A 106,948-nucleotide genomic window follows, 5' to 3' on the forward strand; every position below is an offset into this window, starting at 1 on the left:
CTCTAAAACTCCAAAGTATCTGTAAAATTCCAAAGTTTCTTTAAAAGTTCAAAGTCTCTCAACTGTGGGCTCCTGTAAAATAAAAATAAGTTAAATAGCTACGCACAGTAGCACATGCCTTTGATCCTCGTGCTCCAGAGGCAGGGGCCAGCAGATCTCTGAATTCAAGGTCATCCTGGTCTACATAGTGAGTTCCAGGACAGCCAGGGCTACACAGAGAAAACCTGTCTCAAGATGATGAGGAGGAGGAGGAGGAGGAGGAGGAGAAAAAGGAGCTACACACTTTCTTACTCAAAGAAGGAAAAAACCAGGAAGCAGTTACATTCAAATAAAAACAGACCCAAAGTCCAACAACATCAAGATCAGCACCAGACCTCTGAGACTCACAGTATTTTAGGCTCCAAAGGGTTTGCCACAGGACACAAATCTCCTAGGCTCAAGCCAGCTCCAGTCCACATCTGCACCTTCCCCTAGAGGTCATCCCATGGTACTGGCATCTCCCAAATGGAGTTTCTTCTGCCCCTGGCCTGCATCTTCACCAACAGCCTCTCCAGGCCTCTCTTCAGGGACTCTAGCCCGATACACAGTGCCACACAGTGCCAAGCCTCAGCTGCTCTCCATGACCTCTCATGTCTTCAAAACCAGCACCACCTGAGAGACTTACTACACATATTACCAAGTTCTGCTGCCAGCACAACGTACAGCCTCGGCCCCCTGTGGACCACAGCTTCTGTGTACTGACCCTAAGGAGTCGCCAGATGTGACGCTACATGTCTTCAATCTCAGCACTTGGAAGGTGGAGGCAGGTGGATCTGAGTTCAAGGCCAGCCTGGTTTACAAAGCAAGTTTCAGGACAGTCAAGGCTACATAGAAAACCCTGTCTGGAAAAAACAGTAAATGAGTAAACAAACAAACCAGTGAATGAATGAATAAAGGAAAAAAGGGAGGGAGGGAGGGAGGGAGGGAGGGAAGGAGGGAGGGAGAAGCTGAATAAATGAAGTAGAGCAAACCAGTAAGCAGCATTTCCCCATGGCCTCTGCTTCAGGTTCTACCTCTCGGTTCTTGCCCTGACTTCCCGTCATGATAGACGGTGATCAGGACACATAAGCTGAAACAAACGCTTTCCTCCCCAAGTTCCTTTTGGTCGTGGTGTTTTATTTCAGCAACCCTAAGGCACTCTCCATTGTCCATCCCTCCTGCGTGACCCCAGGATGGCATGATGAGCTTCCCCACGGCCCGCCTCCCTGACTACTGGACTGCAGCGGCACTTTGTGGAGTGGACAGACCAGAGAGGAAGGAGGAAAGGGGAGAAGGGAGAGCAGCAGTGTGCAAGAGATGGAGGGAATGAGGACAGGGAGAGAGTTAGCAAGAAAGGGAGGAAAGGGGAGAGCATGGTTTGTGAGAAAGGAAAGAGGGGCGGAGTAAGTGAATCAGAGAGTGGGTGAGTAAGCGAATGAGTGTGTTTGTGGTGAGTGAGGAGTGAATGAGTGAGGGGGTAGCTGAGTAGGTGAAGAGCGAGCGATGAATGCAGAGGAGGGATGGCGGAAGTGTGGCGGATCTGACCCACTCACTAGGCTCTTAATAACCCCAACCGAACTCCGGAAGTTTCCACGACCAGATGAAGGTGTTTGAAAGTTTGTGGTCAGTGATGACAAGACCCTGACTTGATCTTTGCTAACATGAGGGGAAAGAAGAACAGTCAAGAGGCAGGCGAATAGGCTGAGCTCGCACTCTGCACCAGACCCTCCGCGCCGGACCCTCCACACCGGACCCTCCACACCGGACCCTCCACACCAGACCCCCGCACAAGACCCCCGCACCGGACCCTCCACACCAGACCCTCCGCACCGGACCCTCCGCACCGGACCCTCCGCACCGGACCCTCCACACCGGACCCTCCGCACCGGACCCTCCACACCGGACCCTCCGCACCGGACCCTCCACACCGGACCCTCCACACCGGACCCTCCGCACCAGACCCTCCGCACCGGACCCTCCACACGGGACCCTCCGCACCGGACCCTCCACACCGGACCCTCCGCAACAGACCCTCCGCACCAGACCCCCGCACCGGACCCTCCGCAACAGACCCCCGCACCGGACCCTCCGCAACAGACCCTCCGCACCAGACCCCCGCACCGGACCCTCCACACCAGACCCTCCACCACCGGACCCTCCACACCGGACCCTCCGCACCGGACCCTCCGCACCGGACCCTCCGCACCGGACCCTCCACACCAGACCCTCCACACCGGCCCCTCCGCACACCAGCAGGACCAGGCACTCCACAGCTTAGCATTTGCAACAGCGCTTGGCTTGTAGCCTGATCCATTCCTGGATGGACCAGGCCCTTGGAAGGTGGGAAGGGGGCTACTGCCCCCTTGGGTAAGCACCAGCCTCCCTGCAGGGGCTATGCTTTGGTCTCCCAAGCTGGTGAGGCCCAAGCTGGTTGGTCTGTAGAGAGCTCCCGTGTCCAGACTGCCCAAGTCCAGCCGGGCAGTGGTGGCGCACGCCTTTAATCCCAGCACTCGGGAGGCAGAGCCAGGCAGATCTCTGTGAGTTCGAGGCCAGCCTGGGCTACCAAGTGAGTTCCAGGAAAGGCGCAAAGCTACACAGAGAAACCCTGTCTCGAAAGAAAAAAAGAAAAACAAACAAACAAACTGCCCAGGTCCGTCTGGGTCTCCTCAAGCACCGGTTTTCTAACTTCCCCTGCCTGCCCCATGTCCCTCACAGGAACCTCCAGAGACACACCCACTCCAGGCCCCTACAGGTCGCCCTCTTGGCCCCACCCTCTGTCTGTCTCCAGCCTCCCTCACTGTTGACTCTAGCTGCTTCCCAGATAACCCAGCAAAGTGGGGATTCCCAGCTGGGGATTTAGCTCAGCGGTAAAAAAATAAAAGTGTCTGTATTCAGTCACTCACACATGTGCTCACTCATACAAAAGTGGGGATTCCCAGCCTGGTTGAAGAGGTAGCCGTGGATCCACTGGGAAATCCCTTTGGTGGAATGTACGGCAATCACCTACACAGTCGGTAGCCATGGTGTCTCCAGTGGGAACATTTTCTAGAATCTTTTGTCTTTTTTGGGGGGGGCGGGGTTTGAGACAGGGTGTCTCTGTGTAGTTTTGGTGCCTGTCCTGGATCTCTGGATCTCGCTCTGTAGAGCAGGCTGGCCTTGAACACACAGAAATCCGCCTCCCTCTGCCTCCTGAGTGCTGGGATCAAAGGCGTGTGCCACCACGGCCTGGCCATCTTTTGTCTTCTTAGTCTTTCAAGAATATGTGCTTTTGTTAGAAGTAAAATAAACTCCATTGGCGTTTCCTGGTTTAGCCCCTCCCCACCGGGTGTATTTTTCCTGATCGGGGTCATGAGGAGGAGGAACCACAAGGGTGGGAGCCACGTGGGAATCAGCGGAGCCTCTGGTCACCTGCCTTCCCCACAGAGACTGCTCAGGCCAGCCCATATGGTCCATGCTGGATTCCAACGAGACGGTTTTTCTGGAGTGCTGGAGGGGATGCTGGCCCCGGGGGTGATGTCAGAGCCCTAAGGCTGAGGGGAGGAGAGGGACTAAGGCAGGAAGAAGCTGCCAGAAAGGGCATCTGGGGCCTGTGGAGGAAGGATGGAGGAGGCCCCAGCCCAGAGTGGGGTCAGATTAGTGCGTTAGGGAAAACAGGGCATCCGTCCCTCGCCATGCTCTCCTTTGTGGATGGCTATGGGAATGTTCAGTTTCACTTTGCTAAGGCAATGCAAAACCATGAGGCCCCAAAGCCTGCTCCACCGCCTGCCCTTCGCCACTGCTGGAATACACTTCGAGTCCTTGGTCCTGGCCCCATATCCCAAGGGTTCATCTTCCAGTCCTAGGTTTGGCCCTCCAAGAGGAAAAAATGTTTACCTAGAGAGGTAAAAATGTCTTATTTTAAAAAGGAAATAGGCCGGGCAGTGGTGGCACACACCTTTGATATCAGCACTCAGGAGGCAGAGCCAGGTGGATCTCTGTGAGTTCGAGGCCAGCCTGGTCTACAGAGCGAGATCCAGGACAGGCACCAAAACTACACAGAGACACCCTATCTCGAAAAACAATCAAACAAACAAAAGGAAATAGAGAGGCTGGGAATATGGGTCAGTTCAAAAAGTGTTTGCTTCACAAATGAGGACCAGAGTTGGGACCCCAGCACCCACATAAAAGCTGAGACTGGGGCCGGGTGTGGTGCCTCACGCCTTTTACCCCAGCACTAGGGAGGCAGAGGAAGGTGAATCTCTGTGAGTTTGAGGCCAGCCTGGTCTACAGGGATAGTTCCAGGACAGCCAGGGCTGTTACACAGAGGGAAACAAACAAACAAAAAAAAAAAAAACAGAAAGCTGAGGCATGAGGACAAGCATGGTGGCCTGCCTGGACTGCCTTTCTGCTTGCCAACCAGAGACAGGGACTCCTGGAGCAAGCAGGCTGACTAGTCTAGCCACATTGGTGAGCTCTGGGTTCCGTGTGAGACCCTGTCCCAATAAATACAGTGGGTGTTAGCCTTTGGCCTCCATACATGTCACAGACACACAGACACACACACACAAGCAAACAAACAAAAAACCACAAAAGAGGAAGTTATGAGCTGGTGCTTGTGATCCCAGACCTTGGGAGGTGACAGAAAAGGACCTGGAGTCCCAGCTCATCCTCTGCTACTGAGCCGCAGGAAACCCTGTCTCAAAAACGTAAAAGATAAGCAACAACGACAAAAGGAGGTTCGGATCAACGTCTGTTTTGGTGTTCTCATTCTCAGGTTTACAGTGAACAAGGAAAGGTAACCTCGGATGTCATTTATCACCATCTCTGTGCAACTCCTGTGAGGCGCGCGCTTCAGCGGCATCGGCTCCAAAGCCCGCTGAGCTCGCTGCCTCTAGACCTTGTACTCCAAGTATGTTGGGAGTCTCTTGGGGAAGGGGCGGGGGTCAGCCCCAACCGTGAGTGACCCGGTGAGGTAGCTAACAAAAGTATGCGTATGACTGGGCCGAGACAGGGCTCTTAAGGAGCACCTGGGATTTGACTCAGAGCCCTGAGGTCTTTGTCTCTGATCCAGCGCTGGAGGAAGCGGGCAGAGAGGCTTGCTCCTGACTTGCCCTTTCAGGGGTCCCAGCCTGCTTCCCCTGTGACGCCAAGGCCAGATGCCAGATGCCCCCTTGTTTGCCAGCAGCTACGCCAACCTCTTTCTGGGGTGTCCACTAACACTTCCTAAAGTAAATGGTAGAGGGCTCCCTAGGGAGGATGTATGGGGATACCAGGAGCTGGAGCAACTGGCCACCATGCCCCATGGCTCCCCTAGAAGACAGTTATGTCTACACAGAACAAGCCCCACTGGGAGCCCTCGGGGTTGGCTGTGTCACAGTCCCTAGGCACCGTGATGGTAACCTTAGATGCAGGTCATGTCTACCTCTGTAGAAGGCCCCAATATGCACTGCAGTAGCCACTGGACAATGCAGGAAAGCATAGGAAATAAAGTCATCGTCCCGTGCTCTGTGAAGTGCCCTGCCGATGGCTCTCCTTCCAGCCACATCCCGGCTGAGTCCCTGGCAGCCTAAGGTGCTCTCAAAGCACGGTCGCTTTCCACATAGGAGGGCCTGGAGGTTCTGGACATCCAAGGGGTAGATGTCTAGAGTTGAGTGGCCTTAGGAAGGAGAGATCAGCAGTGTATCTTCCAGAAAGGCATCTGCCATGTGGTGGGCACTCCAGACGGTGGCTCAAAGGACCAGGAATATGTGACTGGTGCTGATTTCGGGGCTTAGCATCCTCCCCTGAGGCATAATGGGCTTAGCAGAATTCCTCAGGCAGTCTTTCTGGGGAGCACTGTAAACCCGGCTCAGCCGGCTGTGACCCTGGAGGATGCACAGGCTTGGGGAAGGTGTAGGTGTGTGTAAGCGCTGTGGGTGAGCGTGTCTCCTCTGAGTCCTTAAAGTATGTAACCTCTGTCTTTGTGGACCACTTTTTCCAGCCCGTGTGGATTCTGGACACTTCTTGTCGAGAATGGTCTGTGACCAGCACATAGATGATGGGGTCGGCCACGCTATTAACCGTGGACAGGCACAGGAACACCACGGAGACGGTGTACAGTCTGCCCTGAAAGGCACACACAGCATCCATGGCTCCTCCGAAGAAGGAAAATATGACGGCCTTGACGAGGAGCACCAGGTGGTAGGGGGCAAAGCAGACCAGGAAGATGGTGACGACCGCGATGGCGGCATGCTTCACCTTAGCCTTCTGTGCCGCGCTCAGGCTCATGCTCAGCTTGATGCTCCTGAAAACCTGGTAGTTGGTGAATGCTAGAGTGACCAGAGGGACGGCAAAGCCAAAGGTAAACCGCAGGTAGTGGTAGGTGGCTATGGTAGCGTCCATCCTCAGGGGCTCAAAGCAGGAGCTCTTCTCCATGGGTAAGTTAAACACCGGGTAGTTCACAAGTCCAACCAGAGCAAACACACTGGCAGAAATGAAGATGGCGGTCCTCTGGTGGCGGTGGCCTCGGCTCTCCAGTGCATAGACCACTGCCAGGTAGCGGTCGCAGGAAATGCAGCACAGCAAGAGGATGCTGATATAGATGTTGCAGAAGAAGACGTAGGCCGTCACTTTGCAGGCCTGCGGACCCAGGCTCCAGTTGTGCTGGTTCCGGATGTAGATGATCCAAAGCGGCAGCGTGCTAATGTAAAGCAGCTCGCAGAGCGACAGGCAGAAGAGGTAGACCGCTAGCACGTTTCTCTGCAGCACCTGCAGCAGTGTCAGCCATGCAGTGAGGCAGTTGGCCGGCAGGCCCAGCACGCACACTGCGCTGTACACCACCATCAGGACCACTCTGCTGTCCTCATAGGGTATGCGGCAGGTCTCAGGGGACCCCAGCGTGGTGTTTCCTGTGGGACAGAAGCGGCAAGGTGGGCGGGAGTCTATGGAAACGCCCCAGGGAGATTCATAATACCAAGAAAAAGTGCAGTACTCAGAGGTGGTGGTGGGAGTGGAGAGGTGACTGGGCGGGAAAAATGCACTTGCTGCCAGGCCCGGTGACCTGAGTTTGACCTGGGATCCCACAGGAGGAGGAGAGAGAACCAACTCCTGGAAGTTGTTCTCTGACCTTCTCATGTGCACTATGGCAAACACATGCCTGGTAGACACACACACACACACACACACACACACACACACACACACACACGCACGCACGCACGCACGCACGCACGCACGCACACTCACACACGCGCACAAATAATAAATAAACATTTTAAATAAAATGGAAGCTCCATAGACTCCAGATTAGACACATCAGGAGTTCAAAAGGACTCCAGCTGGAGGGAGCCAGTGGGACCAGAGACTGGCTAGGACAGGCATCAGCCCCAGGCCTTAACTGCTGTGGTTCTTCTTTCTCTGGCCGCAGTGGCCATCTGGTGGCAAAACCCTCAGCCATGCCCTGGCTCTGCTTTAAGGGCCTCAGGGACACTGTCTTCTGGTCTCAGGTTGATATCTGTTGCTTGGCCTCCCACAGGAATTCAAGGCCCGTTAATCCCTTGACCTCTACATGGACATCCAACTGTCCAGAGAAATAATGTGTCCTGCATGCTGGCATGGCTCTGGGTGTTCTGGCCAGCTGTCGCAGACTCCTTGTGACCTCAGCTGCCCACGTCATCATCCTCAGCCTGGACAGATCCCATAAGGGCAACTTTGGCCACATGAGTGGTCCTATGAGATGCCGCAGTGGTCCCAGGTGTCAGCTGAGAACTGTGCTGTCCCTCAGGTGAGGGCTCCTTGTCAAGAAGGTGGCTTGTCCCCAGACACAGAGCCTGATACGTCCTTATGCAACTCATGCGTTTTCCAGGCTTGCTTTTTTAAAATTCTGATGAAATGCACATAGTACAAAATGTTCCATCTGAGGCATTGCCCAGCATGCAGTTCACCATCACTAAGTACATCCACGGTGCTGAACCCAGCCCCGACCCACCTCTGGATACTTCTCAGTCTGCAGACCAAAGCTTTTCTAGAAGCACTGATACCCCCATCCCCAGTTCCCTTTCCCCCCATTCTCCCTAACTCTGTAGAGGGGCCTCACACAAATAGAGTCTTCATTAGTGCAGATTTATTCCACTGAGCATAGTGTCCTCATGGTTCATCCACCTTGTAGGGTATGTCAGAACATCTCTTCTTTTTAAGACAGAATAGCACCCCATCAAGACACTCCATGAAGGATGACACAGTGCACATACACTTCACTATCCGTCATGTGTCCATGAGCCCTAGGCTGCCTGCCACCACTGGGCTATTATGAGTAATGCTCCTGTGAGCACGGGTGTACTCTGACTTCTGCCCCTGCTGTCTCCTTTTTGGGCATGCACAAAAGCAAGCTTACTTAGGTCACGTGGCCACTCTGTGTTTTCTCTTGAGGAACCCTGGGCTCATTCCCACAGTGTCTGCTCCATTTTGCATCCCCACCCACAACACTCAGGGCTACCCAGCATCTGCCTTTTTTTTAAAAATTCCTTTTTGACACTGGGCGTGAGATGCTGTCCTCTCACAATCCGGTGCCCTTACTCACCACCCAAGGCATGCTGTTATCACATCTGGATAGAGAAACTGAGACTGAGGTTCCAGAGGTGGTGAGCTGCCCTGGACCCCAGTGCCAAATCTTGGCATCAGAACCAGCAGGCAGTGAGGGTGAGGACTGAGCCACGGGCAGCTGCAGGTCTTTAGACGACTCCTGACCTGGACAGCTCCCTCACCACTGTGAAAGCAAATGCATGGGAGTCTGTCCACTCCCTGGTTCAGACACCCCTCTGTCCTTCTGTCCTGTCTCTAGTTTACTGCTTGATCCCAGTTCAGACATGCCATCTCTGTCTCCCACCCCTACCCACACAGTCTTACTGAAATCTACAATAAACACAATCTGGGACCAACCTGGGCCCTGGCATTTCGCAACGCCACACGGTCCAGCCACAGATTCCCTGGTGTGGCTCTGTCCCTTGCCACCTGCTCAGGCCCACCTAAGGCTTCAGGTCTTCTCTATGGACACTAGGTCCTGTCACATAGACCATCTGAGCATGACTGTGGCCCTCACAACCCCACACCCCTGCAGGTGACCTTGGTAAACAGACCTGGAGTAGGGAGGAGCCTCTGGAGTGGAAAGAAGGATGAGAAGGCCATGGGGAGCTCCTGGTCAGCTGCCTCCTGGGACCTCCCGACGGCCCTCTTGGGCTACCAGATGGCTCATGACTCACCACTGGTCACTCTCGTAGACATTCAGAGTACCAAGTGTCCCCTCCCTCACTCCTGTACCTGGCTTTTCCTAGCTCTTAGGAAGTGGGCGTGTCTTGAACTCTCTTTACTGACTGATCCACTGATGAACTGACTGACCTGGCTGGCCTCACATGCACTGTTCAGCTTGCACCACTTACCACACGTGGTTTCATGTGATGGTGGGAACCGAACCCACGGCCTCCTGCCTGTTCAACAAGCACTCCAGCCAGCGAGCCACATCCCCAGCCCATTGTGTCTTGAGTTTGTTTTGTGGTGGTGCTGGTTTTTGTTTTTCAGGACAGGGTTTTTCTGTGTAGCCCTGGCTGTCCTGGAACTAGCTCTGTAGACCAGGCTGGCCTCAAATTCGGAGATCCACCTGCCTCTGCCTCCCGAGTACTGGGAATACAGTTGTATGCACCACCACCTCCCCGCTGCATGTTGATTTTTGAATGGTGAGACCAGGTATACCACAGAGGAATTCCTGCGGCCTTCTTACGTGTCAGAGTCAAAGGAGACCTCCTCACCTGCCGCACTGGTGGGCTCTGTTCTCATGGCAGCTCCGATGCGGGCTCTGTGCCCCCTGTGAAGGCGGCTCTGACAGCGGCTTCGAGGGGCCTGGAGAAAGGGCAAGTCGAGAAGGATTTGGGTAAACATGCAAAACAAGAAGAGGAGGAGGAGGAGGAGGAGACCAACCCGCCAGCCAGCCAGGCGTGGTGCCTCGTGCCTGTAACCCCAGCACTTCAGATGAAAGCACGCGGGTTGACGCATTCAACAAAGATGCTAGAGCATCCCACAAGCAATGGAAGGCAACCCAGTAGAGAGAGCCGGGCACCGGAGAAGCCAACGAGCACCAGTGCATCACCCCGGGTACCATAGTTAAAACTGTTGTTTGTCATAGTTGGCAAAGCCGGAAGGCACATGAGCGTCCACAGAAGAATTAAGAAAAGCTCCCCAAAAGCCAAGAATACAAAAATAAGCACGAGGAAGAGGGTCCTTGTTTTTGTTTTGTCTTTTCTTCCTGTCAGGTTGGCAAAAATAACTAAGTGGGTGTTCTGGAGACTGGAGACACGGTGCCCTGAAGCTCTATGATGGGACTGTTGGGGGGTACAAATATTTCACAGCCCAATTTTGCAGTCAGTTTCCAGCAACCTTGCGAAAATTTAACTTTCAACTTGCTAAAATTCTTCCTAAGGAAATTTTTTTCTCTGATTAAATAATGACCCAAAAAGTTAAGTATGTGTGACCCAAAAGCTATATTCAAGCACATCACCAGTGTGAAGGGGACAAGGACCCCTCCCGGACCCTCTGAGGGAAATATCATCAGTGCACAGAGCTGTGGACTGGGGAATCCAGTGGATCCTTCTCTGACTGGCAGGGGTGCTTCTGAACGGGCTCTATGTCACCTAGGTGAAGAGGTTTCCAAAGGAGGCTCTCAGTGCATCGTCAGTGTTGGGGAAACCTCATCCAGAGGCCCCAAAGCCCGAGAGACAACTCAGGCCTGTCAAGACCCATGTGTTCCACAGCCCTGCAGATGGAGGGCAGGGTCTGGACCTCGAGGAATTCCTCACTGGATTCAGCCCGCCTGTTCCCACAACACAGACCATGGCTGCCCCTCAGTCAGGCAGATAACCACAGTATCTGTCCAATGGACATTGGGCCTTCAGGGGTGGCCACTGGAATTCTCTGGAAGCCAGTCCGAGTGAAGCGGAGCCCGCAGACATCCACACTAAGCCCTGCAGCTTCACAGGTGGAGCTACCAGTTCCCAGCTCCCCTGGTCCCTTCTCGACTGTTTCTGAAAACTGGAAATAACAAGAAGCCAAACCATTCACCTGAGATTACAGAAGTTCACCAACCTCTGGAGAAGTCGGAAGTAACACCTCAGCGCCATTAAAGAGAGGCGAGGCCAGGAAGAGCAGGAAGGGCCATTGCCAAGCCGTGTCCTCCCTCAGCAGGCTCCTTGCGTCTTCCCAACACCCCCTGACCTGCTGGGCACAGAACAGGTGTCGTCTGTCTGTCCCTCCGGGTCTCAGGCCACTTCCCTGTGAGGCATGGTTCAAGAGCCCTGGCAAGGGTCTGTGAGACCCTCACTCTGAGCTCCGGGAGCTGTGACAGAGGCCATCCTAGGTGGGTGCCGTGTGTCCATCCGTCGGAGCTGTTGCGCCCATCTCCAAGGCCTGGCAAGAGATCTGAGGCTCTCTGGCTACTCCCGACACTGGAGTTCCAGGGTGAGGGAGAACTGAGAAGCACTGCAGGAGTCCCCAAATCTTGACAACAGTTACCTGGGCCAGGGCCCTCGAGGGAAGAGCTGAAGGGATCCAGTCCTACCTGGGATCAGCACAGTCGGAGTTCTTGAGTGTAGAGGGGAGACACCACCTCGACCGAGCACCACTCATCTGGGGTGCCACCTAGTCTGATGTATCGCTCTACCTAGGGTCACACCACACGCCACCTGGAGTCCTCCTTCCTGGCCGGCGGCTGAGCCCCTCCCTGAGCGGGCTGTGGACCTTAAAGGCCTGCCTTACATCTGACAGAGCAAGCTGCCCTCTCCTTCCAAATTCAAAATGACAGTAATCAGGACCCTCACGCTCGTGAATGAACACGTGACCGCACGGACCGGAGCCCGAAGCCCCAAAGCCCCGGAGTGCGCAGTGGGGGCTACACAGCACCTGCCCTCCCCACAACTAGAATTAGAGTCCTGAAGAGCCGCAGAGCAGGCCTAGAAAAGCGGGTCTGTCCCCTGCACCAGGTGGCCCTGGGGATGAGGAAGAGGGTGGTGCTTAGCTTTCAGCCACTTTGCAGAAAGAAGCCAGAGGAAGCAGGGGCTCAACCGAAAACGTGACACACAGTTTCCTCCTGCAGCGAGGACGCACTGGTGGAGACCGCCCTAACTGCCAGTCAAGTCCCCGTCACCTGTGGACAGAGCTGGGCCAGGGAGATCGGGTGGGCGGTTGGGACCATCTGCTCAGCCTAGATAGGGAAACACAAGGCTCCCATATCCCCATCTGGGTCACGTCCCTAAACCCCAGGGCATCAGCACCCATATCAAAGGAGGCCAACCACGAGTCTCAGGCAGGAGCAGCCTGGGACGCCACAGAGAGGGCGCCTCTTGAACCCCCATGCCATGATGTGGCCCCCTCACCATGGCTGGCTTTGGGTAACCCCAGCCCTGATACAGCTACTGGCCTTGCAGTCTGGTCAATGACTTGCTTGCCCCTTTCCCAGCCTGCCAGGCTACACGCCATTTCCCTTTCTATTGTCAGTCTTCTCCGTTATAAAAGGGAGCGTGCTCAGGACCCTCAGGGCCCCTGGCCTAACCTCCCAGGATCCCTAACCAGCTAGATCAGTTGTTGTGGACATCTTGCAATAACTGGGCTATTTCTTCCACAGGAAGGGGCATGGGTCAATAGCCCCATGCTCCATGCTTGTCTCAGAGAGTATGGCCGGGCCAGGCCATCTTATGAACCCGAGCAGAGTGCTTAAAGACCAGGGAGAGAAGGATCCCAGGGTCTGTGCCCTTCAAGAAGTAGACACTGCCCTCTCAGCTTACTGTGGGGGTCTGGCCTGGCTGTGGGTAGTGAATTGTTTTCCTCTTGACATCCTGGACCATCTTTAGGGCTGTATCTCATTTGTGAGGTAGTTGAGAATGGTTGACCCCCGATGGGAGAAGACCGTGGCAGACTTTCATTGGAACTCAGCAACAGTGTGCTCCCAAACGTTGTGAGAATCTGGCAGAGGAGGGTCTACCAAAGCCACGGGGCCCACGACATCCACCAAGACCATGGCCACATGGTTTACCGTGCTCACGATGTCTGCTTGGACTTGGTGGACTCAGTCCCCCTCCTTGGTCTGTACCCAGAGGGACCCGTGACAGACTGAACCCCATCAGGCGTCAGCAGCACCGCCGGCCTGATGACCTGGGGACATCACTCGTTTCACTGTTCCCACCAGGCTACGTGATGAACGGGCCCGTGTCCCCCGGATGTCCCTTTCTATCTGCCCTGAGTTCCACCCACACCTCTACTTCCCCTTGTCCACCCTCACGCTCATGCTGATGCTATCTAGCCTGTCTTCAAACCACACCTTCCTCCTGGTCACCTAGCTCTCATCCTTCCCACTTCCACTTTCCTGTCTCCAGCCTCCTGCAGAGCCTCCCCATCCCACGCAGCCCCTGTGGCCGCACAGCCCCTTACGTAAACCCACCTTCTGGGGAGAGCGGTGCTTGGAGTCCCCGAGGCATGCACAGGCAGCATGCCCCATGTGATGGCCACGGCCCTTGAGCCCTGAGCTCTGCCTGCACTGACGACCGTCCCTCCAGTCTCCAGGAGCATGCTTGTCACCTTTGGATTGTGGAGCTTTCCAAACAGACAAGAAAGCACAAAGGAAGGACACACCTTGTCTCTGCCACCTGCTGGGTCTACCTGCTTGTTTCACTTGGGACTTGTGAGGTGGGTTGTAGCCGAGGGCCACTGGACTGTCCCATCGAGTCACCAGCATGTGGTGCCCCATTTCTCTGCTACAGGCATTTCTGGTTGTTTTGGTAATTCACTTTCTCATCCTCCCACAACACTCTCCTGGGGAGACAGCTCAGTGGTAAAAGTACTCGTCAAACATAGGTCCAAATATGAGGACCTATATTTGGATCCCCAGAACCCACGTAAATGCCTGGTGGATGTGGCAGTCCACATTCCAGCCTTAGAAGGTGGAGATGAGATCCCCAGAGCAAACGAGCTAGCAAGACCAGTCGTCATATCTGCAGACTTCGGGCTTGATTGAGAGGCCCTACCTCACGGAAGGAGGCAGGAGAGCAATTGAGGATGGTTTGGGATGTGGATCTCTGGCCTCCACATCCATGTGCATGTCCACTCACATGTGTCCACACACATGGAAACATACACCACACACACACACACACACACACAAAGAAAAAGGCAAGAAAAAAATCTCCAACCTTATTTCTGTCCTCAAATTCAGAGTGCCCTTTGGGCAGGAACTGTTAAATTACTGGTGTCGACCATATGTCATGTGGAGCTGATGGCCCATCCCCCACACCACGCTTCCCAATTTTAAAGGTTAAAAAAATGCCAATTTTAAATGCACACTTCAGTTTGACTGATGTCTAGACCGAGCGCCTGTGCCAGCTAGTCTTCCTCACCCTCCCTTGGTGATCTCCATCTTCAGTCCTCCGCGTGGTTAACCCCCTAAGGGGCTGTGCCATGCGCCCTCAGCTGTAAGACCAGGACAACTGTTCATCTCACTCTCCAGTCCTTGGTGGCTAACCTAAACACTCCTGGCTAACCTAAACAGTCTGTCCGGGTGGCCTCACAAATCCAGTAGAGGTTACAAGATCCCCTCTGTGGGGCACGCGGGATGCCTGGCCTCAGAAGTCTGTTAGTGGCTAATCCCAGGATCTTGCCCCATGACCAGACAAACTACTGCCTATCCCAGCTGAGCCTCCCCTGTCCTGCCCACCCCTCCTCAGGACCTGCCTTCAACCCTAGGTAACTCCCGGAAAGAGGACCCCCTCACCCCACCAACCATACTGCCCAGGATGTTCCCAAGGCCTTCGTGGCCCTCTCGGTTCCCTGTAAGAGGAAGTCTAGTCCCTCCACACTTGTCTGTACCTACAACTGGAGTAAGGATCTTCCAGAAGGATCCAGGCAGGCCAGGGCATGGGCAGTTTGACGTATGCTATTATCCCTGTGCCCCAACGTGGGTGAGGATGGTGCCCCTGAGTTCCCTCTTGGGGACAGAACTTGGTTAAATAATGGCCAAGCCCCATTACTGCACATCTCTCCCAGACACCACTGTGGAGGGACTGGTCCCCCAGGCCCACTCCCCAGACCTGGGACCCGCCGACTTACCTAAGCCCGTCCGTCCTGAGGCGGCACTGAGCAGGCCCGTCCTGAGGCGGCACTGAACACCCCTGCAGGCCCAGCTGAAAGGTTTCAGGAAGTAGTGGGGGTCTGAACATGTTCACTCTGAAACTCCCCTAACCACAACGCAGGCCGAGCCTAAGGGTTGGTTACATCACTGGGATGACAAGAAACAGTTTCAGACTGATTTGATCTTGCTCTGAGGACACCCTCAGCAAGGCCTCACCTTCACTCAGGAACTGAGAGCTCAGAGATGGAGGCTGAAATGGCCGGGCCAGGCCCTCCCGTATGGACTGGTCCTTGCCTGCTCCTCAGCCAGACAGGGCAGGTCACATAGCCAGTTCTTTCCATCTTGCGCCTGGCATTGGGAGTTCCTGTGCCAGGAGGGCAGTGATTGGGCACACTGCTCCTTGCTGGAACACCCGCCTGGTGCCCTGAAAGTACCCTACCATCCCAGCCTATCTCTTCCTGGGGGCAGAGCCCTGCAGGGGTACACCTCCACCCCGACTCTGTTCGAGAAACCATCCTTTATTTCAGAACAAAGCCCTACAAAGCCCTCAGCCTGTCGCTCTACAGGCAGCTTTCCTCATGCGGGCCCGGGAAAGCTGGAGAGTGAGCAGGAGGCATTACTGAGGCAGCCTCCTCCACTGAGGGCTGCCTGGGCCGGTGGGGCTCATACATCTCACATCCAACTGTAGCCCATTTTCCCCGGAAAATGCCACATGGAAACCGTTGTGACCCACCCCAAACTCAACCGCCCTCCACCCTGGAGGCTGGCTCTGGGCCTGGGGGCATTGGCCCTGTCCCCTGTCAGCCCTCGATGTCCCCAGTTCAGTCTCGGCTCTTCCAGCAGCAAAGGCAAAGTCGGCCCTGAAAGAGCGTGTGCAGGGACAACTCCAGGAGAGCAGGAAGGTGGTGACCCAGACAGCACATCCCTGGGTGAGTCCGAGGATAGGAGTTTCTCTGCATCCCACTCCACCCCCGCCCAGACCCATGCCAGGCCAGGGCTGTGCTGCTGGAGGCCTCTCTCTCTTTCACCCTACCCTCAACAGACATTTACATATTTGTGTGGGTGGCGGTACAGTCCCTCGAAAGCTGGCCCTCGGGGGTATGGGGTAGGCAGCTGACAAACGAGCAGAAGACAGAGTTCATCGGAACCTTCTAGCTGCTCATGGGCTGTGACCTTCCAGGAATCTCGTGCACAAGCAAGGTTCTCCCGGGTCCCTGGCCACGACACCACTGCCCCCCACAACAGCCCTCTCCTTGGAGGGCAAAAGGGTTGGTGGCTGAGGCACAAGTGGACATGGCCTCCTGTAACCTGGGAGCTCCACCTTCACTCACCACGAGGAGTGGCAGCTGTCTTTTCTTTCTTTCTTTTCTTTCTTTCTTTCTTTCTTTCTTTCTTTCTTTCTTTCTCTCTCTCTCTCTCTCTCTCTCTCTCTCTCTCTCTCTTTCTTTTTTTTTTTTCGAGACAGGGTTTTTCCATGTAGTTTTGGTGCCTGTCCTGGATCTTGTTCTGTAGCCCAGGCTGGCCTCAAACTCATAGAGATCTGCCTGGCTCTGCCTCCCGAGTGCTGGGATTAAAAGCGTGGGCCACCACCGCCCAGCTTGCAGCTGTCTTTTCTGATTCTGCAGGTGGCCGTTAGCATCCTTCTCACATTTACTAATTCCTGTGAATTGGGGTGAGCCGCACTCTGGCCTGCCTACCCCAGAGGTGTCAGTGTGGCCAACCACACAGCTCTCACAGCATATAACTCCAACAAGGTTGAAGTTCATTACAAAATGTCCATTTGACCACTCCGCTTTCTTTGTTTTGTTTTGTTTTTCCCAAGGTTTCTCTGTGTAACCCTGGCTGTCCTGGAACTCATTCTGTAGACCAGACTGGCCTCAAACTCACAGAGATCCTCCTGCCTCTGCTTCCCAAGTGCTGGGATTAAGGTGTGCATTACCACCATCCCAGCCCATTTGACCACCCTTTAGTGAGTACCTCCAGTATCCACCATCATCTCCAGGATTTTTTCACTTTGTAACGCTGGAAGTCCTCATTCAGCAACACCACCTGTGGTGGTTTGAATGTAATTAACCCCCATAATCTCATAGGGAGTGGCACTATTAGGAGGTGTGGCTTTGTTGGAGTGGGTATGGCCTTGTTGGAGGAAGTGTGTCACTGTGAGGGGGGGGCTTTGAGGTTTCCTATGCTCAGGACACTGCCGTGTCTCAGTTGACTTCCTGTTGCCTGTAAGATGTAGGGCTCCCAGCTACTGCTCCAGCACCACCTCTGCCTGTGTACTGCAATGCTCCCCATCATGATGATAATGGACTGAACCTCTGAAACTGTGATCTGCCACCTCAGTTAAATGTTTTCTTTATAAGAGTTGCTATGTGGCCAGGTGGTGGTGGCACACGCCTTTAATCCCGGCACTCGGGAGGCAGAGCCAGGCAGATCTCTGTGAGTTTGAGGCCAGCCTGGTCTACAAAGTGAGATCCAGGACAGGCACCAAAACTACACAGAGAAAACCCTGTCTTGAAAACAAACAAACAAACAAAAAGAGTTGTTGTGGTCATGATGTCTCTTCACAGCAATAGAAGTCCTAACTAAGATACCACCCTACCCAGTTGTGGCCACCATGATTCAACCTCCTGTGTCTACAAAGGCAACCAATCTAGGGACCTCAGCATCAGTATCATGAGATACTGTTTGTCCCGGGTGCCTTGCACACGTTGGTCATTACAGTGTCCTCTGGTTTCACCAGCTACAGCAGGTGTCTGAATGCTTCTTCCTTATGACTGGATACTGTAGATAGACACGTGTCCTCCACGGATGGACTCATGGGCCACTTCTCCACTGGGGCCTTTGTCTTTGTCAGGGTATCTCTTGCTGTGATGAAACACCATGACCAAATACAAGCTGGGGAAGAAAGGGTTTATTTGGCTTACAGTTCCACATTGTAGTCTGTCATCAAAGGAGCCAGGACAAGAACTCAAGGGAGACAAGGTCCTGGAGGCAGGAGCTGAGGCAGAGGCCACAGAGCGGTGCTGTTTACTGGCTTGTTTCTTATGACTTGCTCAGCCTGCTTCCTTATAGAACCCAGGACCACCAGCCCAGGGATGGCACCACCCACAATGGGCTGCCTCTCCCCCCCCCATCAATCACTAATTACAGCTGGATCTCATGGAGGCCTTTTCTCAGTTGAGGCTCCCTCCTTTCAGATGACTCTAGCTTGTGTCAAGTTGACATAAAACCAGCCAGGACAGCCTCTTAACAGGACTGATGGATTTTTACTCTCTTGGTATATTCTTGTCAAACAGTTCTTCTTCTTCTTCTTCTTCTTCTTCTTCTTCTTCTTCTTCTTCTTCTTCTTCTTCTTCTTCTTCTTCTTTTTCTTCTTCTTCTTCTTCTTCTCCTCCTCCTCCTCCTCCTCCTCCTCCTCCTCCTCCTCCTCCTCCTCCTCTTCTTTAATGTGGGTGTTTTGCTTTCGGGTATGTCTGTGTACCATGTGCATTCCTGATACCCACCGAGGCCAGAAGAGGACATTGGATCTCCTAGAACTGAAGTATGACAGCTCTTCTGGAACTGGAGCTCAGAAGGCTGTCAGCCACCATGTGGATGCTGGGAATCGAACCCAGGTCCTCTGCAACAGCAGCCAGTGCTAGTAACCACTGAGCCATCACTCCGGCCCCAACAGTCGTTACTCTCGATGATACTGAAGTTGCCCCACATTTGACAAGCTGCCTCTGTGCTGATGATCTCATGGTCTGTCTCCTTCGGTTCGTCATCATGCTCATTTGTTTCCAGACATCCGGCTGTCTGTTGGGTGTGCTGTGAGTTAACAGGGCACCTGATCCCACAGCAGGGATGGGAGTCCGCAGGGTCAAGTCTCAGCCCCTCTGCCTTGTTCTTTGCATCATCTGTCCCTCCGAGAATAGTTCTGCCCTTGCTTTTCCCACCTTTGCGCCTTACTGATGCCAGGGGGCGAAGGTTAATGGAGTTTTCTGTGGAGTTAGCCCTCTCATTCACAGAGGGCAAGAGGTCTCCTGTCTCAGCAAGGGAAGTGCTGAAGGGACCCACCCAAAACAGAAGAGGAAGGGGAAGGAAAGGGGCTTTTGAGACCCAAGGGCTTGCCAATTCCCAGCGCCCCGGCTCCTTTGAGATGGGCACATTCCAAGCATGAATCACAAGTCACTGTGCTTTCGACAACATTCCACTGTGTCCCAGCTGGCCCAGGCTGCCCTATCCCTGGAAACTGGATACTAAGCCACAGGGGTTTCTCGTCAGTGCTGCCCTGGTAGATTCCAAGACCCTCAGAAACCAACCCCAGGTCTTTATCTCATGATCAAAGGCAGCTACTTGAGTCATGGCCTTGAGAGCTGCCTTCCAAGTGTTAGGAAGGGAGGGAGCAGAGGACAGTGAGGCCTCTCCCCTCTGGGCTGGCCGGAATCTCTCAGCAGCCCTTCTGTGGCCTCCTCAGCAGAGTGGTTAAGGGGATCAGGGCCAGAGGAAGCATCCAAGGACATGGAGTCACCGCCTGTGTCCAACCACACGCTCTCCCAGGGCAGGCTGGAGAGCCCGGGGCACTCAGAAGGACTTAGGGCAGCTGGGGCTGGGTGCAGGAACCTGCCTGGAGGCATCTTAGAAACAGAGATCCCACCAGCCACCCTCCTCAGTGTGGGAATCTGGAACATTCCATCTCTACCTCTGGAAATAACCCAGGAAGATTCGAGGTTGGCCCAGTCAGGCTCCGGAACCTAACCCCACACCTGCCAAGCCAGGACAAGCCTGGAGACTAGGACACAACTGAGTCCTTAGCTGGGACAAGAAGGACATCCCTCAGCCTAGGCTCTAGCCCAGCCTGGCACCTGCTCTTTGCCCCCCTACATCCCATCACACTTGAACTCAGACCACTGGTCACCTCACCTGAGGAAACCCGTGTCCATGCCTCTCCAGGGCTCTACTCTTGACCTTCTCCTTTCCTCGGCTTTGTGATGGAGTCGGCCTGTCCCTGAGAACTGGGAGTAACAGTCAGTTGTGTCCCAGGGACCACAGCTTTGGAGCTCAGCTTCCATGTGTTAGACGCAAGCCCTTGAAAGGTCTGGGAAACCTAAGTCTCCTTCAGGAGCAGAGCCCTGGCTCTGCGGTCCCCTCATCTGGGTCCAATCCACTTTCCTGCACGTTATCTTTTCTGTCCCTAATTCCATCTCTTGACCACTCCTGGCCACCCTCGATGCTCTCTGGTAGGACAAACAGTCTTTGGGCACTCTGTGCCACCCCAGCCTGAGACCGAAAGCTGTTTGGAGCTGGTGGTGTCTTGTAGGACCAGCTCCCTGGACTCAGGGAGGAGTGAGGCAGAGCACTTTTCAATGACCAGCCCCCAAGGTGGCAGGAGAGGCCTAATCAGTGACCACCTACCATGTGCCGGACCAAGCAAGACACATGTTCTTTCCTCCCCCAGGAAAGACCACTGTCCTTTCCACCAAAGCCCATCTCTGGCCTCTGGGATCTAGGCCAACAGCCCATCAGTGGATACCCTCAGCCCCCAGATCCATTCCGAGCAGCTTCCAGGAACTGTGTCTATTTACCCTAAAAGTCCCCTGAGGCAGGAAGAACCCCAACACAAAGGCCACCCTCAGACGTTGGGACTGCCTGCTCCAAGGGTCTTTCCCATGACTCAGCTTGGAACCTGTACTGAAATGCAGAAGTACACACTAGAGTACATGCCCACTCCTGCTGACCCAATCCCAGGCCACCTGGAGATAAGCACACAGAGAAAGCCTTCAGCATCCCTCTGCTGGAGCCAACTGGCCACGCTCCAGACCTGCAGATCCAGCTTCTGTGTCTTCTGGATGTCCGCCATGTCAAAGGCCTGAGGCAGATTGGGATTCAAACACTGGAGACGTGGGCAGCCCGACCTTCTTCAGCTGGTCCCTCTATGCCCTGGGAACTTCCCTCCACCCACCCCCACACCAAAGCCACCCAGCCCTCACCTGAGAGCGCAGCTGGTGGCCTTCACCCAGCATGGGGTGACCACCATCGCCTCCACCACCAAGGGAGCATGTAGCATCTCTGGAGATACAAGGGGAGGGGCGGCCGGTGCTGGGTGGAGACCAGTGACACTGGTGAATGCCCCGCACGGGAAGTCCTGCTGGATGTCCACACCGACGACTGTGAAGCCCAACGGCTGGCGGCGGCTGGCACGGAGTTAGGTGCAGGCCCTACTGATGACCCAGGTAAGATGGTGAGACCCGGGAGGCTCTTGCATCATGCCCTGCCTCCTTACCACAACCCAGCCAGGGGGAACCCACAAAGCTGGGGATCCTCGGCTGGAAGTTGAGGCCAGAACAGCCGTAGGAACGCGTGGAGGGGAAGGCCCAGCGACCGGGGACAGTGTCCCTTCTCTCCCTTTGCCACTGAAAGCAGAAGTGACCTGGGCTGGGGAACTCCAAGGCGCAGGGTTGCCCTGCTGTAGTGCTGTGGTTTGGCCTCTTCTCTGCACCACACACCCGTGACACCACCCCAGACATACAGACATGGCAGTGAGACAGCCCATAAAGAAAAGCAGCACGACCTCTCTGTACTCACCAGAAATAGGTTGTTGGAGCTGTGGCCACCTCAGTTCCCAAGGGCTGGGCATCACACCAGGTTGTTGTCTGCTGTCTTGTGGGGTCCCCTCACCTCTAACTAGCAGGGGAGGTCTAGGGCTGAAGTCACCAAGTACCCCAAACACTGCAGCTTCTGGAGCTGATGAGCTCTCTGCCCTGCAAGAACCCCCCAGTCACATGGGCAGACCTCATCCTAAACCTGGAGTCTTGCACCATACTACAGGGACTCATGGGCTCCGGGGCAGCAAGGGATACGCCTTCCACCAAGGAGAAACATTGATCAGGTGAGCCGCCTCTGCTTCCTGCCCCCTCACCTACAGCTAGCCAGGCCCTGACACTTCCTTCCAGGGTGGTGGGTAAGTCATGCACCCCAAAGTCACACCTCCCCCCTGACTCCCACCAGAACCCCAGCTGCTTCCATACTTGCTCACATGATCAAGACGGTGATGGATGCCCATGTGAGCATAAACAGACACATACCTGTCACTCACACCCACAGCACACCCACCTGCAGAAGCCTCCCACGTCACCAGGCCAACCGTGAGAGTACTCAGTGCTTGGACACAACCCTGGGCTGACCTTACTGCCCTGTGACTTCTTCTGGCAAGTTGCCTTGTTTCCCTGGGCTGGCTCCCTGGGGACAGAGTAAATGGGTGCTCAGCAGGGCAGGCTGTGGGTGCTCCTCCCGGCTACACCACCTCTCCAGGGCTGCCCTCTGGCCAAACCACCATCTTGCCAGAGGGCTGCACTTGGTTCTTAGTCCAGCATGCTGTAAGGTTGCAGATTGCTGTCTGCTAAACAGGTCAATCCAGCCTCCACTTTGGGCCCAGGGATGTTTGAACTATTACTTCAGTCTGTTTGATAGAGAACTGTTGAGGCGCTGTGTTCTTCTGGGAGTCCTGTTCCTCTAGTGCCTGGTCCATTTCATCTGCTTCCTACAATGTGGATATGCAGTTGTATACGCTAATATCTTTCTTTGGGATTTCTTTTTGTTTAAAAAAAAAAACAATTTCGCATTTATTCATTTATTTGTTTGGTGTGTGTGTGTGTGTGTGTGTGTGTGTGTGTGTGTGTGTGTGTGCGCGCGCGCGCATGCCACAGAGCTTATCAAGAGGTCAAAGGACACCTTGTAGGAGTCGGTTCTCTCCTTCCACGATGTGGTGTCCGGGGATTGAACTCACGTCATCAGGTCTGGCAGCAAATGCCTAATGTGCTAAGTCACCTCACTGGCCAGCTGTTTTGCATTGTTTTATTTGCACAGAGAAAACCCACCCTCCAACACTCACGTCTACAGATTTAACAGTGACATGGCTGTGCATCCCCTACCACGGTCTTAAGAGTTCCACAGGCCCCAAATTCTTCCATGTGCTCAGTCCTTCCCTAGCCCCAGTCGTTTTTTGCTTCTCTCTGGTTTTGCCTTTGCAGAAGCCTGTTGGTTCTGGCTTTTTGTGCAAGAGACCTGCATTTAAGAGCTGTCCATGGGCGCGAATTCCTAGCATCCTCCACCGACCCCCTAAGCAGTGCTCCATTTTCTGGATGGACTGTGGGCCTTTAGCTTTACAGTTGAAAAGGTAGTTTCTAGCTTGGATCAGTGAACTGCTGTAAGATTTTCTGCACCATCTCTGGGTAGTCAAGGAGTGGCGACCGCTCCACGCTCTTTCTCGGCACTCCTGCGGCATGACTGTCCGGACGGGCTGTGTCTGTTGACTTGTACAGTAATGGCTTAGCCATTCTGACGGGTGGTTTGGCCTGATGATGATGTCTTCCTGTCACTTGTCACCTGTGTACCTTCTGCGGTGCTGGGCTTGTGCAGATCTTGAGCCTATCTTTTAAAACGGGGTTGTTTGTTTCTTTATTGTTGAGTTCTGAGAGTTCTTTACATATTACCCATATCACTCCTTGATCTGATAAAAGGTTCATCCTCTGTCACTGTGGCTTTTATATCTTTTGAATCTTCAATCACAACACTGATCTCTACTACATCCTATTTCATGGAGGGTGTTGTTTTTGTTTTTTAAGTCTCTTGATTTTTATCTTTGTTTTTCAACGTTCTTGGGACTTAACCTACTTCTTTGCCCTATATGTGATTTTTTTTAAATTGAAGTATAATTTAAACAGTGCACTCCAGCTCTCTCAGGCGTCCAGTGTTGAGCAAATGCACCGAGGCATGCTTTCAGTTGCTAACCCTCCCCTGCACCAGCCCTAGGGACCCAGGACAGAGACCACACTTCCAGGTCCTGGGCACTGTCTTCGCCGCACACGGGGTTGGAGCTGTTTCTCAACGCTCCAGTCTTCTGTGGCCACAGGCCTGCAGTGTGTGTGCTGTAACTCTGTTCTCCACGCTGTGCATTTATTACGATCTCTGCTTTAGCTCCTGAGTTATTCAGTAGTGTGCCTGTGTTTTCCAACATGAAGCAGTGTTAAAAGGATCATACAGTGTGACCACATGCTCTTGCCACTCACGTTCCACAGCTATCCATTACGACCCCTGCCCTTCAGTCCTTCTCCAGCGGCCCATCTGTCCCTCTGTAACACCTGCTCACCCCTCTACCCATCCATCTATCCCTCTCTCCACCGCCTATCCCTCTACTGCTTCTCCATCTGTTCTTCACCCATCTCTCTATCCATTCATCCGCCCACCCACTCATCCCTCCCTCCTTCTCTCCCTCTCTGTCCCACCCTTCTGTCCTTCCTTCTGTCCTGCCAGCCATCCCTCTCTACATCTATCCATCTTCCATCCATTCATCCCTCCCTTCATCCTTCTATCCATATGTTTATTTCTCTTGCTTATTTACCCACCTGAATCTCTATATCCATCGCTCTTTCTCTCCATCCACCCACCCACCCCATCGGTCTCTTCTTATTAAATCCCAAGGCAATCCCAGTGTCTTGTACTAAACGAGGCCTCTATTCTCACCCTGCCATTCCTCTGGCAAATAGAACCGGAAGAGGCTCAGCTGGGAGAGGCTCAGGAGGGAGCTGGAGACTTCCTGGGGACACAGGCCTGACCACCCTCCAGATCTCCACAGCTGCACAAATCTTCTGGGCTCTAGGCCTTGTTTTCCCACACCTTACCCGCAACAATGGCAGCAGAAGAGGGGCAGGGTCACACTGAAGTGCATGGGCTGTGCCCAGGGCCCTGACATGGCTGAGCACATTCACCGTGGAGGACTATGTGTGTGAGTTCTCCCTGAGCAATAGCGGGTTATGTTCAGGGGGTGCTGCCAGGCTGAAGAAGATGAGGCAGGCAACTGACAACACCCACTGGTGGGAGAAGCCCACTTTGAACTTAGGCCGCTTTGGCTAATGCCTGCTGCTGAGCCTTGGAAACCAGCATGAAAGAGGAAGCAATAGGATACTGGTTTGCCCTCTCCCCAGGAAATGGCAACCAGCCCGAGGTGGGCTGTGTGTGGTGGCGGTGGTGGTGGTGGGGTCTGTTTGTTATTTGTTTGCGTGAGGGCCTAGCTAATGTAGCTCAGGCTGGCTTTGAACTCAGGATCTCCCTGTTCCTACCTCCCAAGTGCTGGCATTATAGGGATAGGCCACCATGCAAGGCTAGGATAGTTTCTTGATACAGAGACACCAGAGACCTCACCCAGAAAGTCTCTCAGGTCACAGTGACAAAAATTTTCCCAAACTCGATGGCCAAACACCCTAATAGTTGGGCCATAAACCCCATCCAAGGACTGAGGAATCTGGATGCAGACATCCACGGCTAGGCCCCTGGTGGAGCGCCAGGAGTCTAATTACTGAGAAAGAGGAGGGTTTATATGAGCGAGAATTGTTGAAACCAAAGTTGGATAAAGCACAGGGACAAATAGCCAAACAAATGGAAACACATGAACTATGAACCAAAGGCTGAGGGGCCCCCAACTGGATCAGGCCCTCTGAATAGATGAGACAGTTGATTGGCTTGATCTATTCTGGAGGCATCTAGGTAGTGGTACCAGGTCTTGGGTTCGTTGCATGAGTTAGCTGTTTGAAACCTGGGACTTATGCAGGGACACTTGGCTCAATCTGGGAGGAGGGACTGGACCTGCCTGGACTGAGTCTATCAGGTTGATCCCAGTCCTCGGGGAGACCTTGATCTGGAGGAGGTGGGAATGGGGGGTGGGCTGGGGGGAAGGGGAGGGGGGCAGGAAGGGAGAGAACAAGGGAATCTGTGGCTATTATGTAGAACTGAATAGTATTGTAAAATAAAAAAATAAAATAAAATAAATTAAAAAAATTTTTCCCAAACTCAAGCTGGCATGTTCTAGGCCCCTGGGACTTGTCAAAGCTCCTGGCTTATGTGTCCCATACGGGTGGGAAGGCTGCTAGAATACTAGGCACCCTCTGTTCAAACCTTGTTCTCACTGGCACAGGTGAGAAATTTTCAGTCACTGTGCCCTGGGCTTCCTGTACCATCCCTCCAGGGTCACCTCTTGGTCCTCTCTCCTAACAAGCCTTAGTACCTGAACAAGAAGACACATCCCATCCATAGGAGCGGCCGCTGGGTATGGTTGCTTGAGCATGCTCAGTGGGAATCCTGAAGCATACCAGGCCGTGCTGGGAGATGTAGCCTCTCAGTGTTCAGCCCCAAGGACCCTTGGCTGGCTGAGATATCCACAATCTCTACTCAGGGAGCTCTGGTCCCATGCCTCTTCCTGGAGCCAACCACAAGCTGGCTCTTCTTTGGTCCAGATCTACCAGCTTCTTCAGATGCCACCATCTCCGGGGGACGGGGACGATGAGCAACCTGGGAGCACTCACCACCCTGCCTATATACTCTATGTTGTCTTAAGAGCTAAAAACATCCAACTTTAATAACTTACAGGAAAATGCTAATACACACATCAATAATACAGAGGACACACAAGCCTTATTAAAAAAAAAAAAAAGGGCTGTGTTTCTACAAATTATGGAGGATCCTTCACACAGGCACAAAATGAAGATTACAATGACTGGGTTCCTAGGAGAGCAGCTGAAAAGACCCCATCACTACCACCCCCACCCTCCATGCATGCCACAGTGGGGAAAGAGGAGATATTTCTCATTCATCCTAAATGCATCCTGAGAATAACTATTTTTTAAAAGACGGAGTCTCACTATATATAGCCCTAGCTGTCCTGGAATTCACTGTGTAGACTAGGCTGGCTTCGAACTCACAGAGATCTACCTGCCTCTACCTCCCTAATCCTGGGACTAAAGCCATGAGCCACCACCATACCTGGCTTCTGAGCAACTTTCTATACACCTTCACCAAATCCTGGGGGCGGGGGGGAGACAGGGAGAATCCAAATAAAACACTAGAGAAGGAACAGGAGGACCCTGGCGGGGCAGAGTGAGCATTTGCCTTTACATCTCTGTTCAGTAGCTCCTACCTCCCTGGAGCGGAAGATAACAGCTGTGAGGACACCTCATCTCCCTTCCCCTCCCCCGTGTGACACCAACACAGGAAGCCATACTCTTCGGTTCTTTCAGGGGGACAAGTCCAGCACTTAGGCAGGGAAGTCACAGATGCTGCCTGCTTCTACACGTGTTCTGACTCCTAGTAGGCATGGAGGGTCCCAGGGTCACTCTTGAGGATCATCTCACACAGGTGCTCCAGGTCTGGTTGAAGTTCCAGCCCACCCACAGCCCTGCAGCCCTGTGCATGAGTGAGCACAGCAGCGGTCAGCTCTTGGGTGGATGGCCAAGTCCTGCTTGGTTGGCATCCACCAGCACCGGCACCAGCACCAGCACCGGCACCAGCACCAGCACCACACTCCCTGGAAGCTCTGCTGATTCAGCGCAGTCTCATCTCAGCCTCCTCCAGCCACTCAGTCCCTGCCAAGTCCACCACAAACACCACCGTCCGTCTGGTGGGTGTAGGAGACCCTTGGTGGTCTCAGCTTCTCTTGACCCCCAACATCACACACTTGGAAGGTGGTTCCAAGAGACCCCGTCAAGGGCACTCTGAATTCAGTCCTGAAGCCTTGGGTGGAAACATTCTGAACGAACTGCTTGAACTTGGGGCAGTGAAGGAGAAAGGTCTTTCCAGCCCAGTCCAGTCTGGTGACACAGTACGCAGAGCCTTCCATTAGCTGCTAGCTGGCTACACAGCTTCACCAGCTCCGGGAAGCTCCTTAGCCACAGAGCACTCTGTGTCCTCATGTGTGACCCCAAGAGGCTGCTACCCGGAAGAGGTGGTGTAGTGCAGAAGGACAGACAGACGTTAAGATTTAATCTGTTTGGATTTCCAACCGTGGTCTGCCGGCCTGCCACCTGGTGGCTGTGACAGTCCTTTCCCCTGCTCGTAGACCAGCGGAGGGCTCCTGCTTGGCTCCAGTCTAGTTTCCCAAGCCTGGGCCGGCCTCGGGAAGGACAGTAAGGAGCACTTTTGTGCGGGCTGGAAGCGGGCTGCACTCACCCCCACCCCCATACCTGCTCACCCAGCTTCCAAGGTTTGCTTCTGTCCCCAGCACGTCAGCGATCCCCTATGAACTCTTCTGTAGGATCACAACATCTGAAAGTCCCCAGAGCACCGCCCGCCCGCCAGACACACGCAGACCTGGATAGCGATTTTTCTTGCAGATAAAAAGGACTCTCTCTGCCTCCGCGGTCCGGGACACTTTCTTTCCCATCCCGGATCCTGAAACTTGCTGCCCCTTCTGGCCCAGGTCCAGAGTGACTTTAACGAACCCCACCCCCACCCCGCTACGCCGCTCTTTGAGCTGGAGCTTACAGTCCGGTCCCTCTCACTGGGAATGTCACAATCCGCTCCACGACCCTCCCATTCTTCCTCTCTGTTCTACAGGCATCAGGTCCCCGGGCTTGGTACCTCCTCCGCCCCCTGGGCAAGCTCTTGGCCGTCGTCTGGAAGCCTGGGGCCAGAGCCCGCTCCCACCCACACCCTGCGGGGAGTGGAGCACGCCGGGACCTGCCGAGGCGGCAGCGGGGGAGTCCGCATCCCTGGAGCGAGCCTCAGCAGGCAGGGGCAGAGCCTCGCCTCCGCCTTAGCTGTCTGGAGCGAACCTGCGTGACCCGCTCTGGCTTCCTGTGGTTCCCGCTCTGGCTTCCTGCGGTTCCTGCACGCGCGCGTCTGGCGGACCGCAGCCAGGTATCCAAGCAGAACGGCCACGCGCGCACAAAGCCCTTGCCTAAGTCGTATTTGCCCAATAACCCGATGAAATACGGATTGCTATTGTTCCCACTTCGCAGATTCCGAAATCCAGATGTAACACATTCTCACCTAAACGCAACCCTCCCAACGCAGGGTTTTGCACGGAAACGAGTTCTTCGTGACCTTGAAGATTGTATGAGTCCAGTCTCACAGACCTTCAGCCAGGGGAGGGCAGGGCAAGATCTAGAAGAGGGGAGATTCCAGGCTGACTCACCAAGGGACCCGCTCTCGGTCCCCTTCCTAAGAAAGAGCCTCATAAGGGGCTCTGATGGAGTAAAGATTAGCCTGACTTGCCTAACCCCAACCACCCCGTAGGTCCTGGAAGAAGCCCTAACTCCCTCCCTCCTGGGAATCCAGCTCTGCCGGTCAAGTTGCTGGGTCCATCCGAGGAGACCCGCTGAGCACGTTTGCATAGACGCCTTGAATTGGGGGAGGTGGACTGCAACTCCTGCCCTAGGCCTGCTGGGCTACCTCTTCCCTTCTCCTGGGCCAGCCTCCTCAGAGTCCCCACCATCACTGAGCAGGGCATCCATCTATGCCAAGATGCCAGGTGGGGGTTACTAAACCTCACCCACTGTGACTAGAGAAAACCATGGGGGCAGGCCCAGCCCAGCTCTTACCTCGGGCCCCTGGGCTTGAATGGCAGCTACCGTGGACACTTCACCAAATGGTCTGTGCCTTTGTCTCCCTGTCTGTGCAAAAGGTTTTATTCTCATGTCAGGACGGTCCCTAGATCTGGAATAGAGCCTCATAAATGCGTCATAGTCACAGTTTCTGGGAGCAAACCTCACAGAATCACATTTCCTGCCCCTCAGCACCTGCTCAATTGCTCCATCGTGATGCTCTGGGCTCTGAGAGCAAGACAGTGTCCAGCTGAGAGTGTGGACAAAGTTGGGCACACGTACACGCACTCATTCATCCACCAGTCTTTTCTCAATGTCCCAAACCATAGCTATAGATATCCAAACCCAGAAGCCCTAAGCCAGGTCAGTGTGGGTCTCCCAAGTTTTGTGGCATGGTTATTGAAATCTCCAAGACTAAAGACCTCAGACTGACTCACACTTCCTTCAGCATGGCCACCTGAAGCTTCAACCTGATCACATGAGGCTAGGCGACCTCCTCTGGTACTAGGGAAAGCTAGTCTAAAACCTGAATCAACACTGTGGCCACCAGAGGGCGCCCAGCTCCAGAGGCAAGGTTGGGCACCATGTCCCCAGAGCCAGAGAGGCTGCTGAGGCAGAGTATCTGCTCTGCCCTCCCAGCATCATGAGAACTCAGGGAGGTAATACTGTGATCCCATTCTCCCACTAAGGACACATGCCAGAGAAAGGGACACCACTGGTCCTGACACTTAGGAGTGGAAGGCTGGGTTTCTAAAATCTTTCCAAGTCCACTTTGACCCTGCTGATTTCTTCCAGCTTGCTGTGTGAGTCGGGGGAATGTCAACGGACCTCTCCTGGGCCTGTTTCTTATCTGTAAAATGGTGCTGGTGGTGCTGGTGGTGGTGCTGGTGGTGCTGGTGGTGCTGGTGGTGGTGCTGGTGGTGGTGCTGGTGGTGGGTGGTGGTGCTGGTGGTGGGTGGTGGTGCTGGTGGTGCTGGTGGTGGGTGGTGGTGCTGGTGGTGAGTGGTGGTGCTGGTGGTGGTGGTGGGTGGTGCTGGTGGTGAGTGGTGGTGCTGGTGGTGGTGCTGGTGGTGAGTGGTGGTGCTGGTGGTGGTGGTGCTGGTGGTGCTGGTGGTGGTGCTGGTGGTGCTGGTGGTGGTGCTGGTGGTGGTGCTGGTGGTGCTGGTGGTGCTGGTGGTGGGTGGTGGTGCTGGTGGTGCTGGTGGTGGGTGGTGGTGCTGGTGGTGAGTGGTGGTGCTGGTGGTGGTGGTGGGTGGTGCTGATGGTGGTGGTGGGTGGTGCTGATGGTGGGTGGTGGTGGTGAGTGGTGGTCCTGGTGGTGGTGCTGGTGGTGCTGGTGGTGGGTGGTGGTGGTGCTGGTGGTCCTGGTGGTGGTGGTGGGTGGTGGTGCTGGTGGTGAGTGGTGGTGCTGGTGGTGGGTGGTGGTGGTGGTGCTGGTGTGGGTGGTGGTGCTGATCGTGAGTGGTGGTGGGTGGTGGTGCTAGTGGTGGGTGGTGGTGCTGATCGTGAGTGGTGGTGGGTGGTGGTGCTGATCGTGAGTGGTGGTGGGTGGTGGTGGTGGGTGGTGGTGCTGGTGGTGCTGGTGGTGGCAGGAAGTCACACTTGGGTCCTGGGACGAGGGGCCTACCCTCACCCAGCAGGGGCTTCGAGGCTGCCATCTCCGGCCGTCTCCGGGCATGTGCCTATGGGTCAGGTTTGCAAGACTCAAGACTACTAGAAGACCCTCTCAGGTGCCTCTGGGGGCGGTAAGGAAGCTGCCTTCATGAAAGTACCTCCACGTTGGCAATCATTTGTTATAGGCTGTGGGCGCTTCTGAGCGGGTCCTAGTGTGCCAGGATCCTGCACCCCACGCAACTGCAGAATGTCCACGCAACAGGACCCTCTCCCTACTGAGCCCTGCCAGCCTAGGAACGCCTATCACTTCCAGTTCTCCCTACAGTGGCCTGGCGATGTGGAACCCCTTTCGTCCTCCTGCCTAATGCCATCCAGAGCAACCAGACGGGGGCAAGGCCGCCGCCTGGGCCTGGCAAAGGCTGCCTGCCTCCCAGGCAGCTGGGGCTGAGGGCTGGTAGCACGGTCGTTCCCACGCTGCATGATGCCCGGCTTGTCACTCCAGCTCCGCCCCACCCTTGCCGTGCTAGGCCCGGGGCACCTGGAATGTGGTGGTTGAAGATTCTGTCCCCCGGGGCCACGGATTCCTGTCTCAGTGGGCGAGGGCGGAGGCCCGCTTTCCGCCCTTTGATCCCGGCCAACTCCGGCTAGCGGGCCACGCCCCAATCCTGCCAGCCCGACCCAGAAGTAAACTGGGGGTGGGGCTAGTCTCAGCTCCCCAGCCTCTCCAACTCCGGCTCCCGGGGCTACGGGTTCTGTCACCAGCAGTGATCCCTTACTACGAAATGGGCAGCCTAGTGCTGGGCACGGCTGCAGCTAGACAAGCAGATCGAGACTCTTCTAGCCCCGTGCCTTGCTTAGTCCCTGTGAGCTGGGTGGTAGTTTGCCTATTCGCTCCGTTCGCCCTCAGCAACCAATTCTGGGACCTGGGGTCGACTAGCAAGAAGGAGGGGCACCCTCTAAGCCCAGGAAGGCAAGGGCAGGGTCTCAGGACCCAAGTGGATGTCCTGAGTCCCCAGAGGTGAACCCCAGAGGTTATGGGAGCTCCTGAGATGCGCGGGCATCTGGGGAGTTCGCTTGCCTCAGTTTCCCCATTTGCTAGATAGAATGACAGTAATGAACATCCCGTTTCCACACTTGTGGTGCTTGCAGTGGGCCTAGGACTTGCTCCATCCTTCTGAGTGGCCCGACTCCGCTTTTGTAGGGGAGCCACGGAGCCACCTGGCATTGCCTAGAGCCCTGAAGGACCGGGCCTAGGTGGGCTTTGCTTCTTCTGTGGGCTACCTGCCGGGTGGGTGCCCGTCACTACTGGGCAGTGATTACTGCTAATTTCTGCCAGACCACCGAGAGCCAGAGTCTTGAGATCTCCGTTCACAACAGTGTCTTCTTGTGGAAACTCAGAAGAGAGGAACTCCACAGGGTCCTTTGATTCCCAGGTTGGGGATAAGACGGCAATGAGGGGCTCACAGACAGGGAGAAGGGAGCCTGGAAGGCTCCACTAGGTGCAGGAAGTTTCCCAGGAAGTGGAAAGACTGTGTGGCGGGGCCCCTGAGCCGTCCGGGTCCCGCGTGGTCTCTGACTCCCTCGGGAGAGGATGGAGTCGGAGGGTGGGAAAGGGCCACAGGTAGATTCCAGCGCGGGGGTCAGACAAGCCCGCGCCTGCGCGCCACCCTCCGGGTAGGGCGCCCGGACTGGGGGCAGGGAGGGGAGGAGGGGACCCTGATCGCGACACACCCCCAACAAGAGCGGGGAGGGGCCCTGAGAGGCAGGCGGGACACCGACAACGTGGGGCTGGGAGGAGGGGTGCGGCGGAATGCGCCTTTGTGCGCGCGGTCCCTGAGCTTGTTCTGGCGGGCCCAGCCGACCGCGCTGCGGCGTCCGCCCCCGGCCCAGTGCATACCTGGCGAGGCTGGGGTGCTTTGGGGCGGGGTTCATGGGCTGTCTCAGGCCTGTGCCGCGCCGCTGCAAGCTGGAGAGGTGGAGGATCCCTTCAGCAAGGACTGGAACCTCTGCCAGGAGCGCCTCCGACGGCTGTACCCCTCGAATTCATGCTCCAGTTCCTGGCCAACACAGGCACAGATACCTATCATGATGCATTGTACTGGGAGCCTCAGAAGAGTAGCTAGGCTGGCCTAGGCTTCAGTTAATTCCCAAACGCTTGGGGTGTCTAGAGCCAGGTAACAGCTACAGCTTGTGACAATAGAAAGCGACCAACGGGCCGACTAAGGTCTCCGCTGAGTAGAGAGAATCTAGCCGAGGTTCTCCGCAGTTCTCAGGGAAGAGGAGGTGTAGGTAGCCCGTGTAGCTTAGGAACTCAGAGGTTCCCGCAGGGGGACACGGGCTGTGGGGAGGCAGGCCAGAGTGGCAGGTGCTGGGAGCACCTAGGAAGCTTGGTGATTGAAGAATCGTATTTTAGGATCGTGTGCTTCATCTTCGTGTGATTACTAATCCCTCGTTATTCACTTGACAGGTTGTGCACACCCTGCTGTGACCTGGGCTAAACATACCCAGCCTCTGTGCTTCGATGGGCCCTAATGGCTCAGCTGTAGGAAAACCGGTGGGCTGGGCTCCCAGCTGCCCCCTCCTTCCCACAAGCTGTTGTACGACCCATCTGCCGGCAGGCTCAGGTTTAACATTGGATAGATCAATACTCCTCAGGGGGACCCTTTAACAGGAAGTATGGGTGGCCGCCAGGGCATAGGAGGGCACAGAGGAGGGAGAGGCAGGAAGCACACACAGGGTGGGGCCTCTGGGTTGAGTTAAAAGACTGGTATTCAAGGCAGAGAGTAAAAAGGAACAAGGGTGGGCCCCGGGAAAATGTATGGAATCCTTAGGTGGAAAATGGGGTGCAGGGTGGGGCCTGGGTTTCACCAACTTCGGGAGGCAGCAGGGAGCCATGAAGTTATCAGAACACAGGAGCGTAGATGGGATCTGAGGTTTGGAATGATCACCTTGACCAACCTGCAAGCATGGTTAATAGTCTATGAACCTCCTGTCTTCAGGATGGATCTTTGTCTAAGAGAACAGTCCTAGGCTATTGCATATTGGATGTTTCCAGATTCCCACAATGGCCTGCAGTGAGACTCACTACTCATGGCACACCAAGCCATGGAAGCCAGTCTCTAGAATAAGAATTGTTTGATTCCAAGGCCGAGTCTCACGCAGCCCAGACTGGCTTCAAACTCACTGTGTATTCAAGAATGACTGAACTCCTGACCCTCCTGCCTTCTGGGATTATGGGCCTGCAATACCATTTCCAGCTCTAGGGTCTCTTGAAGGGCACCCAGTGATGCTGGTGGAAGGTGAACCTTCACACACACACACACACACACACACACACACACACACACACACACAGGACCATTACAGATACCCTCTTGGTTTGTTGACTGACTTTTACGACGATTGCTTTTATTTTTAAACTTGAATTTCCGGGGAAAATCATGAACGTGAACCCCTGTGCTTTGTGCTTCTCGGTGAGTTTGCTTCTGTTCTAGTGAGCAGTCCACCTCGCTGAGCATTGAGTGTGATGGTGGTCAGCTGCGTGTATCCCAGCAGCCAGAAGCCCCAACGGATCTCACCACAAGAAAGACAACAGCATGTCCACTAGCTCAGAGCCCCGCCCCTGAGGAGTCAGGGTATTGCTGTCTTCTTCCCTGCGGGCACTGAGTGTGCTGGTGATGGTCCAGGAACAAAGGCCCCAAGCCTCAGACCCCTGCAGCTGGAGCTGCTTTCTCAAACCCTGGCTCGAGACCGTCCACAGCTCCGTAAGCCTGTGCTGAGTGTACGCACTCGTACCTCACCATGGGCACGGCAGTGGCAAGCCTCCGAAAAGCACGGCTGTACGTTACAGGTATCTGCCCACAGACATATCTGTTGTGTGTATTCCCACTGGCGTTCAGTGTTCCGACAGTCACCCTGGGCACAGGTGGCTCTGGGGTCCTTCCTGTCGTGGTCTCTTCTTCAGGCTCCTCTGTGAACTCTTGGGGAGCTGAGTTCCCATGTGCCTTCCTGCCTGACTCCTGGCTAATCTTCTCATGTCCAGTCTTCTACATAGATTTAAGACAGATGTAATCAAAGTGGAAGGTAGAGGCATTATGGCCGGGCTCCGGCCCTCACTGGTTGTGCCAGGCTGTGCCAGCATTTGGGACAAAGGAGCTGCTTGGAGAGTTACTGGGAAACTGTCTCTGTGAGCTGCAGACCTGTCTTCACAGACAGACCTTCAGCCTCTGCCTCCTCCACCTACATTGGGCCCCTCTCCACCAAGCTGGCCCTACATGGACACAATCCTCACCTATATCTCTAGCCTGCTGGACTCCCAGGAAGTCTTCTTCACCCTCTGCCCCCAGACCATCCTTCTCTTCCTGTACCAGCTTCTCTCCTGGGCCACCTCCCCTAGACGCCCTGCTAGGCCTCAGCTCTGGCCTCTGTCTTGTGCTAGCAACGCTCACACCTTTATCCCCAGCCCTGCCTCCTCCTGACCAGTAAGTCTCCAGCTGGCCTCAGACTCTCCCTGGCTGCACCTCACCCCCACATCTCTCCAATCCTGCCTATCGGAGCCATCCCTCCCAGACCTCAGGCAACAGCAGTCTACCCTCTCTTCCCCGCTGCATCAGCCTCCTAGACATGTGTCCACTGAGCATCTGGCCCTGCCTTTCCTGTCCCCATCCCTCCCTGATGGATACCAGGCTTCCACTCCCCCCTCCTGCTGCTGAGTATTTCAATACCTTTTCAATACCTCATCCACCTTGGAGCCTGCCTGCCACGCCACAGCCTCACTGGAGCGTCGGCTCCACCCTACACCACGCTGCCCTCCCAGGGTCTGCCTTACACCATAACTCAAGCCTGAGACTCTCTGCACCCTGTATGACACGGACCTTCCTCCAAGTGCCCCAGACCCCATGCTCCAGCGCCACACCTCCTCACTGCCCCTGCCTGGGTGTGCCAAACAGCAGAGAAGACTTGTCTCTCTGTCTTGTCCTGGTTCTCTGACGCCTCATTATCTTTTCGTTCCATCTTCAAGCTCGGGAAAACTCCTCTGTGTCCCCGAAGCGTGGCAGGGCAGTCCTTGCTGAAAGCCTGCGGAATGAGAGCTGTGTCTGGGCCCTGTGAGTGGGATCAACACTCCCAGAGAGGTTAAGCGACAGGCATGGCGTCACACAGCATATCCAAGGCCAAGTGACTCAATGAACAGGAGGAACAGAAGCTGAGGACAGGCCACTCCTTTCCTGCTGAGGGAAGAGCTGGCTCTTATTGACTGCCCCCCTACACACACACACACACACACACACACACACACACACACACACACACACACACGTGCAAAGCTGAGCACCTTGTCTGAACCAGGCAGAAGACATGCTGCAGCATGCCTTGAATTCCCGCCTGATGGGCTGGGAAGAACTCAGGTAGGCCTGATCACCACCTGATGTCTCAGGAACTCAGGCCGCAGAGGGCTGGCTGGCTGGAGGCCCCCAACACAGCCCTTTGGCGTTGTGACTCAGAATGCAAGGCAGGGCCATGCTGTTCACTTGTGGCAGGGGCAGCCTGGGAACGACCTGGGAGTGGCTAGGTCTTAAAGCTCAGTTAGAAAGGGCTGAGCCTTGCCATAGGAGCACCAGGCTCTAGGACAGGACAAATCTCTCCAGTGAGGCATCTTGAGTCAAAGGCAGCCAGCCCCACGGGGCCAGTGGTTTTCTTGTTCCCAAGTCTGCTGCTCAACGCTTCTTCCAGGCCTCCAAAGCCACAGGAATTTGGGCAGAGAAGCCAGCACACTTGGCTAAGGCAACCATAGCCTGGAGTGCACCCTGGCAACCTGGCCCCATTCACTCAGGAGGCGGAAAGGGGCTCCTGTTCCAGCTCTCCACCGTGGGCCTGGAGAGAGGTTTTTAGCTGTTTGTTATGGTTTTAGATCAATGCCTGGATTTTAAGTCTAACTCCTTAATATTTTACATTTGAGTTCTTTCTGGAAATAGTATCACTTACATGTGTTTTAGTTGCAAGTGCTTTTTAGTACATTAAAGTTTATTGACTTTTTTAGTTTGACAACCTTGCTGATACCACATTAGGGCTGATGGGTAATCAGATGGTTGCTTGGGGCTTCCTGTGCGAGTTAGCACAGTAACTAAAAAGGTCAGTGAAGACAGTTCAACTTCGTCTTCCCTCCCGATTTCTTTTTCTTGTCTTGTTGCATTGGCCAGGACTGTTGCATCAATTCTAAATGGTATAAAAAAAAACCCAGAGCCAGATATTGGGGTAAATGCTGAAAGATCAGAGAGACAAAGGAACAAGCCACTGCCGCGTCTCACCTCGCCAACTCCACGAATCCTCTGACTGAATGCCTCCGAGTCCTCAGCCAAAAGCTATCTAGTTCCTGTCTCCTCACACCTTATATGCCTTTCTCCACCCAGGCATTTCACTTCCTATCTCAACCTTCCTAGTGCTGGGATTAATGGCGTGTGTGCTTCCCAAATACTGGGGTTAAAGGTGTATGCCACCACTGCCAGGCTCTGTTTCTCTCCTAGACTGGATCAATCTCATGTAGCCCAGGGTGGCTTTGAACTCACAGAGATCCAGACGGATCTTTGCCTCCTGAGTGCTAGGATTAAAGGTGTGTGCCATCGCTGCCTGACCTCTATGTTTAACTCTGTGGCTGGCTCTGTCCTCTGATCCTCAGGTGAGCTTTATTTCTTAGATTACAAATATCACCACACAGAACGTCCAGAATAATGCTGAACACTGAATGTCAGCATCCATGTACATACACCCTGTGCTGCCGGCCACAAGTTTGTTCCATGGGAACGTTCTCTCCATTTATTATCTTCTAGGATCCCTTTCAAAGTCCCATGTAGGGACTATGTGTCATCAAACATTTTACTCTTTAGTGATGTAATAGTTTTGTTATTTTCCTTCTTGAACCTGGTGAGTTGCTCTGCTATTTTTTAAGGTTTATTTTTAATTTGTATGTGGGGGTAGGTGTGTGTGTGTGTGTGCATGTGAGTGCAGGTGCCCTTGGACACCAGTGCTGTCAGATCCCCTGGAGCTGGAGTTGTAGATGGTGGGGAAGCACTTGATATGGGAACTGAACTCGGGTCCTCTGGAAGAACAGCCAGTGCTCTTAACCACTGTGCCGTCTCTCCAGCCCAAGTTTGAGATTTTTAAAACAGCAATAAGACTGGTTGACAGTGAGGCCTTTTCTCTTCTAGCTCTGTACTGGCTTTGTAAAGTGGGTTCTGCTCTCTGTGCTTTTCCCCTTTTCATGGAACAACTGTGCATAGACTATCTGCTGATAGGAGGTTTGGTAAGTACCCCGTAACTCCTGGAGGGCTGGTCTGTAAGACATGTCTGCATATAGATGTGCATGCCTTCAAGCGTCTGTGTGTGCACGTGTGTGGTGGGAGGGGATTCACCTCTGACTTAACTTCTTAAATAATGGTTAAACTCTGTATATTTACACCTCTTGTCCTAATTTTGGCACTTTTTTACCCTGGATTTTGAGATGGGGTTTTGCAATGTAGCCTTAAAGTCACTGTGCAGCTCAGACTCCCCTTGAAATCCTCCTGCCTCAGTCTCCCGAGTGTCAGGATTATAGGTGTGTACCACCATGCCTGGCTCCAAGCTCAGTGTTTTAGCTTTCTATGACTCTGTGCACTTCGCCTAGGTTTTCAAATGTCTCTGTGTATGTGGTTGCTTCAGTTACTGTCTCATGGCTGTAACTGTTTCCTCTCCACCCTGTATCTTGTCATTTTTTTTTTCTCCTGAGACTTGAAATAAGCTTTTAGGATCTTCAACTGTGCATTATTTTTCCTTTCACCTTTTGTTTTCCCAATTTATGTCTTTATTTTTATTTTCTTCTTTTCTATTTTTGTATAGTATATGTGTGGTGTGTGTGTGTGTGTGTGTGTGTGTGTGTGGTGATGTGATGTGATGTGTGTTTGTGTGTGGTGTGTGTGTGTGTGGTGTGATGTGATGTGTGTTTGTGTGGTGTGTGTGTGTGTGGTGTGATGCGGTATGTGTGTGTGGTGTGATGTGTGTTTGTGTGTGTGTGTGTGTGTGGTGTGATGTGTGTGTGTGTGTGGTGTGATGTGTGTGTGTGTGTGTGTGTGTGTGTGTACATGTGCATGTGAGTCCTTATCTTTTGAGACAGGGTCTTTCACTGGACCTGACATTCACCATCTGGCTGACCAGCTTGGGTTACCAAATCCGGGGTCCCCCTGTCTCCACATCCCACTGTTGTAGAGTTATAGATGTGTGTAATCACATCTACTTTTTCTATGTAGGTGCTGGGGACCTGAACTCGCTGTGGTAAACAGGGTCCTTTCTGTGCTGTCCTTCTTGCTACTGGATTCTCACGTGTCTACATTAATGATTATGTTGCTCTTGTCCTGGTGCAGAACGGAGCTTGTATTTGCAAGAGAATCTCAGTTCTTCTTGCACTTTGCAGGGATTTAATTGGATTTTCTGCAAAGAATGGTAGTGCATTTCCGCCCTGCTCTTTTGTTTGTTTGTTTTGTTTGATACAGGGCCTCTCTAGTTCTGGCTGCCCTGAAGTTCATTATGTAGACCAGCCTGGCTTCAAACGCACGGAGATACTCCTGCCTTTGCCTCCTGTGTGCCAGGGGTGTGTACCACCAGGCCCAGCCCCCTCCTTTCTTTTCTTTTTTTTTTTTTGATGTTCATTTCTTCCCTTCTCCAGCTGCATGAATATTAAGTAACAGTGGCATCAGCAGGTGCTTTCCCCATGTCCATGTATGGTATCATGGTGAGAGAGAGGATTCTGTGGAGAATGCATGTGGGTGCTAACCACCACAGGGTGCATCGCTTCATCTGACCATCCTGCCAGAAGAACTGGGAACTTGGGCCAGATGTGTCAGGAGGTCACTTATAGGCTAGACAATGGAGCACGAGGCCTGTGTCACCACAATTTTTTTTTTTTTTTAACCTCTGGTGTCCTAATGGAAGACACTGGAAGTCAGAGCAGAATTCCTGCAGCAAAAGTGGCAGGAATGGGTAGAGAAGGGATCTTTCTAGAATGAGCAAGAACTCTGCAGAAGCCTGTGCCTGGCGGCCCTCCACGTGCGTGCCTCCCCTCCACAGAAGCCTCTGTATGGCTACCCTCCACAGAGCCCAACAGACAGAGGAAGAAGGAGAGAGACCACTCACCACACAATGTCATTCAGTGTGGCCCTGAGTGGGGAAACTTCAGCAGCCAGTTGGGAGCTGGTTGGGAATAAGAGCCATGCTCAGGAGGCGCCAGATCCTATACCTGCCCTCACAAAACCTAGAGGCCAGCCTGGGCAGCAAGACCGCATCTGGAGCCCTGGGCTGTGCTCAAGATCACACCAACACAGTACCTGGCCATGAGAGGCCCTTTACCAGGAAGCTGAAGAAGAGGTAAGAGACCTATTCTTAGCACCACATTCACCCAACCCGCACACTCTGGCACACACAGTGTGGTGGCTGGGTAAATTTCCAAACGGGGAAAGAGGGACTGTGTATTGGTACCCCAGCCTCTCAGAGGCTGCCCCCTGGACTGGGTGCCATCTAGCTTGTCTCAGGACTGATGCAAGCTGGCAATAACCAATAAGAATTGAGACAGAATTAGCAAAAAAATAAAAAATAAAAAAATAAACAAAAAACAAAACTGAGCATCAAATGATCCATTATAAATATATCTAAACATGTTAAATGTGTAAGTAGCTACAAAGAGCACATGAGCAGGAGACCCCAGCAGGGAAGGGGAAGTACAAAACCAGACCAAGCGGACGCCCGGCATGGCAGCACACACCCAGCATTTGAGAGGCAGAGTCAGGCAGATCTCTCTGGTCTACACAGTGAGTTCCAGGACAGCTGGAGCTACTTAGTGAGACCCTGTCTCAGAACAGACAAACACTAAATGGGGCTGCCCATGGTGGTGCATACTGTAGTCTCATCATCGTGGAGGCTGAGGCAGGAGGATGGTGAGCCAAGGCCAGCCCGGACCTCAGATATACAAAGGCTTACCCTTCTGTTCCTTCGGAGTGCTGGATTAAAAGCTCTGTCAGCGAGACCATATCTAAGAATTAGAATCATCAAATAAAAACTCTCTTGAGTTTTTTGAGACAGGGTTTCTCTGTGTAGTGCTGGAACTCGATCTGTAGTCCAGGCTGGCCTTGAACTCAGAGATCCATCTGCCTCAGCCTCCCAAGTGTTGTGGAGACGGCTCAGTGGTTAAGAGCACTGATGTAGTGGGTAGCCATTCAGCTACACACTGACTACTCATCCAGAGGACCTGTGTTCGATTCCCAGCACAAAAAGCAACCAACCTGTAATAATAATGATAATAATTAAAAACCTCTTACATCCATACTGATCCCACACATTTTATGGGGAATAGGCACTCACACAGTGTGAAAAGATCTTACAAAATCCTAGGTAGATGAGACTACAGACAGGAGGGAGCTTATCTGAGTGGGACACATGGCAATCATGTGTCTCATGATAGGCTACACCAGGAACCCAGCTTCCCACCTGAGATGACCTAACTAAGACATCTGCCTTGGATTACTGACGAGAAAGCTTTAGAGGAATCCAAACTGAAAAACCCTCTAGGAAGCAACTGACACCTTTCAAGTATCAAGGACATAAAAGCCAAGTTAATACATAGGAATTTGTCCTGGGGCTGGAGAGGTGGTACAGCCGTTAAGAGCACTGGCTGGTCTTGCAGAGGACCTGAGTTCGACTCCCAGCTCCCCCCCACAGTGGCTCACGGCTGTCTGTCACTCCTGTTCTAGGGAATCTGATACCCTCTTCTGACCTCCATAGGGACCAGTCACACATCTGAGGAACGTACATACATACAAGGCAAAACATTCATCCACTTACAACAAATAAACATGTAAAATTAGAGAAAAAACAAAAAAGAATTTGTCCAGATAAAAAGCAGTGATGGGAAGGGTTAGCTAGCGAGGAGGGACCCGGGTGGGTCCCTGCTTGTACAAAGTGGCACTGGAGTCTCTGATAGCACTTGAGTGGGATTTGAGGACTGGAACAGCCACACACATGCAGTGCTGATTTCCTGATTCTGATAGCTGAATTCTGACCGTGTGAGATCCTTGCATGGAAAGTGTGCCCTGAATGCTTGCAGGTGATGGACCCTGGATCAGCAATGGATTCTTAAATAGTTCAGGAAAACACTGAAAACCTTTCTGACACTGTAGGACTGTTTAGAAATATTAATGCTTGTCCATTTGGCCTTACGTAAACTTCACCTCAACAAAAGAACACCTACGTAAGAAGTTTCCAAGCATCCCACCAAGCATATTTTCTCTTAGTGAAAATCCTCCCATCCCAGAGCAGTACCCACTCCTCCACACTCTCGGGGTGTGATTTTTCTCCCACGTTACTTGGTTCTACTTACTCCTGTGTTATTTTATAGTTTTTAATTGAAGTTAATCAATGCAAATTTTTACAGTATTGTTTTACATTTTAAACGTTTTAATTAATATGTATCAAGACATATTTTAAAAGCTGAGTGTGATGGCACATCTGGAGACAGAGACAGGTGGATCTCTGTGAGTTCAAAGCCAGTCTGGTCTACATTGTGAGTTCTGGGGCAGCCAGGACAATATAGAGAGACCCTGTATCAAAGGAAAAAAAAAACGAAACAAAACTTAAAATATACAGAGCTCCTAACTTTTGTGTATTCTGGAATGTAATACTTCATATTGTAATAAGACTAGCCTTCTTTACAATGTACAGCATTCTGGGGACTCAAGTTCGTTTCCCATTGCCCAAGTCAGATGGCTCATAACTACCTGTAATTCTAGCTTCAGGGCATCCAATGCCCTCTTCTGGCCTCCCTGGGCACCTATACTCTTGGTTACATGCGTGAGCGCGCACACAGACACACACCATTTAAAAATAAAAATAAATATTGTAAGACTATGCAACATTCATGTGAAATTGCCTGGGTCTGATGAATTTTATGGGCTTGCTCTTTGAAAATGGTCTGCTTAATTGGTTTGCTTAGATTTTTTAGGTATCTTCAGGCATCTGTTGTAATATAATTATGATTTTAATTATAATATGTTTCTAGAAAATCATCTGTTTGAACCAGGCTTTATTTATTTGCTTGGCATTCAAAACGTTCTCTTCCAATTAACCTTTCTCTCTATCTATGATCATTTTCTTCTTTTATGTGTTTTAACATTCCTCTTTCCTTCATTGGGTTTTCTAATTGTTTCCCTATTTTGATTTTTGTCCAAATAATTAGCTCTTAGATTTGTTTACCAGTTCTAATCATCCTTTTGTCTTCAAATCTATGCATTTTTCTTTTATCTCCAATGTCTGACCTTTTAAAAAAGTATGTGCCCAGTGTCCCCATTGCCCACTTTGGTAAGAGCATCCTCTTCTGCATTAGTCCACTGTTTGTGATGATAACAGAGCCCCTGAGGCCGAATGCTTTATTTAAAAAAATTTACTTAGCTCATGGTCTGGAGGCTGTGGTTAGTCTTTGTTTTGTTTTTTTTTTTTTAAATAAATTTCTGTCATTTAATTTTTATTAATTTTGTGTGTATGTGTGTTTTGTCTGCATGTATGTATGTATGCCTGTTTATCATGTGTCTGCCTGGTGCCCACAGAGGCCAGAAGAGGGAGTTAGATCCCCGGGGACTGGAGTTACATACAGTTAGGAGACATGTGGGTGCTGGGAATCAAAGCTGAGTCCTCTGGAAGGGCAGTCAGTGTTCTTAACTGCTGAGCCATCTCTCCAGCCTCATGTGATGGTTAATTTTAATTGTCAACTTGGCACAATCTCCAATCACCTGGGTAGAGAGTCTAAATCAGGTTTGCCATGAGTGTGTCTGGGAATCATCTGATTGTATGAGTTGGTACGGGGAGAATCAGCTGAAAGTGAGTGGCACCATACCCTGGATTATTACAAAAGGGTCCTGGATTACATAAGAGTAGAAACTGGGCTGAGCAGCAGACATGCACGCTCTTATTCTCCCTCTGCTCTTGACTGTGGAAGTGACGAGCTGCGTTGACTTCCCCACGAGGATGGGCTGTGACGAGGGACTGGAGCTGAGTGAAGACTTTCTCTCCTGAGTGACGTTTTGTCTGGTGTTTTATCACAGCTACAGAAATGAAGCCAGGGCAGAAACTGAAAGTCCAGGGTCAGGCAGTGTCATTGACTGGGCCTCGGGTGAGGGTTCACTTGGTGTACTGTGTCATGGGGGGAGTGGGACGTGGGATGGGGTTTGAGAGGAGATCACAGAGTCGGAAAGCCAGAGTGAGAGATTGGGGCCCCATGAGTACTGCGACATACCCCAAATTGCCTAAGAGCCCCCCATTGAGCCCCACTTCTTAAATGTGACACTACCTCTGAACATGGCCACTGAGAACCAAGCTCCCAATTCATAAACCTTTGGGGGAGTAGACCACGGCCACGCTCTAGCCACTCCTGTTGGCTCCAACCTGAAAGACAGCTACCTAGCTGTCAGAACGTCAGGTGTTCTACACCCCGTGTGTTCCTCACTGTTCCTGGACTCTCCTCGGAGCAAAGTGGGGATGAATGACTCCTCTTCTTCTTCTTCTCCTCCTCCTCCTCCTCCTCCTTTTTGTTTGTTTGTTTTTCAAGAAAGGGTTTTCTCTGTGTAGTCCTGGCTGTCCTAGAACTCACTCTGTAGACCAGGCTGGCCTCGAACTCACTGAGATCTGCCTGCCTCTGCCTTCCAAGTGCTGGGATTAGAGGTGAGTGCCACCACCACCACCCAGCCTCTTTCCTGCTTCTGGCATCCTTTTCTAATAGGCCACAGCATCCTTAACAACTCACCCTCACCCCTGGAGGTCACTGGCACCAAAAAGAAAGATAGCAACACCTAAGGTAACTCCAGCTAAAATCATTAGGTGAGGGGAGAGAGAGAGAGGAGAGAGAGAGAGAGAGAGAGAGAGAGAGAGAGAGAGAGAGAGAGAGAGCGCACTCCTGCACAGAAGGGCCCCAAGCCCACGTGCCCCTTCTTCCCTCCCACGCAACCCCATCTTCTAACCCTATAAATGGCAAGCCTTGCAAAGCTTTTGATGTGGAAGCCTTCTTTTCCCAAACTAGGTTTGTACTTATCCCCCTGGGACATGCTGGGATCTGATGCTAATTGCAGGTTTGCAAGCAGTGAGGGTGGCAGTGAGGAAGTGTGGGGAGGATCAGCACCTGCTTGCAAAGTAACTGCATCAGGTGAGGTCATCGTGAGGTCGTCTGACAAGCCAGGGCAGGCTGGGGGCTCGGGAGGAGGTTTTGATGGCTCCCTCCTTCCTCTCACAATTCTGGAATCCCACTCTGCCAGCCAGGACCCAAACTCTCCTAAGGGACTGGCGGAGTGTGTGTGTGTGTGTGTGTGTGTGTGTGTGTAGATCAATCTGCATCAACCGTGCATCCCTCCTGCATGTGCTCAGCAGCCGTGAGCTACAGTGACTATAGGAGCATGTCTACGCCCGGCAGGGCTCAAGCTAAGTACTCAAGACCCCGATTGCATCACCGTACTTCCTGACACTCGGGTCCATCTTCTCACTCTGGGCTCCTAGTGTCACTGTCCTGGGCCCTCTCTCATCACCAGCTCCACAGTATGTCAGGTGCACGAGACGATCACTCGGGCCACTGCCTCACCACTGTATCCTGTGGGTTCCGGGAACCCTGACATCTGCAACCACCGCCCGCTGGAATCCAGCTCAGGAGTGCCTGCAGTCACTTCTGGATCCACACATTGAAGAGTTAGGCTTCAGTTGGGTCCAACACCTGGCCTCCCAGGGGCCTGAGACTGCCACATCGGACAGAAGGACCCAGGCTAAGACAGGGGAGATGGGAATGAAGAGCACCATGCTTTCCATAAGAATAGGGGCCTCAGCTGTCTCTCAGAAATGGCCAATGACAAGCCATTTCACCTCCCATGAATGGGAACCAGTCTTGTGACCAGCCTTGGGAAAAAGACCCATCTGAAGGACAGCCGAACGAACAGCTGCTGCTTTGGTGCTCGAAGGGGCTGGCAGCATGTGAGCAAGCACCAGTCAGCCCCAGACAGAAACCGCAAGGCAGTCCAAGGCTAGAGCCATGCACCAGGCCAGCAAGAACCAGCCAGACCCCCCACAGACATACTGACTGACAGCAGAACCAGCGGGAGCCTCCGGTGAGCCCTGTGAGAATCTGAAGGGGCCTGACCCGTGGTCCTCCATCATCATTCCCACCAGCCCTAAGGTTTCCGAAGCAGGTGTAATCTCAGCACACCCGGGATCCACACTCTGCTTCGCACTGTCTCCCACCACCAGGTGCAGCCCAGTTCCCCACTTGGATCTACTGGGCGTACCCCAGAACTTTATAACAAATTTCAGTGAGCATGTCAGGTCCCCGTTCCACACCTGGGCTCTTGAGGCAGGAACATACAATCACACAGGAAAGCACGTGGTGATGGAAGAAGCTGCTGTTATGTATCAGTTTCCTCTGAGATTGAAACATGACATCCTGTGGAGAAGCTCCTTAAGCTGGGAGGCAAAACAACTCAAAATAGCTTCAGGAAGTTCCTGAAATTGACCAGGTTCACTAGGCCCCTCCCCTCCAGAGTAATCAATAAAAACTGAGAATTCCCCTCGGATTTAAGAGAAGCAAAGCGCAAAGAAGATTCTGAGGTTACACCAGCTTCCGGGAGGAAGCAAAAACCGGCTGAGCTGCCTGGAAGAGGGTTAGACCCACTGAGGCACCTGGAAAGGGCACTCTTCAGCCAGTGGAGCTGCCTGCAGGCTGTGTGATGTGTTCCACGTTGACAGCATTGTGAGCTGTCGTCACCCACGCTGGTGTGTGCTTTGGTGGCAAAGCTGTCATTTCTGCTTGTGTAACACCATTACCTATATTCTTGTAAGTAACCCCAATAAAACTCACAGTTCCCCAAGTTGGACTTTGGTAGAAACCATACTTTGGTCTGTCGTGGGTTCCCCTATCTGGGGTGAGTAGAAGTGTGTGTGGTGTCTCCCCGAAAAGTTTTGTCACACAGCACAGGCAGAGGAAGATGTGGGTGGAAAGGGACCCTGTGTCCATGGATTGATGTACTGACAAGGTGGCATGATTACCCACATTCATCTGCAACGCATTACAACAATCCCCACTGTCTCTTTTTGGTTTTGTTTCCTACAGAAATTAGCAGCTGATCCTAAAATTCATCTGAAGGTGCCCAAATACTCCAAATGAACGACGAAACAGCGTTCTGACTTAGGAAACGTCTTCGGTAGAGGCTGGGGAGATGACTCCGCTGGTGACGCGTCTGCCGAAGCCTGCGTTTGCCTCTCCAGCATCCATGAGGAAATCTGGACATGGCAGCATGCCGCTGAACCCAGGAAAGGGGAGCTCGACGGCTACCAGCCGAGCCAAACTGCTAGCTGCAGGATCAGTTTAGAGACCTTGTCTCAAAAAGTAAGGTGGAGCTGGGCAGTGGTGGCGCACGCCTTTAATCCCAGAACTCGGGAGGCAGAGCCAGGCGGATCTCTGTGAGTTCCAGGCCAGCCTGAGCCTGGGCTACAGAGTGAGATCCAGGAAAGGCGCAAAGCTACACAGAGAAACCCTGTTTCGAAAAACAAAACAAAACAAAAAAACAAACAAACAAAAAAAACACATACAGAAAAAAAAAGTAAGGTGGAGAGCAATTAAGGAAGACACCAAATGTCTTACTCTGGCCTCCGTATGCATGTACAAACATGCATACCACACACAAAAACAAATTTACTATAGTAAATTACAGAAATCAATACAATGTGATACTGAAAAAAAAAAGACAATAGAGATCAATGGACTAGAACTGAGAGTCTGGAAATCATCCAACACATTTATGGTCAATTGATTTTTCACTGGAGAATGCCAGCATACAAAATGGGAGAAATAGTCAAGTCCTTGTCTGATAAAGAACTTGAATCCGTAACTGTGTGTACACCATACAACTCAACGATAAAAACAAAAGGCCAGGGGCTGGAGAGATGATGGCCGAGCAGAACACTTGCTGCTCTTGCAGAGGATCTGGGTTCCGTTCCCAGAACCCACAAGGGGGCTCACAAGCATGTGTAATGCCAGTTCCAGGGCATCCAACATCCTTTTCTGGCCCCAGGCACCCCACACACACGCACGCACGCACGCACAGTAAAATACTGTGCTAGTAAGAACTAGTATACATTAGATAAAAAATAAATCTTGTTTTTAAATAGCTAAACTGGATGTGGTGGTGCACACTGTTAACCCCAGCATTTAGGGGCAGAGACAAATGGATCTCAGTGAGTTCAAGGCCAGCTTGGTCTACAGAGTGAGTTCCAGACCTGTCAGGACTACTTAATGAGACTCTGTCTCAAAAACTTAAATAAAAATGGCCAACAGATTTGAACAGATATTTCTTCAAAATACACATACAGATGCTTTTCCAGTGGTAACATTGATAGAGAAATGCAAATCCAAACCACAGTGAAACCCCACCTTGCACTCGGGGGATGGCTGTAGAGAGACAGACAGCCATGAGGCATAGAGAGGTTGTGCAGAGTCGCTTACATGTTGTTCGTGGGGCTGGGAAGGCACAGAGCTGCTCTGAAATGTTTGTAGAGCCTTCAAATGTTAGGCACAGATTTTCCACACTTACACTCCTAGGTGTTGAAAAGGAGAAACAAACTTCTATGCCAACATAATCTTGTTCATGAACACTCATAACTGTTATCGATGACTACCCAAGCTAGAAATGTCTCATTGCTTCTCCTGGGGATGGATGATGTCTGGTCCACCACACATCAGCATCCAACAAGGTTCTGGTCCTGGTACCACGTATCATTATGCTGAATGAAAGATAAAAGACAGTGATTCCGTTTATACAGAATATCTAGAAAGGATAAATCCAGAGATGGGAAGAATATTTGGTGGTTCTGGATCTGAGGGTGGACACAGAAGTGACTGCCCATGAGCAGGCATGTCCTCTGTCATGTAGAGGTGATCTGAGATCAGATTACTGTTAGCATGTATGAACCTACGTTTATGAAAGATAATTTAATTGGCTACCTAAAACAAATTAATTTTATGTATGTAAAATATACTTCAATAAAATTGAGGAAGCAAGCAAGGAAAGAAGAAAGAGGGAGAGAGAGGGAGAGAGGGAAGGATGGAGAGAGGGAGAGAGGGAGAGAGGGAAGGATGGAGAGAGGGAGAGGGAAGGACGGAGAGAGGGAGAGAGGGAAGGATGGAGAGAGGGAGAGGGAAGGACGGAGAGAGGGAGAGAGGGAAGGATGGAGAGAGGGAGAGAGGGAGAGAGGGAAGGATGGAGAGAGGGAGAGGGAAGGACGGAGAGAGGGAGAGAGGGAAGGATGGAGAGAGGGAGAGGGAAGGACGGAGAGAGGGAGAGGGAAGGACGGAGAGGGGGAGAGGGAAGGATGGAGAGAGGGAGAGGGAAGGACGGAGAGAGGGAGAGGGGGAAGGATGGAGAGAGGGAGAGGGAAGGATGGAGAGAGGGAGAGGGAAGGATGGAGGACCTAGCAGCCCTAGCGGCCCTGAAACTTCCCTCTCCTTGCCTTGCTCAGCAAACCCAAGCCAATCGGCTGGAGGGTGGTTGAGGTAGCTCAAGGTCAACCAACTCCAGAATTGAGGTGGGGTCATCCTAAATAAGGTCACAAGGGCCAGCCAGGCCTGGCCCAGATCAGCAGCAGCAGCAGCACCGAGCGGAGCCATAACCCTGTGCTCAGCCATACCTGCTTATCCACTGTGCCAGGGTGAGGCGGTCTATGCACTGCACCTCATGATGGGTCTACCACCCTCACAGCTGATTGCAGCCCTTTATTCCAGACACTTGAAGATGATAGCTTTGGTGACCGCGGCATGATACGGGCTAGCCAGGTTGTTACTACAGGCAAGTCTAATTGATGAGGACCGCTCCCGAGCAGAGTAGACTCTGGCCCCATTTATGATGTTTGCTAACCATCACTGTTCCCCTCTCTTCCCATTTTGGCCTGGAACCTGAGTAAGCTGATGAGAAATCCCACTGTTGAGCCCTCAACAGGAAGTTAAAGTCATACAGACTCCAGTCTGAGAGCACTCACCCTATTCCAGCATCAATTCCCCACCCTCCGAACATCAGTCCATCTCTCTGCCGGAGCCATTCTGGACTTGTGCCTACCTGCTCCCTGGTAAAGGGCACCATGGAGGTGACGAACCACTGCACATATCTTGGCATGTCCTCCCAGGTCAGTGTCAGTGCTGACACCAATGACAGGTAGGGCTGCCACACTGTCAGCTGGATTCTGTTCAGTATATACCAGTGCTCCTTCCTGCTCAGCTTGGTGCAGAGGGATCAGTAATGACTGGTCCAGAGAGGTTTGATGCCAAGTTTGTGCAGAGCTCAGGAGGCCTGGACATGCTGCCCAGGGACTTTCAGCTGTAGGTAGCCACAAGGCCTACAGAACGGAGCTGGTCATGCCCACCCTGTGGCACAGCCTGGGGGGGGGGTCACTACACCTTGCCCTGTGAAAAGTCAGTCAGGGCCTGGCTCTTCTTTCAACTCCTGAATTCCAGTCCCACACAAGTGCCTCTGTATGCAGAGGCCAGCAGAACCCCTTGGTGAAGGGCACTTGGTTGATATCTGCAGACACTGGGTGCAGCAGGTGAGTGAAAAGAAACTGGAGCAGGCTGAGGAGAGACAGGCCTGGAATAAACGTCACAGCCACGCAGGCCGAGGAGGGAGAACATGGCTGACGCCAGATCTCTCCACAGCAATGTTCAGAACAAAGGCACTTGGTGCAAAGCAAGACTCTCCTGTGGCTGACTCTTCTTAAGCAGGCCGTGATTGGCAGGGGTGGTCACGGGGGTAGGGGGTGTCAGTGAATACGCTTAACCAAGTTGAAGTGGTCCAGCTCTGAGAAATCCCGGGTTGCATCGGTCACATTCTTAGGACACAACGAAACAGGGCTGACCACGACATGTGTGAGGCGTACCTTCTAGGGGTCCAGGCCCACTTCTCACCCGGGCAGAGCCCAGTGGCCCAGCCTGGCTCCACATTCTGGACCATGGTTCCACAAGGAGGAGGGTCAACAGCGAGGAACATCGAGCCAGGGAGCTCCTTGGCTATGGCGGGCAGGGGGAGGTGGGGGGTGAAGGGTGGGATGGAGCTGCGTCTACGCTGCCAGGGCCAGGCTGTGCCCGAAGCTGCAGGAGCAGGGGAGGACAGAGGTAAGGTCTTCAGGCTAACACAGGACTCCTGGAGGGCTTAAATGGTGTGGGAAGCTACTGGAGAATTTTATGATTTCTGGAGAGGATGAGTAGGTGAGGGTCAGGGCAGAGGAGGAGGAGAGGAGAGAGTGGTTTCCCCAACCAGAGTAGACACCCTGAGGGCAGGACCTGGCTGGTTCCCCAGCCCTGGTGAACTGCTAAGCAAGCGGAGGGCCAACCCCCTTCCGAGCTTTGTGCCCCTAGGAGCTGAGCAGAACTGGGACTCCCGGACTTAGGCTGGCTCAATTCCCACTGTGCTTAGGTAGACTGAGGCACACAGAATTGCTGTTAGAGTGAGGAAAAAAGTGTCACATGGTTCATCTTGACCGAGGCCAAGGTCCCCCAGTTGTGGAAGTCAGAGGGACCCACAAGAATGTGGACGGGCAGGCTGGCAGTGGGAGGGGAAGTGGGAGGCCATGGTCTCCACAGCTTGCTAGTCCTCCGCTGGTGGAAGAAGCTCTTGGTCATCCCAGTGCTTATGTGTCCTCCCACAACTGGCCACGCACACGGGGACTCTCTCCTGGCACCTCTCAGCCCTGCAGATGCTCAGGCCCCCACCGGACTGCTGAGGTGGAGGTGGAGGAGGAGGAGGAGGATTTTATGTCTGGGAACTCTCCTGTGATGGCTTCCGACTGACTGGACTGACTGACTGAAGAGCTGGGCTCTGCTGTATGTAAATTAGAAAACGTTTTTGGAAGCAATTTGGCAGCGAGGATTCTAAATGCTCTGTGACCTGCAACCCAGCAATTTAGTGTCTAGGAATTTAAACAGCAAATTGGCCTGATGACTCAATCCCCACCTCCACCATCCACGAAGCCCGGGCTGTTTCTCAAAAGCAGAAACAAGCAAGAGAAGCTAGCAAGGCTGCAGGATGCAAGGTTAGTGAGGGGGTGGAGGGGCAGCGTCAAGAAAGAAGTGGAATGGGGGAGAGTTCCGATGCCCGCCCGTAGCAGCGGGGGACTCACACGCACAGTGTGAGTGTGACAGATGTGCTCTGCCCGTCAACGGAAAACCACCAAGCGTGAGCCGAGCATTTGACGAAGGGTGAGGCTGCGTGATCGAGGCCACGTGACTTCGCATGGTAACAAGTACTCATAAAGAGGACGGAGACCCAGGCGTAGGGGAAGCCTGTGCCAACTGCTCTTGTTTCTGTGTGGTGGGGTGAGATTCCCACCCCCAACGCCCACAGAGTTTCTGTGCTTTTCTGTCTTTTCACAATTCTCCCCAGTGAACAAGTGTCACTTTATAATTGGAAATGAGCAAGCTAATTTTAAAGTGGATGACAATAAGGCATCGTCGCTGGGAGAAAGCTACACGAGCCTGAGTGAAGTATGGACCAAGCGTGCTCACAGCTCAGAGGACTGGGTTTGTTACAGTGCCAGCTCAGAGGCTGATCTGTGCAGAATACCGGGCCAGTAAGATCCCAGCAAGATCCCAGCAGGAGCTGCAGCCACTCAGGAAATCAACCAGACGCTTCTCACAAAGCCAAACAGGAACTTCCTCCTACCAGCAGCAAGGCACTGACCAGAAAGAAGCAAAACCACCTTCCCAGAGCTGGAGAGCTGGACCCTGAAAATCAGGACTTCCCGGAGCGGAGGCCTCAGAACACGGCAGTGGGGAAGCAGGCTGTGCAGGCAGTTTGTGGTGCTGGGGCTGGGGGATCATCGTGTCCTACACTCCCTGGTGGGGACGGAAGGGAGCCATTTCCAAAGCCCAGAGCATTGGGCCTTCCTGACAGTCCCCTGAGGAGGCAGCTGCCAGTCAGGTAACAGGAGAGAAGTGCCAATTCAGCCCCCAACCCAGGATCATGGTCTAAAGTGACCGTCACCAAGGTCAAGGCCACTTGCTGGGCGGCAGAACATGTCCGCTGCACCACAGCTCACCATCCTGATGGCTGGTTGACTGCACTTTCTCTTACCTGCTCATCATGGCCAACTTTGAGCAAGACTGGCAAGCGTGTCAAAAGGCAAAGCCAAGCCTGCAGAGGCAGAGCCAGCCTCAGGACAAGAATCAAGGCTGACAGAGGTGCTGGAGGACCAGACATGAGCTCCTGCAGCTGCGGCCCAGCTGTGACGTGGGTGCTAAGGTCTCTTCCAATAGAGGAAATGGTGAACGGGCCCATCCAGCAATGAAAACGTAGAGGCAGAGCCCTAGGAAAGGGTCCAAAGGGACGCAGAAGCCAAGGCCACCCCAACAGAAGTGGAGAAGAGCCGTGTCCGGCTGTGCAGTGGTCAGACACAGCCGAGCAAAGGCTCGCCGAGCTCAGGGTCATGACAACAGGAACCTAAAAGAAGAAGCATGTGTGATGGTGCCAGTCCCCCAAGTGCTTGAGACTCTGAGGCAGGGGGATCCAGAGTTCTGGCCATCCTGGGCTATACAGCAGGATGGTGGCATGGAGGACGGGAAAAGGGAAGAGAAGAGGAGCAAGAGAGAGAGAGAAGGAAGGGAGAGGTCCCGTGATACGGCTCAGTGAAGCAGCTCAGCACCAACCCTGATGACCTGGGTTCCATCCCTGGGACCACACAGTGGAGGGAAGGAACCTTTGCCCCAGGCTGTCCTCTGACTTCCTCCATGTAGCATGGCACATGTGCACACAGATACGAATGAATACATAAATGTAAGAGAGTACTGCCTGGTTTGTGTGTCAACTTGACGCCACTAGAATCAGCAGAGAGGAAGGAGACTGAGCTGAGGAAATGCCTCCTTGAGATCCAGCTGTAAGGCACTTTCTCAATTAGTGATCAATGGTGGGTGGAGCCATCCCTGGGCTGGTGGTCCTGGGTTCTTTAAGAAAGCAGGCTGAGTAAGCCTGTAAACAGCTCCCCTCCATGGCCTCAGCATCAGCTCCTGCCTCCAGGATCCTGCCCTGTTTGAGTTCCTGTCCTCACTTCCTCCAGTGATGAACAGCAATGCTGAAGTGTAAGACAAGTCAACCCTTCTGTCCTCCCCAGCTTGCATTTGGTCATGGTGTTTGGTCACAGCAGTAGAAACCCTAGGTAAGACAGAGAGAGGGGAAAAGAATGCAATAAAATAGTTCATCCAGGAGCTTTAACCACTCCCCAAGTGTCACACCCACACATGAGGAATAAAGAAAGAAGCAGAGGAAATAGCTGATGCAATAGTAACTGATAGTTTCCCCAGAATCAATGTCAACTAGCAAGCCACGCCTTCAGGAAGCTCAGAAAACACCAAACAGGACAAGTGCTGTCTTAGTCACTTTTCTATTGCTGTGAAAAACATGACTAACGCACCTTATGAAAGGAAGCATTTCATTGGCTTATGGCCTGAGACTGGAGTCCATGATGACTGAGCAAAAGCATGGTGGCGGGAACAACCGAGAGCTCACAGCTCCATCTGTAAATTGGAGGCAGAGAGAAGCACACTGGGAATGACCTGAGTCTTTTGAAACCTCAAAGCCTGCTCCCAGGAGCACACCTCCTCCAACAAGGCCACACCTGCTAATCCTTCCCAAACAGTTCCACCAACTAGAGACCAAGCATTCAAACATATGAGCCTGTGAGGGCCATTCTCATTCAGACCACCACAAATGCCAAGAAAAACAACATCTTCATTAAACTTAAAGCCTCCTGCTCTGGAAAAGACCAGGTCAAGAGTGTGGGAAGACAAGGTACACAGTGGGATGGTGTAGTATGCAGAAGCCGTGTGTGACAGAGGATTGTCGCCTGACATACACAAAGAACTCCTAATACTCAACAGTAACAAAGTGAGCAAGAAAGAATTTGTCCAAGACCTGGACAGACACTTTGATGAAGAAGACAGATGGCAAGCAGCCCGTGGAAGGATGCTGGGCTCCCATGGCTGCTGCTAGTGAAACCCAGGGGATGTAATTTGGAGAATGAGGCAGCTGCACTCTTGAACACACATCCACTCAAACCCTGGCCATGAATGTTTATAGCTTACTAGAACCTGAAAGCAACTGGGATATTCTTACTGTGTAATGGATGAAGAAGTACGGTCCAGGGGGTGGAGCACACTTCTTAGTCGGAAGAAGTGAGCCACCTATCCGTGGAAAGGCATGGGGGGAACTGAAATGGATGTGGCCGAGTAGAAGAAAGAGCCACTCTGAAGAGACTCGACCCTGTGTGATCCCAACATGATATCCCGGTAAAGCCGAAAATATTCACAAGATCAGAGACTTCTGGGGGTCAGCAAAGGGGGGGTGAGTAGGGGAGCCCGGGGATAGGAGCGGGGAAGTGGTTCAGTGGATACAGCACTGGTGCCTGAGTGTGGTGGGCCAGTCACCGCAAAGGAGCTGCTGGGCATGGAAGGTGCCAGAGGCTGAGGGGTCAGGTGGTCTATGGGAATTCCACTTCCAGCTTAATTTTACCGTGAACCTAAAACTATCCTAAAAGTAAATCTTACTAATTTAAAGAAAGACATAAGGATACACTTACCCTACAACCCAGCGTTTACACTCTTGGACATTTGTTCCAGAGCAAGGAGAAGGTACACTCACACAGACATCTGCACAGTAATATAGACCGGCGCTTTATTTGTAATTGTCTGGAAGAGGAAATAATTCACGTCCTCTAATGGCTAAACAAACCTCAGTAAGTTCATATAATGGCATAATACTCAGAAGTAAAGGGACACGCTGTCGATGTGCACAGTAATTTGGGTGATTATTAAGGACTCAAGGAAGAGAGTCAGTCTCAAAGGTTACTTGTTGTATAATTCAACGCTTCTCTAAAATGACAAGACTATCGAAACCAGCCATCGGGCCCTCTGTCTCTGTGACTTACACAAGGAATTTGGCTCAGGATTCCAGAGCTTTCCGCCCGTGCGGCAGAGTTTTTCAACCCGTGCGGGGCTCTGTGGCTTTGAAGCCGCGGCAAAGAAAGGCACTTCTCTCCTGTCAGCCAGGAAGCTGAGGGGGCAGGCAGGGACAAGACGTCCTCTGCAGACGCACACCCCTGTGACTCACGTCCTCCAGCCAAACCCCAGCTCCCGATGGCTCCTTCTGCATGAGCTCTCCGGTTCCTTAGCCCACTGATGAAGCGGGCGCCCCGCGAGCCAATCAGCTCACAGCTGTACCGCCCAGGAGTTTTTGGGGGTGCTTCCTGTCCAACCAATAGCAGATGAAGAGTGAATTAGCGGTTGTCAGAGTCTGATGAAAGGGTGGAGAGTGTGATGCGGGGTAACAGTGGGGTTCTCCCGTGGGGGGCTGTGATCACACTCTGACACAGGGTTGGCTGTCTGATTGATTCTACACTCATGATGAAATGTCATGGACACCCACAGATGCAGGCCGGGAGACAAGTTACAAACACTGGCCCACAGTTGTGACAGCTTTTGACGATTTGAGTCCTGGCTTCGAGGATGCCTGAGGGCTGTCTGAGACACCTCCACGGAGGATGGCAGGCTTGCGCTTTGCCGTGACTCCTCATGAGACATAATTACCTAAAAGTTGAGAATTAAAAAAGAAAGACAAGGAGCTGGATCAACGGCTCAGTGGTTAAGAACACTTTCTGTTCTTCAATTCCCAACCCCTCCATGGTGGCTCACTATATTCCAAATCTCCAGGTCCAGGGGATCCGGTGCCCTTTTGACCTCAGCACAGACATAGTGTGCATACATACATACAGACAAAACACTCATACTCATAAAATAAGATAAATAAACCAGTTAGATGTATTTGTAAGATGACCCTTGTTTTCTAGGCATAGAAAATGTCAAGTAGACCTGAAAACTCATACAGAGAGGTGAAGGACCGAGAATGGCCAGAACAACAGTTTAAAAAAAAATTCCAAGACTTACGGTAAAGCTGTGGTCCTCAAAACCATGTGGTTCTGGCACAAAGATGAAACCCTGATATGTAAAGTCAATTCATGGAAAAAGGATTTTCAACAAAAAACACAATAATAGGGAAGCAACTGTTTGTCACAGACAAAACTAACTCAGAACGCATCATGGACTTCAGGATTAACCAAAAACTACCAAAAAGAATCTATTTATAAAAAGGGGAAGCTGGGTGGTGGTGACACATGCCTTCAATCCCAGCACTCAGAAGGCAGAGGCAGGTGGATCTCTGTGAGTTCGAGGCCAGCCTGGTCTACAGAGTGAGTTCCAGGACAGCCAGGGTTACAAAGAGAAACCCTGTCGTGAAAAAACAAACAAACAAACAAAAAACAACAAAAAGTTATAATTCAGAGCTGAGAGGGGGCTTAATGGTTAAGAGCGCTGGCTGCTCTTCCAGAGGACTTGGGTTCAACTCCCAGCACCCAGATGGGAGTTCACATCTGTAACTCTGGTCCTAGGGGATTCAGTATCCTCTTCCAGCCTCCACAGGCACCAGGCATGCACATGGTGCACAGACATATGTGCAGGCAAAACATCCATACACAAAAAATAAATGAACATTTTGTTTTGAGACAGGGTTTCTCTGTGTAGTCCTCGCTGTTCTGAAGGTCACTCTGTAGACCAGGCTGGCCTTGAACTCAGAGATCCTCCTGCCTCTGCCTCCTGAGCGCTGGGATTAAAGGCGTGTGCCACCATCACCTGGTTTAAATAAACATTTTTAAAATCAAAATAGCTTTGGAAAAAAGAATATGTGATGGCAATTTACACACACACACACACACACACACACACACACACACACACACACACACACATTATTCCTTAGGAGAAACCCCACTTTCTGACAGCAGGAATGTACCAGGAAAACAATGTCACCAGGGTGCTGTGTTCCCCAGACCCATGGACTCTTGGGGTGATTGTCTTCAGGTTACTCAGCTACACAGCTCACATTTCTGTTGACTGAATGGTGTGAGAAAGGGATCCTTCATTGCCCAGCACGGTCTACTTAGGTATCACTGTCTCGGGGACCTGAAGGCTGACAGCAGAGGGGTGCAGACTCCAGAGTCCCAGATAGCCACACTAGAGCACCTCTAGGCTGCCGTGGGGCACTAGGGGACCTCAGAGTGGCCTCTCCTGCTGTCATACCCCTATTCTTCTCCTTTCTGAAATCTACCGCAAAAGCAAGAGGAAATGAAGTTTCAAGTGCCTCTGCTCTTGCTAGATGATTCAAGCCCTGCTGTACAAGTAGGTTGCCAAGATCTAAAAGAAAATTATGTGTGGGTAGTTTGTGAAAAGAAAATAATTTTAATGGTCTGAATGTGGTTTTTTGTATTTCTGGTTTTATTTTTGTATAAACCTAGGAGGGTCAATACCCTATTCAAATGGCTTGTTATTGATGTTTGCCACTAGGTGTGTGTGGGGTGTGTGTGTTTGTTTGGGCCTGAAATTCACTATGTAGCTCCTGCTGGCCTTGGATTCCCAGCAAACCTCCTGCCTCCGCAGCCTGAGCGCCAAGATTGCAGGTGTGAGCCAGCACACCCGGTCAGAGAGCTCCCAGGGAAGCTGTGCTGAGTTTGATTGTAACAGCTTCGGGCTGTGCAGATGCCAGCCTCTTGCCTGTGTAGAGTGTGAATCGGTTGGGTTTGTGATGCATTCCAGAGTTGAGTAATACCCTCCATTTTAGAACATCTCTATCCACCTCCCACCCCCACCTGAGACAGAAATCTTGTATGCAGTTAGGAGCCCCTGCCTCTGTCCCCACCCTCACGCCACCTGTCAGTTATTCTTCTACCTCCTATCTTTACCTGTCACTCCAAACAGTTCTTGAAAAATCATCTAGTTTGCTTCTCTGTTGCTGTGATAAGACACTGGTTAAACCAACCTTGGGGAAGGAGGGGGTTATTTGCCTTACATGTTGTAGTCCATCATGGGGGAGGCCAGGACAAGAACTCAGGGTAGTAACTTGGAGGCAGGAACTGAAGCAGAGAGCATAGAAGAATGCTGTTTATTGGCTTGCTCCTCATGGCTTGCTCAGCCTGCTTTCTTATACACCCCAGGACCACCTACCCAGGGGTGGCACCATCCACATTGCACTGGGCCCTCTCACATCAATCATCAATCAAGAAAACGCCCCACAGCCGGGCAGCAGTGGCACACGCCTTTAATCTCAGTACTTGGGAGGCAGAGGCAGGCGGATCTCTGAGTTCGAGGCCAGCCTGGTCTACAGAGCAAGATTCAGGACAGGCACCAAAACTACACAGAGAAACCCTGTCTCGAAAAAACAAAAAAAAAAGAAAAAGAAAGGAAGGAAGGAAAAAAGAAAGAAAGAAAGGAAGGAAGGAAGGAAGAAAGAAAGAAAGAGAGAAAGAAAACGCCCCACAGACATCCCCACAGGCCAATCTGATGTGTGTGTGTATATATGTATGTATATGTACACACACACACACACACACACACACACACACACACACTCACCACTTTACCGAACCCTTCTCCACTAGTGCACAGGTATAGGCCCCTGGCCCCCAGCTGGGAGCACCTGCAGGGAGTTTGTGTGGGTCTGGGCCTGGCCATCGAGTTCCTCTTTCCTGCTTGGTGGTCTGCCAGCTACCAGAGGCTGCTCATTGGCTTCTCCACTGTGCATTTCTTTGATAATTAGGTTGGCTGGCCCTCTCCTCTGCAGTCGGTCACCTCCCGACCCAGCCACCTAAAGACCCTCGTCATCTCAATCCAACTTTGGAGCCCAGAGACTTCAGAGGTGAAAGATTCATCCTCCTGAAGGCGGCAGGGAAAGGCAGGAAGAGCTGCTGAGGGTCACCGTGACTGCAGGCGACAACCTCTGAGCAGAGACTGGGTGCTGGGCTAAGCAGTGGTGGGGACACGTTCCTGGTAGGCCATGGGTTGGCTGTGCCGCCTCCACAGGCCTCGCCGTGAATCCACCCACCTGAGGAGGGTCTTTCTAAGCTGAGTGCTCTCTAGCCCAGGCCCTTGCTCAGTCTTTCTTTCTTTCTTTCTTTCTTTCTTTCTTTCTTTCTTTCTTTCTTTCTTTCTTTCTTTCTTTCTTTCTTTATTTATTTATTTATTTATTTATTTATTTTGCTTTATTGGGGCCCCATATCATTCCTAGTCTTCAGATTTGGGGAATCCAAGGCCACCTGAAAACTTGATAGCCAGAGAGTGATCTGGGTCACCTATAGAAACAACGACATTGGATGACGCTGCCACTCCAGAGTTCTCTTGGTAGCCTCCAGGCCTATTCTCATTGTTTTACTTAATTTTGGAGTGGGGGACGGGGCGTTTGTTTTTGAGACAGGGTCTCACTGTGTGCAACCCTGGCTGTCCTAGAACTCGCTCTGTAGACCAGGCGGGCTTTGAACTCACAGAGATCCGCATGCCTCTGCTTCTCAAGAGCTGGGATTAAAAAGTGTGAAACACCATGCCCATCCTCTGGGCCTGTTTTAAATTAGCTTGTCCGCCCAGGGTTCTCTCTTTCATGAACTACTACTAGGCAGACACATCTGGGTTAACATCAGTTAGAAATCAAAGCCCTGGACCTGATGGTTGAGCCCATGGGCCACACATCCAAGCAGCCCCTCCTAGAGGAACCTTGGGTTTTTTCTAGCCTACAGCCCTTGGAATAGCCCCTGCTTAGTACTGCTCACTCCCTGCCTGCCGCCTTCCTCTGAGAGCACACCCCTTGGGGCATCTCTTCCCCAGGCTGTACCCCAGCCACCTCTGCCACAAGCTTCTGTATCCTCTGGGGCCAGAAGCCAGAAGAACATTGCAGGGCAGACCTCTGCTGCACGGGCCTCACTTTCTCCTTTGTATGCTGGTATAACCCAAGTCCCGGACGCTTTCAACCCGAGATCTCCAGGATCCCGCCGACCTGGACTTCTTGGATGACCTGGGCCAGGGTCCGATGGGCAAAGGGGAGCCCAGGTGTGTTTAGGAGAGATGAAGTCCACTCTGGAGTCACTACAGAACCAAGCCAGCCACCTCCAGCTTGGCCTGTAGGGGTTAATGGGCCCAGCCACCCTGGGACCAGGTTCCCATGTAGATTCTCCTCACCGCTCCCAGAGGCTGGTTTCTTCGGAGATACGGCAGTCAGAGCTGTCGCCAAGCAGAATCAACTGCTGCGGTCCCTGGGGCCACGCGCCAAAGCAGCAGCCAGGAGGGGCAGCCTGCTGACTGCTCATGGCGATGTGAGAGTAAGTATGCGAGGCATAGATTCGCGACCTCGGGGCTGTCCTGCACCCACATCAGCCTGCCAACCAGGACTTGGTTTCCTGGGTCAGGATGGCAGCTGGGACGCGCCCCAGGATCGAGACTTCTGATACCGCCTTCTGTTCTGACAGTGTGGGAGTGTAAGGGCAGTTTGACCCCAGTTACAAGGAGGATTCTGTTTCAGGTGCTGGGCTTGGGGCCCTGCCCCTGCTGTCTAGACTGCAGGACCAGCCACTGAGCACAGGTCACCCCACCTAGAAACAGTGAAAGGAAAGGATGAGGCTATACGTCCTCTGCTGAAGAGGCGAGCACCCACTGCCTGCGCCCCAGCCAGGAACCCCTCTGGGGTTTTGCTGTCCACCTCAGAATCCAGACCCTTAACCCTGGAGCCACACAGCCCACACCTGCTGGGACAGAGGAAGTCCCCTCGTGGGTTCAGTTGCCTGGCCCCACACCTATCTCTACATGGTGCTTGGCTCATGTGTCCCTTCCTGGTGGCTGTTCTGACCACAGCTGTCATTACTGCACGGCATTCGGTTTCTAAGAGGGGATGAGAGGGTCATACCCTGCTGGGGCGTATAGCCTCCAGACCCCAAGTGGAAGCAGGGTCTAAAAGGCGAGGTACAGACAGTGGGTCAGCTCCAGAGCATCTGCCTGACGTGGGGACTGTGGAACCCACCTCCCCCCAACCTTGCCCATGGACCCAAACTATCTTTCCCACGTTCCCAGCACGAGCATGGAGGAGGAGAGGAGAAAGGAGGGGCCTGTAGTTTCCCAGTGGCACAGGCCGCAGCAGGCTCCTGGCAACAAGGTGCTCTAAGGTAGAGAGCGGGTCTATCTGCAGCGGGGCCACAGGCCATTCCCGCAAAGCCATTTTGCCTTTCTCCATCTGGGCAGCAGGATCCGTAGGTAGGGAAATGGGAGCAACATCCTCAGTCAGATGGTCGGCATGGAGGCCGTGACAGTCCCGGGGACAGCCACCAGTTCCTCCTCACTCAGTCAAGGAAAACCCAGGGCTAACACCCATCTCAGCGTGACAGTGCACAGCAGATAGCTGGGCACACGAGTGAGTTCTCCTTGCTGAGGAATCAACCTCTGCGGAGCTAATTATTCAACTCTCCAGAGGGAATGGGCTATTGTGGGGACAGGACGGCCCTGGGGACACGGCCTGACCCTTGCCTGCGGGAACCCTGCTATCAGCTGAGTGGCCTATATTCCCCTGCAGTCAGTGGCCACATCGAGATGGGGCCAACACCAGAAGCCACACGAACTTAGAACCCAGCGGGGACTCCAGACCAAGGGGAATGTGGAGTGAGCCAAGGGATCTGGGCCTGGGCCACACCAGCACAGTAGAGCTGTCAGCATGAGCTGGCTGGAGCCAGTCTGTCCCCATCCCTGCTAGGTACCAGGTTACCTGAGTGGAGACCAACTCTCAGCCACTGACCAAGCCAGGCCCGAGCAGGGGATAGTGTGCCAGGGAAGCCAGGCATCTGGAACGGATGCAGAACACCGGACAGTAGACGTGGAGGGAGGGGCAGGCCTGCACACACGTGCACAAGGGGATCTCCACGCAGGCCCCGCTCTGCTCATGCACTTGATACACACGCAGCACGCGTGTGCCACTCCCACGTTAGCCTCCAGGAGCACCTCACCTTGGGCGAGCATGAGGTAGACTTCACCCCATGAGCCCCCTCTGGTCTGTGGGGCCTTTTCTGGCACCAGTCAGGCAGGTGTGAGCATGACGTGCATGCCCCTTAGGAAGGAGGAGCTCCTGCTCATCCTGAGACTGACTGGGTTCTCACGGGACCACGACGGCCACCACAGGCCCTCTACCCAGGGTCCTTGATGGCTGATGGCATCTCCATCCTTCGTCCCTGAGCTGCATCTGGACCGTGTGTGTGTATGTGTTCATGTCATGTGGAGAGAGATGAATGGTGTGTGCGCACACGCATTTGTGAATACATACAGAGGACAGAGGTCAACCTTGCCTATCATTTCTCAGAAGCCACCCACCTTTAGTTTGAGGCAGGGTCTCTCGGCCTAGAACTTGCAAAGTAGACTAAGCACACTGGCCAGTTAGCCCCGTGGATCTTCGTGTCTCCCCGGGGCTGAGGGGACAAGCATGTGCCGCACCTGGCTTTTGGTGTGGGTACTGGAGATCAAAGTCATTCCCCATGCCTAGGCAGCAGGCACCTTACCAACTGGGCTCTCTCCGACCCTGAACTTCTGTTGAGGATCATCGTCTAGCTCCACAGTATCTGCTGAACTCACCTGAAAGTTTTCGTTTGGAGTTCCTTTATTTTCATTTCTGTAAGTTGTTTCTTTCTCAAGCCCGTAAAGCTGCTGCAGTTTTCTGACCTGTCAGTACTTCCGAGGCATCGACTTTGAGCACGGTAGGCAGCCTCACTCTACGGTTGATGGCCGAGAACCCATGCATGTGTATGCATGTGCCTCTGCCGTCTGTCCTTCAGGCTTCCTGCAGGTCTGGGCTTCTTGGCCGTGGTCTGCTCAATGACCTTGAAAAGTCATTTATGAGATGGGGGGTAGAATTCCAGGATGAGGGTGGTCTATATTTATTTCTACCATGTACTTGGGGACTTCGAGTTAAGTATTACTAACTCTAAGAAAGAAGAAAGAAATTTGAAGAAATTTGAAGCCTAGGGGACTTTTTTAGCCAGCATAATGGTGGGAATGTAGGTCCCATGTCTTACCAAGTCATGATGCAGACCATGACTCCTCGGGGCAGCCTTTCATCTGGACTGCCCAGTGCATCCACATCTACAATTGCCAGCCTAAGAGGTGCTTTGAAGATGGTGGGAAGACAATGCAGGGACCATGGAGACACTCATCATGTGCACTGCAGTACAGAGAAATGGCAGAAGGTATCCCTGGGGGAAAGACCAGCAGTGGCCAGGCCAGTCTGTTCACCCAGCAAAAAGTAGGGTGAGACCTCTCAAGAACTAAGCCGTCTTTCTGCTCCCCGTAGCTCTGAAATCTGGCTTTGCTCTTTACTTTCTGCCAGCCTCTGCCCCTCAGAGGGGGTAAGCAGCCTGTGTACAAACTGGCAGGTGGCCCCCGGGTTGGCTCCCAACACTCAGCCCTGAGGCTCTTCCCACATGAGACAGAAAGACAAGGGCGCAGAGAAGTCTGATTCTTCCTTGGGTTTCCTTCTAACTTGACCTGGGGTTCCTTAGACCTGGTGAGTTCATCACTGATGAGAGTTTCCTATTCCACAAAGCCCTCTCTTAGCTATGTTTAGAGGTAGAAGGCCAGGCACCCACACTCCCCACACCCTATCCCTAGGAGGGTACCACTAAACAGGTGTCAGCTACTACAGGACTCCAGCAATGCCCGAGGCCCAAGTCGTCTGCTGCGCCAGGGTCGGGACCATCTGACCTCAAAGATCCCACATTAATATGGCCAAACACCCAGGCCATGCCCCGCCTCTTCCTGTGCCCCAACTACAAGCAGAAAAAAAGGAACATCACCCAAAGAACAGGGAGGCCAAAACGTTTAAGTTATTAAATCAAATATACAGAGTGATTCATTTAATATGTACATATTTACAGAAATGCACTTTCACAAGGAGGGTGGCCGGGGCCGGCAGGTGGGCAGCGGCCTGGTGCCCACGGCAAACGCTGACAGCTGGGAGGGGGTCTGTGTGAAGGCACTTGTCACAAGCTTCAAGACTGCCGCCATCCCGGGAGGGAGACCGAGCAGTTGGGAAGAGCACTTCTGAAAGCACAGTTGGAGATCTCTGGAGAGTTCTGGGCAGGAGGAAGCAAGGACAGCAGGCTGGAGGGGCTAGCCGAGGCAGGGGCCGGGTCTGCTCGCCGGCCTTAGGCCACGCCAGTGACCTCCAACCCCACTGACAACCACAGGCGCCACCAACAGCTATGGTAACCGGCATCACACGGGCCACCACAGGTCCCACGGACAGCTACAGGCCAGCCCAGCAGCCAGTGCCACCGGCAGCCGTGAGTGTCACAGCCCACAAGCCAATGGCCACAGGTGTTCCTAATGGCCACAGGTCCCACTGACATCCACAGGCCAGGCCACTTGCCACGGGTGCCACGGACAGCCACAGGTCCCACTGAGAGCTACAGCTAAGACAACAGCCACAGTCCCGCTGACAGCCTCAGGCCATACTGTCAGCCACAGGTCCCACTGAGAGCCGTGGGCCACACTGAAAGCCACAGATCTCACTGAGAGCCACAGCCCAGCCCACAGGTCTTCTGGGCTTTTGGGCCTCAAGCCAGAGAGAAACCCAAATGAGGAATAAAAAAGAAGATTCTGTAAACAGCGACAGCCTGTGGTAACAAACATTATACGATTTGGTGAGAACACAACCACGCCCTGCTCTCCTGCCACAGTGCGTGCGGACACGGAAACTTTACAAAAATAGCAATGATCCGAGAATACTCCGTTGTTTTCTGCCTGACAGCCATTGAATAATTTATACAAGGTTAAAGAAACGTAAAAAATAAACATTTGTTTTTTGGTTTTTGGTTTTGTTTTTTACACAAAATAAAGAAACTATGCACACGGCCTTGGCCTCCTATGGTCCGGCAGGCATCTTAGTGCCGGCAAGGGTTCTGGGTGCCAGCCTGGCGGCCGGCCTACTCCCTGCCGGCGCAGCGCACATCCTTGGTGCTTCTAACCGCGCGGTTGTCCACTTTGGGCCCCGGAGCCCAGCAGGCGGGCCTTCCCAGGGAGCAGCTGGGGTCTTTGGTGAATTTGTGTGAGAGGAACTTCTCTGCCTCTGGGGAGTCCCCATCTCCACGGCCCAGCTCCTCATCCTCCTCGTCCTCCCCAACGGCCCCGTGGCCGGCTGGCCCGGGCAGGGCCTCGCCTGCCCTGCGGGGTGGCGGTGTGAAGTTCTTGCACGGATAGAGTACGTCCTTGTGGCCCCCGGCGCCCAGGCCGCTGCTGCCTGGCCGCTCAATGGGGTTGCGGATGGGATTGAGCGGGGCCCACTGGTTGTTGGCGCTCTCATCCCGCGGCAGCCGGCTCCTCTCCCGCTCTTTCCTGCGTTTTCGGGTCCACCACACGCAGATAACCACGCAGGCAAGCCACAGCACGCTGAACACGCTGCACAGAACAGGTACCAGCAGACCTAGGTGGGAGGAGAGGCAGGAAGCACCGCTGTATCCCTCCGGTTCGGTTTCTAGAACGGAACTGGGTGGCGGCAGCTACCCCACCCCTCTGAGCAGCGTCTACCTGGCAGACTCCCCGTGGCCTGAAGTCTGGGAGCCCCGCCACCCCAGCTCACCTGTGGAAGAGCCGCCCACAGCAGCGGTTTCCACTTTGACCTCGGTGACGGCCAGCAGCAGTGAGCTGTTCCCTCGCTGTGTGATGGCGGCCACGATGGCGTGGGCCGTGCTCTGGATCAGGCTGCTGTCAGGCAGGTCCCTCGCAGGGCTGAAAGACTGTAGCAGAGGATGACACTTGGGGCGCGGCCCAAAGGTATCCTCCGGGGCGCCTGCCAGGGCCACTGCCCAAACCCTGACCAGTTCCTAGCCAGATGCACAGAGGGCTGCCAGAGGCAGGGCTGGACCTGTGCTGTGCTGCACATGGCCAGGACCTCAGAAAGTCTGGAGACCGAGAAGTGAGAAGGTCACTGGGGTAGGATGATCTTGATGCAGACGGATTCAGGGGGGGGCCCAACCCTCCCTCTGCCAAACCCCTGTATCCTGCATGGGGACAGCTGGCCTTGCTCGGTCCACTCCGCTCCCCCAGCTCTGCACCTAAAGAGCTCCAAAAACAAAACCGGCCTGGCACCCAACCTGTGCCCAAGGCGTTTCTTTTCTCCCCCCGCCCCCGAATACTGTGCCCCTCCATCACCACATGCCACAAGGCTACCTTGATCTCCGGCCTCACCCTCCTCTTGGATAACACCCACCCCTGCCATCCCAAGGCTGCCTCTTTCAGGGACAGTTCCAGAACATCCTCTCCAGCCTCCTTCCACATGCCAGGGATCCTACCCAAGGGCCGATGTCCGCGGCTTCAGAAGCCAGGCAAAAGACGTCCTGGGAGTCGCTGTTCGCGCCACTTCTGAAACTCTATTTCCCAGAAGTCTAGTGCGCGTCTTGTCATTTCTGCCTCTCTGCCCTGGGCCTGTCAACGCCTCTGTCCAGCCCCGCCCTCCACACCCTGCCGTTGGCACTACCTCACCTGGACAAGCTCCCTGTCGACCCCACGGGGCTCTGGACCACATCTCACAAGAGAATCCCATCTCACAGCCTTGCTGCTTTCCCATCAAGCAACTGACCCCATGGGCTGTCAGTGACCACCCAACCACCTGAACATCTTAGTGCTCGTCCCTCTACATAGCTCTGGCCCCTGCCCTTCCACCGCCGCCGCCACTGCCCCACCTGGCCCCATTTAGCGGCCCAGGTGCCCAGGGGGATGCCGACCTGGTTCCTATCTCAGCTCCCACGGCTCCCTGTCTCCATTCTGCCATGTAGATGCCTCTGCTCCTCAAGTTTGCCACTGACCCACAAGAGGCCCGAGTGTCACTGCCACTGGGGGTTTTAGGGGCCTGCTCAGGACGGGTCTCCACCCACACTCACCACAGCCACCTCCACGGCACTGGCCCCTGAGGATGCGCGGTCACAGAGCAGCAGCAGGAGGCGGTCTCGGGCCACGGCCCTCGTGGCAGGCAGGGCTCGGATTCCAGAGCAGATAGCGCCCACGGTGGTGCCCTAGACAGACAAGCAATAGGTCAGCACGGCCTGGGGCCGAGATCTGAGGCCACTCATCTTTCTGCTGGGGGTGGGGAGGGGGCTCCATCCACGAAGCCAGAAGAGGGACAATGGGAGCCTACCTCGCCTCCCACCCAGTCTATCTGTAGGCAATGGGAGGAGCTTAGGGAAAGTAGGGGTTGGCAGGATGGGCATCATGGGTTCCAAGCTCCTCTGTTCTAGGAGATAGGCAGGCTAGCTCTAAACATCCAGAGGTTGAGGCTGGGGCACGATCGGAATCAGGAACGTTCCTTTAAATGGCAATCCACTACCCAAAGCAGAGTGGCCCACAGCACCCCTGCAGTCTAGGGTCCCTATGTCCCTAGTTATCTAGGTCCCTAGGACACTGGATAAGCAGGCAGCCCAGACTGGACCTATACTCTCCCTCTTGCCCAACAATACCTGGGCTCAGTGCTGTCTCTGATGAGCCCACTGATGGCCATCCGGACCACCAGGGGCTCCTGGACCTGTGGGAGCTGAGCTGTGACAAGTCAATCACTCTAAGGGGAAGCTTTGGAATCCTGGGTCCCCCGGGGCCACTTACCTGAGGCACTTGGTCACGGTTAAAGCGCAATGTGAGGCGTGCACAATTGTTGTCCAAGTGGGTGGTCCGTGGCAGGCAGGGGGTGCTGGGTGGGAGAGGTTCCTCAGCGGCACACTCCCCCCAGTTCTCACAGGGTGGCTGCAAACACTGGCCCAGGGCTTTCTCCCGGCACTGCTGCCCTGGTGGGCACTGGGCATTCAGAGCACTGGGCTGTCCGGACAGCAGACAGGGCTTCCATCCACACCACACCTGGGGGGGACACACCCAGGAGAGACCCATGGGAGTGGGGAACCGCAGGCAGGTACAGGCAGCCCATGAAGATAAGACACGGTCGGGTCAGTGAGTCTCCAGTGTCTCCGCCACCCGGGGGCCCTCGGGAGGCAGGCAAAACCCCACTCCAGAGAGGACTTTCGGTCAAAGCAGTTAAGAGCTAGCCTGGGACGGGCGTCAACTTCCCTAAGTGTCCAGGGAGAGAGGCGGGCCCAAGGCCCCTCCCGGTTTATCCCCTCAGATGACCCTCAGAAGTGGGCAGCCTTATCTACCTACACCCCGACCCCTGCATCAGCCCACTGATAGCTGGGTGAGCCCAAAGGCTCAGATCTCTCAGGGTCAGAGTGCAGGGGAGGTCCCGGAGGGGCCGCTCCCACCTTGCTGCAGTCCCGGTGGCCATCCAGGCAGCGGCAGCTGTTGCAGTCCTCTGTCCAGGAACTCCCATGTGGGAAGGACACGCCCCGGGACCAGCAGGGCCTCCTGAGTATGACCACTGTGGGGAGGAGGAGGCGGCGGTGGCTCAACAGAGTATCCAAGCGGCTCAACAGAGTATCCAAGCGCCGGAGGGTGGACCTGCTCCATGCTCCGACCAACACGGTCATAGCCGGCCTACCTTCCTGGCACCGAGGGCCGGAACGTCCTGGTGGGCAGCTGCACCGGTACCCGTTGATCTCATCTACACACGTGGCTCCGTAAGCACAGGGCGAGGACTGGCACTCATCGATGTCTGCAGGGAGAGCGGTTACGTGTTTCTCGGGGCAGGCTGGCGCCCCCACACGGGGACCAGGACGTGAGGACGGCAAGACGGCGCTCACACCTCGGGCCACCTGACCCACGGCGACCTAGGCCGGGACGGCTGCTGCCGCTGCCACTCTGCCGGTCTGAAGCCTTCTAACCCACGGGCCCTCACCCTCCTCCACCCACCTCCGCGTTCCTCTCTCTCGGAGCGGCGGCCGCAGTCAAGGGTGAGCATGAGCATTCCACCCCGTAGCCCATACTCCTCCTCCCAAGATGCAACTGGCTCTTCTGGGAGGAGCTAGGAACCCACAGGACACAGACATGCAGGAGAGAGGCAGGACAGGGCTGTGGCCACGTGGCCTCTCGGGATAGGGATGTGTGTGTTTCCCCTGCTCTGGATGCTGAGGTTGGCTGGAGGTGGGCCCCAGGACAGACTTCCCCCAGCCCAACTCCTTCTATCCGCCTAGGCTGCTTACTGATACGGCAGTCGGGACCCGCAAAGCCAGGCGCACACTCGCAGCGGAACCAGTTGACACCATCGACGCAGATGCCCCCGTTGTAGCTGCAGGGGAGAGGGGGGTCGTAACGGGTTCCCCGTGACGGGCCCTGCACCCCGCCCCCGGCCCCCTGGGCTGCCACTCACCAGGGCAGAGGGTTGCAGTCATTGGTGTCTGGATTTGAGGGGGAAGACAGGGTGGTTAGTTCGGCACACTCTTGCCCAGCACACCTCTGCAGCAGCCCTGTGTGCCCGAGGCTCACGGGCAGACACTGTCCTGTCCGTACCAGCCTGGCAGCGTCAGCAGAGAAGTGCCAGGAAGGTTTCGGGGGGGGGGCAAGGCAGGCCACCGGGGGGGGGGGGGTTAGAGCTGGAGTGGGAGCTATTTCTCAGCAGGGGCCCCAGACTGCACGGTGGTGGATCGGGGGAGGTAGATGGACACTGCAGATCTGGGACAGGGGGCTGACTCAGAAAACGGCAGAACAGGGCGGGGATGGTGAGGTGGACGGACGGACAGATGGAGTGGGTCTTCTGGGCAGTCGCAAGGAGGGATGGGGAGCTGGGTGAAGGGAAGAAGAACCCACGGGCCTCCCCCACCTGAAACCCCTCCAGCTCACTGTGTGTGCAGGTGCGGCCCTCCCAGCCATCCCGGCAGATGCAGGAGAAGGAGTCTCCGCTGCCCACACAGGTGCCTCCGTTCACACAGGGGTTGGGCAGACAGCTGCTGTTCTTGGCTGCAAGGAGGGGGAGAGGGCGTCTTGTGATGCCCCCCACCCCCGCAGGCCTCGGCGAGACAGACGGCCTGGGGGCAGCGCGGGCGGCAGAGCCCCCCCCACCCCCGGGCCTCACCGATGGTGCAGGTGCTGCCCTTCCAGCCCGGAGGGCAGGCACAACGGAAGGTGTCGCCGCTGTCGTAGCACGTGCCGCCGTTGCTGCAGGTGTAGGCGTCGCACTGGAACTCGCCTGCAAGCAGGCACACGGGGCCGCTCAGCAGGCAGGCCCGTACTGACCGCAGCAGCAGCAGCAGCAGCAGCAGCAGGGTCCTGGCGGGCAGCCCCCTCCACCCATGCGCAGGGACCCGGGCACTCACGTGAGTGGCAGGTCTTGCCCTTCCAGCCGTCGTCGCAGGCGCAGTAGAAGTCGTTGACCAGGTCATAGCAGCGGCCGCGGCTGTGGCAGGGGTCGGGGAGGCAGTCGTTGGGATCTGGGGGGAGGACGCCGGTCAGCGGGGGTCACCGGCGCTGGGGAGGGCTTCACGGAGAAGAGCGAGAGCTGGGCCCCGGCACGTGGGAGCCTGGGATTCCACCCCACGACTTCAGGCCCACGCACACAAGGCTGAGGAGGTCAGAGGGGTGGAGCCAGGCCTTAGCCGGTGGGGCAGTCCGGGGAAGGCAGGCGTGCAAGAGTGCACACTCACTGATGTCACAGAGTTCGCCTTCCCAGCCGCTGGGGCAGAAGCAGCGGAAGGAGTCCACTTCATCAATGCACGTGCCCCCATTGCGGCAAGGCTGGCCCATACAGTCGTCAATGTCTGTGGGAGAGGTGAGGTGAGCTGTCCCCGCGGCCGGCCGGCCCGCCCCACCCCACCGACTCCGCACGCCACTCACTCTCATGGCAGTAGGTGCCCGTGAAGCCGCTGTCACAGACGCAGGAAAAGTTGCCCCCGGGCAGGCTGACGCAGTGCCCGTGAGGGCCACAGATGCCAGAGGGCGCCACGCCGCGTGCTCTGGACCCCGTCTCGAACCCGCAGCCGTCAATCACTGTGAGAAAGAGATGGGCAAGGATCAGATCCATCTCCACCGGGGGGTTCCCACCCTGCCTGGGGCGGCATCCCGCACCTCTGCATGCCCCGCCGGGGCAGGTCTCCCTGGGCACTGAGCAGTTCTTTCCAGCAAAGTCTTCCGGGCAGGCACAGTAGTAGTCGCCCTCGAGGTTGTAGCAGCGAGCACCATTGAGGCAGGGGCTTGGCTCACAGAGATCCACATCCACCTGCAGGTAAAGGAGGGCGTCCATCTGTAACAGCCCAGCTCTGGGCAGAGGCGCTGTGCAGTGTGGACAGCCAGGCCTCAGCCTCAGACCAGACAGTGCCAGGCCGGGCTTGAAACTCCCACCCACCCGCGAGTGTCCAAGAACCATCAGCTGGGCGGAAACACCTGTGGGCCACCAGCCCCTCCTGCCGCCCGCGCCTCCACAGCAGCCAAGCTTCCTCTGCCTCCCACAGGCAGCATCCGGCCTTGGCTCCTCCCGCCGGCAGGAAGGCCAGCTTCTGACCCCCATGCTGCCAGGCTGCCCTCAGAGCCAAGAGCGGTCCTTCCCACAGCCAGCACCAACCACCATGCTCCCTGGACCTGAAGCCAGGACGCTGCCTGCCGTGGGCCCCTAAGATGCCCACCCAGCAGGAGGCTTACTCTTTTCACAAAGGCCTGAGCAAAACCATGTGCATGCAGCTCAGGACAAGACAGGCCACCCGACAGGGGCGAGGGCACCCACTCCTTCCTAGGCCCACCCTTGACCCATGATGACCCCACACCATCAAACACTTGATTCTGCCTTCGGGGAACCTTCCTGCGGGCTGCTTCGGGGCACGGTCCCATTCGAGGGCGTAAAGCACGTGAGACCAACCGTGTGAGGAAGGAGGAGTCTGACTTGGCTGATGCTGCGAGGCCCCTCCCAGCCAGGCTGCTGAGGGCAGTGTGGGCAACACTCCCCGCACACACCACAAGACAGCTCCCACCAAAGCGAGGTCACTTACCTCGCAGAGCGGCCCGGAGAGGCCCCGTGGGCAGTGGCAGCGGAAGCCGTCCACCAGGTCCTCACAGATGCCACCCCGGCGGCAGGGGCTGCTGGCACACTTGTCATACTCCAGTTCGCAGTGCCGGCCTCCGAAGCCCCGCGGGCACACACACTGGTACCCATTCACCAGGTCCTAGGTGGGCGGACGGGCGGGTGGGTGAGCCAGCCTCACGCACCCCCACCCCATTCCCCTCCGGCCACGTCCCACCCTTCCCAGTCCTGGCAGGGCACGCCGCGGCCTCCTTACCTTGCAGGTGCCGCCATGCTGACACTGCCCGTGACAATCGTTGACGTCTAGGGGCAGAGGGGGCATGTGGGCGGGGTCAGGGGGCCCCCCGCTGTGCTCCCCAGCCCCACCCACCTGCGCCACCCACCCATACTGACTGATATGGCAGTTGATGCCCTTCCAGCCCGGGAGGCAATCACAGTAATAGCCGCCAATCAGGTTTTTGCAAGAGAAAGCATTAAGGCACGGCTTCCCTTCGCACTCATTGGCGTCTGTGAATGAGACAAGGGGGGCTGTGGGGCTCAGGCCCCGCGTACCCACTGTGCCCTGCGCCTGGCACCCACAGCCCTAGCAGTGCCAGCAGCAGCAGCAGCAGCAGCCACATGCACAGCACACAGCCCATGCACAGACGGCCCCCAGGGAGCCCTTACCCAGCTGGCAAGTAGCCCCCACCCATTGCTCCGGGCAGATGCACTCAAAGCCGTCCACCTGATCCACACAGGTGCCGCCTGCTGCACATGGATTTGAGGCACACTCATCAATGTCTGCAGGGGTAAAGAGAGAGAGACAGAGAGATGTAGGGGCATGGCCAGCAAGCAGGAGGGCGTAGTAATAAATGGGTACAGAGCATGGTCAGTGCATGTGGGATCATGTCTAGTTAGTATAGATGCATGGAGTGGGTATGAGGTATGGCGGCATGGCCAACGAGCAGGGGCACAGGCCACGGGGGCTCAGTCTGCAGTAGGGAAGCATGGTCCCATGTAAAGAAGCAGGAATCTGTTGTCACTTGGCCCGTGTCCACCGTACAGTGGATTCGACCACTCCATCCAAACCCCCAGGGGGCTGCCCACTCCCTTCCTTGTGCGGCCCCCGGACACTCACCAAGTGCACAGGTGGGTCCACTCCAGCCCGATGGACAGTGGCATTCAAAGCCAGATGGCACTTCATGGCAAGAGCCCCCGTTGGCACACGGGTTGGAGGCACAGGCATGCTCCGCTGCAGAACCAGAGTGTGAGCAGAGTGGTGCCTACCCAACTCAAACGCTCTTCCCCAAGCCCACGAGACCCAGAGTTCACCGGGGTCCAGTCCACTGAACAAGGCAGTGAAAAGAGGGCCCACTCAGCCAGGCTCCCCGAGAAACGGCAGCATTCCAACGTACCCCGCTCGCAGTTCTTGCCCAAGTAGCCATCCGGGCAGGCGCAGAGGTATTGGTCAGGCTCAGCGTTGATACAGGTACCCCCATTGACACAGGGGTGGTGGCTGCCACAGTAGTTCAGGTCTGGGCACAAGGGTAGGGCTCTCAGGGACGGGCCCGGCTTCAGAGCTGGAGGCCTGGCCCCGCCCGCGGCCCACCATCTACCTTTGTCACAGAGAAGGCCACCCCAGTTGGTCTCACAGTCACAGTGCCAGGGCTCCACACAGCTGCCGTGCACGCAGCCGGGGTAGGGGACACACTCGTCACAGAACTTCCCCTGCCAGCCATAGCTGCACCTGGGGGACCGAGCAATGAGGCCGTCAGCTAGGCAGGTGAGTAAGGGGTGGGGTGGGGAGGCGGGCAGAGGAGTGCGGGCCACCCCCGCCGGGCCTCGGCCCTGGAGGCCAGCTCCGAGCCAAGCAGGGGTTACGGCCTGCCGGCCCGCCTCGCCGTCACGGGCATTCCCGGCCGCTGGCCGAGATGGCCGGCCCAGCTGTCCCGTCACTCCTCCCCGGGCTATTCTAGGAGTCAACCCTGAGCCAGGCCCCACGAGCAGGCGCCGGGAAGGAAGGCCCAGCTGGGGGAGGACCCGGGGAGACGGTGCCAGGTCCTGTTCACCAGGTGCCGCTGGGGCCACAGCAGCCCCAGGGTCTGAGGAGGATGAGGGGACACCAGGAGAGGTCCCGGCCACCCTGGTCCAAGGTCTGTGTGACCTTGGGTGATGCCCGTATTCTCACGGCGACTCAAGGGCAGAGAGGCTTCTCTGACTCCCAGGGAAGTCCAACCCGAGGGCTGCCTAGCCAGCCCTAGGGCAGGGCCACGTTGAGCGGAGGAGAACCCAGAGTGTGGAGCTGAAGATCTCAGCTGAGGCCATAATCTTAAGACCTGGTTCTGCCCACACTGTGGGTTAGGTTCCCTCTGGGTAGTCCCTCAGGACCTAAGTAGGTGGCCAGCACAGAGCCGGCAGGTAAGAACACAGGGCTCCGGTAGGCTGCCCTCTGGGCCCTGGACAGGACTCTGGGGGCTCCTTCCTTGAATGCTACGGTCCTGTGGGGCAGGAATGACGTACAGGCCACGTCACTTCCATGCTGACACCCGCCACAGGAGTTATTTTTATAGAAGGAAAAACCACAGCCCTTCCTGAGCTGCCCTGGAGCCACGCATTCAAGCAGTGATCAGCCCAGCTCACCCAGGCTCACATAGGGAAACTGAGGCTGGCTCCAGGATCCAGCCCAGAATGTCCAAGGCAGGTCCACAGTAGGCCTCCCATCTCTACCTGGAGTCTCCTCTACAGGTGATACGGGAGTCGCAGGGCAGGGCGGGACTGCGACTGGCCTGGGGTCATCCACCAGGGAGCACCACAGCCAGCTGGGCGGCCCAGACCCTGTTGAGTCCCAAGGGCGAGTTCTCCACCCTGGGCGGGCCATCCCACACCAGACCCCACCTTGTGGCTTTCCTGCCAGCAGTTCCAGGGCCTGGGGAGGGTGGCAGGAAAGCGCAGCCATCTCCGCAGTAGCATCCGGTTGGGGAGGGGTGTCCTCTGCTGAAACCTGAGCCCTGGACAGCAGGAGGCCATTGGGCCTCACCCTCTGGCCCCGGGAGAGGCGGGCGGCACCCACCTACTGCCCCCTACCTTGGTGTCCTCCCCCAGCGCTCATGTCTGTGTGCTACCCACAGCCTTTCTGCACTGTGGGGAGACCGACTTGTCTCTCATCTCCCTCCTGCCCGGCACTGACCACACAGGGATGCTGGCACAACCATCAAGGGACGATAAGGCACCCTGGGCCAAGGCGTGAGTGTGGGGTTGAGGGCGGGCCCTCGTCTGCCCAGAGCTCACGCCACCTCCACCACCCTGCTCAGAGGCAGGCAGAGAGCCATGCCCATGGACAATTTCTGCGGCCCATCCTGCCCCACGTCCCTCCTAGGATGAAGCTCCTAGAGGAAGGTACAGCCCATCCTGGGCCAGGCGCTCCACACACACTGCCTCGAGTCCTGCCAAGACTGAAACCACAGTGTGTGCAAGTTGACCCTGGCGGACTCGCGCCTCGCATACATCTTTTTACCCCGAGACCAGCCTGGCTGCTGTCCACATCACCACCCAAGCCAACGCCACCACACCCCTCCCCAGCCCACCCCAACTCCCCACTCCCTGGCCATCTTCTCCAGACTAAACAGCGCACGCCTGTATAAGTCGCTTAACTCCACGGGCTCCGCTGTCCTCATCTGAAAACACACCGGGAGCATGCCCACCCCTCAGAGGGTACGGCAGGAGAGCCTTGGCGGGCTACGGCAGCCTGAGTGCTCCTCATCCCCAACCCTTTCCCCGCTCTCTCCGACACCTGAGTGTGCCAACATCTGCCCCATTCTGCTCTGCTGTCTACCCTACTCACCTGGCCTCACTACCCGCACAATGCTTCACAAGCCTCAGAGGGCATCTACTCTCTACTCGAAGCTGTAGGACCCCCACTCTGGCCCCCCTTTGACTCTTGAGTACCTTGTCTGGCCCCCCCCCGCCAGTCTCTGCCTACACTCCCAGCCCTGCCTCTCCACCTGACCACTGCCTGGAAACCTAACCTGGACGGCACACGTTCCGCTGCCCGAAGGCCGGGCCTCTCCGGACACCCTTGCACGCGCGCGCACACACTGGTCTGCCTCCCCACAGCCATCGCTGCCTCAGCCACCACAGCTCTGCCGTTCAGCAGCTCAAGCTGGCAGGTTTGCAGGTCCCCCCTGACCGGCCACCCTCTCCCTCCTACACCACACTCACCATCAAATCCCGGCCCCCAGGCATGCCTGCGGGGCCTGCCCACCTCTCCACCCCGCTGGCCCGTCACTCTCCTTTTGCGGCCGCCCACACACCTTTTCCTCATCGCCACCACCTACGAGGCTCTTCCTACCCAGTGGCTGCGTGGTTCTCCTAAGCCTCTCCTGACAGGGCCCCTCTTCTCCCTCCTCGGCAGCAACTACCAGTCTCTCCCACCGGCATGCCACTGTGGCTGGCATCCTGCTGTGCTCCTCAGGGCGGCAGACTCCTCGTGTGTATGGCGAGTTACACACACACACACCCCTTGGCCTCTGCCCCTGGGTGGTGACTCCCTGGCCTCTGGGTGGTGGTGACTCCCTGGCCTCTGGGTGGTGGTGTGACTGGCTCCCTGGCCTCTGGGTAGTGGTGTGACTCCCTGGCCTCTGGGTGGTGGTGTGACTCCCTCTCTCGTCCCCTTCTAGCTGTCCTGCGGGGAAAACGTCACTGGACGCACCACAGGCTTGGGACAGCACTGCCCCCTCCGCGGCCACGAGCTTCCTAAGGGCAGGGTTCCGTGTCAGCGCCCGGGGCGGCGCCTGACTCCCTACCCGAGGCGGCACCACACTTCCGGGGCCCACTAACACCTGCGGGGTGCCGCAGCTGCTGCAGGCTCAACAGCCACGCGACACGGCACGCACAGGTAGAGAAGGGCAGCCATGGCGCTCACCTGCACTCCCCAGGCACAGTGCATCCCCCGTGGAGCAAATTACATCCTTGTTTACACACGGCTGAAACAGAGGGGCAGAGAGAGAGGCACAGCTGCAGCCGGTCACGGCCACGCTGGCGCGGTCGCGCGCGCGCATGCGCATGCCCGGCCCGCCCCCCCCACGCCGGGCGACGCCTCACCTTCTTTGCACTCTTTGCCCATCCAGCCGTCCATGCAGGCCTTGTTTCCGTACTGGTCGCAGGTGTAGTGGCCGAAGAAGTCGTTCCGCGGCCGGCAGAACTTGTTGCAGGTTGCGCTGTAGTAGTTCTCGTCGCAGCGCACTCGGATCTGCAGCTCCAGGTGTGCCACGTGGCCGCTGAAGTGCAGGCTCTTCCAGCGGTCCTCGGGGTTGATCATGCCGGCGTGTGACACCCGCTCAATCAGCAGCTCCTCTTTGGGAGCAGCAGAGTCAGCCAGCAGCATCAGCCCCCACCCGCCAGTCCCCCAGGAACACAGCACAGGCCTACCTAACAGGCAGCTTTAGGGGGGGGCCATGGGGGCAGCCAGGCAGAGGAAGGCTGCCACCCCTGCAGGAGCCAGGGGCAGAGCGCAGTGGGGACACTGTCCAGGCCCCCACGGGGAGGTCGGGCCAGAAGCCCCGACCGAGGGCCCTGGAAGCTAGCACTCCCGCTCCGCTCTCACAAAGATAGGGCCAGGAGGGCTGGAGGCCCTAAGCTTCCTACACCCACTGGGCTCCACACCAGCCGTGAGTTTACCATTCTCTCTCCCGTCCTGTACTGCATCTGGCTCCCCGGAAGCACCCTACCGATCCATCTTAAGACAGATTCTAGGACCCCATTCGCATGGGCCGGACCGTCCCAGAGCTGTGCCTCCCTCCCTGCGCACTGAGGCAGGCTCCCTGAGCGGGCTGCCTAGCACCTTCCAGTGTTGTCTGGGATTCCTATGGCAGCTGGTCACAGAGGGCCCCCCCCCCCCCCCCCCCCCCCCCCCCCCCCCGCCGCTCCACTTTCCCCCCACTGCATTAGTACAGGCCCAGCTGGGTACTCTCGGAGCCTTGGACTAGACAGCGCTCTCCTTGCTGGCTTTGCCTCGGGCCCACTGGCTTGTCCTTGTCAAGGCCCCAGATTGCCTTCCTTGGCCCTTGGCTGACCCCTATCCTGAGCTCCCTGTTCACATATCCTTGGTAACATCTCTCGGGTGGGCCTGGGTTTCCTCCCTATCATCAAGCATGGCTCTGGAAGGTCTCAAGGGGTCCATTTGACCATAACTGCAGGTCCAACCCATCAGCCACCCTAGGCCTCCACATTCGAGAATAGCCAGAACCTCTTAACCTCTCAAGCTGCCTGTTTCAGCCTCCCTGTCTTGGTACACTCAGCATCCTCTTTGTTGGCCTCAACTCTGGCCTTGCAGACTCTGTCCACACTGTAGCCTGAGCAGTCCCTCCCCAGAGAGAAGCCAGTGTCTTCACTGACCCCAAAGCCTGCTCGATCTGAATCAAGCCTTACTGATTCCCTCATCCCCCGGCCACGGGAACGCCACCCAGATCTTCAAATGCGGCCTCTGGGCCTCTGCACTTTCCGTTCACTGTCTGCTCGAGGGGCTTCCCTACCTGTCTTCTCTTTTCCTTCCTGTACTGCATCTGGCTCCCAGAAGCACCCTACTGATCCATCCTCGTCACTAAAAGGCTGAGATGACCCCCACCACATACACACACCATCACAGGATAGCCAGCCTTGAGGTGGTGACCCTCAAAGCTTCGTGTTCTAGGACAGAAAAAAAAGGCCACAAAGCCAGAGAACCACTTGAGGGTACAATCCCAGTCCACCGTACCACCAACGCGGGCACCGAAAGAGCACACTGAAGACGCCGGCATGGAGGAGCAGTACACACAGCTCTACAGAGCCACAGACATGGAGAGCTCCTTGACACCAGAACAAGGTGTACGAGCCGCTGCCCCCAGCAGACAGGGGACCACAGGCCTGGCCACAGGCACTCTGGCCCAGCAGGCCAGCTTCCCAGCACCCTGGGGAAAGTCTCGCTGGCTGGCGGCTCCCCTCCACTCACCCTCTCCTCCCAACACAGGGCGCACTCACCATCTGGAGTGGTGTCATTGTCCCAGTCCCAGGCCTCCACGATGAGGGTGAAAGAACGCTGTGGACAGAGGGTGACCGGTCAGGTGCCTGCGGCTCCCTTCCCCCGCTGGGGCTCCGGGGCAGGGTGCAGACCCCAGACCTGGGAGGCTCTGGGCTGCTCAGGCCCAGCAGAGCCTTGTCCCACGGCTCTGGGCTTCCCTCCCATCCCATGTGCGATCCCTGTCCCCCAGATGTCCTGGCTCAAAGGCAGAAGAGTCTCCCTGGCCGCATCTCTCAGGAAGCTTTGGCTCCTTGCTCCTGGGCCCCCGGGGCCCAGTTCAGCCCCTCCTGTGTAAGCACCCAAAGTCAGCAAGGGGTGAAGGGAGGGACGCAAGCATCTGCGGGCAGAGCACTCCCACTGAGGATACATCCCTGCACCTCGCTGAGGTCCGACCTGAGTTTGGAAATGTGTGGTCCTGTAATATGAACAAGGCCACTCGAGGACAGTACCCGGGCCACCCGTCAGTCCCTCTCACCAGGCACATAGAGGTGCTTACCCAGAGGCCCCAACACACAAAACCAGCAGAGAGTATGTAATGAGACCCATAACCATCACCCCAGGACAGAGGTTGGGGGGGCCCTTGCTGTACAGGTGGGGGACACTGAGGCTCAAGAGATGTGCTGAGTACAGCCTCAGCCCATCATCACGGCCAGCCCCCACCATCTGTCCCCCCTGCCCCAGGCCATGATGATAAGGTCTGCTGTTAGCTGTCACCTCGGCAACCTAAGACCTGCCCCCCGTGAGTGGGTGGCCTGATCCCACCATGCCTTGTCCCCCAAGCACCCCTTCCTCCGTGGCTGGGCTACGCTGAGCAAACTTCATGGTTTCCTGAATGGTTAAGAGTCCCACTGGCCATTCCTCAGCTCCGACACCCTCCCCTCAGACTCACTGGAAACCCATCTAGCCTGCTCTAGGCCCTAGGCTTTCTAGAACGTTCCCTCCTCCATTCCCCACTCGGCCTGCCATACTCAGCCTCCTGGGCCTGGCACTGGGAGAACCCGACCTGTTGCCTGTCTGTTGGCACCTCAGCGTGGACACCCTCACTTCCTGCTCTGGCACCTCCTCTGAGCACCTGTCTTTAGACACAGGGCCTAGGCCACTGTGAGCAAGGCCAAAAGCAGAGGGCCACTGGGCCCCTCCAGAAGCCTCCTTGGCTCCACGAAGCCACCACCAGGTTTCTCAATGCTACCCCCTAAGTCCCCCCTAAACCTTCTCCCCCGCCCCACCGTGACTCCCATCCTAACTGCTCTTCCAGGGCTCTCGGCAACCACAGGGCCTGCCAGCCCTATCCACCGAAGCCTAAGACACCCCCGTGTGCCGTCCTCCTCCGCTAGGATGCAGAGCCTCCCCGGGGCTCTCTACGGTTTCTACCTTCACTCCAGCACCCCAGCCACCCTAACTGCCTGGAAAGTCATCCTCAGGGCCTCCCTTTGTCCACGTCTAGCTCCCCGGTGACAAGCTGGGCTCCCAGCCCTGCTTCCCAGGCCTTACCTACTCTATTCCTTTACCTACCCACTCATCCAAGTACACAGCACAGTTCAGACATCGCCGACAGCCCCTGAACCAACAGCTGGAGCCAGAGAAAGTGAGAGACAGGCCAGGTCACACAGTCCCAGGAGAAACAGGCTACAACCCAAGGGAGGAAGGAACACGAGGACGAGGAATGGGGGCCCGAAAGGAGGCTGAGGGGGGCCGAGACAGCGAGGAGTGTGGAACAGGGGGGACCACAGCACCCGGCACCAAAGACCCCACCACGGACATCACCACTGATTCCCATCAAAACAGGTGGTCAGTGGGATCTGAGGCCAACAGGTTGAACAAACAACACACTCTGCTGCTGGGTGGCAGCTGATGGGCTCTAAGTGGGCAAGGCTGGGCTGAGCCTGAGGTCACTGCCTTCACTGCTACAGGCCAAGCCCACCGGCCAGAGGCTCTAGCCACAAGGCAGGCATAAAAGCCTGGGTCCGGATTCCCTGCACACACCTGGGTTTCAGATGAGCCAGGAGCACTCCCAGGAAACCCACGCCAGACACACAGGTAGGGTTACCACCACTTCAGCCTGAGCCCAGGGCTCCGGTTACCTGCTCCCGCAGGGACGTGGCCCACCCGCCGCCCAAGAGGGCCCGTCGCCCGCCAGCTGGGCTCCCTACACCTGGACGGCAGGAAGTCATCCAGGGAGAACCTGAGCCAGCAGGCAGGCGGCACCTGTGGCTTCTCCCCACCTGCCACACTGGCCCCCCAGCTCCGCCCTTCCCCCAGCCTCTCGAACCGCATCCCTCACTACAAATGGCAGCGTACCTCCCTGCCTGGGGAGCCAAACCCTGCAGCTGACAAGAGGGATGATGGTGCCCGGGCTGGAAGCCTGTGGGAACATGAGGCCTCAGAATGAGTGGGGGCTGGGAACGCCGGGGGACTCTGGGAAAGACAGAGAGCTCCCACCTGCCCAGGTTCCCCAGGAGGAGGGAGAAAACCCTGGTCCCTCCTCCTAGGCCACCCTCCTGGGCCATCTGCCTGCCTGCCTGCCTCTGGAGGTCTATGCAGCAGAGCCTCTTACCACAAGTCCGGCCCCAGCCACACAGTCCATCACCGTCTGGTCCAACTCCAAGCCTAATTAAAACCCCCTCACCTAGTCTCCAGACAGCTAACAGGACAGCAGCACAGGAAAGGCAGGCCTGAAACCAGGTGCGCCACACCCCACGGCCAGGTGCAAGGCTGGTTCTACCCCAGCATCCAAACTGGGCCCCTGACAGAGCAGAACACTTGCTGCCAAATGCCCCAAGCCCTAAGCACAGACCTATTTCCTGAAACCAGAGCTTTGGAGAGGCCTAGGCCTCCGTCATTGTCACCCAAGGGGCTGGGGGAAGGGGCAACTCCTCCTTGGCTCCAGGTCTCAGGACCACAGGAAGAGACAGCAGGCCACCCCATGCCAGAGCTTAGACAGTCGCCATCAGACACCAGCCAAGGCCTTGCCTGGGTGTCCACCCCCGGCTGCTGGAGGACCCAGGCTCCACGGTGAAGAGGGAGGAAGTCGGGGAGCCAGCTAACACTCCTAGTCATCTGGGATTGCAGCGAGCCCAGGATCGGGATGGATGTGCCCATAGCCAGCTCAGGATGGGGTGTGTGGACAGGGCTAGTTCAGGCTTTCAGGCTGCTAATAAGGATCCCTTCTGCGTTGGGGAATTAAAGTTCCTCAAAGGCCAACTACCTCCAGCTCAAGCCCTTGCCTGCCCCCCCCCCCCAGGACCTGTCTCTGGCCCAGCCCATCTCCCATTCTACCCAGATACCATGTGGACTCCTGAAAACCACAGTGCCCTTCCTGCCAACCCAGATACACAACATCCATTCTCCATCCATCCATCACACTACATACACGCCTGTTTTCCAACCACTTCTAGGGGCCTGGGACAAAGGTCCCATCCACTTCCCATGTCTAAATCCTCCACTGGTCAGGTTAGCTCTTTCTGCCTCCTGGCCACTTCAGGGTGTACTATACAGCCTTGAAGAAGCCCCCCGCCCCCGCCCAACCCATAAGGGAGAAGTACCACCTGCCCGTAGCTCCACCTGAGGAGGACTGTGGGTCTCACAGGGATGGTGTGGGAGGCAATAGACCTTAGCATGGGTGCGATGGAGAGGCCAGTGCCCATACAGCTCCAGAAGGCATGGAGGGAAGCGTGGCCTTTTGGTGTACACGCAAGGCACAGATTCCAGAATAGCCTGCCTGGGTCGGATGGGGACAGGCCCGGTGTCCACACCACCAGGTCTGCTCCAGCACCCTCCGCTCTGATGAGTCCCAACAACCTCCACCCCTCCATCCTAGGGGGGCAGCCCTCCTCTGACCACTTCGCCACCCTCAAGTACACCGTGGCCCGCCCTTTACACACCTCGCACACACTTGGCCATGTGCTGGACAGCCAGTAAGGGGTAGAGGAAGGACTCGGGCTGGACAGAGCCACATTGGAGACTTCAGGGAAAAAAAAAAGAAGCAGCATGCTGGGCATCCGACAGCCTCATCCAGCTTCAGGAGTCCCAGTCAAAAAGGCAGGGCATCCATCTCAAGGGAGGGGAACCGGGTTACAGAACTACTGCCCCCCCAGCTCTTCTGAGCCACGGAAACCAGGTCAGCCTCGGACCCACCTCACTTCCACTCGTGACCCCAGATGCGCCACGGAGCCCACACTCTACCGTATTACTAGTCTTCCAGCTCAGGGAGTGCACGCACCACTGGTCTGCCACCAGGGAAGCAGACTGGAACAGGGCCGCACCCCTGGGCTCAAAAGGCAAGCTGGTCAGGCAGAAAGCCTGCAGCAGAGACCGCTCCTCTTCTGGAAGCCTTCGCTATACAGGCCAGCAACCCCCTTGGCACCTCACTCGGCCACCCTGGAAAAAGTGCCATCCACCAGACCCCAAAGGAAAGCTCCCGATCCCCTCAGAACCCTCTGCCGCCACCTGCTCAACCACAGAGCTCAAGCATGTGCGGTGGACATGGCTTCCCCTCTGCTGGGCATAGGCGGGCACCAGAGCCACTCTGGGGAAAACACACGTCCCCCCGGGGCCATCTGCGACGTGCGCAACCCGATGGGGGTTGTTGCACCTCTCCACATCTAAGAATTCACTCAAAGAGGCTCGGCTGCAGGTACGGAGCCAGAGGGCCACCCCGAGCAGAGGGGGACTTGTGAGAAGCTGGTGCCTGCTCTCAGCCACCGTTCACACCACCCCATCTCTCCACAGGGCCCTCCTGGCACCAAGGAACCCAAGTCCCAGCTGGTCCTTGCTGTTCCCAGAAGCCAGCCGAACGCTCCGGTGCGCACCTGGATCCCAAATGTACCCTGGTTTGTGGGACAGAGCTGAACTTGTGGCAAAGCGAGCAGCTTGGCCGCAGGGCTGGTTGCCGAAGAACGGAAATACCAAGGAACTGGCATCACGGCACCAGCTCCATGCCTGGCAGCCAGGTCATGCGGCGAGAGGGGAGAAGGGGGACCAGAACTGTCCCGTCCCCCCAAACACAGGATAGATACCCTCTGACCCTCCATCCAGGGTAGAAACATGCCCACTCCTGGAGCATTGAGGGAACCAGCTGGGAACAGAACGAAGGAGGTTAAAATGTCCTCGACACCAGGTAGGTACCCAGACTCCAAAGAAGGCAAGGGCCTGTCCCATCCCGTCCCACACCAACCGGCCGGCCAGCGGGGCAAAGAGCCACGAGGGACACGCGTTGGCCCGCCACATTCCTCCAGGCCCTCCCTGCCCCCACACCACGTCTGCCAACTCGAGCAGAAAACACATCCTCAGGTAGCGATTTGGAGCCACGCTGGCTTGGGCCCAAGTGCAGATGACAGGCTGTGGGCCCTGCTCAGACCTGCCTGCTGCGCCGCTGTGGGGGCGAGGGGGGGCAGGGCCAATAGTAACTGCCTAGGGCCCCTCCCATGCCTGCCCCTGCCTTTTCCATTGCAGGGACACAGTTCCTATCACAAGCCCCCAGGGTTCAAGGATACCTGGCTAGGCGTGGGAACAGAGGATGGATACCCCATAGACGGAGCAGGAGTCCAGGGGAGGATAAAGATGGAGGCACAAGCTGGGTGGCCTCGGATGAAGGAGTTGTCCAGGGCTCGGAGCAAGGGAGACCCTGCCCGCCCAGTCTTGGCCCAGTCTTGGCCATTCCTGGCCCCCAGCTCCAAGTCTCTTCCAGGACCAAGGCACCAGGCAGACCCACTCCCACGGCTCTTCGCAGCTGGACCAAGCACAAGACCTCACCCAGGAAACCTCCCGGGTCATGGCCTGATACCCCACCGCACTCCCTAGTCACAGGTCCACAGGGCCACCCATGCCAGCTGTTCTTAACCTGGTTCTCCAAGCCATGTCCACATTCACTGCCCGTACCTAATTTCAGACAATCAGGTGAGGGTATAAGCCAGAACTGAACAAAAGCAAGTCTACCATAAGGCTCCCCTCTCCCGGGCCTTTCCGCCGCAGGCACGAGGCCTGTCTCCCCCTGATGCTGGATCCCCACCACCCTTCTTCCTAGCATGCCCAGGCTTGGGTTCCTGCCTGACCTGGCCACCCCTAAGCAGTCAGGATGCTTCCCAATTCCAGAAACGAACAAGCAAACATCCACAAACGGCGGTGCCACAGTGGGTTACAACTTGGAGCCTAGTTAGTGTCTCTTCCTTTGGGAGGGGTGGTCTTTCCATCTGCAGCAGCTTCTGCCAACACACACGCACACGCGCACACACATACACACACACCAGGCCATCCCTGCGCGGGTCCCAGGCGCCTGTCCGTGCCCCCGGGCATCCAGGAAACTGCAGGGCAGGAGCAGGCTGGCCGCGGGCCCGGACGGCTCCGCCAGGGCCTGCCCCAGACCAGCCCCAGCACGCGCAGCGCACATGCCTGCGCAGCCTGCCGGGCCGCAGGCGCCTCGCACCTCCCCACGCACAGACACGCGCAGGGCGACATAGGCACACTCCGAAGGCCGCCGAGCACGCAGATTCCGGCCACCCCGCCCCGCCACGACCCCAAGCCCATCGGCCCCCGGGGTACCCCGCGCGCCCACGTGGCCAGGCGCGAACCTGGCCGCAACAGCACGCGCCCCAGGCCCGCCCGCGGCGCGGCGCCCCCTGCCGGCCCCGCCCCGTCTGGGCGCGCGCCGCCCGCACCCGCGCGGCCGCAGGTGCTGAAGGGACCGCGGCGGGCGCCGAGGCGCGCAGGGAAGCTGAGCGCGGGGGAGGGGCGCACGTACCGGCCAGGCGAACTGAAAGGGAATGACGACGAGGCCCGGGTCCTGGTGGCCGCCGGTCCGAGACCGCGCGCGCGCTCGGTCTCCCGCAGCGCCCGCCGGCGGCAGGTAGAAGGAGTTGCCACCCAGCACGGGCGTGGCGCCGTAGCCGTAGCTGCAGGGCCCCGTGGGCGTCACCTTGGCCTGGTACTCCTTAAGGCACACGCGCACGTACGTGTCGCACTCGTCGCGGCCGCAGCCCCCCGCGCGCGTCGTCCGGCCGTCGCCGTCACAGCAGGCGCCGCTCAGCAGCTCCCCGTTCACGTTCCGCAGAGCACTCAGCTGCAGCTCGAAATAGCCCATGGGCCGCGCCGCCTAAAAATAAGGCAGCGGAGAGTGCAGGGAGGCGCGGGCCGGGGTCGCCGAGCCTCTGCCCCGCCCCCACCCTCGCGCTGTTCCTAGGGCTCCGGACCGCGGCCGCTCGCGCGCCGCCCGGCCTGGAGGAGCGGCCCGGTGCGCCCCGTCCGCGCCCGTCGCCACCGCGCGCCCCGCTCACCTGCACGCACAGAAGCAGCAGCAGTAGCAGCCGCCCAGGCAGGCGCCCCCAGCCGCGTGCCCGCATCGCCGCCTCGACCCCGCCCGCGGCCCGCCGCCGCCGCCGCCGCCGCCGCCCGCGCCCGCTACAGCCGCCGCGCCGGCCTCCAGCGCCTGCCCGCCCTACGAGCCCGGCGGCGCACAGGCGGCGGCGGCCGCACAGGCGGCGCGGGCGGGGTCGAGCAGTGCGCGCGGGCTGCGCGGCGGGCGTGCAGGGGAGGCGGCGGCTCCGGCTCGCTGCGGCCGCGCTCCGGCGGCCGGCCCGGCTCCCACCCGGCGGCGGCGGCGGCGACGGCGGCGGCGGGTCCCGGCCTCGGCTCTGCGCGCCCGCGCTCCCGGCACCGCAGCCAACAAGTTCGGGACGAGACTGACAGCTCGCTCGCCCATTCGTCACCCGCGTACCTGCATATTCATGAGGGGGCGGGGCCTCGCCGTGGGGTGGGGCTGTGGGGGGGGTGCTGGGGGCGCCCCTGGCTTTAAAGGAGGCGAGGGCGCGGTCTCCGCGCGGGGCGGCGGGGCGCGGGGCCACCGGGCAGTGGCTTCTCCTGTGCCCAGGCTCGCTGAGGTGTGGCCTCTTCTGCTCCAGAATTCTCCCCCGGGTTAGCAGCCTAGCAGTGGGGCGCCCCCTGAGGTCACCGTCATGGTCCCCTCCCATCAGAGCGCAGCCACTCTCGCTCTGCTCCTGGTCCCAAAGGAGATGCTGCCTGATGTACGCATCAGGATTTTGCCCCCACGCAGGGCGGATGGGGCCCTGGGACCCGAATGAGCCCAACTCCTGGTGCGCCCCCTTCCCCGAGGAATCTCCCACCCGCTCCTCAGCCTCTTGCCACCTCCACACAGGCTACAGGGGGCGCTGCTCCCCTCCGACGCCCAGCCCTCCCCTCCTCCAAGCGCACAGGTTGAGTAGCCAGTCAACAAACGCTCCTTCCTGCAGGCTGTTTCGGAGGTGGACGTCGTCAGACTCTTATCTGCAAGGAACTCGCCGGCCAGAGATCCAAATTTGGGGGGAAGGAATTGGGAATAAAGGACAGTGGTCCATATCAAGAGAGCTACCCAAAGAGGATTTTCCAGCAATCTGGGAGTCTAGGTCACAGGGCCTGGGTATCCCACCCCTCCACTACCATCTCTTGAGCCTGTTCCTAGGTGATCACCTCCTCCGCATGTCAATACCAAGGGTTCTTCGTCTACAAACGGCCTCTGTTCCACACAGCAGAGCCCTTTCCAGTGCCAGTGGTAACCCCAGTGATTAGAAATCCCCATACTTGAGGTGGTGATGTGTTACCCTGCCCTTCAAAACCCCACAATAGCTGGGTTGTCCTCTCTCCAAGGCTCCTCTCCCAGGTTTCCCCGACTGGACCAAGTCACTGCCAGAGGACTTCCTGGGGGAGGGGGAAATTCTGATACTGGTGAATCAGAGGCACAGTAAAAGTGGGCCAGGGACACTACCCTGCCTCCTGGATATTGCCTGGCAACCTGCACAGGGAGCCAAGCCCTGGGAATGCCTTGAGCAGTGCACCTGTCCCACCAGTGTCTAATGCCTCTCCAAGATCTCCTGCAGAAGCAGCAGCAGGCCTGCAAGGGTGGGCCAGCATCCCCCATGGCTCTGCACACTCAGAGTGCTCCCACCCCAGCCTGAGCCCAGGAAGCCCGCAGGCAGGTAGGCTAGCTGGGGGGCGCGACACAAGCCAGGCCTGGCTACACACCGGGATGGCCACCAAATAAGGGAATTGGAGTGTGTTGAGAGTCTTCCCGACGCTTGCATCTTTCCAGAAGACAGTCCCTTTGCAGATTCAGCCTCACTTTCCCTCCGGCCTGGAGACAGGGAGGCCTCAGAGGACACAAGAGCCTTAGCTTTCCCAGCTTGCCTGTGCTCACCATCTCTCTGAGGCACCCAGCCAAGCTGTGAACTAGGCAGCCACAGCCCTGACCTACCTGCAGGGACCTCTCTAAGGGTGGATGATATATTGTAGACCAGCAAACGGTAAGAGTCTAAAACCAGGTGCCTCCACACACCCACACCCCCCCACTCCCACGCCCCATGAGACCCAGAGGGTGGGGCAGCAAGGTGAGGGGAAGAAGTAACACACGAAGGTTCTGGGGCTCAGAGAACCTGACAAGGGCTTGTGAGGACAAAATATCCAAACCAAGGTGGGCGGTGATACTGCAGTCTTCTGCTGAGACCAGTGGGAAGTCACAAAGAGCCTGGCTGGCTGTGTCACACCACGACTTACATTCTCATCGAGATCCCTGACAGTGGCCTGGAGGGGGGCGAGGGGAGGTCAGGGCGATGCCACGGTGCCGTTGAGAGGCACAGGTGTCTAGGACAGTGTCTAGGGTGTCCAGGCAGTGCAGGGGCTGGGGGGGGGGGGGGGGGTGGAGCTCAGCGTGAAATCGAACCCAGGGATAACCCTGCAGCCCATCCCTGTGTGCCTCCCTGTTTCCTGCTGTCAGGCGGCTGTGGGAGGACAGGCCAGCAGGCAGAGCTGGGCTCTGCTGACATGGACTTCTGTGTGACTGACTCAGCCTACTCCCACCCCCCTGCTCAGAACTGTGGGTGCAGTGGCTCAGGGAAGGATTCTTCATCAGGCCAAGACACAGGACTCACCTTGTAGGTACGCAGGCTCCAAGGGGGTCTGTCCAACAGCATGCCTTGGAGGAGAGCAGGGAGACCTGGGTCTCCTTGGTTAGAAGAACAGCCGGAGACTATCAGGGCAGTAGATTCAATACCTGGATGACACCTGCCCTGACCAGGTGTCATCGCCACAATGGTGATGACCTCCTCCTCCTGGGCACCACAACCTTACCTGGTGGTGACCAGCGGATGCTGAAGGTGTGAAAGGTGGCCACTTGGCATTGAGAGGGACCCTCCTCTGGAAATCCCCTCCCTGCACTGATTTTGACAGCTTCCAGGCAGAATTGCCGGGGGCAGAGGGACCTACACGTGGAGAACTGTTACCTCACACACCCTTCAAACCGTATGCTTGCCTTCATGCTGCTCCCAGTATACTTGGGGGCTCAGGAACCCTGACCTGACCCTGCGGGGTCAGCTGCTCTGCCTGTTCAGGAAGACCTTCATCACCCACTGGACATGACTGACTCCCGCCTGGCGGCTCTCGCCAAGATCCCTGACACTCGAGGTCTGGGCCTGTTCTGAATGGGTGCTTAGCTTGAGCTGGATAGGCACAGAGGGGCCTCAGAACCAGGCTGAAGGATGAGGCAGCCCAGGATTTGGACGGAGCTGGCTGGGCTCAGGAGTGAGCTATGCTTCCGCCCATGTCCTGTGATGCTAAATATAGCAGCCAGGGAGGGGAGTTTCCGGTTACAGCCCCCCCACCCCAAGCCGGGAAATCGATGCCAGCTCCATTAAGCCCAGCCATGGTGCCTGCTGACCTGCCCGCCAGGCTGCAGATCAGAGTGAGGGACTGGACTTTACCCAAGCCCAGGTGCCCTGTCTCCTAACTCATCCTCCTGCCCTCCAGAGCCCTCCCCCACTCTGCCCGTCAGACAGCGAACACCCAAGGGCAATCCTGAGGGTCATGGGATTCCGATGGTGGGCATTAGGCAGCTGCAGGATGTCAGGGCAGGGCACAGATGGCAGTGGCTGGGTATTCTCCTGCCCTGGGACCATCAAGGTGAAGCTGGATCACTGTGCCCCCCTGTATTCAGCTCCTGGACACACACCATACCTAGGGACCCTTCCCTAAAATGAAAAAGAAAAAAGAAAGAGAGAGAGAGAGAGAGAGAGAGAGAGAGAGAGAGAGAGAGAAAGAAAGAAAGAAAGAAAGAAAGAAAGAAAGAAAGAAAGAAAGAAAGAAAGAAAGAAAGAAAAGCAAAGCCGTGGTTGCTTGTCTGGCTGGCCCCACCTAAATTGCTACAAACATTTGCATACAGGTGGTGCTATCTGAGCAGTCCACATGCCACAGCCTCCTCAGGGTGGTGCCTCAATGTCACACACCCACCTGGGGCATAGGGAGGGGGTGAAGCCAGTGCCCCCCATCCTCCAGGGCTGGGCAGGGGGCTGTAGGAGGACAGAGGGCACCCCACCCACCTCAGCATCCCTATCTCAATGTCCACGATTAGGATTCCAATCGTGTGAGCTCCTGGCCTCACAGAAGGGGACACTGAGGCGCAGAGCCCCAGGACATGCTCACAGACAGCTCATCACCTGAGTGCCACTGTACTAAGTTACAAGGGGGAAGAGGGCCTCTCTCCAGGATACCTCGTGGCCTATAAGATGCTGACTGGAGGGTTTGAAACTCTGGGGAAAGACACAGCTGGGCCACTGCTCTGCAGCCTGACCTTACCCAAGACAGACCAACTTCCGGATCCCTCTGATGTCCCCCAAGGCACCTTTCACAGGGCGGCCTGAAGTACGTGCCTGTGGTCCAGGCGGCTGGCTAGGTGGGACAGCATGCCCTTTTGTCCACGGCAGGCACTCTGGGGACCTGGAGGACGGCTCTGAGCTATGTGCATGCCTCTCGTGGCCCCACCCTCAGGCCATGGAGCAAGGCCAGCAGCGCTGTGAGCTGTCACACTCCTGAGGCAGCTCTATGCAAGGACCAGGCTGCCCATACCAAGGTGACTGCCCCAGATGCTCATCATGGCCAAGCCTGCAACATTACTTGTGTCCTACAGGCCAAGTGAGGTCCCCTCGAGTCATGGAGAGGGCACTGGAGACACCAGATACAGAGTGTCCCTAGCCCGGAGTCCCCGGGCAATGGCAGTGCTGTTCTAGCCCAAGCCCAGGCATGGCAGAGACCCTCTATCTGCCCAGATCAGGGGTATACACTCTCTGGAATGGGCAGGGCTGTACCCATTTCCTCTCAACTGAGGCCACATTCAGTCTCGCTATTCCTGCGGATACAGCTCACGTTGTGCACAGGAAATGGTGGCCCTGTCCCAGATTGGACACTTAGCCTGGTCCCCTCCCGAGCTGGCTACTCCACCTGACAACATCCCAGGCTTGCTGCTCCAGCCCCTGACAGCCATCTGCCTCCCAGAGCGTCCACTTGCACAGTCTGAGGAGGAACAGAGGGGTTTGTGTGGAGACCTTGCTGCCCCTCAAGACAGTGATCCTCACCCCAGTGGCCATCAGTGAAAATTATGCAAGCTTTATTGAGTGTGTAGGGCAGGAAGGTGAGTGGACGGGACCAGCCTGTCCAGCCCCAAGGTCTCACTGGAGACTCAGGTGGGGAACCACGTGGCTAAAGAACCAAGAGATAGCGAAGATAACACCCAGAGTCTTGGGGATGTTGGGGTTGTCGGCAAAGGCCTGGGCCTCGTCCAAGTTCAGATGTACCACCTCGATGAGTTCCCCCTCCTGAGCCAGGCCTCCACCAGGCCCGCTTCGCTGGGCATCTGTCACCTCTGCGTAGAACATGGTCTGCCTGGAGCCGGTCAATCCTACTCCAGACCTGTCAGGTGGAACAGGAGCGCTGAGACACCGTGACGACCCTGCCAGCCCCCCTGCTTCCATGCCTCTCTCTCTCTGGCTTTCTGATGGGCTTCACCCCTCCCCAATACCACTCCTAGTGGGTACATCCATGTCACGTATGCCCCCTTGAGTAGGGGAACCCGATGCATGTTGGGCATGCCTTCTGGCACTAGACTATCATATGGCGGAGGTGGGGGGTCTCACGCCAATTAGGAAAGGGATGTAAAGAGCACTGAAATGATTTTGATCATTGGGCTGGAGAGATGGCTCAGCCACCAAAGACTAGACTCGCCATCCAACGGTCAAGACGAATATGATGACTGGCATTGAGGGAAAACAAAAATGTCAGAGCATCTTACACATATCATGGACCCAGGACCCTGCTCGGCTACCGGACTGAACTCATCCCAAGGGAGATACCCGGGTAGGCCTGGCCTAATCGGGTAAACTCACACAACAGCTTCCAGCTCAAAACTGGAGAAGTCTGATGCTTTCTGCTAACAGAGACCAGAACAAGCTGCTGTGTTATAAGGAGACACATGACAGGGACCTTCTGGCACCACTGAGATCTAACAGTGGTTCCTGGTCAACAGCTAGTCAGGAAGCGATCCCACAGCCACAGGAGTTGGAGTGTGCCACATTTGCACCTGGATGGATCACGGATGTGGCTGGCAGGCCTGAATGAAGCTTATGAGACCCTGAGTGGGAGACCAAGGACCCTGGACATAGACTGGATATGCAGAAGTCATGGGGTCATAAGCAAGCAGAACCAGAGTCTGTGACAGGCTCTTAGAATTTGTTCATTAGGCCCCTGCCCGTGATGCCTGCCGGGTATCCAACCAAGGCCTGACTTCTGTAACTGCTAAGGCCCAAGCCAGCCCAGCCCATATCAGCAGCTCCTGATTGATTGGGGAGCCATGAAGAAATCAGAGACCGGGTGTGGTGGTGGGGATCACAGACCTCTTCACATGAAAGAGCAGATTCCAACCCAGTTCCAGACAGGGACAGGTGGGGAATCTCTCAGCAGGACACTTCATGGAGGCAGGAGCAGAATTGGGAGATACTCAAGACCTCCCAACCCCCAAGAGAAGGACCCCCCCCCCCGCGCCCGCTCCAAGACTGACCATGCCCAGCTACCTCTTTGTGCCCACAGAGCCCTACCTGATGGCCCATTTTCCCGACAGTCACAGCCTGCACCTGTGACTGGAATCAGCCCCCGGTCTCAGTTCCCCAACTCATGAGGGAGACAGCTCCAGCCTGTGGTCTGGTCAGGCTCGAGGCTGCCTCCAGCCTGGGCAGGCTCTAATGTCATCCACACAACAAGTCAACCACAGTCAGTATGACTATGAAGGGAGTGAGTGGCTTACTTCTGGTCTTGGCCAGGGAACCAGTAAGCGGGTAGGCTCTGATCTGTTCAGTCCCAGTGAGGCCCACAGGGACAGGTGCTCCGACTTTTCACTTAGCTTTACCCTCGGTCATGCTTCCTCACAGCCACACCCTCCTCTTCAAAATATAAGTCTGAGCAGGATGATCACTAGCTGGCTCTCTAGCACTTTCAGTTAGGACACAGCCCAGAGGCCCTGCCTATGAAACCTCTCAAGACAAGGTTCCCTGTCCTCAAACGGCTGCCAGGACCCCCCACCCCAAAAGCCAACTTCCTTCCTGCCTTCCATCCCGTCCGTCTGCTCCACACACTAGCCAAACTCCTATGAAGGTCAGACTCCTTAGATTCCCCCGCCCTAAACACTGTCATGTTGGGAGTTGAAGGATCCAGGAATCACTGTCTGTCCAAATGGCAGACACAGAAAAGGACACAGACCAGCCCTTCAGAGGCGATGGTCAACACTGGATCCAACATGGTCCAACCACAGCTAGGTGCTACAGAGTGAGGTCTTCAGGGATGGAGGCAGGGGGGCCCTGGCTGGGTGGAGAGTGCCAGGAGAGAGGTGGCGGGGACTCTGGCCCTTCGTGGTTGAGGTTGGGTTCAAGCCCCTGCAAAGGTGGTCAGAAGGTGGTGCCCAACCTTGTGGGGTGACAGGCACCTTAAGACCCTTTTCCTGCCCTAAGATCTCAGTGGTCAAGGATCCACACAACATCCCGAGGCAAGGGGTGGCTTCCCATTTGAATAAGGTAGCCCTGGTTGGCTGCCCGAGGGAGGCATGAGTGGCTGGCACCTGGGCTTTTGGAGGGGTAGTCCCTCCTCCTTCCCCTCCCCAGGACTTGTCCTTCCCTCTCATTCCTGAGCCACCGGGCTGAGAACAGAGCTGTGACTCACCCCACCCCCAGCGCCCGGTGCTTTAATCCCACAGGAAGTGGGGCATCTGTCGGCAGCAGCTGCCACCCAGAGCCCAACCCCACATGGCTGGGGCTGCAGGGTAGGGGCACAGGGTTGAGCATACTCCAGAACCAGCCCCAAAGCACCAGGTCTGGCCCAGCCTAGGAGCTGGGACACAGTCCATCAACCCTCTTCTGGTCCTGTGCTTGTCTACCCTCAGGGACAGGGTTCTCACCCACTCCCTGACAGTCTTTCCTATCCTGTAAACCACACTAGGTAGCAGCCCACCCTGCCAAGCCTCCTTACATGTACGTGGCAATTTGGCGCAGGTCGGTGGGGTCCAGGCGATAGCCACACTCTTCCCACGCCTCCTTGCAGGCCACTTCTTCTAGTGAGAGCCCAGGTTGGTCCACAATGCCGGCACAGAGTTCCACCATCACCCCCACGGAGCCAGGCAGTGCTGGCTGAAGCTTCTGGGGCTGGTCCTGGTCCACAGCTGGCAGAGAGCCTGGGAAGAGGCGCTCCACCTCGCCTGCATATACAGCTGGTATGGGGGGGAGCGCGGCCACATGGTGGTCACCTCAGAGTAATCTACTCTGGGCCCGGCACCTCTTGCTGGGCCTCAGTTTCCCCCAGAGCCACCACTGCATCAGCAGCATTCCGATGCTCGGGATCAAGGCCTGGAAGCCCGCTGCGATTCCCCCTTCCCAGTTCCTGCCCACCCAGCCGATCTCACCTGGCCGGAACTGCTTCACCAACACCAGGCTTCTCTGCGAAGAGTTGAACATGAGGATGGTCACACTGCATGGGGAATGAAGCTCAGTAAGAACGCGCCGTCAGGCCAGGGCCCTGACCGCCTAGGTTCCAGTTCACAGAATAGGGGCAGGGGGAGAAAACATGCTGGGCAACTGGGAGAGTGGAGGCCTCTGCTGGCCGGTTTCCCAACTGTCACACCCCTCACAACCGCATTAGCCCACGCCCTGGATCCTGAGGAGAAAGATCAGCAGACCTCTTCAGCCCTAGGAGGGCTAGCCTACCACCTGGGGCCTGGTGTCCTGCATTCCTTAGCCACCAGGCCTCACGGACATGAGAATCAGAGACTAGGGTGAGGTGGGAGGTGTTTGAAGACGCCAAGGAGAGCAGAAACTGGGGGACTGCCTAGTGGCCAGGACAGCCCCTCTTACCTGTCATGTGTTTTCATGAAGTCCCAGGACTTCTGGACACCGTCCTGAAAGAGGCAGGGTAGCAATCAGGAAGGGTGAGCGGCTGCCAGCAACAGATGGAGGTACATGGGCCAGACAGACCCACTGAGGCAGCTCCCAGCAGGGAGGCTTGCTGCCTGCCGACACCCATCAGGAATGGGGACTTGCCCCAGGTGGGGGTAGACGAGGTCTCCCCAGAAGTCAGGGTAGCCTGGTGTTCCGGGAAGGGTAAGGCAGAAAGCCCGGGCAAAGGGCAGGAAAGGCATTTCAATGAGCACAAAGTACTACAGAAGCCCATGCTGCCGTCAGGTGTGGGAAGGAACTAGGAGGATACAGGAAGGGCAGGTGTGACACCCTTAGGTGGGGCAGAGAGGATGGCAGGTGGGCAGAGCAGAAGTCAGGCGTTCGCTGCTGAAGTCCCCTTGGGCCACTGGACAGTTCACACCGCAGTTGTGCGTCTGGCGGTGAGTCCACGCCCCGCCCTGCTGCGGGCTCAGGCTACCTCTTACACAGCCCGTAGTCCTGCTGATCCTGCATGTGGGGCAGGCTCCCTAGATCCATGCAGCCCAGGAGACAGGTAAAGCAGGCCCTGCAGTAGTGGACCGCCAGACCGGATGTCAACGGTGCTTTGTATACCAGGTTAGGAAGGCCCCCCCTTTCATCATCAAGATGCCACGTGGTAAGACAGGCTGTGTCTGGGGGCTGGAGACCGAGAGCCTATCCACCCCTAACCCTTCCTGCTTACCCACCTTTGGGTCACTCAGCTGAGCCCTGGCCAGCCTACCACAGACGCTGGGGCTCCATCTAATAGACAGTCTCTGGGCCCCAGAGACAGAGCGGTGGGCAACGAAGAGGGAGATGCTGAGGAGCCGCCACAAGGGCTTCCTCTTGTTGGCCTACAGGTGGAGAAGGGTGCTGCTACGCATGGGTGCTTCACCTCACAGGCGAAGGTCCCAAAGCAGAAAGACCGACGCCAGCCTGCAGGCAGAGGTACCCTGGGAGGGTGGTAGCAGCCTGGTTTCCAGGGGGAGAAGAGAGCCAATGTCCTGGGCAGGTCAGGCTGCCCAGGAGGCCGTTGAAGCCCCACCCCACGAGGCGAGCCCGGGCCTGCCTGACATCCAGCCACCCAGGCAGGCTCCAAAGAAGGCTAGCCGCCCAGGCTGCAGCGAGCCTGTCTGTCTTGCCTACCCCACAGCTTCCGAATTCCCGTAAGTATCACTCCAAAGGACCCTCTTGACCCAAGGTCAAACGTTTTATTAGAGCCGTGGGAAGAGCCGGGGAAGCTGACATTGGCAGTGGGAGAGACAGACAGGCCTCGGATGTCGAGGTGGACATAGGAGGCTGAGTAGGGCAATCGGGCCCCTGCTTTTGGTCTGACGGTCTACCAGACCTCTTTTGGCCAGGAGCAGCCGTCAGCTAAAGGCTGCCGTTCCCTAACCAGTTCACAGCCCAGCCTCAGTATCCCTCAGCTCCTGAGGAAATGCTACCCGTCCCCCGCCACCGCCATGAGTGTGGCTGCCGCCTGCTCAGCTGAGCTCTGGTTACCAACCCCATCAGCGGAAATGTGCTGGTGGGCTGCCAGCCAAGGCTGCAAAACCACCCCACAGCACTTCCCAGGAAGTAAGGGAAGCGCTGTTGTCAGGGGCCATAGCAGAGCTAGCCTGGACCACCCTGCTCCCAACAACTGCCCACCAGAACCTCAGGTCCTGTGTACGAACGGCCACAGTGCCCATCCCCTGTCACCAGCCAGTGAAAGGGAAAAGGAAAGTGGCCCCCATGTCCCTCACCTGAACCCGACTGCTCCCCCAAGCCTGTGCTACCCTTGGCTGCACTCTGGGAGAGGAATTCTGTGTCCTGGGGTCAGGAGGACCTGTGCCCAGCAAACACATGAGGGCCAGGGGGGATTTTCAGGCTGGAGGCCGCCACACTGGACACGGGTGACAGGGATGGATGTGACAGGGAGGATGGGGGTGCTGGGCAAGCACCAAGCCCTGGGTGGTTTGACCTGGGCTGAAACCCAGTCGGGGCTATGCTGATCAAGTCAGGAAAGCAGTGTGCATCTGATAGCACAGCGAAGGGAAGTAAGCAGAGGCCGACTAGACAGGGCCGGCAGAGCAGAGAAGGCCCACCCTGCTGGAAGACCACAGGGTGAGAGGAGAGAGAGGATGCAGCAACCAAGCTCATTCTATGGCCTACTATGTACCCCACGGTGCCAGCGAGAAAGCTATGGACGGCCCTGTTGCTCTGGGAGACACCTGGGAGCTGGGAAAGGTTGAACTGGGGAGGCTTCTTGGAGGCAGTAGCCTTTCCGCTAAGGCTCGAAGGAGGAGCTAGAAGGAATGAGCCAAGAAGGGTGTCTCCCATCCCAAGGTGGGCTTCTTTCCCCAGAGTTCTTCCTGCTCTGAGATCCAACTGCATAAAAGTAACGATGGGCAGTCAGAAACGGAGGGCCAGTCAATCTGCCTTGGAGGGAAGAGAGAGTATCCTCGAACGTCCTTCCTTGGCCATTCCAGGTTAACTGAGTCTGAAAACCGGTGGTCAGGACAGCAGGAGGGCGGAGCTCGGGTTCAGAGAACCAGTTCGAGGCGGAGGCGTGAGCCCCGGGGACGGAGCCAAAGCCGGGGGCGGGACCGCATAGTCGGTGGGGTAAAGTGGGGTGAGCAGAGAGGCGCGCGAGGGGCAGATCACCTGGCGGTAGTGCAGCCTGAGAGGCCGCAGGTAGAGCGAGCGGGAACAGAGGCCCACGGTCACCCCCTCGATGCGCTCCATGGGTGGCGCAGTGGAGAGTCTTCCGCAGACAGGAGGTGGCAGGAGCGTCTACGCACTTCTGGGCATGCCCAGTTCGCGCGGAGGGCGGGCCGGAGGACGGGCCCCAGCGCGCAGGTAGCACCTGCAGAGTGCGGCGCGCAAGGGAGGTGCTGTCAGGCTGGTCTCCAAGCCCTACCGAGGGGATGAGAACCTGGTAGGGTAGAGGAGGGCTTTGTAGTACTTGAAGCCTCCAACGGGTAGGAATCAAAGGGGACCGCCGGGGTAGGTGAGCCGAGCAGATGCCTGCCTGCCCCTGGTTAGTAACAACGTCTCCCCCCCTCCCCAAGCTTGGGAACCAGGGCGATCACTGGAGCCTACAGAAGGGGAGAGTCTCAGAAAAGTCAGAAGAGAAAAGACTGATGAAGGAAGGCTAGAGGAAGAGCCCCAGCCCAGGTAGAGGCTGACCTGGCCTGGACTGCCCCCCAGTCTGAGAGAAAGTGCGGCTTGTCTCTGGCTGTTTCTCTTCACAGAGGCCATGTTGCTCCTTACCACACAGCACACATTGACCCAGCCAGAGAGGGCTTCAGAACTCCTGCATCACAATGTCAATCTAGATGCATCCAAAGGCCCAGGTCACTCCAGATTCAAGGGGAGGGGAATTCACAATATGGGGCACATGGGTCACAAGAGCCATTCTTGAAGACTAGCCACATACCACACACACACACACACACACACACACACAGACGCTTACCCCTCCTAAAGCACTGTGCTTTCCAGCTTTAAGCCTGGCCACCAAGTGTCCTGGAGGTCCAAGTGACCACCAACCAGGGGCCCCTCTAGCAGCCCACCCCAGCCAAAGGTGTCTTCCTCCCATTTCAGAGGCCTCTTTGCAGGCCTTTCCTCCCTAGGGTGTGTGCAGACAATAAGGACCAGTCGCCGGTTCATCAGCAGTGCAGGAGAAGGCGGAGGTCACAGGGCCTAGTGTCACTGGCTGGGGGCTACATATGCGCTCGCTCTGAGCACCTGGGCCTGCCTAGCAGGAGAACAGGAAGAGCCCACAACTCCACAGGACAATATGATCACATCTGGGGCCCCTAATAACTACGGCCACTCTCATCTCGGGGCCTTCAAGCAGCCACACCTACAAAATCCTTTTTGCCCCTTTAGGCTCCATGTGAACACAAGCAGGCACACAGTAGGGTAGGTCCTATACCCAGGGAGCTGTAGGACACAAATGGTCTGCACACTGCCGGCTCAAGGATGGAAGATGCTCTCAGACCGTGTCCATCGCCTGGACATGTCTAGGTGGGTGCTGGGTTCTGTGTTATCTAGTGGGATGACAGGTAGCCTGTAGGCCTGGAGACTTAAGGATACCATACAACATGAGGATCCTGAGAGACAGAGTGGCTGGAAGGACTATGTCAAGGCTGGGAGGCCAGGAAGCTCTGGAATACGAAGACCTCGCATTTCTGGTAACCTGACAGAGCCGAGACCCTGCCCCTATTTTCCTGTGGGTCAGCTGTGGCAGAGCAGACATCCGGGGGAAATACCCATCCTCAGCTCTCTCCATGCCACCCCCATTCCAAGCAGAAGTCATGCCCAGCACCCCTTGTTGGAATGTGCTTATTACACGTAGAAGGGTGACTGTGACCAGGTACAAAGCCCTAGCTGGGATCAGCTTCCTTCAGCACTGGTGGGTTGCTTTGCTATCTGATTGTCTCCAGGGCCTTGTTCCACCCACCTGTAGGCCACTGAGGGCTTTGTGGGACCTCACTTCTGCCTGCCTCCCTTGTGCTGGACAAGAGCCTGGGTGCTGTGCTGGCCGGACCTTCCGAGTGCCTGTGTATTTGCTTGGGACGGCTGGGCCAGAGTTGCCAAGGAGCTGGGGATATAGGCCAAAGTCAAAGTGACTTCTAGGATAGAGAGAGGTAAGCAGTGCTGGCCCCAGTGGGTGGGGCTAAGGCTGGGAAGTTCTCTACATGGCTGTCCTTTTTCTGCATCTGAACTTTTTCCAAAACGGATTCCACCCCACCACACACACTTCTCACTGGTTTTGAGGGTCTGCCCCTGTAGCCCAACCTCACCTGGAACTCCTAACCCATCACCTGACCGCAGCCTCTGGAGTGCTGGGATTACAGTTGTGAGCCACCACAGTGGACTCAGAACAGATAAAGGTGTTTACTGTTTGATGATGCAAGCCTGGTGACCTGAGTTCAATCTCTGAACACACACAAGTAGGAGAGAACTGACTCTACGATAGTTGTCCTCCATGACACCCCCCCACCCCCACCCCCCACCCCCCACCCCGCTGCCACCATCACATACCCTGTGTGTGTGTGTGTGTAAATATGCATGCCCCTCAGAGTTGTTGGGTGTCTTCCACTGCCACTGTCTACCTCATTTTTCCTGCCTCTCTCCCCAGGAGCTGAGCTTCCAGACATGCACCCTGGTTTTTTTTTTTGGGTGCTGGGACCCTCACGCTAGTACAGCTTTGTCCCCTGCGCCACCTCTGGCCCCTCAGAGCAGATTTCAAGAGGAATAGGCCCCATACTACCAGCCGTGGCCTCAGCCTTCCTGAGCACGTCTTGGGCATGCATGCATATTCTCTGCCAGACTCTGTGAAGAGTTGCAGCAGGCTTCTGTGAAGAGTGAAGGACACAGAATCAGGACATTGCCAGGTTTGCTGGCCCAAACAACTGGAAGGAGGCCAGTCGAGCAAAAGCAGGTTGTGGTGTTTTGCTGTGGGGTGGAGATTGGGCTTTGGCCTCTCCTGACTGTGAGGCATCTCAGGGGACATGGGTGTTTACAGCAAAAGGGTGAAGTTGGAGCCTTGCGAGGCACCAAACACAAAATTAATTCAAACGGACCAGAGGCTTGGGCAAAAGAACCAAGGTTTAAAACTCCGAGGGGGAAAAAGGGCAGAAACTCACGACATTCACCTCGTCAATGACAGCCAAAGGGAAAGCAGTCAGATTGGACTTCATGAACATGCAAAATCTTGTGGGGCCAGTGGTGGCGCACGCCTTTAATCCCAGCACTTGAGAGGCAGAGCCAAGCCAGTCTCTGAGTTCGAGGCCAGCCTGAACTACAGAGTGAGTACACAGAGAAAACCTGTCCAAACAGCAGCAGCAGGAGGAGGAGGAGGAGGAGGAGGAGGGGGAGGAGGAGGAGGAGGAATGTAAAGTCTCTGTGCATCAGAATGCGACTGTGAATGGACACACGGATATACAGATGTATATACCCTGCCGTGCAATGGAGCACTGCTAAGCCTGAAAGGAAATTGTGGCACATGCTACAAATGATGAACTCTGAGGTGAATGAAATAAGCCAGTCAAAAGAACCATGTGCTTCCATTCATATGAGGTCCCAGGAGTAGTCCAATTCATAGACGCAGCAGATAGAAGGGGTCTCTGGGGGAGGAGGTGGGGGACAAGATTTTAGTTTGGGATGATAACAGTGTGCCACAATGAGCACAATGACAAGTGAGTTTAATGCCACTAAACTGTACACTCAAAAGTGGTTACAATGGCCAGGAGTGGTGGCGCACACCTTTAATCCCAGCACTTGGGAGGCAGAGGCAGGCGGATCTCTGTGAGTTCGAGGCCAGCCTGGTCTACAGAGGGAGTTTCTGGACACCCAGGGATACACAAAGAAACCCTGTCTTGGAAAAAACAAACAAAAAGTGATTACAATGGAACCTGTAATCCCAGCACTGAAGAGGTGGAGGCAGGCGACGCAGGAGTTCAAAACCGCATCTGCTACATGAGACACTGTCTTAAACTAAAAAAAAAAAAAAGAAGAAGGTTCCAACAACAGTGAATTTTGGGTATGCCTTAAAAGAAAACTGGCGGTATCAAAGTTAGCCTTGAACTTTCACCAATCCTCCTGCCTCAGACTTCCCAATTAAAGTGCTGGGGTAACAGGTGTGCACCGCAGGGGAGCCCCACGGTGGATGAGTAGCTGAAGGGGTAGCCAGCTCTGGTTCTCTTTGTGCACATAAAGCACTGCTTTGAATTTTGCTGGGGCATGTGTTACTTTTTCAATTAAAATCGTTTTTAAAGTGGTTAAGATGGTCAATGCTGTAGTTGTGTGTTTTACTCCCATTGAAACATTGTGAGGATGTGACCCAGCTCTGAGTCACTCCTCGGGGCCACCTCTCATGTTGGATCTTTCCCTAGATGTCTTCTAACACACGCTGCTGCCCCAGGGTCCCTTGCAGGCCCCTCCAGTACACAAGACATGCTGCTGCTTTCCTCACTGGGATTGGGCTCTGTCCAGCTGGCCGCCTCTTCCCGGGAGCTGATCTCCCCACATGTCACTGTAGACTCTGGGTCTCCAGGAGACAGCTGTGCTGTAGACTCAGGCACCAGGAGCCCCAGGTCTCCCTGCATGTTATCAGGCTGTGGATGGTTCTCACCTGCCCTCATCAACTCCGTTGCTCTGTCCAAGGAAGTGTGGTGACACCAGAGGGTCACATATAGGCCTACACAAGTGAGTCTGTGTATGGAGGTGAAAATGGAAATGAGCTCTTGTGCTGCTGACATCTTTGACCCGCAACTGAGGCAGGTCCAGGCTCTTCCTGGCCAGCTTAGGAAAGTCCCTAGATGGACAGTCCATAGCATGGATATTGTAGACAGGTGGCCAGGATCCGGGCTTCAAATGAAGCTTGGAGGGGGATAGAGCTCGGAAAGGTTGCCCCCTCCCTCTGCTGGGGTGCCCAGACACTCTAGCACATGTTCATCCAAAGAAGAGGTGTGCAGGTAAGGGACCAGCCCTCCTGGTCACTGGCTACTTCTACACTGCACTGCCCTAAGGGTGTTGACAGGGGGCGCCAGCGCTCCCAGCTTCCTACGAGGGGCTTGTGTCTTAGGCAGCCTGTCGGTAAGTGTAGTCCTCAGTTACAGGTGAGCACCTGAGGGCCAGGTGACCCTACCCTACCCTGCCCCTCTCCACCTTTGTGCCCAGCCCCGTCCCCCAGCCATTACAGGCTCAGCTCTTGCCACAGGGCCTATGCAGACTCAAGAGCCAAAGTAAACAGAGGGCTGGGGTCTGCAAGACTTGCTGGTGCAGGCAGCTGCTGGACCAGCTACATGGTATGGGGGGGGGGCAGTGGCCAGGCCCTGCTTCCCCTTCACTCCTGCCCTCCACTCCTGCGTGTAGGCAGCAAAATGACCTGGCTGGTCTCGCCCCCACCCCCCTAGGGCACCCCTCTTGTGGACGTGCTCCTGTCACCTCAGACTAGTGGCTGGACCAGGGCCCCACATTCTTAACCTCCAGGCGCCCCTACGTCTCAAAGGGAAGCAGTTCAGCCCAGAGCCCTGGCTTGCTGGTTTCTGCAGGAGCCCACCCGGAAAGCACTGGTCATGAACAATGCCTGCGTGTGACGGGCTTTCCCTCGGTGAGAGAAAATAGTTCCATAGAATGGCAGTTTCCTGCATTTGTGCCTGGGCCTTAAGGGGTGACTCATGCTTAGACCTCCCAGAAAGAGATGGCCCCAGAGCCCCTCCCCACCCCCAGCTCCGAGGCAAAGCAAGGGTCCGTCTTTCCCGGCAGCCCCTGCCCTCTTGGGCTTTGGGTCCCATCCCAGCACCAGGCATCACCTGGGCGAGCCGACGACATGGGAGCTTCCTGGTGGAAGCCTAGGTTCAAGAGCCAAGAGCTAGGTGGAACCAGTGAGGGGGATGCAGCAGATTATCCAAGGACGAAAGAAAGGTCTAGGGAGAGGGGCCGGTGGCTCCTGGTCCTGATAAGGCCACTGTTCTCTGGACAGGGCCCTGTGATGAGGACTGACCATGGTCTGCATGGCAGAGAATAAACGGGGTCATTGGGGTGTGGACATCCCTGGACGTGAGAAGGCTGAGCAGTGGCAGCCAGTTAGGATCCCATGAAGGGTCAAGCCACTGTGAGTGGCATGCAGCCCTGAGAGACCTGGGCAGCTTTCTGGAGTAGTGAGTACAGCTTTGGGAGAGCTGACAGCTATCCTCCAGCTTGGGGCCATGCAGGGCAGTCTTTTCAGGCCAGAACTGTGAAGACAGAGCGTGCAAGGGTACCTGGGCTCCTCTGCCCACAGCTGGCACACGGGCAGCACACCTTGCCTCTTGGCATGTTCCAGGAGCCCACTAGCTCTGGTTCAGCCCTCAGCCCACCAGGCTGCCGCTCCAGGTCTGTTTCCAATGCAGTGCACGGGAGGACCACTTATCTCCCAGGTCCTCTGGAAGCTCCCATGACCCTCCCTTCTTCCAATCCTTGCCCTTCTCCTCGGGACCTCACGGTACTCAGAATGATGGTTCCAACCTCTTCTGGGCTGACTGTGGTCCCAGCTCATGCTGTTGCCCCAGGTCCCTGGGTCAGGCAGGGCTCGCCCTGCCCTCTCCTAAGATGGCCCATCTTGACTTCTCAGACTACCTGAAGGAACACAGAAGATTCAAGTTCAGGCCTAAGTGCTCTCTCCCAGACCTTGTGGCCTCCGGCTGACCACACTAAGGGCTTCCATGCTCTGTTCCCAGGCGTCAGTATGGTAAGGCTTCCATCCCTAGAGGACCCAGGACTTTGAGAGAGCTGGCTGTTTGTAAGGGGCCACTGGGCTCTGCTCTGTGGGATGCTGGCTGCCCATGTCTTCTTCTGTCAGCACCAGCTTCACATCGTGGCTAGAGAGTCTCAATAGACAAGACATGCCCAGGGGGCAAGGATCTGGTTGGGTGTGGCAAGAAGCTGGTTGGGTGCCCATCAGCTCACCTTGAGCATTCCCGGCCCCCCTCTGCACTGAGGTGAGTGTGTAGGGAATCTCTTCTCAACCCAGGGAAGCCTGATCTCCCCAGCCACTTGCTGTCGTTTTTTGGGATATAGTGTCTTAGAAGAATTCAGGCCAGGCACAGGAACTCTGGCTTTCTGGACAGCGGGGACAGCTCTGCCCACTTGCCTGAGCCTTGCCTTGCCAACTCCTTGTGTGTAATCCCTATTCGGAATGTCTGCGTGAGATCCTGGATCTTGACTGGGGACTGAGGCCTGAAAGAGCTGTTTGCTTCTATACTAGGTAGTCAGGGGCAGCTGGGTAAGGACCACGGTGGACTGTGGACCAGAGGGCAGCCTTCCCTCTGCCACAGAGCTGACTCTTGGCCAGGTGTGGGTCCTCCAGAGATGAGCAGTCTGGACCACAGTCAGCCCAATGATCCCCAACAATGCTCAGGAGAGTGAGCAACAAGAGGACTCACAGTCCATGCCACAGCCCCTTTCTCAGTTGAGTCCCCGTGGATTATTCCTGCAGGGGAGGCAGTGGGAGTGGAGTTTCCACACCCGGACATCTGGGTTCCATCCAAAACGGCGGTTCTTAACTTCTCTGAGCCGGTGACCCCGCGCCCGGGATCAGTAGGAGGCAGCAGACCTGGAAGGGGCATGGCAGTCTGGGGACCTTCCTCGGCCCCTCCCCCAGCTCTATATAGGCTCTGATCTCACGAACCCAGCCCCCACCACCGCTTCTCCAGGAGACATTCCGGCTCTCCCATCCACCCAACAGGCCTCGGACGGAGACGAGCCCCCGAGACAGGACCCCAGGCCAGGCTGGCCTCCGAATCCTGGTTTCCTGCAACCCGCCCCCTGCTCGGTCCTGCAGGAAGTGGCCGCCTCCTGAACAAAGGGGCCGGCGGACAATGGCCATTGAATTGGGCTGGGGAGCTCGTGCGGGGACAGGCCGCCAGCTGCCTGCGCTGATAAGACCCTGCACACCCGGCCCAGTACGACACGGAGCTGTGTGTGCGGCTGTCCCTCCCCACCGTGCGCCTCCACGGTAACCCACAGAAGCCCTGCGCGGAGAGACGTCCAAAGCTCGTCCAGGCCTGCGCGTGGGTGGCTGGGGACCAATGGGAAGTCGGCGAGCCCCGCTTTCGGACCAATCTCGGTAGCGAGGGGGGCCGGGGTGGGGTGGGGTGGGGGAGCCGCGCCCGCCCAGAGCCTGGCACAGTTCACAGCTTCGGAACCGCCCCTTCTGGCTC

General features: G+C 55.9%; 3 protein-coding genes and 1 pseudogene across 9 annotated transcripts; all 4 read right to left on the reverse strand.

The window, feature by feature from the left end:
• Positions 1 to 4,734: 4,734 nt before the first annotated feature.
• On the reverse strand, positions 4,735 to 15,792 carry Gpr132 (G protein-coupled receptor 132). Of its 5 annotated transcripts, none has more exons than XM_037210908.1 (4): positions 15,115 to 15,597; positions 11,107 to 13,605; positions 9,777 to 9,867; positions 4,735 to 6,884 (listed from the first exon to the last, which is right to left on the reverse strand). In XM_037210908.1, exons 3-4 carry the CDS (start codon positions 9,802 to 9,804, stop codon positions 5,797 to 5,799), a joined length of 1,116 nt encoding a protein of 371 aa, XP_037066803.1. In that variant the 5' UTR covers positions 9,805 to 9,867; positions 11,107 to 13,605; positions 15,115 to 15,597; the 3' UTR covers positions 4,735 to 5,796. The 5 variants fall into 5 exon arrangements, with proteins under 5 accessions (XP_037066803.1, XP_037066804.1, XP_037066801.1 ...); XM_037210909.1 differs by having other exon boundaries at positions 13,454 to 13,605; positions 15,115 to 15,188; XM_037210906.1 differs by having other exon boundaries at positions 13,454 to 15,792.
• An 11,072-nt stretch (positions 15,793 to 26,864) lies between these two features.
• On the reverse strand, positions 26,865 to 29,443 carry LOC114703094 (annotated as a pseudogene).
• A 35,437-nt stretch (positions 29,444 to 64,880) lies between these two features.
• Positions 64,881 to 87,338, reverse strand: Jag2 (jagged canonical Notch ligand 2). 2 transcript variants are annotated; one of them, XM_028883688.2, is made up of 26 exons: positions 87,261 to 87,338; positions 86,729 to 87,079; positions 79,953 to 80,010; positions 78,039 to 78,290; positions 77,860 to 77,920; positions 74,555 to 74,685; positions 74,354 to 74,473; positions 74,077 to 74,190; positions 73,626 to 73,739; positions 73,353 to 73,466; positions 73,216 to 73,262; positions 72,928 to 73,101; positions 72,014 to 72,164; positions 71,783 to 71,935; positions 71,593 to 71,706; positions 71,266 to 71,379; positions 71,025 to 71,138; positions 70,793 to 70,909; positions 70,323 to 70,350; positions 70,156 to 70,241; positions 69,555 to 69,668; positions 69,319 to 69,434; positions 68,672 to 68,920; positions 67,957 to 68,088; positions 66,657 to 66,813; positions 64,881 to 66,500 (listed from the first exon to the last, which is right to left on the reverse strand). In XM_028883688.2, the coding sequence occupies exons 1-26, from the start codon at positions 87,324 to 87,326 to the stop codon at positions 66,004 to 66,006; spliced, it is 3,744 nt and encodes a 1,247-aa protein (XP_028739521.1). In that variant the 5' UTR covers positions 87,327 to 87,338; the 3' UTR covers positions 64,881 to 66,003. The 2 variants fall into 2 exon arrangements, with proteins under 2 accessions (XP_028739521.1, XP_028739522.1); XM_028883689.2 differs by lacking the exon at positions 73,353 to 73,466.
• A 5,047-nt stretch (positions 87,339 to 92,385) lies between these two features.
• Positions 92,386 to 99,052, reverse strand: Nudt14 (nudix hydrolase 14). 2 transcript variants are annotated; one of them, XM_037210910.1, is made up of 5 exons: positions 98,898 to 99,052; positions 96,192 to 96,235; positions 95,744 to 95,808; positions 95,314 to 95,539; positions 92,386 to 92,712 (listed from the first exon to the last, which is right to left on the reverse strand). In XM_037210910.1, the coding sequence occupies exons 1-5, from the start codon at positions 98,976 to 98,978 to the stop codon at positions 92,472 to 92,474; spliced, it is 657 nt and encodes a 218-aa protein (XP_037066805.1). In that variant the 5' UTR covers positions 98,979 to 99,052; the 3' UTR covers positions 92,386 to 92,471. The 2 variants fall into 2 exon arrangements, with proteins under 2 accessions (XP_037066805.1, XP_028739519.1); XM_028883686.2 differs by having other exon boundaries at positions 95,314 to 95,551; positions 98,898 to 99,050.
• Positions 99,053 to 106,948: the final 7,896 nt, after the last annotated feature.

The sequence above is a fragment of the Peromyscus leucopus genome, chromosome 14 (assembly GCF_004664715.2).
Source record: "Peromyscus leucopus breed LL Stock chromosome 14, UCI_PerLeu_2.1, whole genome shotgun sequence".
Lineage (NCBI taxonomy): Eukaryota > Metazoa > Chordata > Mammalia > Rodentia > Cricetidae > Peromyscus > Peromyscus leucopus.

Coding starts and splice junctions, on each gene's coding strand:
- Gpr132 (XM_037210906.1), bottom strand. CDS start 13,759: ATGGGGCACCACATGCTGGTGACTCGATGGGACAGTCCAGTGGCCCTC. Junction 9,868..13,453: donor AGCACCGCTCTCCCCAGAAG/GTGGGTTTACGT, acceptor CCCTTTCTCCAG/GCCCCTCGAAGCCGCTGTCA. Junction 6,885..9,776: donor AGAGCCCACCAGTGCGGCAG/GTGAGGAGGTCT, acceptor TCTGTCCCACAG/GAAACACCACGCTGGGGTCC.
- Jag2 (XM_028883688.2), bottom strand. CDS start 87,326: ATGCGGGCACGCGGCTGGGGGCGCCTGCCTGGGCGGCTGCTACTGCTG. Junction 77,921..78,038: donor GGGCAAAGAGTGCAAAGAAG/GTGAGGCGTCGC, acceptor CCTCTGTTTCAG/CCGTGTGTAAACAAGGATGT. Junction 66,814..67,956: donor GTGCCGTGGAGGTGGCTGTG/GTGAGTGTGGGT, acceptor CCTCTGCTACAG/TCTTTCAGCCCTGCGAGGGA.
- Nudt14 (XM_028883686.2), bottom strand. CDS start 98,978: ATGGAGCGCATCGAGGGGGTGACCGTGGGCCTCTGTTCCCGCTCGCTC. Junction 95,809..96,191: donor TTCATGAAAACACATGACAG/GTAAGAGGGGCT, acceptor TTCCCCATGCAG/TGTGACCATCCTCATGTTCA. Junction 92,713..95,313: donor CGCCAAATTGCCACGTACAT/GTAAGGAGGCTT, acceptor TCCACCTGACAG/GTCTGGAGTAGGATTGACCG.